Below are 144,179 nucleotides of genomic sequence, written 5' to 3' on the forward strand. Positions count from 1 at the left end.
CCTGGAGAGGAGTGGGTGTTGGCTGAGCTGATGAATGGCACTGAATTAGATCTGGTGGAATTGTGTCCAGTAAAGGTGCTTGTGTACAGACAGAGGCCTCTCATGGTTGGGCTGAAATAGGATGTGGGATCCAGGATGCTACAATGGGCATCATGCTCTAAATTGGGACTTTACCTGCCTCAAAATTCCACTCCCATTTGAGAGCAATTCCCAATGCAGGGTGACTCCGGCAATTCATGTCTGGACCTGTTCCTGCACAGTCTGATCCATAGTCCAAGCCCCCAGGCGATGCAAAAATAACCTGCTTTTAAATGGTTTAAGTGCATACACAAACAGAAGTTTGACCAATTTACTTTAACGACATATTTTAGTCAAAGTGTAGATGAAATGTGCCATTTCCTCCCCCCGTGGGATCAGGCTGTGGTAGGGGCCGCGGTGCTGGTCTCCAGTCCCACTTTTGTCCCTTTTCTGCTGCTCACCTCCTGCTGAAGCCACTGTGACCAGGTATCCTGGCTGGGTTTTGCTACATTTTCCCTGGCTATGACCCAGGGTAGCAGTTCTGCTGCCCTCCAATCTGCTGGCTACTGGGCAGGACCCAGCTTCCCTGGGCTTCCCTTCAAATACACCCTTGGTGACCCAGGGAATCTCACTGAGTGCCTGACAAGGGCTAATTGAATCCTTTTAATTAAGCGACCTGCAGCCCATGCCGTAGGGGCCGTGCTGCTCCAGAGCGCGTAGCTCTTCAAGCCCCAGACCTGGAGGGGATGGTTTGGTGGCTTCCTCTGCTTCCCCACCGACACGGTGGACACGGAGGGAGCTCCCCGGGCTGCGGGCAAGGGGGAACGTTCCAGGAAGAGCAGAGAAACCCCCCCCAGTGGGACCTTTCACTTGTTTAACACGGTAAATAGTCACTGATTTGGCTCAGTAAGTAAAGCCAGGCGCGGGCAGGCCGCCCGAGGCTGCGCCACGGATTCGCGAGGCGGGAGAGCCTCCTGCTGGAGAGACACGGCGCGGGCTGCGGGCAGCTGCCTCTGTCCCCACGGAGCGACAAACACCCTTTACCGCTGGTTTTTGGAACCGCTCTCTTCAGTCCTGGAGGCTGCGCCCCTGCCTGCCTTCCATCTGCTCCAGCAGTTATCCCTTTGCCTCCAGGAGCTGAGGCTTGGCACCCCCGGGCACCTCTGGAGGAGCCCCGGGCCGTCCAGGCGGGGGGCACTGCTCGTGCTCGGGGCTGGGGCATGCAAGAAACGCCCAAAACCCATGGGAGTGGGGAATGTTTTCTGGCGTGATGCTGGGCAGTACCTTGGCTGTGTTACAGCCACGGGGCTTGTCTCCATCCTCCTTTTCTCACATTATGCACTGCCTGGGACTCCATGCCATGCAGTTAAGGAAAGGGCAGTGAGGCCTGGAGAAAGGCAGCAAAGGACATAGAATCACAGGGCTATGGAATTGTTAAGGCTGGAAAAGGTCTCTAAGGTCATCACGTCTGACCATTAAGCAGTGCTGCCAAGCCCACTGCTAAACCGTGTTCCTGAGTGCCACATCTATGTCTTTTTGAACTCTTCCAGGGATGATAATTCCACCACATCCCTGGGCAGCCTATTCCAATGCCTGACCACCCCTTCAGCAAAGAAATTCCTCCTAACATCCAATCTAAATCCCTGCTGCAGCTCGAGGCAATTTCCTCTGTCCTGTCACTTGTTGCCTGGGAGAAAAAATCAAATCCTGCCCGAGGCTGCACTCTCCTTTCAGGGAGTTGCAGTGTGTGATAAGGTCCTCCCTGGGCCTCCTTTTAGCCAGGATAAAACCCCCTCAGCTCCCTCAGCTGCTCCTCATAGGATTTGTGTTCCAGACCCTTCCCCAGCTTTGTTACCATTCTCTGGCCACGCTCCAGCACCTCAGTGTCTTTCCTGTAGTGAGGAGCCCAAAACTGAATGCATGCTAAGGCATGGAACAGCGTCCCACAAAGTAAGACTGAGCTCAGCCCCTGCAGCCAGGCAGCACTTGCACCTGCTTTAGCAGGTGGACTTGTTGATCTTAGAGGTGGTTTTGAACTTCAAGAATTCTAGGATTCCATAATTTAGTAGACCTTTTTAAAACCAGGTGAGGAGTGAAGGGAGGTGACTTGGCCTCGCGTTACTCCTCTGTAGGTGTCTTCTCCCAGCCCTGGTTGAGTCAGACTAAGCAGGCTGCTGGTTGGAGCCAGCACAGCTGCCCCAAGCAGGGACAGAGGAAGAACTTTATCTGAGCTCTGGGCTTCAACAGATGAACGCTGGGGCTCTGCCAACACATCCAAGGTGTCAGCACTCCCAGATGGCTGCTCTGTCCCTCTGCCAGGAGGGACATCTGCCTGGGCTTCAGTCACCACGAGTTGCTGCTGGCCTCCCTGAGCAAGCTTGCCTGTGCTCTCAGGTGAGAGGATGGACTGTAAACCCAAGCTGCAGATGTCCAGGAGGATGTCCAGAGGAGCCATGCGGCAGCCTGCAGCAGGGAGTGGCCCAGGCACATCAGGGTGGCGACACTTTGCCCACTTCCACTGCTGCCAGGACTTGCCAGCAACTTGTTTGCACAGAAATCAAAGCTGAGGAATGAGAGTTTTGCCAAATTATAGCCTCACCTATTAAGCACTGATTTCCTACAGCTGAATTCTGATAAATACACCTGTTTATTAGATTTCTTCTGGGCCATGAAGTCCCATTCCCTCAGGGATGCCCTCAAACCTGATCTCCCTGCATTGGAGAACACAGGAAGAAAAAAACCTTTTCAGTGTTTTTTTTCCAGAGTGGCTTCCTGAGATCCAGCACAGGTGAAGACATCTCCCTTTTGGGCACCCTAAAAGTGCATTTTCTTTCTTAGCACGGTTTGGATATCCCAGGACCCTGCATTGTACGTACTGCTGCACAGTGCAAACCTGGATAAACTCCCTTTGAAATTTCTCACATGCTCTCCATTGAGTGTGATGCGTCTGAGTGTCACCTCTTTGAATCAGAGGAGCGAGTACAACTCGCCTTATTCCTTCTGGAAAAAACTACCCAAACCCTCAAAGCAACAGAGCAGAGAGCAGCACGGCTTCCTTTCCATATTTTGACCAGAAATTAATTCCATGCGGAGCAGAGCGGTGTAACACGAGCCCCAAGCAGGTGCTTATATCCTGGCACGAATTGCCTGGCGCCCTCCTGTCACTCCCAGCGCTGCTGGCGCTGCCGGCAGCTCCGCGTGGCGCTGCTGCCCCCGCCAGCTGTGCTGTGCGCGCAGCTCACACGGCAGCTGCCTGCCAAGGAAAGCCGGGCCCGCTCCCCCCCGAGCCAGCTAGGAAATGCAGACAGGGAACAAAGCAGCTGGCAGCCAGGGAGATGCGTGGGGAAGAGCGAGACCGGATTTCTTGGCAAGCAAGACATTTCTTGCTTTCTGCTTTCTTTGCAAAGGCAACCCAGGGCTTGTTTAGGTGTGTTGGGGTTCTGCCCTTGGAGCAGGGCTGGTGGGTTCGGGAGCTTCAGGCTGTGCTGCTGACGGGAGTTGAGAGGAGAAAAGTAATTCCCGGCGCTGCTGACAAAGCCACGTATAATCCCACGGGGTTTTCCTGCTCTGAGCCGGCTGCTGCCCCTCTGTCGTGGGCAGAGCAAAGGTGAACGAGGTGGGTGCACAGGAGCACGGAGGCAGCAGGGTCTGGGGAGCTGAGAGTGAACTGGCGCAGAGCTGCTGCCTTCCCGGCTCCTGGGTGGAATCCAATCCGGGGCTCCAGCCGATCTGGCATGTTGTCACCTCGAACGCGGCGCTGCGGCTGAAAAGAGAGGTGTGTGTGCTGGCGGCACCAGCCAAACAGCGGAAAAGGTGGGCCAGGACGGGGGCAGGCTCGACCCGCGGCAGGGCTGTAGCTTGAGGCAGGAGGTGGCTCCTTCAGGGATTTCTTTCTGCCTTCTCTTGCATCTACTGGAAAACTTCTCTAGATCTCTTAAGTTGCATTTAGGCAGGATTTTTTGCCGTGCCACAAACCTCTTGCAAGCAGCATACCAACAACCCCTGGGCTCTCCTCCTCCCCCTGCTCCCAGGGATGCACAGTGATGTCTGATAAGGCGAGGGAAGAGCAACTGGATGATCCCTCACATCAGTGGTGCAATTCCCACTGAGGCACGGCAGAGTAGTCATCTTTTAAAGGTGTTTTAACACATCGTGCCCAGTGTCTGGGCTGAGGCTGCAACTCACCCTTGAGGTAGAAGAAGCAGTTACCTCTCACACAGCTGCTGCTTTCTATTTAGAAGCAACAGAAGGGCAGAGGGGACCTGAGCAGTAAGGAGCTGGAGATGTGTCACAAAGACCAGGCTGGCACTTGGGTCCCTTCTCACTGTACCTTCTGTCTCCTATGAACGTCAAAGTTTGCAGCGGCTGAGTTCAGGAAGATACAACTCACAAGTTTCACACATCAGGAAATTCCAGGTTTACACAGGCTGTTAGAAAATGCATACAACACGATAATCAGATTTGTTTTATTAAAAAAACTTGCAATAAAATTCCTTGGAATTCACCATCTTAACTTTGAGAGTTGCAATATTTTACTAGTACGTAGTAACACAGTCTCACATATTTACATTATAATCCTCTATATAACAAAAATAGCCATGTTGGACTACTGAATAATGCTTCCAAGTATTAGCCACAACATTTCGGTATTTCCCCCAGCTGAGTCACTGTCTATGCTCTTTAGCATTTACAGTATCTAACAAAGCAAAAAGGACACAAAATAATAAAAAGTATGTGTCTCATGATTTCAGGCAAATCCCTTTAAGATGGTAGTTCTCCGACTCCCACGTTTTTCAAGAGAGATAAAGTGCATTGGAGAGGAAGATGTATACATTATAAAATGTCAGCAAAGAGTTAAAAGTTTATTTGCAAGACTGTAAAGAAGGGGAAAAAGGCAAAAAAAAAATCTTCACAAACTGCTACTGCACAGTTTTGGCAGCACGTCACAGGTAGCGGGGAGAGGGAGGGAATGAAAAAGACAACTACAAGAAAAAGGACGGCCCATGGCAATGCCACAGAGTGACTTTGCCATGGCATTTTGGTAGATGTTTCCCAAACCAAAGCTGCAGCATAGCCAGAGCCACAGTGCAGGAGTGTGACAACCCTGCATCCCCCCAGCTTGCTGAGGCTGCTGGCTCTGCCAGACAGGGACAGAGAGCTGAAGGCCCCCAGTAAATCTGCTCCTGCTGTCCAGAGCAGGACTGATTACTTTGGAGAATTTCACTGGCACAGACCATTGTCTCTGAACTTAACAAAGTTATTTTGTTAAGCTGTGCACTGCTCCATGTGGTATTTATTACATTTGGGATTTTTATTTCTGTTATAACACTGCCATTTGCTGGTATGGCTCTGCTGCATGTGAGAAGAGACACGGCTAGAAAAAGCTGTGTTGCCATCACGGAAAACCAGGATACTGCTGCTCTGTTCAGGAACTGCATACAAGTGGGATGCCACTTTTTTTTTGGTTTGCTTATAAACTACTCTAAATAGAAATAATTCTCTTCTGGAAATGGATGGAATGTATATTTTGACAAGTACAAAACTGTTTTAAATGTTCACTAAATACAAGGAACATCTTGGTATAAAAATAACAGACCCTCCCACCCACTTTCCCCTCTTACATATCTAATTATAAAATGGTACAGTCATTTCAGGTTCCTAACATGAAACAAGGATTGAGGATGGCATTACATACATATACAAAACATTTAGATATTTGACATCTGAAATAACTGTATACATTCAGAGCAAACAAGCATCTTGATCTGGCTCTTGTGTTTAATGCTACTCAGGACCGAAGAATCAAGAAATAAACAAGAAATGGAAAACACTATTACTCCTTTTTTTTCCTCTCATTTCTTTTTTCATTCACTACAGAAAGAAGTAACTTCTGCCAATTCACAATTAAAATACTCAAGAAAAATTAATTTCAGATGGAAAAATCACCCGTTGGCTTTTCATTCAAAATCCACATCTTCCATTTCTTTATTTCTCCCTTTGAAATACAGCTCCTGCTTAGAAGGGTGCTTCCTTGAAAACAAGTGGGCAGATAAAGGGGCCAAGTGGGTGTCCAGCCCGGTGGGATAAGGGGTGGGGCAGAGGGACAGTCCTCACCCTCACCCTCTGTCCCAACCCGCAGCTGCCACCTGCTTCACAAACAAACCCTCCCTGAACAGTCCAGCTAGCAGCCCTCGTTCTCTGAAACTACCAATTAGTTCAGGCAACAGCTTGGTAAAATGAAAGCAGTGCTTATTTTGGATCAATTTCCCCTATTTAAGGAGCCTGTGAAAGCAACACCTCCAGTCTCATTTTCCCTCAACCCTAAAATTCCCCACATTGTGTTTCCCCGCTCGCGCTAACCAAGCCGATTCACTGCTGTCACACTGCCTGCCCCAAATACACTCACACAGTTTTGCATATCCAAAACAAATGGGTCCACATGGGCTCAGGGTCCATCAACAAAGTTCCAGTCCCAGGGTCAGCACTAGCCATGACGAAGCTTGGCTGTCCTGAACCTGCTGAAAGCCCATGGCCTGCGTTTCACCAAGCCCTGGAGCTGAACTTGGGCCAGCTCCTTTCCCTTCTCCAATCTGCCCCAAGAGATACACTGGTGGCACAAAACACAGGAGAGGAAGCAGCCGTGTGCAAGTTTGATCCCATGATCTCCTTCCCCTGCAACAAAGGCTCACCGTTGGACAAGCACTTGTGAGATGGGCTGGGAAGGAGCAGGCTGGATTTCTCCGCCATTTTAGTCCTGCAAAATGGATGCACCCCAACATCAATGCCCTTCTTGCAACGACTTTCTTGGGATTTGATCCACAGGTCATTAGTGAGACCCAAGGGACCACTTATCATAAAGGATTTCAATAATCTATATTTCTAAATTGCCTTATATAGCCTTTTTCTTTAGTGCCACAATCTCCCTCAACCAAAAGGCCTAAAAATGACAACTCCTCCCGATTCCACAACAGAACAGTTTTCATACTCACATCAGTGCACTTTTATATGCATAGATGCCAATTTAATTCCATAGAGTGTTCAAAGAATAAACTGCAGTGCTGTGATAGTCCTGATCCTGGTTTAGAGGCTCTAAAGCAGTCAGAAAATAAAAAAGGCCAAACCCTCAGTAAGTGCCAGATCTGTATCCCCAGCAGAACAGGTGAGCTGTGTGGAGGGGATGTAGACCTGGTGCTTTGCACACATCAGGTCATTTGTGAGTGCCAAATTCTGCCTGTATAACTTTCTATGCCTCCTACCTATTGAACAGACCCTTGGGGAAGGCAGCTTGGCGAAACCCACGAAAATCCAAGTATACTCTGAGTGCAGTTCCTGTCTCACCAAGTTTTATCCTGCAACCCAGCCTGAGTAACGATGAGCCTCACTAAGGGAAACGCTTCTCCCACCTACCACTTGCTCATGGAAAGGAACAGAAAAGTGCTTCAGATGGCAAGATAGGAATTGCTGGGAGGAGCACAGGATCAACTTAATGACATGAGTGCCTTTTCCTGGGAGCCACACAATCCCCTGGCCACTGCCCTTGTGCAGGAGATGCCCCCGGGCCCAGCCATGGGGCCAGCCTGCAGAATTGTATCCGTGAACTCTTGCTTGTCAGAGGGCTCTAGAGGATTTTGTTCTTTCCTGGCTGCATGCTAAAGGCTGCTCTCCCTTCTGAACAGCCAGTGCTGTGTCCCTAGCAGCTGAACCTCACCTACTTAACGCCCAAGCTTGGCGGGCAGCAGAACCAAGGTGTGCATGGGCACACAGAGATACAGAATTAAGGCTTTCAAGCGTCTTACAAACACACATCAGGGGGTCTTAACGTTTATAAAGCACCTCAAATTCCCAAGGTAGTTCACAGGTTATATATGCAAAGATTATTGTCAGTCAGGTCGAGCTTTAGGAAAACATTTACTTTTGACACAGGGGCTTAATTATGCTCACAGAAGACCTGTTAAAAGTAATGCAATTTTGGTGCAAGTCCAAAATTAATCATAAGTGTTTTTTTGAAGAAGGACGGAATAAAACATTTACTTAAGTGCTTTCCTAAGTTCAGGCTTCAGTGATGTGTAACCTGGCTTTACCCTCATCATCACTTAACAGTGCTCAGAGCTGCAGAACACCTGAGGCCAGGGATGGAACAACATCTTCCCTGAGTGAACCTGCAGGTAGAACTGGGAAAACAAAAGCAGAAAGATTCCTGACCCAGATTTGCTAGGATGCCTCTTCCAAACGGCATAGCACTAATTGGTGATATGGGAAAACCACTCACCCAGCCTGGCACCCCGCCTCTGCCAGTGGCCACCTGTGGACCTCGAGGGACCAGATCTAATCTGGGATATTTAGGAAAAGTGTGTGCACAGCACGAGACCTCTACAAAATTCCTCATTAACTCTCAAAATATGTGCAGGGTCTGATTTAACAAATCTGTGATGCTTTTTTGAGCACAGCTCCCTTTATTGATTTTTCTGGGCAAAGGACCCAGCTCTGTATCAGCTGAGAGTTTCCCCTCCTGCCTCACTTTTACACAGACTGATCGTTCTGCTGTGCCATGGGTGGTTCTGCTACAGCAACAGCTAATTGGTCAACCTGTCCATTGAGATCAACTTAATTCAGTTCATGAAATAAAATGAAGACTTGGTGACAGCTCCTCTGAAACCCAAACAGTTTGGCCAGGAGTTCTCTGCCTGTGTGCTGAGCTACAGTGTGCATATGTGAAAGGATCACTGACAACTTGGACATCGTGTTTGTGATGTTCCTGTGACATGTAGCACCCAGTCTCCAGTGGTGGAGAAGAAATTGTACCAGTGTGGGGGCTTTCTATAAGGAGCCCTTACTGTATATAACCAGCCTCACTCCTTCCCCTGCACTCGTTTGAAATGAATTTCATTCCTGGGTCAAAATTCGATGTAAGCACCACTTAAATCCCATTTCAGCATTATTTACAGAGCTTAAGTGGAGCTGATGCAGTACCATCTGCAAACTCTTGTGTGTAGGGGTCAATTTCAACATTGATGTGTCAGGCCTTTCCCACAGCAGCAAGGAACGGAGAAGACATAAAAGAATACGGAAATCAAGATTACAGAACCACAAATATTGTCAAGACTGACATAGTGTACCCTCTGGAACAGTCTGTAACCTTCTTTTTTAAACAAGATTTCCAGCTGCCTCTATCTCTTTAATTGAAAAAAGATTTTCATTCCAATGGCTTCTGAAGAGGTAACAGCACATTTATAGGTCATTTTCATAGAATCACAGAATGGCTTGGGTTGGAAGGGATCTTAAAGATCATCTAGTTCCAAACCCTCTGCCATGGCAAGGGACATATTTCCCTATCCCAGGTTGCTCGAGTTCCATCCAACCTGGCCTTGAACACTTTCAGGGATGGGGTATCCACAACTTCTCTGGGCAACCTCTTCCAGTGCCTCACCACCCTCAGAGTAATAATTTATTTCTAATCTCTAATCTAAATCTGCTCTCTTTCAGTTTAAAACCTTTACCTCAAGATTACTCCTCAATTTGGGAACTAAGAACATAAAACAAAATTAAACTAAATGTTTAATTAGTTCTAAATGGACAAAAGAGCATGGAGATTTTTTTCTTCTTTCTATACTAAAGAAGCAAGTCAGCCAAAATTTTAGGGATAGCTCAAAACACATTTGTTCCTGACTAAAAACTGCCACACACAAATTTTGGCTGGAAGCTGGTTTTCACATTTAACAAGTAAATCCACAAGGGATTAAATGCACTGAGCCCCAGCAGTTGCATTTTCAGATGCTGCCATGACACAGCCAAGTCAAAATGTTTGACCTCTGCATGAAATTTCAATGTAAGATGAATTGTTGATTCTGTGAACTGACTCAGGAGGCAGTAATGTGATTCAAATCATCTGACTCCCAACAGAAACTATGTACTCTTGTGTAACAGTAAGCTTCTTCACAGTTGAGTATTTGGACTGAAAAGCCAAATCATACACTGAACAATTAATAGTGAGCTCTTACCTGGAAAGCAGAGCTCAGGATGAAATAAATTATTATGTCAGGCCATTATTATTTAGGTGCTTTGATTTATGTTAGTTCTTTTATTTTCAAATTCCCTCCCCACTATATTTTGGCATATATATCGGTATACAAATTGCAAATATTCTGTTATGCTTCTGACAACATTGACAGGGACTCTGGAGGGCAAGAAACCACTTGAACTCTTGTTCGATAACAAGCAGACAAAAACTGCTGTCAAAATGTAAGGAATCAAACACACTAAGGGAAAAGACCCAAAGGAAATCAAGAATTAAACATTTCAAACAGCTGCCTCTTGCTCCCTTAGCAATTTCTGACACTGATAGCAGCATCTCCAGACCCTTTGTAAGAATACTGTCACTCACTTAATGAAGAACTGTTACTAAGCAGCCTACTGAAACCTCTCAGATGCTCCTTTTGCCCACTGATCTGGTTTTGGTCTGTAAAATTAAGAAAAGAAATGATGTTATGCTAGACCTTTTCTTCCAGCTACTGAATCATCACTTGAAGGAGGGACATTAATGTACTGACACCTGTGAATAGCATAAAATACAGGACTGGACTACATGGACGGAGCGATGCTTTAAGCTTTTCTTTCTCTCCTTCACACTGTTCAATACTTGTCTAGAACAGAGCTCTAAGTAAAAGACAAACTAATGTCGTTTTAACCCAAACTTCTCCTAATTCAGAGCTCTCTTACAAATAAAAGCCTTCAGAAGATACCAGTTCCAAGCCTTCCACTTAATGAAAGCAGGTGTTGCATTAATGCAGGGTGCTGGTGCATCATCCTTCTGAAGCCAGCCACATGTAATTCATGCAGAAACAAGGCAATGATAAAGCCTGATCAGATCACGAAGTGACCAGTGAACAGGAATTCAAATTTCTGGACTGAACTCTTGAAAAAGCTGGGGTCAGTCAATAAAAATAGAGTGTCCATTCATAACAAACTACAAACAAACAAACAAACAAACAAAATAAACAAATGCCTTTTCAAAAAACCCAACAAAAATTTGATTGAACAAGTGTAGAAAACACTCAAGCTGTCATTTCAGTTGCATGTTTAGGAGCCCCTGGAGAGTTCCGTGATGGCTCCCAAGCACGTGGGTAAACTGGAAGCGTCCATCTCCCGTGTGTACCAAAGGAAGGTGTGCAGATGATGAGACCACGTCCAGGCAGACACACCAGTTGCTATTGCTTTTCATGACCGTCCCAGTATGGAGTGTGCAGGAGTGACAGTGCTCTGGAGGCATGTGCATGACTGGTCCAAATCCTAGAAAGCTGACTCGGTCCCTACCTGTGACCCTCCCCTGGAGTTTAGTGTTGGAGCTCTGTTTTTCAAGATTTCACCTCTTCGCAGTCTTGATCAGTGGAAAGCTCCACATCGGACAGTCCAACCTCCATTGCCATAATCAATGAAATATCTGAATCACTGCTGACTGCTGGCTCCTGTTCATCTGTCAGGGTAGAAAAGACAGGAAAAGGTCACGTCTTTCAGTTAATGTATTACTGATCTTTAGTTCTGTAGGTAGAACCCAGAGGTCTCTCCACCAGTGAGATTGTGATTAGATTACAAACTTTACTTTTATTCAATATCTGTCTAAAACACTTCAAAAATATCCCACAGTTCAAGCTATTCATAGTGAACAACATGATGAAAAGGAGCCTGGTAACATTTTCTTCTCTTAATCCTCCCAGGGCTTTTCATCCAGGTCCTTCATGAACTTCCTCCCACTACCTGAGAATTGCCCTCCCCGTCCCCTTTCACTCCCTTAACCTGGCATTATCCTACTCTCCCCACAAAGACAGCAAGTTAATGACAGAGCCACAGGCACCTGGTAGAGCAACTCAGTCATCAGGAAAACATCCCTAACAGGAAAAAAAAAATCTGCCCAAACCCTCATTAAGTGACAGAATCTCAGAGGACATTTTTAAGAGGGCATTGTCTAGTCTAATGGAGGAACATGGGCATTGGACTGGGACAAAACAAATCCAGGACTTTGGACCAGGCTACCTGCCTTCTCAAGCCGCTTCTCTCATCCTTTTTTTTTTAATCTTTCCTCTGATTTGAAGATACCTTGCAGGTTTTTAATCTAGGCCAAAGGGATCTACCTTAATGCACCCTGACTCCAAATACACTAAGAGTTGTATTGTCGATTTCTGCCAAACTGCAAATCACATCATAGAAAGAGCAACTTGTTTTCATTTTGATCGCACAGCACTTAACATGTGTATATTTAGCAGCAAACAAAGCCAACAGATTTTAAAGGACTAAAAGCTCATATTCTTTCAAGAACAATCAGGGCAGCAAGGCACACTAGGGAGATTCTCAAAGGCACAAAACCCTCATAGGTGTCCCTGAGAGAAAAATTTGATGGTTTATATTTTCAAGTGGTTTAATTACAAAGATGGTATTTATACTATAACAATACAATGCATTTAAATCTGTGCCAGTTTTTCCTTTACATATTTTGTTTTTTAGACAACAGAAGCAGAACTTGATTGATGCTAAAAAGTCTAGAAGTTGAATATCTAAGCATAAGTAAGAAACACGACGTAATAAGTAAGAGAAGCCAGGAAAATAATGACTCCTCACAGTTTAATTATTCACTTGAAGCTAAGTGAGCACAATTAGTCACCTCTCAAGAGCAGCATGATTTTTAAATCTTTCATAGGAAAAACCCCCACACGTGTTTACTTGTGCTGGGATTAGACCTCATGTTCTGCAGAGAAAGCTTGAATGGGGTCTGCATTATCCAACCTGAAAGAGTCAGTGTTTTCCTTCACAATGCTTCCCAGTTTTCACCATGGATTACTTTCATATTTTCTTGATTGCAAGATAAATAATTAACGCGCACAACATCTTTACATCTCTATCTTTTTTTTGCCCTTTCAATATGACATTAGTAAACATTTCAAGGCATTGTTTCTGACTATAAATGCTTCCACCAGAGGTGGAGGAAGTATTTACAAGCAGAATTCAGTGGTCTTCAATGACATTGAACCTTCTGGTGAGCTGCTAGATCCTAGAGTACATCAGAGCACCTCATACACCTCCAACACCTAAAGCACCATCTTCAGAGGTAACAGTTCCCTGAGTGAGAATAATGTGGTTTCAGACCACTGGATTATTTATCATTCCTCTATAATTAGTAGGATTCGTAAAAACAATGAAAATTATGCTTAAGGGCAAGTTTATATTTGCAAGACAGAGCTCCTGAGGCTTAGCCATGTTGAACAGCCACTTGGAGCACTCTTGAGAGCCAAGGTGTTCTCCATCTGAACTAGCTGTGCAGAACAAAAGGACTGGCTGAATAGTGACAGCCAGATGCATGCTGAAGAGGCAGGCAGAGCTGCCAACACCAAATGTCAGAGCATCCAACCAGCAGTGTTTAATAATGCTAAAATGTTACTTCAAGAATTGTTGTTTCTTCCAGGGTTGCACAACAGAAAAAAATCTCAACTAAGTTCAAGACAGGCAGATAGAACAAGACCAGATCAGGCAGTTCACCTACCTAATATCTGACAGAGGTACACAGCACACACTCTCCAAACCAGCAAACTCAAGTTTTACTTAAAAATTCTATACAGTTAATCAAATTCTTGGATCTTAGTCTTTGCAAAGTGTGGGCTTTGTAGTTTGTCTTCTTTGGAACTGAAGTGCAGGTCGGCAGGAACAAGGAACGATCCTAAAAACACCCAGGCCTATGCTCTGGCATTGCTTTTCCAGCACTGTGATAGTGCCTAGAAACAGAAGCACTCCACCTTCCTTGCTTGCTGGCAGTGCAGCAGGTCAAAGTCCTAAAGCTACAGCTTTGACAGAGTGAGGCGAACAACTTGGACATCACCCTTCTTATACCTTCCCTTTCAGGGAGGCACTGACATTTCTTTGGAAGCTGTAGGCAACATAAGGAAATTAATGCATCCCTTAGCATTACCTGCTGGCTCCCGTAAACAGGAATCCTGCTACTGACCCCAACATACACGGGTGAAACTGGGAGGCTGCAGGAGTTACATCAGACACGGATCTGTAGGTAACTCTGGCTGCAAGGTCTACAAACTGCCTCACCGTGGCCCCCCCACACATCACAGGCTTGCCAGACTGTGCTGGTTTGTTTTGTTGGGTTTTTTTTTTGGCTGACTGCTCAATAACACAAGCCAGCACAGTTACTGCTGTTTGTTAAAGGTAAGCAAACCTCAACTACATTGCAAGTGCCAGGAGCTTAGCCTGCATTTTGCATCCCTGCCTTTCAGATCCTATTTATAATGGCAAAGCTTATACAATCACACAGCTCCTACAGAAGATGCCTGACTCACTGTTAACAACCTTTATGACCCTTTTGCAAGTTTTTTGTAATTTGCTGTTTTTGTAAAGCCCTGAAGTCAGATGAGGATCTCAACTTTCAGTGAAGATCTCAGTTTTCACTTAAAAATGAATGAAGCTCAAGATGCAAAAAGAAAACAGAGTGTTTCAAAAATTAAATCTCTATTTTCTAGACAGATTTTATATATGAATATCTGATGTGTGATTTTAGATACTTGAAATTGGCAACCCTGTCTAACCACACACACTATCATACTTCCACTGTGTTTTACAGCACTTCTTGCCACGGGCAGAAAGCCTTTTGCTTAATGAAGCAAAAGGCACATCCCAAGCTGCTTTCCAGCCAGAGTGTTAGTGCCTACAGCAGGGAACTGTAGACCTCCCTGCCACATTCCTCTCATGTCAGTGAAACACAATACACCACAGCATGCTGCCTGTCCAGACAGACTTTTCCACTCACTTGTATTTCTTGACACACATTCTTTTGAGAGGTGCAATCAACCAAACTCCTTCTCTAGCCAATATTATTTTAAATCAATTACACTAGCATGGGAAGAATATCACCGCGAAGATTTGGAAGTGGCCTACACAAAGGTGGTACAGCCCTTACTTCTTGAAAAGTGCATCAAGTGATGCTTACATTTGAATATTACTGCGATCAAACAAGGACGAAAAATAGCTAATTACTCTGGTGCTCCAAACAACAGTAAGATTGCACACTAGTAATAGTTAACTACTGCTGCTGATACTCGTAACCATTGGTGCAAGTCTGTAGCTGTTGTACACTAATAAATATTCCAAAAGAAAGAGGTCAGACAATGGGTTTCTAAGAATTTGATACTGCTTGCAAGAGGCTTGGGAAGGAGCTAAGTATTGAACAGTGAGTGAAAAGTGCATTCACAAACACATTCCTCTGCCAAGCATACAGGCATGGGCACCAGCCGAGAGATATTTGCAATGACCCACCCAAGGGTGAGAAACAAGCTGATGAAACTCTGGTGGACTTTGCACTCATGGAGGCCTCATGCCTGCTCACCACTGTGCTCCTCCTGAGGAAGCCACATCCCATACTCTCCTTTGATGTCCCTAGGACACGGATGGTGCCATGGGGCTTTCCTGAAATTGCTCTGACTTGCCTCAGAGGCTGAGATTTCCCCCAAGTTCACCGAGCTGTAAAAGCCCGTAACTGGGCTCAAATGTCAATAAGCAATTTGCATCCAGGAAATCAGCAGAAAAATGAGACCACACTAAAATGTTAACAACAAAAGCTTCTCGGCATTAAATATATATCAGGTTTGTCTAAGATGGCACTTTTTCCCTTCTCCAGGCCTTTGGGTAGCTCTCTGCTTTACACCCATTTGAAAATAAGTAGAGAAATACTACTACTCCTTTCACATCCTCACTATGGTGAAATATACCTTATTTCAGAACTCTTCAGTTTGCAGAAGACAGATTGAAACAAAACCATGAAATCCCTGGTGTTAGTTATGCTCCCAGATCTAGACAAGTATCTCAAATGCATGCATTACCATGAACCTTACTCCAGTTTAGGGCTCACTTCTTCTAAGAAAACATTCAGATGTGTCCAGAAGGATTTTGCTTCAGAAGAAACCAGAAATGTCACCATCTCCTAGAGCTTTGAGGACCTGATCAGAAAATATATCCAGAGTCACTATAGGCATTGATATGGGATCTTTATCAAAACACATCCTTCTCAGCTTGAAGCCACAGAAGAATGCCAATGCTAGGAGTTCAGATTTTGTTTCCAGTGTAAGAACAATCAGGACACAATTCATCACATTTGATTTATGACAGGCATATCTAGAGTCTTCTATTTTTCTTTGTCTGCCTAAGAATGCACTTCACCATTGCAAGGTTTATTGTTACCTCCTACTATGGCCTCGCCATTGCATCACTTTGCTGTTCATAGTCTAAGAGGAAGTACATCTTATGAAATTACTACCTCAAATGGCAACTCCTTTCACAACAATACCAATTAAATTTATCACTAAGTCCCCTTCCTTTAAAAATATTACTGATTGTTAAAATTATTCTCAAGTTAATAATCTCATACTTCTCCTTGGATCATTTTACAAGTCTCAAATTCCTTCCACATAATCTTGAGATTTGTAACACTTTAGAACGGGCCATAACTGCACTAACATAACATAAAATAAAATACATGTAAAAAATGCCTATAAAATCTCTAATGCAAAAGAAACAGTGGGGATATGTTTGAGGAGAAAGGGTTATAAAACCCCTAGTTACTAATGCAGTCCTTCTGTACACAGAGGCTAATAAAACAGATGATGAAGTTTGGCTGGCTACGACTGAGAACAGAGCACTGGGGAAATATCTCATTGCTGTTCCCTAGAATCAGAGGGAGATTTATCTGAGCAGCAAGAGGAACAAGTACTTGAGCGTGGTAACTGCTTTTGGAAGGAAAGGTTAGAGTGTCTTCTGTAAATAACAAGCCAGAGCTCTCTGAATGTACTAATGGCAACAGAGCTTCTTCCAGGAGGTAAAGCAGATGATGTCTGAAACATTTCGCAAAGAACACCCAGACACCAGCACACAGGGAAAGAACCACATGCTATGACCTGGCAAGATTAACTCAAGAGGACCCCTAAGCGGTTGAGAGATGTGACAGATGGGTCTGGATATGACATAAAACTCTGGAGGCTCTCCCAAAGTAAACCTGTTTTTTTTTTTTCCCCTTACTACTGAATAAAAAGGAAACAAAATTTCTTCCCTTAATCTTTTTCTAGGATACGTGGTTTGGGAGAATATACAGCCTCTCTTAATGAAAAACAGCCAAACACATGGTTCCTTGTCTTTAAACATCCTGCAGTATGAAGGGCTAACATCATCATCATCATCATCATCATCTAGAAATCACACCCCACTATCTCAAGCCACCATTGGAGAAGTTGTTAGTAATGTAACTAATTTTCTGAAGCCTAAACTTGGAGTATGTTGTACTTAGGCAATGAACTTCGACAAAAGTTACCTGAGAAGACATTTTGTGCTTTGGCAAGACCAATAAACTCATTTTCAGAGAGAGTGCAGAAAGTATGAGGACCCAAATGCTTTCTCCAAAAGAAAGAAAGAAAAAATTCCATCCAAGTAAGGATATATAACACAGGGTGCAGAGAGCAAACACATTCACAAAAAGCTGAGCAAAAAAGGGCAGAACACATACCAGATGTTATTGTATGGAAGCAGTTGGGTCCAACTGGCTGGAAAAGTAAAACTTCCTGTTTCCCATTGTATATATATATGTATATCTATCTTCCATGAGCACATCCTAAATCCTTGGGATTTTACCCAGGAATCAGAACACTCAGCCTTTGAAATTCCCAGCACATATTAACATTATTTTAGTAGTCAACACTTTGGAGATCAGTCTCTGCTCTGTGAGAGACTGGTTGACATTTTGGGAACTTTTGATCAGCTGTCTTAGTGGGGAGCTGCCAACCTTCTCTGTGATACAGCAAACATGCCTCTGCCACTGATAGCACAAGAAAATCTAATAGTTTTGATTACAGTATAATTTCCTCTTTGTTCTTACTCTTATGGGTCACGGTCATCATGTTCCTGCCCTGGGACCAGCAGGGAAACTACTTCTCTGGCCTAGATACTGCAGTATCTTTTTCTTTTTACGTGACTAGTCTTTCCTCTTTCCCACCGGAAACTCAGTCAGAATTTGGTCACAAAGATTACCAGAACATTCAATGGAGTCGTCATACTCTCCCTTGTACTTTATGCTCTTGGATCAGCTCATCCCCCACACTGAAGGTCCTTCACAGTTTATCTGCACATCCGGTCTCCACAGAATCATAGGAAAGGCTTGGATGGGAAGGGACCTTGAAGATCATCTAGTTCCAAGCTCATGCCATAGGCAGGGATGCCACCTTTGGATTTTATTCACAACAAAGTGTTTTATTCCATCTTTGACCCCATACCTCAGTCCCACACTCTCGTCTTGGGTCACTGACAGACAAGAATCACTCTACTTCCTTCACAACAGGGCATCCAGCCTCTCAAACCTTTGCAAAGTTGCTTTTCCTTTCTCCCTCCAGGCCTTCCCACTGTCTAGAAGGAGAGAGGGACAGTGGGATGCTGCTGCACACCCTCTTTTACCATTCACCACTGGTCATCCTCAACGCCCAAATACTGCGCCAGGTGCACCTCTGGTCAGGACATCATGTTCTTCTGATCCCATGGGAAGTTTCATGAGTAAATGACATGCAAAATTATTCATGTCCTTGGTTGAAAATCGGAAAACAACATCTCCCGTAAGAAGGGAAAGATTAAAAAAAACCACTGAAGCACAGGGCTGCAAGTCCATGACAGTTTTGATTCTCAAGTACCTTAGCTGCCTTTGGTATTACGTTACTGCATTCAACACCTGCAAGCTGTCCCTGCAGCAACCACACTGTTATGCATCTAAAAGATCAGGTGCTTGTGGTATGGGGACTATTTACTTGATTTTCTTAGCAGCTGCTGAATGACCAGCACTCCTTGGTGTTACTGCAAAACAATGAGCATGAAGTGATACAGTTACAGAAAAAACAGGCTTTGTCATGTTAATGGTGTGTAAGGGATTATCCCAGTAGCCAAGGCGAGACACGTGGAGAGACAAACACCCTTTGAGCAGTGACCAAGCACCTTTACTCACATTGCCAGCCATTCAAAACTCTGAAGGGACAGCAGGTGTGAGACAAAAGCAGAGCTAAATGCTGTATGTACTGGTGCGTGTTGTACACCACGCCTATCGGCAGGCTGGCAGAATAAAGAGGCTTACACCCAAGCAGTATAATCCCATGATTTAACCCTGTGCATTTCAGTTTCCATGGGCTGTCCTGGGGACTGCCACTGTGACTGAACTACCTATATTTTAAAAACCTGTGTCAGCAGTGTGCACTGCTTCCAGCAAGCCGGAAAGAAGGAAATAACAGCCTCACTCAGATACTGGATTGAATGAGCAAGAGTGTTATGGTGAGAGAAATTTCAGTTCTTGTGTTCCTAAGGAACATCAGGAAGAACATTCTTTGAGGGGGTGATTTAGAGATGAACCTGCCAACACCACACAAATCCCTCTGAGCAATCATGCTGCAGCGGTATCCCCAGCTGGATACAATATTAAAACAGAAGACTCAAGGCAAGATAGTGGTTCCCAAACCCTTTTTCTCTGGTCTGATCATGCTGCAGAGCTGTGACCTCTCCTTGGGGAACCCCATGGCAGAAAGCAGCTGCACAAAGCCAGCTGAGGTTGTTCCTCCTCAGGACTGCAGGGAAATTCAAGAAAGCATTTGGCGCTTGGCAGAGCAACATACCACGCGCACAGAATAAGACTAGGACATGGAAGTGGACATGCAGCTCTTTATAGGATGTAAGAAACTTCTCACCCCTTCTTCAGGTCATGTGCAAGGCTATTAGACAGTGAAAATCCACACAGGAGAAATTAATGCTGAGAACTTGATGTATAACATAAGACTCTGTGACAAACAACCCCCACCCCCAAATTTCTGCCTAATACTATGAACTCCTTCCTCAATTACAAGTACACACACAGCTATAACAGAGAACAACAGCTTGCCTCAAAGACAACTCCTGTTTAGTTTTGAGTGAGGGGGTTGGAAAAGCTCACATAAGTCTGCCTGAGTTTGTTTGTCATGGCAGGATGTGCATGATTTTCCAATCTGTCTCTTTACATACCTTCTACTGCATAAGTTCTCAAAAACCCCGGGTCACCAGTAAAGCACAGTACTGAGAAATTAGATACTGAACTCTCAAGAGCAGCTACACCAAACACCCTTGAGCAAAGATGTCACAAAAATACCTGTGCATATATTAGAGGATTTAATGAGCAAATGCACAAGGAGTTGGCTGAAGAGCACAATACTGGTAGAATCACTTGAATGAAGTGTGTATCTTCTCTTCCCCTCTCACACACGACCATGCCTTCCTATCCAATGCTGCTGACAACACCGGGCTCCACCTGAGATGCCAAGACCATCCCCAGGATGAAGGGGCAAGTCCTCAGCCCAGAACTTCATGGGCTTTAATTTTATGCATGTTGGCAGGAACTCCCTCCTCCTCATGCATGTTGGGGACAGTGAACCATGGCTGAAATTCAATTCCGTTAGAAATGCCCATAATAAAAATTTCACCCAGGGATGTCTTTCTCATTAGATATTAAAAAAAAAAGACACACAGTCATGAAGTCAGAAGAGAAAAACCCCCCAGAGATGGTGGAGGAACCTGCATAACAGATAAGTAATTTTTACTGCTGTCACTAGCAAATACAACTTTTAACAGTTACCAGCTTTAAAGTTTAACTTTTACTTTAGGGGAAGAACTTCCTTTTTGTTCAGTATAAGAAAACAACATGCCTGAGAATGGGCTTGACTCTGTTGCAGCAGCAGCTCCAGTGCCTGAAGCAGGGCACAGCTGTAGGACCACTGTGTCTGACAAGTCACACCAGATTAGGAAATCATTCCATGGTCATCCATCCACACACCCTTCAGCATTCTCCATGCTACCCAAGGGCTGCCCACAAACAACAGACATGTGCAGACACCCTAACATTGCCTGTCACACCTTTTTCTTTTTACCCTCTGACACCTCACAGTGAAATCAGTGTCCCTCCCACCAGCTCACACATGTGGACTTGCGGAAATTGCCACATGCTCACAGGACTATCAGGTACATGTCCCCAAAAACCTGGGAGATGTTGGACCAAAGTACACTGCTTAGACTTAAGACTAATTCTTGCAAGTCCATAAAAACAGAGAATACTTGACAGAAACAGCACAGAACTGTTCAAGAAAATATGTTTTTGAAGTTTATAAGACTGTCTAACCTGATTTGATTTCAACAGCTTAGTTATATATTGTCACAGGTCACGGGCTTATCTATTTACTGTAGCTCAAGAGATAAAGATTGATTCAAGTGCAATTCAGCTGTAGACAAATTTGTAATGAGAGAAAGAAAACTCCAAAATCATGGAGCCCCACCAATTTCTCAATGACTCTGTAAAAAAATCCCAGTTTAAAAACAAAGAACATGCTCTTCAGCCTCCCAGACTCCATCAGGTTGTAGACAGTCTTTCTTGATGGTGTGTGGCACCAGCAATAATAAATATTCTGTGAAAGGGCTGATGCGTATATTGAAACAAAGTAAGAACCTGAACAGATCACTACAGATATATCCTACAGGTTTACTATTTCTTCTCTTCTGGGATGGGCATATAGGCAAACAGATTACAGAATGATCAAGTATGTAAGAACATCCTTTTTTTCATACAAAAGAAACAATTTCTGTTGTTTATATGTCTGTTAGCAATGAAGGAAAATAATGTGACAAGCTGAATTGGCACCCCTTAATTTTATGAGAATTGCAGTAGCTTTTAAAAATACATTGTAGGTGCTTTCAAAGCACTCTACCAATTTAAATCTCCTCCCTATGGGATTCTTACAGCATCCATACAACACTTCCTCTTTTGAAGCCCGTCATTAAAAATTCTGCAAGAAAGCTTTCTTTAACATCCAGTTTCACAGAATCCTTACAGAAGGAAGTTTTAATCCTAACTGAAAACAGTGTACACAATTTCTAGTGACCCCTACCCACTCTTGGTAGGTATTTGTATCTAATCCTTCTTCACACAGACACGGAAAGGACAGTTCTGACCTTTACCGACCACTGACAACACCTATGATGACGTATTACTGACTTTCAAAAATGTCTCATTTAAATTAATTAACCTCAAATACTTCACTACTCTCAGATTTTTCTTCTCTGGAGCCTTACATGATGATGTTTTAAAACAACAGCAGGAAAAAGGACAGACAAGTGTAGAAACCAAGCTTTGAAACAGCTTCAGTGTAACAGTACCTTTAACACAGGGAGTATTACTCTGTACTTACAGTGGAAGCCGTAAGAGACCTGCTCTGCAAGGGATGTCCTGGGTAGCTGAGTCTACTCTCCACAATTGTAATGGCTGCACGACACAGTCCCTTTCAGATTTGCTAGCAATTAGCATCATTCACTGCACCAGCTCCCCATCTACTTCATTCATCTCTGTGCCAGTGCAGAACTGCAGATGGGTGGCAGCTAAAAGCCGTAATACTTGGTTTTCAAAAGAGCCCTTCATGCAACACCAAACCACAGATTTTCTCTTTTTCCCAACATCCTACAGTGACGGATGAGTTCAGCTGCTAACTCCCTCTTAAACATCACAAGCCTATTAAACCTTGCAACAGCTATCTACAGCTGTGGCCAGTTCTCACTGAGAAGCAAATCTGATCAAGACCCCCAACAGAAAAATGTGAATGTTTACACCTAAAAGTTTGTATCTTCTCACTATTTGGATAATCTGTGCACTGGGAAGGTCTTTGTGTGCCACTAGGTCTGTGGGTCAGCCTTTTGCAGAGGGTGCAAATTACTCAGACTGCCGCTGGCATTTATGGATTGGCAGGTAGGAGATGACATTGTCAGCTGGTAGGACCTATAAATCTCATATAACTGGGAGAGAGTACTAGGAAGAAAAATAAAGCACATTACTGCAGTCTGAAACAGCCCATGGTTTCCATCAGGAACATCTCTACAAGGACTTCCTGAAAAATTAAGCAAAACCACCCTGGTTGAATTGGTCCATGTATAGTTGCTTTTATGAGAGACATGTCTCTTTCCATTAGTTTAGAAACAATAAAAACCCCTCAAACTCAGAGATTATAGCAAAACCTTTCCCTTTGGAAAAACAAACCTTTTTAATGCCCTTTGCATCTTCTTTAGGTTGCTTTCATGGTTTAGTTAGAAGGTTAGGCAATATTTTTTATCTAATCAAAAGCATTCCACAGGAAAGAAAAATGAGCCCATTTAAACCCCATCATTAGCACATGAAATGAGGATTAAAATATGACTAGGAGGTGCACTGTTCGTTTGGAACAGGGGTGTCCAAAATGTTACTTGTGTCTTGTGGTACAGCTAGAGCACCAGATTAAATTCTAACAAGCTTGTCTGAGTACATTAATGCACATTTAATGCACTCACAGAGAACACATGAGTACAGAACAACAATCAAGAAAAGCTCCCATAAAGGAAGAGGTCAGCTGTTTATCTTGTTCATTTTGGAAAATTTAAATCCGTTGATGCCAATCTCCTTTTAACTGGAACATTCCTTTGACAATCCTGCAATAGCTCAACGTTTTTTTCCCATTAAAAAAAAAAATCTGATGTGCCAGACTTGGGCTGCTACACTCAAATATTGTCTGAAAAAATTTATGCAAATAGCTTTATGGAAAGGAGAAGAAAAAGAAAATCAGCCGTTACAACAACTGAAACCAAATTGACCATTTCAATTTAAAGAGAGTTCAAATTAATTTAATGTGAGTCTCCTCCTGATGCTGTGTCTCCTTCCTTCCTGCCTGCCTGCCTTCCTTCCTGTCCAAAATGAGCCTGTATTAAAAAGAACATAGCAGAGCTTTTCTTGACCCGAGGTCTGAAACCAAGAGTTTTGTCTCTCCAGCCTAAAGCAAGCGTGCACACATGTTCCCTCCTCATCCACCTCCTTTTGCTTCCTTACTCACGGTTCACACAAGTAACATGACAAAAAAGTGAGTTCCTTTTAATGTATTGCAAAATGCTGCATGTAACAAAACCCAGAGAGGGGCAACCAGGACAGTAAGGCAAAACTAACACTGAAGAGGGAACTTGGTCTCACCTAGAGGCCACTAAAAGCTGGCTAAAGGGCATCTAAGGACAATTTCTCACTTGCAAAGTGCCTTTGGAGCTTTGGGTCTGGCTGGTAAGAAATCCTGCAGGGACATCAACAGAAACTGGTTTTAGACTACATAAATCTAGGGCCATTTAGCATTTCCTTTCAAATAAGCCTCCAGTCACAGTGTAGTTTCAACTGAACAACTTCTGGCATCAGCAAATCCCCTCCAAAGCCCAGCTTTTATCAGGGATGCTTGCTGAAATGCTCAAGGGAATAAGAGAAAAGGCCAAACCCAGGACATCCATTTTCCAAGTTTTTTCTTAGAGCAGTGGTTGGGAAAGGTCAATTTAGGTTTCAACAAATTGCAGCTGGAATTTTAATAGCAAATACGTTCATTAGGTCACTTGATCACCAGCACTAGCATCAAGACCTCCCTAACACTCTGTATGTGAAACTCAAATTGAAACAGAATAAGTTAAAATCACTGCTCGTCTGCATGAAAAAACCTTTGTCTCTGTTTCAATTTTTAAAGTTAATATATAGTCCTGTTCCTCCCTCTTTTGTGTTCTGAGCATTCACACTCCTCAGAGAGGCAGAAGAAAGAGTTTTTACCATATATAACAATACCTCTCTAGAAAAATAAAAGTAACAAAACCACTCTAACCACCTGGAAACCAACCATGTAACTTCAAAAAACATAAATGCCTTTGCACTGTTCATCATTATTTCCCTTGGGTATGACACTGTAAAATTAGAGTCAAAACTCTGTGGTATTAAGTTCGGTTTTAACCCCCTTCGCCATTTCTTTTTTTTCTTTTTTTTTAAACTCAAGTTTCGTCACTTTCCACTCCTCTCATTGAAAAGTGGTCATGTCCAGGAGGTTCCCAGGCAGTTCCAGAACAAGTTGGACCACAGGAGCCTTAGGAAAACAAAAGATTAAATTACTGGTGTATTTTATGTCTAGTCTGGGAAAGGGCTTTTAGAAGCTGAGTACCAGTTTATAGTAAATTTTAGACTTTTACGGGGGAAGGGGTCTTGCATCTTTCAGTCACAATCAAGCAAAAACTGAAGGATTTGTTTAGGAAAAATTAGAGACAGAAGGAATTAATTTCTGCAAACACACGGAATTCTTTCTGCCCTGTGGAATATGCAGTTATAGTAGTTTAACAACTCACTTTTGAGGGTGGAACAACTGAAAACACAACCTTTCTAGCAAAGCTTTCCTCCAAAACTGTTTCCTGGGAAGTGCACTCCTAGGCTGCAGGTTTCTTCACAGCTGGAAGCATGTTCCATCTCCCAGAGCAGGTTGGCAGGGGGTCGTTTTTCTGGAATTTTCTTCTTTAAGACTATTTTGGTCTTACAGAGTGACAGCTATTCATGCGCAGAAAGACAATTTGCTGGTGCCAATACCTTTTCAAAATGCAATTACAGGGAAGTAATGAAATTTAGCAACACCTCAGCTGAATTCGATATCCAGTGCACTCGGGGACAAAATCTGAAGTCAGGTTTCACATGCATACGTGACACACCATAATTGGTGGCCATCTCCCCAAGAAACCTTAGCAGCTGAAAGCACTGTGTTATTTAATTACCTGTGCAAGGAACTGGTAGATTTTAAATCCCCTTTTTGTGATTTTTTCCCCCCAATGAGATGGTACAATTTAATAAATTTAATAAAGCTATTTAAGCTAAGTGCCTTTCATACTCTGACTTTGCCAGTGGCACCCTTATTCTATACATTTTCTGCACATTTTTCCTGTAGGAGTATTTTTTTCATTATCTTATAGCACTATACTACCTAGAGAGAGGAAAAGAAAGCAATACTTCACAGAGATCTCCAGGTAAGCAGTTTTGCACATTGTGTATATTGATAAATACATGGCTTAATTACTGCCACCCAACAGAGCATATGTTCTTGCCTACTCCCTCAGATATGTCAACGTGAGTTACAATGAAAAGAACAGTCAAGTGTATCGGCACTTGCAAAAGACAGTCACAATAAAAGGCCAATTTGAGTGGATATTCATTAATGCAATTCTGATGCTAGTGGGCACTGTGCTGAGTGCAGCCTTGAGTATATTCCCCAGGAGACCAGCCTTGCCACTGGAGTGGCAAAGATGGCATCTAGCTGGGCAAGAATGTATTCACGTGCGTCCTATTTTCAGCATCCCTAAATGGGAGGGCTTATGCACCCTTCCCATTCCCAGGCTCTCAGGCAGGAGAAAATCCTCTAACCTGTTTGCCAAAAGTTGGATATTTCCTCTTGGATATTGGGCTTGACCTGTTACCTCCTTCTCTTCCAAACAGTTCCCATTTTCCATCAGCACTCATAAACCAGTTTCTCCATCTGGCCTATCAGACACAAAGCATCAGTTTCAGGCACTATCCTCACTTAAAATTGCCCACATCCAGAACAACAGAAGATCCAGGTACTAAGAAGTTAATAAGAACTCTCACTTCTAGGTGAAATGGCCAGGTTACTGTGGCAACCCTGGAGGAAACCCAAAGCACCCTAATTTCTGCAGGGGTTGGAGGCAAGTCATGAAAAAATGAGTAGGACTTCACTAGTATGTTATGAGCAAATATCATGGTGGGGTTTTTCTTTTTTCTTTTTTTTTTTTTTTTTTTGAGGCTGAAATCATAGTGCGTTAGAGACTGTGCAAGTTTGAGCTGTTGCCCCTACAGGAGCCTGGAGAAAATTTAGAGCAGAGCAGTTCTGGATGCTTTCTGCAGGCTAAACATCTCCTGCAAGACTGTTTTTCTACCATACAAAAAACCATCACATAGTTGCATGCACACGTCCCTCTCCCTTTCACTTGACCTCTTCTAAGTGCAACTCTCTTGTATTTTTTGAGAAATCAGAATTGCTGGTTACAACACAGGAACTATAGGTGTAAGCATGCGCATGGATCCTTTAAATTCTTGCGAGAAACCAGCCAGCTGCCTTGCGCAGATGATTCCCTTGCACATTTCCAGGCGCACAGGCCCGGTGAATAAGGAGAAAAACACTATGTACCAATGACTGGAAACATTTTATCAGCAGAGCTCTCGCCTGACTACTTTCATTAGAGTTACCTTCGCTGGGGAGCACTAAGGCCAATCCACACTCACAAAGCAATGCAGCCAGAACGAAATACATGCAAGCAGAATCTAGAGTGGCTGCTGCAGACAAGCCACTACTTTCTCAGTGCCTCCTGTAGCTCAGCCTCTTGTTTTTACTCCTCAAGAGGCACAGCTGCCTTTTCACCATCTTTCTTTTTGCACTAAATGTACGAGCCCTGTTTGCTTGCTGTGATCTGCTCCTACCTGTGAGGTTTCTGGAAGTGGGTCCATATCTGTGCATGTACTGACTGATTCAGCAGAGCCTGACCCTGGTGGAGGTCTCTGAGGTCTGCACAGTACAGGTGAGCACTACTTTTCACCTTGCCTATCTCAAATAACAGCAGCAACCAGGCACTGACTCTGCAGTCCTCCCCTTCCTCTGGCTGCCATACTTCTCATTTTCAGGTGCTGATCCAAGCTGGATCCTTGTGCCTCCCATTTGGTTTTGTTTCTGAATTGATAAGAAAAGGATTCAGAAGCAATGTAGCACATTGTCTCTTAAACAGCACTTCCTGATGATTTCAGTGGAGGCTTTTGTGTAAAAACTGATGAGAATAAAAACTCCACAGACAATACAAACGTGAACACGAGTCCTAAACAATCAAGTCAATTGTACACAAGATACTGAACATCTCTTGCAAGGCAACGCTTGTGTTGTCAAGTATAAATCAAAGAGATGAGCCAGTATGAAGTCATATTTTGTATTTGCTGTGCAGAAATACTTTGTATTTCACTTCTCAACATATGGAAAGGGGGAGCAGTTTTATAACAGAAAAACTTCTCTGTCCATTCAGAGTCTGGCAGGAGTCTCGTAGGTGCATGCAGTAATGCAGAGCACATTATTAGTGCCAGCTACGTTTCACTTGGTGACTCTTTCAAACCACCAGTGCTATGTTGGCATCAGTGTTAGTCCCAAAACAATCTAGGAACTCAGCTCATTGGAAGTTTCAGTCCATGACAATTATTTAGTGCAATATCCACGAAAGATTTTAGTGGAGCCACCAGGACTTACCTCACTCACTAGGCACGTGGGACCCAATCTGCTCAGTCTTTAACTAGGTCCCACCAGTATTCTCTCTCGGGGACAGTATTAGGGGTTGCTAATGCAAGTATTAAGAACTTGCTGTGTTAACTAATATCTAGGGAATTTTCCCACCTTTTCCTCCCCCTTTACATTCTGCCTATAAAACCCCACTATTAATAGCAAGGAGGAACAGTCAAGTGGTTACAAGACAACAGTGGATCAGATTCTTATCGTGCACTTTCAATCCACTTCCAAAAGCTGACTATTCTTCTCAAAGACATTTTAGACATACACAGATCAAAATAATTACCTGAAAAGTTATATTAATAGATTTAATGAAGAGCTATCAGGGAGATTTGAAAGGGTCCTAACAGTCACGATGTGCGATGAGCTGTACGTTGGCAGGGTTTCATGGAAAGAACAAAATGAGAGGCAGAAAAGGAACTGCTGATATTGCCTAGACTGCCCACACTGTTGTACAGCGTGCTGAACTCTGTGGACATTGCAGGTGATACGACACCTTGGGGGAAAGTTTGTGGCTTTTCACACTAAAAGTCCTGCTCATGTGTGCACTAGAATTATTTATGGATCTTCCTCCAACTACAGAGATAGTACTAGTGGGATTTCTGAGGCCCTATGCGGTGGGATGAGACATCCCACTGAATGGAACTTAAAAGCCTGTCTAAATTGAAAAACTGGAAGTATTTTTGAAAAGAGGGCAAAGACAGTGCACATTATTTACTGTAGAAATTAGTAAGTGCTTGAGGGAGACAAATGACCATGGATGCTATAAAAATTAAAACTACTTTCCACCTGCCAGTGTCACCGCACCTTTAGAATGCCTAGATGCTACTTTCCCAGAAAACTAGCTTTTTTAACCATATCATTCAATCCCAGCTGAGCCTGACCCAAAGAATATTGCAATGGCCTCCTCAAATCTTAAATCCACCCTCTGAAGCTGGTGTAGCTCAGAGCTCCTTCAAGTTCAGATCTTAGCCAGGTCTAGCTCACACTCATATCACATGTAGAGCAGAAAATTCCACCTGCACTGAGATTTCCAAAAATGTTAGCATTTTGCATAACTCACTACTAAAAATTAAGCACCACAGATTGCTACGATGCATTATTGTGGAAAAGAGATCTTTAGGTTGTCTTCTCTCATATGCTCTGAGAGCTGAAATAGTTTGAACAGTAAACTCAGCTGAGATGAACTCTTGTATATTTCACACTATTTTTCCTCATCCACTGGCCCCCCCCCCATTTTTTTCCAAAACTACGGTGTTTCACTTTTTCCATGAATATCTTTTCAGCAACCTGTTACAGAAATATATTACAACATGTTAACCCAGGATCCTCCACAATATCCCACCACAGAGAGCAAACAGTCACTAACACTAAATACTGAACAGACTTGGAGCTGTGGATATGCCCAGGCAACTTGATGAAGACTTGGATCTTGCTAAAAGGCAGCTGAGAGAAACTGATGGCCCATCTTTAAGTGCTCTAAAACTAGACAGAAGATTCTCGGTTTAGCAAGGAACCCTAGGGTTTAGTCCCATCCAGATGTTCATAGATTTCGGAGGGTCCCACAAATATCAGAAGCATGGGGAGCAAAAGGGAGGGAGAGAAGGCGAGATGTCTGCTGAGCATACACACAGAAATAAGAAGAAAAGCACTGGCTGAGTTCCAGAAATTGAGATCTGGCCCCACTGAAGTAGGGAGGAGCTTCGCCACCAGGGAGACAGAATTTTACCCAACGTGAACAGTATTCTGGGAATACCCTCCCTCCAGACACACTGTGGGAGGTCTTCTGGCTCTGAATAATCACTGGAAACACAGAAAGGGAAATTAAACCCAAACCAAGACAACAATACCGGAACGATTAATCAAGAGACAAAAAATAATGTAACAACAATGAAGTGAAAAGTGCTGCAGAAGTGGGTGGAAAAAAGGTGGCAAGTCCTTTACCTCCTGGACCACTGAACTTTGTGAGGAACGAGGGAGGATGCAAGGACTTGTGGTGCTGGGTGCAGGAGGCCACATCAAGGCTGCACTGGAGTCTTGGAGTCTGCACAGATTCAATAACAAGGGGGAAAAAAACCTGTAGTGCAGATTCAGCCTTGGAGTAGGCTCCCACTAGTAATGCTATATAAAGAGGCCAGAACTTAGCAACTTCAGCAATGATTCCTAGGAGCAATCAGCGTCATCACTTCCAAATTCCCAGGCAGGCTAGTTCACAGAAAGGGCACGCTCAGCAAGCTCTGCAGTTGTGTAACTGAGCATTCTGGATATGAGAAATACAATAAACAGACACAATGCCTATAAAGTTCCATCTCCTCTGACAGCTATGACCCAGTTATTTAGCCTACAGTTGCCCTCTGATTTAGTTAGCATTTGGATTCGTACCACAACTACATGTAAGGTCTTGGAGGTTTTCCTTTTCACTGCCTTAAGAGTTCAGGTTTCTACAATGCCAAGTTCTACCTTTTTAGACTGCCGAAACCCTCCAAATCTGTAAGAGGCAACTAGAGAGCCAAATTCCTATAACTGCTGGAACTCAGCCCCTAACTCCCAACGAAAGACTTCTTCTTTGCTGCAGCTCTGCTGCAAAAAGAGACCAAGTGGCTTTTCTGGGAACCACTGAAAAATGCAGCACGCTGGATGTGGGGATGACAGCAGGGAAACTTGCACATCCATCACTGACAAACATTCAAGTATTGCATTGCCCTTTAGATGAGAAATGCAGTTGAAGATTCATGTCTACACGTCAATGATGAATGAATGACAGCAGCTAACTAAGCATTAAACTAGATTTCCCTGAGTGACTGTGTGACAACCGCAGCACAGGCAGGCTTTTGGAAGGTCCCAAGGTGCTCTGAGCTTTTCTCAGGCCTTCCTTCCTCTCAAAACAACTGCAATTCCTGCTTCCCCACCCACAACTTGGACAGTGTGAGGTTCACAACCTTCACAGAGCTTGGGTTGTGTGCCAGTTCTCTCTCATATAACCAGGAAAACACCTTTTGCACAGTCCTTCCCTGGGCATGGCCAGTCTCCTCAGGTGATGAGGATCTCCTGATGCTCCGTAGTTTGCTGTCTGTGTGCCTGGTCTTGGTGCAAGTTTCTTGTCTGTGGGCTCTGCTGTCAGCCCTCAAGACTGTCCCATCTTCAGGTCCATTGCCCAATATTACCAAAGGTAAGGGGAAAAATGGAGGGTAGGGTGGAAAACAAAGGGCACTGAGGGAAAATCAAGCTTCTTTGTAGGCCTTGCAGTATTCTGCTGCCTCTGAGCAAGCTTTGCACCCAGTTGCTTAACTTAGATGGCGACTTGGAAAATGAATTAAAAATGTGTTTGTTCCTTCTGCCAACTCTTGAAACAAATCTGGAGGGAAGAGAGTGCCTGGAGAGTTACTGAGATCTTGTGCTCCCTGGCAGCCTTAACACCATTGTTACCCCTGGTGAGAAACCAGAAGAGCTGCTTCTCAGCCTGACAAGATCCTGGGATGAAAAGCACAGACTGCCCCTCGCGCTGGGCTTGGGAGCAGGCTGCTGGCTTTCCCCAGCATGTGTCATGGAGCTCTGTGTGTAAGGGGCACCTCACAGCCCTCCTTCCCAGCCTTAAGAGTGTGGATCTTGCAGGGAACTGCAGGGTAAAGACCATTATCCACGAGAGGACTTACTTGCTTCTGGAGTGCTAAAGGGCAGAGCAGAGAGCAGCACTTAGCCCAGTCTTTATTACACTGTGGTGCCATCTTTCCTTTGTTTTTTAAATCAGCCTTAAATGCATTTAAAAACAATTACTGGAAGGAACAAAATCCCTTCTTGTTCCGAACAGCTCTTGCCAGCACTCAAGGGGATTTGAGGAAACTGAATGCCCCCAGCTGGCAGGCTGGCCATGGAAGATGGCTGGGATTATAACCTTGCTTGCTCACCCCTTGCTGGATTCAGAGACCGTAAAAGAGCCAAACCTGAAATCCACAAAACAGAATGTAAAAATCTCTTTCTGGGTCACCTGTATCTGAGGTCACAAGTCCAGTGTTTCTAGAAGTTCTTTTTCCCTTCCATGACTGGCTACAATATTAGAGAAAATAGGATTATATCAAGATTCTCCATAGAGTAAGAGGAGTAATGCAAAATCATTTCAGCCTAGTGCCATCACGTCTCTCCTACCTTTTACACATAATATCATTACTTGTCCTCTTTTTCAAGCCCAGGCCCATAGCAGTACCTAGAAATCATTGAAAATGTACGGTTTTTTCCAAGAACCTACACAAACTCTATACACAAACCTGTATTTTATCACATTCTTCTCCCTCCCTTCAAGTATATCTGATGATTTTCTATAATAGTCTTGTCAATACACCAATCGGTATCAAACAGATAAGTATTTTCTACTGATCTGCTACTTTACCTAAAAATGAGAATTTTAGACTAGCACAGTCCTCACTCAAAACAGCTGACAACATCCCTTTTAAACTGTCAGAAGCACATTTTCAATAGAGAACATAATTTTTAGGAACAGAGAGACATGCAGACATTTTGAGAATCACTTGTTCAAATGGTACTGCTTACACACCTTACACAAGTGAAAACTAAAAGCACTGAAAGCACGTAAAATTCTCCTTTTGTTTTTGTACAAATCATCTGTGTTGTTTAACTGCACTCAGGCTTTCATGCACAGGAACTCTGACCATCAGTCCAGCACAGCAGAACACAGGATAATTTAATTTACTTACCCTGTAGGTTCCTGCTGGGTTTAAAATGAGGCCATTGCTCCAGCCAGTGAAAAGCACTCAAAGGCCGCTCATTAGAAATGGGTTTGTGGTTGAGGTTTCTAGACATTTATTTCAGTGCAAATCCTGCCAGAAATGGGAACTTACTGCTTGTTGTGAAGTTACCCTCGCCAGCCTGGGGAAAGGAGTCTACATCTTGGACGACTTGTAGCACTCCCACGGTCCGGGCTGGGGGATCCAGGGCCACCGAGCTCTCGTTCACGGTTATGTCACTGGCTCCCGTGATCTGGTTGGTCGGTGGTCCTCCTATGGATGCTTCCAAGTCTGGAGGTATATCATCCATGCAATCTGCATTGGGCTAATGGGAAGAAAAAGGAGAAAAATCAAGCTCCTACCTGATAAAAAGGTTCAATTTACTTCTTACCTCTTCTTCAGATTTTATTTCTTTATTTCAGTATTGAAAAAGATGACATATAATGAGTAAACAGATCGAGTTTGTCATTGTGCACTTAATACAATCTGTTGGAAGAGAGACCCAAAGTATGCCACAGAAATATTGAGTATTAAACTGCGTCACCTACATTCTTATTTATACTTTTAAAAGGGTTTGGGAATGTGCACATTAAAAAAGTAACTCACTTATTGGTATGATCTGCTCAACATAGGCAGAATGCTGAATCAGATCACAAATGTAAACTGAGACAGGAGCTGAAGGAGAATGATTATCTTTTCCTGAAATACACATTTTACAGAGCCAGTCTCTGAGTTTACAGGAATAAGAATTCAATAAGAACTGCCTGTGGGTGCATCTATGTGTGTGGTGCAAAACTAGAAGCTAAAGCTGTTTATAAGATAAGTTTCTAAACATCAAAAGATCATTTCCTTCTCTAATACTATATTTCCTACAAAATACAATTATGAGAAAAGAAACAAACAGACAATAATGGGAAACTGAAGAGCATTATTTGATTCACGGTCTTTCTTGCTATGTGAAGCAAGACCAGTGACAGAGAGACACATCGCAAGACTGGGCTGCAATATGCAGAGACCTGGTTAAGTCAGGAAACGTTAATTTGTTTCCATTTATCTTTATTCTCCAGGAGCCAGACAGCTAGTCTGGATCAGCCACTTGGGTTTTCTCTAACTTCAGGGCTTTGAGACATTTTTGCTGTGTGATTCATCCCCTAGCCCTAGGTATGAATTTCTCCCTCTGTCCAGCACTAAGCAGAGACAGGGCTTTAGCTGCCAGACTGGAAAACCGACATTCAGATGGCCAGTGTCAGGGAAGGTGTACTCTGTTTGGTGGATCTAATTTTTTTCCTATGCTTAGCTGTCTCACACGTCAAGGCACTTTGGAAAATCTCACTACCCGCCTATTTCCAACAGCAGGCACGAAGAAACTAAGCAAAATATGATACAGCAAAGGTTTAAAGAGAGATTTAACTTCAAGCACAAGAGAAATCCCCTTGATTCAAGCACAGAAGGTTACCATATGTTTACTTTTTTTTTTTCAGAATCAGAAACTTAGCATGTTTTCTCTTTTTCCACACATTCCCTGTCTGATTGTTGTCACCTCTTAAGTACTTTTTTCACAAGTGTTCCTAATGAAAAAGGCAATTTAAGCAGTCTTGTATCCACAAACTGAAGTTTTCAATGAAAACTAGAATAGTTGTTGTCTGTCTCCAGTCTAATCCACAAGAATGCCTCAGATTTGGGATAAAAAAGGCACATTCTATACCAGGTGTTAATGAAACTCATTCAGTCTGTACTTTTCCAAGTGAAGTACCAATCATTTATCTGTAGAACAGGGTTCCAAAATTATCCCTCAGATCTATCACTCTTTCCCTCTCTCTTAGCTATTATAAAACATTATTTTCAGAATCTCATTTTTAGTTAAATTTACCTTTGATGGCAGTGTATGTTAAAAAACAAAAGTCCTATTTTTCCTTTCTCCTATAAGAAAAATGATTTCAATTTTTCAGAAAATCAGTTGTCTGTCCTTTGCTCTGACTCTAGTTATTCCTAGAATGGGGTTTTATCACAAACTTTTAAATCTTGTAAGAGGGGGATTACAACCGAAAACATTAAAGATGCAAAAATAATATTGCTTGATATAATTAATCTCTTTACTCCCGAATCATTTTAATTGAAAAAAATGCCCAAAACTAAGCAGCATGCTATAAAACTAATTATATGAAATACTGATCAGAAAAAAACCCCTCAAACCATTATGGCTTTGGCTGCCAGAGTGACCCAGATACAGTTGCTAAGTTTAATTATATTGGTTTCACTTCTGCCCTGCATGCAAGTGCTTTGAGAGCATAATTCCACTAAAGTCAAGGGAAAGCCTCGTATTGGCTTCTGAGGTCTTGGCTAAGGCTCTTAGTGAATAGCTTCAAGTCATACAATCTGCTGGCAAAAATGACTGCATATCCAGCAGATGTTTGCAGAAAAGGGGGAGAAGCAGAGGGAAACTATTTTACGTTATATGATTGTCCCAATAGCAATGTGGCTCTTGGAAAGTGAAAGACACTTTCACTGGTAATCCATTTCAAATATTGCAGGTGTAAGTCTGAGCTGGTTTTGCCAGCAAAGAGTGGAAAAGGTCAGGCCAACCATTTGCAGGTAGAGAGTTAGTTAATAATCCTCCGGAGCTGCAGAGTGCCACGGAGAAAAGTGGAGGTGTTGGGGTGCTCAGTGACTGTGAAAATGAGCACAGGAGTTTTGGTGCCTCACGGCTGCCTGCGGAATCTGAGCTTAGGGTACGTAATATTTTAAGCCTCTATTACAAAGTAAATGCAGAGTCTAGTTGTGCATTGAATAGAAACATTTAGATATTTGGGGTTTAACTGATCCTTTCCGGGAAAATCCAAAGTTTTCCTGCTAAATGAAGCACTGCATCACCTCTCAATATACTAAAGGCAATATGCATGCTTAGCAGAAACAGTAGCCAAACTGTTTCAATGCATTACCCTAGCTACAATGCCCTGCTGCTTTTGCCCCTTTGCATGTTTTTAAGTTTTGTTTATATTAGGTATATTAACGTATCTACCTGCCTCCTAGTCTCCATGAAAAGGAGTTCACTGAGAATGGCTGTACCAGCTCCCCAGTATGTTTGCATGAGCTATTTTACTTCATGTAACTCTTTCAAATGTGAACTGGTGCATCACTGACTGAAACTCAGGGGGCTGTTTACAGCACCTGTTAATGCATCAACTGGAGGTATTTCAGTATTGAACTTCACAAGCCTTGCGCAGTGGGGGAGAGTGACTCACTCTTTCTTGGTGAAGCCTCTGAACTCTGTGATAGCTCCAGTTGGGAAACTATATGGCAGACAGGGCATACACTATCTGAATGCAAATATGCCACTTAGAAAGATCACTTTAGCAGTTTCTAACCACATTTGAATGTTCCAAATAACAAAGAGCTTAACAATTTCTTGTATATCATGTGTTCCATCACATGCTTAGTAACTGGGAGAAATGGCCCTTAACTGGAATTAGAAGTACAGATCTTGCTTCAGATAGACTTAAGAGAAATCTGACAGGAAAAGGACTTGCTTCCCCAGAATGAGTAATTAGCTGTCTTTGACCAGTATAGCAGAGAAAATTTTATTTGCAGACTTTCTGCTTTCAGATTTGAACTGAGGGCATGATTAAAAAAAATAAATTCAATCCTGAAAGCTATGTGAAAGATTCTATAAATCCACCAAAAGACGAGTGAACAATCTTCTGCTCTACCAAGCAGGCAGCCACAGACACAAATCCCAACCCCCAACCAACCCTCATAACACACTCTTCCTTGCTAATCCAAGTGGGGTGCAGGACAGAGGTAGAGTCACATATTTCCAATTGTACTTCCCTTAATAAATCAATTAATTATTCAACAATATGGCAAAAAGAGTAAGATGGGAACAGACAGGCAAAGGCTAGGGATATACTCATGTGGCTGGTGTTTCTCTTCTGCCCTGATGGGCTGCTCTGCAAAGTGCTTACCGGAATCCCTAGAGCTTTTAGAATATTCATTTTACACATCGGGCAGGTACGATGGTCTAGCAGCCAGGGGTCTACACAGGACTTGTGGAAAAGATGCCTGCAATGAAAACCAGGATATCTTAATTCAAATGCACCACAGCATAATTTGCCACTTAGTACCAGATGATTCTGAATTCCTTTAAGTGAGAGTATTTCAACTGGTGCAGTTTGTGACATCTGCAAGGGCTGCAGATCTAGGTCCTACTCACACAAGGCTAAAATGATTCCTGCAGCAACTCGAGCACATGTGCACATTTCAATGTCTTTGGAATAGAAGACATACATATTTAAAGACTTAGGGAAAATACACAAAATGCATTAGCAAACCCCATATTCTTTAAATGTTAAAGGATGTCAGTAAACAAAAATTGCTTGCTGGTAAAGGTAAAAATCATGTTAGTTTTTCTTCATAGTTCCACAGACAAACCTGATTACACATAATTTAAATGTGAAGCAATTGAGGGTCTAGTATTTTGCAGGATAGAGGCATAAAGAAATAAATTGAATTAGAATTTTTTTTTTTTTCATTTAAACAGAAAAACCAGTACAATGCTTTTAAAAACATTCTCTCTGACTTCCCTGGTCTTTAGAAGCTTCTCATCAGAGAGAGCTCCTACACAACTCCCTGAAGGAATTATTGCTAATTCTGTTCTGAGTCTGAAGCAATCACCAAGCAACTATGTGAGCCCTGTAGCTACTGGGCACTGCTCTTCCTAGACATTAATCAGGTGGAGAAACTGAAAGTTTCTTGTTTAGCTTGCCTTTAACACACTGATAATGCCTGAGGAGATCTTTAGCGCACGTACCTGACTGGCAGACTGTATTCTCCCTTGAGAACATATTCTGTTACTAGGAATACTGGGAAACACTTCTTAACCGAAAGGGTGGTCAGGCATTGGAACAGGCTGCCCAGGGAAGTGATATCTGGAGGTATTTAAGATGTGTGGATGTGGTACTTGGGGATATGCTTTAGTGGTGGGCTTGGTAGTACTGGGTCTGTTGTTAGACTAGGACACCTAAAGATCTGTATGATCCTAGGGGTCTGCATGGAGCACGGCATATGCCAGTGTCTACAAGGAAATGCAATCTCTGAGAAAGCCAGAGTCATCTAATGTACCAAAGGAACTCTAAATATTTAACTGCTACTCATTCAGATGAGTAGGTAAGCAGATGTATTGTATTACTACATGGCAAATTATTGCATTCCTGTGCTTTGTATCATTTCATACATCTATGGGAAAGGACAAACATATTCCTGGAAGTTCAATCTAGTCTAATTTTATCAGCTGGCTGGGGTATCAAACCTCATTTGATCCTGTATGTCAACATGATTAAACAAATGAAGCATTGTCATATTTGAAGTTTAAGCCACTGCTTTGCTAAGGCTACTAAAGTTCGCAGCTGTCCTTCCAAACAAGACCTGACCCAATGGATAACAACAAATGAATCAGATTTTGGTCTTTGTCCTGCTCAACATTTCCTTCCTTCTATCTTAGGAGGGGCATATTCAGCACATCATCAGACAAGCGTTGTGAATAGGTGAAAGCATAAAGATACAGTTCTTAGGCATGTGTAATTTTACATTTAGAAATCTAACCAACAGATTTTCTTGAGTTTGTTAATTAACGGAGGGTACTGAAAGTCTAAGTCTTGCCTTTCAACTACATGAAATAATGATGAAATTCTTGTTACTGATTGTTTTTCTTTAATTATACAATCAATTTCATAAATATACTTATTGGCAAACACCTGAAGCACGTTTGTGCCAAAATAATCAGTCTATTTACAAAACTTGAGATATTTATTAATCTATCAGAAAACAAAACAGATTTCCAAAATCTGTTTTGAATAACAAATACGTAGTATCCACCAAGACATTTTACCATAGGCCAGAAAAATCCCCTTTGGTTTTCAATGTCCAGCTTTGAAAGCCTCAGTCAAACTGGGGTTCATATTAGAGATTTTAATGATGTTTATTCATCATCAAAAGCTTGGAATGCTTTCATGCCTTAAAGACTTTAAAATCTGATGTTCAGTGCTCCTAAAGTTGGCTTCAAAAACAATATTCTAAAAAAAATCCTAACAATGCCAAGTAATTTAAATACATGACAGATCTTGTCACTTTGCACTTCTCAATACTAATTTAGCACAGTGTATTATAACTCAATTAATTTCAGATTTAATATGTACTGCAGAAGGAACTTGATTATTTGACAGAAATCCACAGATTAATGGAATGCTACTGAAAATCAGATAAAGATTTGCCTTTTAAAATTTTTGTACTGAATTATACAATTAGAGCTCTTACAATATCTGTTTTGAACATGTAAACATTTGTGCAGAAAAGCAAGGTGGCAGGCTTTGCAGATTTGGATTTGAAAGTTCATTAGGTATAGCACTACGTACATGCTTATGGCATTCAACAAATTGTCAATTGTTTTATGTTCCAAATTCAAGCAAAAGAAGGGTCAGCATAAAGTAAGATGAGAGCAACTGCGGTATTTCACTGTCACATGGTAAGACAAAGATGTAAAAAGATCATCTGCAACAAAAATCCTTCCCTTTGCAGTTCTGACTAATGCAAGTTTGAAATGGAAGGACAGGATAGAGCCATCATGGATGATTTCAGAAGTAATGACCCATACAGGGAGACAGTAAGAGACGTTTCAAGCTCAGGACATGGCTTTGACAGTAAAAGTCAAAGCTAGGAAAAAAACACAGGGTTTTTTCCCCCCGTTGTGTGCAACCACATTCGTTGCAAAACAATGTTGATTTGGATGGGTTGAAAAGTTTCTCAAAGGAACTGCAATTCATGAGTTGACAGAGAGGAAGGTGAGATGTTATCACAACCTCATACAAAAAGGTTTTCATAATGGAAAGGAAACAACCATTCTCCACCTCTCCCAGGGATAAGCAGCACAATGATGTTGTTTAAACTGCAGCAAGTGAGATCCAGGTTACACAATAAGAAAGGCTTTGCCACAGTCAAGGTAATGAAGCACTGCAATAAATTATCAGGGGAATTTGCAGTCTTCATCCTGGGAGACTGCAGAGTGTGTTGGAAAAGGCTGCCAAGAATGACATATGCGTGCCAGTGGCCCTGTGCTGTTCCAAAGGTGGTGGCCTCTTGAGATCCCTCCTGCACTCTCCCGTGGCTGCACATGGCTGTGCAAAGCTCACAGAGCACAAAGCAAAAGAACCTCCAAGTCCCAGAGCATTCCACTGACTATTAGCTACATAGCACTTCGCTTTTTTTTTAACTAGACATTGCTTTTGTTTGAAATGTATTTATGTTTTCTTTAAAGATGCAATTTTAATCATACAAGGAAAAAAAAAATCATGTCCGTTCAGCCCAAAATTATAATAACAATAATAGTGATGATGATTTTAGTACAACTATTGTAAAGCATTCAGCTCGTCAACAATTTTGAGATGCTTTGTTTTCCAGATTAAGGGAAGTCCTTCTCCTCTCACCTTCCACTCCTAGTCTCACCTATGCAGGAAGAGAGGAACATCCCTCATAATCCTAAGTAAGAGCATCAGTTGCCTGGTTTAGACACAGGGCTGAAGTAAAGGACTTAGAATTTTTGTGAGACTGAGTAGCACTGTACTATCCAACAAGAAGGTTTGAGATTTTGGGGGGTGCATGTACAGTATTATTTACTTCTGAGGACAGAAGATAGTAATGGTGAGGGTGAGAGGAAGGAATGAAAGGGAAGAATGTGTGTGACGAAGTAATTTTCACAGAAAGCTGATAAAAAGAGAAAGCAGGAGTGAAAATTCTCTGAAATCACAGTTCATGGAGTGAAGGTTCAGGGGAAAAGAATGAGCTGGAACGAGGTCAGAGAATGTGTTTATTGGTGAAAGAAATGAAACAGAAAAAAAACCAAAAAACAACCTATGAGGCACTCAGGAGAGATAAGGTTGAAAGAAATGTCTTGCCTCTCTACAGAAGTTTAGTAAGGTTGGTAAAAGTTCAGTAAAAGGCACACACTGGGAGCAGCAGGACCAGTACCTTCTCCAAAACTAGAGCAGAAAAGACAATGGTGTTTCGAAGCTGGAGATGGAAGACAAGCAGAATGAAGGAGGGCGGTGACAAGAGACGTCACTCTGGGAACAACGCACTTGGTCACGCTTGATCTTGTGTCAGTGCCCTTAAGGACAACTGCAGGGATGTTTGCTACCACTAAACATAAAATCAGCTGCAAGTCAATGCTTTTTACTTTGACCAACTATCATTCCTTATTTATGTAATACACTCTGTAAAGCGAAGCATAGTACTACAGTCAGTTGTGGGAACAGCCTGACAAAGAGAGGAGGAAGCACAAGTTCACTTGGAATTCTCCTCAAGCTTTCCAGAGTGGGGCACATAAAAACAGCTATCCCAGCACCAGCAGAAAAGAGAGGACGTTTGGGAAAACAGCCCAAGTCCTAGTAAACATGTATCTATCTGACTCCAGAGCTCATCCACTGCTATACTGGAGGTTTAATGAGGTTCTCATGTTAGAAACCGCACACGGCTTAACTGAGGATGCCGGAGCAGGAAAAATACAGAGTCCTAGGTCTTTATCAAGATATAACACACTCCTACTCACTTCACAGGAACAGAAATTAATCCACTTTCTTTTTTGCTCCGGATGAGAAGATGAGAGTGAAAACAGCAGAAAGTATCATGAGTACCATTTCATGTTTCAGAAGCTCAAACCCTTGCAAGTATGTAACACTGCCCTCCCAGTTTGTGCAGCAGGAAAGACAGGGTTGGTGAAACAGCTGCTTGAGAAAGATCTTTGAGTTTTTTATAATTCCAGACTGCTAAGGCTCAAACTATGGGTATTGTACAAGACAGTTCTGCTACTGCTACCCTTTTAGCATGAGTCATTTTCTGGGCGACCTTTTAAGTCAGCCAAGAACTAAGCACCACCTGTTAACTCTGTGTTTCCTATTCACTCTGCTTGACGCAATGCCGTGTATGACAAAGGCTCATTGAATTATGAGGTGGGACACAAGGGAAAGCTAAAGTTTAGACATATATTTAAGCTGTTGGTGATCTACCTCCAAACACTGCCTGTGTCTATCATGCAAAATCTCCAAGCTTTATTCTGCTTCTGTGCAAACAGGCTTGATGTCAAACCAAGCTCCACATTTTTGGCAGTTTCTCATTTTTCTGTATTTCTGCTCCATGAAGTGATGTGTTTGTGTCTGCTTGTAGAAAAAAAAAAAATCACATGCAGTTTGTCATTGTGGGGGATTTACAGTAGGTCAAATTTATGATTAATCTGTTGCTTTGTGTTAGCCATTTAGTGATGGCAGTAAACAGATTTAATGAATCACATGAACTAACACAAATGGACATCTTGTAACATTCCAATATCTACTAGGATACAACATAGCAGGAAAATAAAGGAGTATTTTGGTTTCTCAAGCCAGTGAATATGACTCAGGAGAAGAAAGACATTCTATTGTACCAAATAAAAAATCTCTGCTCTATATGTGCAGCACTTCAGATCTGTATTTCTAGGGAAATCAAACCCTTGCTGTTGCTCTCCTAGGGGCAACTGATCCTAGGAAATTTCCTAAGAAATTGATTTCCTTAGAGGAATCCTCCATTAGGTATCAGTCCACAAATGACAATACAGTAGCACCAAGATGAACACAGCTGATAGGGGTGGCAGGAGGCTGCACTCCTGTGTCACACCACTGTGGGTGGATGTGTTGCACAGGGCATCTTCACACAAGGCATGTTTTACTCAGTATGTCTCTTTCTATGGCTGGGGATTTTTTTTTTGACAAAAGTCATCCTTTTCTCAGGCCCAGGACAGCAAAAGAAGCAGCTCAACGGGGGGCAGGAGGCTGCTCTATCCCTGGCCGCTATGGCCAGGGCTCACCTTCAAGTCAGAGGCAAATTTTCCTAAGGCATTTACTCTAATTAAAAAACCCAGCGTGGAAATCACATGAATCAAAACTTTAGTTTAAAAATCCTACTGAAGACTTTGTTATAGGCCCACGTCAGACAAAATTTCTGACTACCATACTAGACCCTCAGGGTCCCATCACCATCAACACTAGTTTCACTTCATGTTGAATAAAGAGGCATTTCAGATATCTTTACCAACAGATTTTGAAGAGGCCAAAACAATAAATTCACCCTTCCCTCCCCAAGTTCTCAGGTAATCTCATCCACGTGAAACTGAGAGCAGGGACTGTCTGGAAGTCGAGATCATTAGAGCTAAAAGCACCTTCAATTTACCTGCAAGGCAATATCCTGACAACATCATTGGGCTTGTAGCCTTCGATACAAACAGCACAGTTATCAAAGTCTGGCTCAGTCTCCTACAGGAAAGAGAATATTAGTCATATTCATTTTTTATTTTGTTAGCTAATCTCTTCATTTAAGAGCCTATGTGATGAAGTAAAACAGTCACTGAGGCAGATTACAAATCCAGTAATGCATTTCAAAACCAGCAAGTGAGATTTTCTGACGTGTTTCCAGCTGGAAGCATGCAGATTTAGTTAGCATGTTTTACCTTCCAGAATTTTCTGCATCTTTAACCGAATCCCTCTCTCCCCACCCCATTCCATCCGTACCTCTCTTACAAGCACTCCTCCCCCACCTGAAGGACACAGTATTTAAATAAGCAATTGGCATTTCTGTTCTGCCCTATTGTCCCAGAGGACTGAGGGAATCCTCAGCAGAGAGTTTCATTTAGTAACAAGCATTTTGAAAAATTACCTTGTCACCTTTCCTGATCGTCCTGACTTGCAGCTTGCTGATTGCTTTCTTCGCAGCATCTCCAAGCCGGCGCTGCAATACAAAATTTGCTCTTCAGCAAAGAGCATCTCTTCATACAGAAATCAAAACTTTTTCTCCCTAGGCTTCTTAATAATTTAAAGTATGTGGAACAGGATAGTCCATAAATATAAACATAATAATTCATAATAATGGCACAGTAGGTGTGCTACACTGCAGAAATGCATACCAACGTAGGTATCAAGTCCATTATTTGGATATCCTACTTTTTACCCTCTTTTTTTTTTTTATGAACCTTGTTAAAAAAAAAAAAATACTGGGCAGTTAGCACAGTGAACACTGAACTTTACTCTTACACTGTTCCATAACTAGATTGTGATCTCCAGCGGGATACAACTCCTGAAAGCGAGCTGTTTACTTTTTGACCACAAAAATTCTGAATAATCCCTCCTGTCTTTTTTCCTGCAATACAGAGTTACCTGCTTTATAATTATGAGGTGAAAGCACCTGAAGTTTCTTACAGGTAAAGCACTATATTGTCCTGCAGTACCATCCTGTCCATACATAACCATTTGCTCATTCTTTGCCTTTCTATCATTCCCTCCAGTGGACCATAAAGTGATTGCCACGTGATGTTTCTGACTGTTCTCCCATATTTCCAAAACACTGTTACTGCGCTGGCAGGGTCACAGCCACCTGGATTAAAGTATGTAATAACAGCCTGACACAAAACACCCTGTCCTCAGACACTGAAGATGGACGTGTCTGCTCCTTGCAAGAGGCTGGGAACACTGCAGGGCAGTTCACACAATCACAGCCCAGAACCCTGTGCCGCAGAGCTTGCTCCTGTATCAGTGCTCCAAGGACTTGGCTGCTCACTTGTGCTAATCCAGCAACAAGGGAGTCTGGAGACAGACTTACAGGCTGGAAAAGTCTTCGGAAGGTCATGTACTCCCACCCCCGTTCAAGGCTGGGTCAACTTCAAAGTCAGAGCTGCGTTAGTCAAGTTTTGAATATCTCCAGGAAGGAGATTTCACAACCTCTCTGGATAATTTGTTCCAGTGCTTAACCAATCTCAGTCTTTTTTCTTCTCTAAACATACTAATGGAATTTCCCTTGCTGGTAATTTGTGACCATTACCCTGTGCACTTTCAGGAAGAGGCTGATTCTGACTCCTCTCTGACCACCCTTTTTACAGCTAGAAGCAGAGCCTTTCCTCTTCCTCCTCCACTCCCCACCCAGCTCAGTGTGCTCCCTTCACCTCTCCTCAGATGCCATGTGCTTCCATGTGCTTCTGCCCCCAGACCATTCTGGTGACCCTCCTTTGGGCACTCCCCATTTTTTCTATGCCTCTCTCAACACGGTTTCAAGCAGCAATGCCCACTCCAATGCTCCAATTTGCCACCAATAAACAACTTGAACTTCTCTCTTCACCTCCTCTACCCAACCACGTTTCCAGCCATGTGTTGTAGAGAGGAGAGAGACTTTAGGGCCTTTGGTGACTCAGAAGACATTCAACTTTCAGAGCTGGGAAACTCCTGTGCCAGAGTTCAGAGGAGCCTGTCAGCAGGAAGGGTTTCCTGCTGGAGGGGGTGAGAGCATGAGGCCAAAAATGGAAGGAAGCTCGAGGTAGTTTGTAAGTAGAGGCCTAATCACCACACAGATACGACCACTAAATTACCACTTAGGTCTTCAGATTCAATTAAAATCCCTGGATTAAATTTAGAGAGTAAGCTTATTGGATTGGAAGGCCTGACAAAATACATGTAATATTGAAAGCAGAGTGCAATTTCAGGTCTGGCTAAAGAGGTGAAAACAATCTTGGCTATCAGGAGATTTACATATGAGCTTTCCAGCATCTTAATTATTGCATGTGAAGGAGTATCTTGTAGTTATTCAACATCTCTTCCTGTAGTCCATTTTTCTCACAGTCTCTCTTAAATAAAAGAATCAAATGAGAGTTGGAAACATTTCTTGTCAGCTGTTTGGTTCTTCAATGTAAATCAAAGACAGACTGATAACACACAGCAAGACAAGAGCCATTATGTCATGCTTCAGAAAGAGCTTGTGGTTCCTTTTCATCATTATTAATACTTCAATGAATGAAATGTCTCAGTTCTTTCTTGCACGTTCTTGAAGGGGAAAAGGACAAGATTAAAAACTCATGCACATCTTTGATCTGCTTGCTTTCATGTTTGCTTTCTCTTATCTATCATAAACAGATAAGTTCATAACTCACATGTAAATGAGAGTAATTTAGTTTTTAAAAGAACAGGAATTTCTTGGATTAAAGTCATACTTTCAAAGGATTCTCCCATTTGAATGCAAGGCATGCTGTCAATAACCAATGATTTTTCCTAAAAGATAAGAGGCATTACAGCAGTTTAAGGGTTTAAAGTGAAGCTTAAAGATTTACAGTCACAAATCTCATAATCTCATTAACAAGGCTGCAACATTCAGTACTGGACTGGAAGGAGTTAAGCATATCAGAGGCAGTGGTTTTGAGGAGATGGCAATGCTCATTGAAAAGGAAGGACAGTCGCATGGCAAGCACCACTTCTGTGTTCCTGAGAAAGTGAATCACCGTAAATGCTGTGGAAGAGAAGTTACAGTAAGTGCTTCTCCCTTAATGGCCTTCCTGAACTACCACCTTTGCAGGGAGGTTACCTTGTGCAGAATGAGATGCATGAGGTATCGGGCACATCTATCCACAGAGTTTGCAGGCTCCATCACGGGAAGCATCTTCCCAAATTGCTTCAAAGATTGACATCCCTATTCAGTGGCCCAAAACTCTCATTCCAAGCCACAGCCACCAGTCTTCCTTCTCAGATAAATGCTCCACATGCTGACAGTCACATACTAAAGATTAACCCAGGACACGCAAGATCCTCCTCAACTGCCGTGCAATCACTACCTGCTCTGGCTTCCGCTATCCTGCCAAACTTAAGGAGCCCAACCAGTTTCAAAATGACTTTGTAGAAAACTTCCTCTGAACAAGAAGTGAATGGAAAGAAGGGACATGGAAGAGATGTGGAAAACAAGTCTGGCACCGAAACATTTTCATTTTCCTCTTCATTTTCCCATCTCACAAACAATGTTTCTGGTGAAACGTGAAATCTGACACATTGACAGGGTTGGGTTGTTGTTTTGTTTTTAAGTCTGTGCCCTGGCTGTCACAGGGCTGTAACACCAGGTCATATTTTGCTGAATTATCTCTGGAACTTAACTTGTCATGTAATTCAAAACTGCTTCTAATTAGCTCTGCCATGTGATTTAAACAATTTCCACAGCTCTATGAACTCTCTCATCTTCAGGCGCCCTCCAGGAACAAGCTGTTGAGGAAACAGGTTTTCTTACACAAATTTATCCTCTTCATGTCAAAATGATTCATCATCAGGGGCAACGACCTACTTCCTGGACATCTTGTTAGGCGGGAAAGAAAAAGGTTCAACCACGTGAATACTACTACCTATCTTCTACTTCCATATGTAATGTACAGTTGTCTGTGCTAGAGGTACTCCTAAAAATTAAAGGTATTAAAATGAAAATTGATACCTCACCATGTTTGTAGCTGACACCCTGGCTGTAGGTGCACAAGCCCATAGTGAAGGCAATTTGTGCTCTACTGCATTAATTCCCAAGTTGGGATAAATAGGCTTTGGAATTCAGCAACAATCTTTGAAATCCTGATTCTCCCCCCAGGAAAATCAGGCACCTAATTGGAGTAAGCTGCATCTTCCTTCTGGCACGTAAACTTTGACTTCGCACACTTGATGAGGAAGAGTGGTGGCTAAAGATGTAGATGGACTATGTGTCCAGGTTTCATCCCACTGTGGAGTCCCAGGAAATGATTCCAGGAGATTTTTTCAGTCTTTCTAGCTGCCTCTCTCAATAACCGGACTCACTGCTTTCTTGATGGATAACCAAATCAGTTCATTTTGGATTTTCTGCTTGCTCAGAAGGTTATACCCAATGAAAGAAGGGAAGCAGGCCTGGAAAGGAGAGTCACCAGATAGAGAAGGACTAGACAAAAGGACACTACGATTTTAATCAAAAAATTGTGATTCCACCCTTGAGCTACAAGAAAACACGTCAAAGAAAAAGAAACTCGGAACTTGATGGAAAACAGAGAGGAACACTCATGGGAAGGGCAAGAGCAAGCTGAGCCCTTCTGAACTACCTACATCGTTGTATTCCGTAGCCAGGACTAAAAGACATAAAACTAAAAAGCCACAGGAACCCATTAACACAAATCCTGGTGTTTGGTTTGTATATCGCTACCATTTTTCATATGAAAAGAGGTGATCTAGAGATTAGATGTCAGACAAAACTGTATGAAGAAAAGTGCATGAAGACTTTCTAGGTTGCCCCTTATTATGGCCCAGTTTTTCCCCCCAAAATTAATAATACACAATTATTTAGGAAGCATGTTAATTTTTCTGAAGAACAGAACTAGTATAATAAGCAAGTTAGTAAAACTCCTCCATAGGACAGCTGCTTGTGTACATGTTGGTCTCGTTCAAATTTTGGAAAGAAAATACTGAAAAGGAAATATGTTTGAACATATAAACACGTCAGTTTCAAACTATAACATATCACCTGAATGAGCTGCTTATTTTGCTGAGTTTCATGTTTATGTACATCTATTTACACTGCCAAGCTGCAGTATAATTACTTGATTGAAAGCACACTTACTCACACACACAAATTAGGCACGCATGTGCTTTTGCAGACAAAGCGTCTAAAAATTATCACAGCCATTGCAGTCACAGCGAATCTGCTGCCAATGATGTTCAAATTCCAGCTGGGATAGTCTCATTCTTGCTATCCAAAATTTCAGACTGTATATTTAAAAGGAAAATATATTCTTTCTGTCTGTAAATACAGAGCAGCTGCTCTCTATCTCAGAGGATGCCTGAATTTCAATGGGGGAAGGCGAGGGATTCCTACATGTCAAGTATTTGTTACAGAGTCTGTAGCAATGCTTTTCTCTACAGGATGATTATTCATACTCCGAGTTTTACCTTTTCTGCGGAATAAGCAAGGCAACCCTCCTGGCCTGACAGTAATTTATTGAGGGTCCAGAAACCTCTCTGAATTACAGTGCCTTTTTTTTTTTTTTTTCCTGCAGTAAAATGGTTCTCTCTTCAGACTTCATACATTGATAACATTTTGTACTGTACCATTAGAATGAAATGTAGAAGCCTCAGCTTCCCAGTTCTGCTGAGACAGTTGTATCTGGACAAGAAAACATTAAATTTATTATTATTGTTGCTATTATTATTCACTGCTGAAATATCATAAGGATGGACAGTGCTTTGTAAAACCACTGCTGCTGACTTCTCTTCAGCTCTATAGGCTTTTCATCTCTTTCAAGGGGTTTGGACAAGATGCCAAAACCCATAGCAATGGTTTAATAACATTGGTGGCTACCACTACAGTCCTGTTCAGTGGTCATGGTCAAATGAAGAGGGATATGTTTGTCTTTCTAGCCCAAGACCCTTCTAAGGAAGCATTAAAGTGCGAATACTTTTTTTTCCTTTCTTTACTTATCATGAGCCATTGCTTCACACACACACACACACACACACGTACCTCATGGTGTTTTAGTCAGCATTTTGATCTCAAGGGTCCTTAGTTATATACGTTGTTATGGTACATATAGCCAAATGTCATAGCAATCTTTTCACAAATAAACATCACCTTTCTGTCTGTTTTTTTGTGTTTTGCATGAAGAAAAAAACCCCATAATACACTTATGCTATTAATATCTTTTTTTTCTTCCTTGAATCCCATCTAAAGTGATAGAAGTCTTGGCTTTCCCCAGCCACAGTCATTTTTATATACCTATTCTTTTCAATTCCTTGGGTTTTCTTTCAGTTTTCTGTTACTACTACACATGGACAATTTCTTTAACTGTTACTTCCACACCAAATCCCGTGGTGATTTTTTTGGAAACATAAACAGTTACTCCAGCCCTCCTCACCTGATTTCTATCTCTGGCGTTTGCGTAGCGGAATCTCTGGATGTAGTAGAAGACCAGCCATGCCAAGGAGATGATCATCAGCACAATGAAGGAGATGGAGACGAACACCACTGAGGTCCGGCTGACGTACTTCTGCAGGTTCCGTGTCCCAATGGTTATGTACATCATCACAGTTATGTTCCTCTCCAGCAGGCTCACTATCTCTTTTCCTTTGGGTTCAGGAATCATTATTGCTACAACATCTTCTAAGCCTATCAGACAGAGAGAGAAAAGGAACCGTAGGTAAAACAAGCAGTCACCAAAACGCAACCGTAGAATCACAGAGTATCCTGAGTTGGAAGTGACTCACAAAGATCACTGAAGTCCAACTCCTGGCCCTGCACAGGACATCGCAAGAATTCCATCATGTGCCTGAGAACTTTGTCCAAATGCTTCTTGAACTCTGTCAGGCTTGGGGCTGTGACCACTTCCCTGGGGAGCCTATTCCAGTACCCAACCATCCTGTGGGTGAAAAACCTTTTCTAATATCCAACCTAAATCTCCCCTGACACGACTTCAGGGTGTTTCCTCGAGTCCTGTCACTGCTCAGGAGAGTGAAGAGATCAGTGTCTGCCCCTCTGCTTCCCCTCATGGGGATGTGGAATACCACACTGAGGTCTCTCCTCAGTCTCCTCCAGGCTGAGCAGACCAAGTGCCCTCAGCCACTCCTGGTATGGCTTCCCCTCCAGGCCCTTCACCACCCTCGTGGCCCTCCTTTGGACCCTCTCTAATGGTTCCGTGTCTTTTTTACACTGTGGCACCCAAACCTGCCCCAGCCCTGGAGGTGAGGCCGCCCCAGAGCAGAGCAGAGCAGAGGGGACAATCCCCTCCCCTGCCCGGCTGGCCATGCTGGGCCTGATGCCCCCAGGACAGGGCTGGCCCTCCTGGCTGCCAGGGCACTGCTGGCTCACATTCAGCTTTCCATGGACCAGGAGCCCCAGGGCCCTTTGCACAGCGCTGCTCTCCAGCCTCTCATTCCCCAGTCTGTCCGTACAGCCAGGGCTGCCCCATCCCAGGTGCAGAATCCGGCTCTTGCCCTTGCTGAACTTCCTGCAGTTGACGAATGCCCAGCTCTCTGGTTTGTCCAGCTTTGGCAAAACAGTAACAAGAAAGCTGTGCTTTCTTCTGCTCTTCCTTCCTGTTTACCAAGAGGGAAGTCAGATGGATCTGGTGAAGGTTTCAGCTGAAACCAGCTACACAGTGTGTTTCTACATACTAATCTTGGTGAGATACGTAAAATGTGTTCCATGGGTTGACATAAACACAGATTTCTAGCACCACTGAGGCTTAGCTGGATGATATTGCTGTAAACACTGCAGAAAGGGAAGCACACTGCATCCAAAACTCCGTATACATTTATCACAGTCTGTTTTGCAGGGTCATGAGTCTGTCAGAGAAGCCCCTCCAAACGCTGCATTCAGATCAGAAACACTTTCAATCACAGATTCCCACATGGTTTCACAACCAGAATGTGCCAAAGCATCACTGCTCTTGCACCAGGCTAGCAACCAAAGAGCAGCTCAACATGATCCCAGTGGCTCCCCAGAGGCCAAAACCCATACAGTCCCATTGGGACTCTTTGCTGGGACCTTGACTCTCCAACTGATAGAAGTTAAAAGTCAAGAGCACTGTTTAATTCCACAAAAAACCTTGCCTCTGCAGCCTAGTTCAGCCCCTGACACGGTGTGCAGCGTGGCCATGCAAGTCAGCAAGGCTGAGGCAGCAAAATCCCACTAATGGGATGAAGCAGGGACTTCCTACAGTCCTGCCAAGCCTTCTCTCATGACCCTGTGACCTGGGCCCTCGACTGATCTAACTATCCTTGCCTCCACACCAGTTTTCCTTTCTGTACAGCACTGTTTGATGTCACTTGTATCACACATTGCTGAAACGATTTCCTTTCGAATTTTATGTCCCTTGCGCACATGAAATATATGGTCTGAAATGATCTGGGATTTGCCAGGTTGTTAAATGCCTTTAATGGCCTCACAAATAAACTATCACTCCTTTACAGTTTAAGATTAGGGATATTCTGTTCTTTCACTTCATGAAACAAGCACATAGACTATTTCTACACCTAAACTATATTTTGCAACAGCAAATTGTTCTAAGGAGCTGAGGACAGACAGGGTGTATTGTAATGTAAAAATGTGCTAGGAACAACAGCTAATGAAATGATCGCAAACCGACATTAGGAAAGGTACAAACTGGAGGTGTCTGAACTCAAAGAGCTATGCTGGGGTGAGGCCTCAGAATTTCAGATGAAATCCCAGGCAATTGGCTGACATGCTGTTAATGCCGCGGCTATCTGCATTTCGACTGTGGCAGGAGGAGAAAGCGCTGACATTCACGGAGATGGGAAGGGATCACTCGGCCACAAATGGAGGTGTGGGAGGGTGACTTGCATTTTTAACAGCATCCCTCTTCCTCCAAGCTGATATCCAGTGCGAGCTTCAGCAGTGCAGCACAGTATCCTGGTCTTCAAAGTCCAGCTCACACATTTCTTCACTAAAAACCCCTGGGAGGTGTAAACCAGGTTTTCAAATGGATTTGGATGCTGAAGGCCATGAGCTGTTTGGCAGGACTTTGGATATACACAGGGGAGTGGTGTTCAGCAGAAAACACTAATTGTGGTGGAAAGTTTATAAAATCCTGGATCAACTGGAGGCACTGAAACAGCTGTGGCAGACTGCTGCTACTCACAGAAAACTGCTATGAAGCTGGGAACTGAACTCTGCTCTCTCAAGCCTCAGAGCAGGAGTGCAAACACCACCCCTCTTCCCCTCGTGAGGCTTTCCACCCTAACGCTTCCCTGATGATGAACAGGTCAATCAGTGAATAGAGGGGATCAACAGTTTGGCCAAGTCAGGAGTTCTAGATACCCATTATTGGAAACTTCACCTTCCTGCTGATACTCTTCTATAAAGCATTATTGCTTTTCAGCTATTTCCCTTAATTTTTTTTTTCTACCAAGAGTCCACCGTTAGCAGTCAAGATAAATCTAGCCTTGCAACACTTCTGATACCTATTTATTACAAAAGGCTAATGCAAACATTACCCTAATGGCCTAGGGAGAATTTGCCAAGTCTCAAAGTGGCTGAGAAGGGCACTGGTGCCATGCCAGTAATTTTCCTGCAGTCAAAAAGAAAGATTGTCTGGAGCAGGGCTAAGCTGTCCACATGGCTTCCTTTGTTCTTTTCCCTGTCTTTAAAAAAATAGAAACATTTAAAATTAATTCTATGGGAAAACCAAAGCACCAATCTCATGCATAGTCTAAAAGAATCCACAGTGAAAAATTCCACGGCCAAAAACACTGAATTTAATCAACTGCCCTCAAAAGCCACCACTCTGTCCAACTGACTTATCCAGTATTGAGCTTTAACATCATCATCAGTACAGCCTAGGACACTACATGGATTTCACCTGAAAGCCTATAAAAATGGAGACAGAAACAAAACCATTTCCAGCAGAAAATAAAACTAGTGTCTTAACTATACAATTATCTTGAATCTTGCATGTCTTTAAAATTTTTAACCATGTGTTCAATTATGCTTAATTCAATTATAGCTTATTATGTTTAATATAGCTTTAATTATTTCTGGACAGAGGACACTAAGCTAATTGCCATGGATATATAGCAAATAAAGTTGTTTTGTGATTGAAAGTATAAGACACTGTTATTCCAAGAAGAAAACAGCTGCTTTTCTTCATTCAAACCCTTAATATATTAAAATTTCAGGATACCTGGTTATTTTCTCAGAAAATATTACCACTTGTAATGAAGCACTGTTGGAAAAAATAACCAAAACAGTGACAAATAATAATCAGATTTTTAAAATGTTTTACTGGGTTTGTGATAATTTCTCCAAGACATTATAGAGAATGCTATTTATCCATCACGTTATTAAGCCTTGTTTTTAAACACAAATATGTTCATATTAGAAAGAAAAGAAAAAGAAAGTAATTTATTTATCTCTTCTCCCTTTTTAAACAAAATATTTGTATTATCTCAGTTTCACATAACTCCAACATATATAAAAAGTATGCAAATTAAAGAAGGCAAATAACATAATGAGACATCAGAGTTAGAGGTGCATTTCTATGCCCAAGTACACAATTTTTTTTAACAGATCTAAAAAAGAGAAAGGCTCTAGTAACATGTACTGATGCTTCCCCGGCAAGTGAAATGCTACCACTGCCTTTCACTAAACACACCCACAGTGGGAACTGCATTTTGTGACACTCTTGTTCCCTAACACATTTCTTTTCTTTTTCTGGCCAACATTAATGCAGAGTTGGACATGAATTTTTAAGGAGCTATCAGAATGAATCAGAGACTCATAAACCAAGGGTATTCAGGCTCCAGTGAATGGATTTTCTTTTTCTTTTTTGCTAAGGAAACATTCGGCATTTCAGCGTTCTCTCCTAATAAGCCTCTAACCAAACAAACGAGGTAGAAGTTACAGGCATTTGGGATGATTTAAGTAATTTTAACTTGCTGAAATGTATCTGCATTATCAAATATTTCTGGACGGAGAAAATGCATGCTTTGGAAAAAGATCCAGAAGACCCTCTCCAAACGCACCCTCTCCGCGCAGTACTTGCCTATAGAAATACATTTCAGCAGGTATGCTCTAGCAGAAAACCTGCAAACTTCAAGGGTAACCATCTATTCGCTAGTGACAGAGGAAATGAAACACTTCAGTGCAGGAACAGTGGCTTCTGTAGAAGAAATGAACAGATTTTACATGCAGAAGATGCACATAAATGCTACGCCTTGGCAGCAGGCTGTGCTTTGCAAACCTGTGATATCCCTTGGTTTTACGCTGGGAGCTTCAGAGGTGACACTGAACACAGTCCTCTCGTCCTCATTAGCAGTCAGGCCCAGCAGTGGCAGGGCTGCTCCTCTAATGCTTTGTCAGTTTTTGATCAAGGCTCTAAAACGTGGTCTTTCTGACATGCTTTAGAATAGGCAGTTTAATTCATCATGCTTGGCAACGGCTAGAAGTCAGTCAGAGAAGTTAATTGAACTATTTGAGTAGAATTTCAGTTTGGGAGGCATATATAGCATTCTCTCCAAGATACTCTAATAAGATATAAATGAAGATTTGTCTTATATTGTAGATCAAAATCAAGTAGTAAAGTGCTTGCTTTTACAGATTTTGCAAGTGAAAATCCAAACACTATTTTGAGTTCAGAAATTGCCCTGACAGTATTCAATCCGGTTCAGAGGCCAAAATAAGAAACCTTACAGGAAGGTGCAAGAGCCTAAGCTCCTCTTCCTTAGTTCTTGAAGAAATGATTTCCTTTTTGGGAATCCATTTCAGTAACCAGCAACTACTGTAAGGAAGCAAAACAGACACAAACCTAACTGATTCCACATCCCACCCAGGCTCAGCTCAGTCTGTGCCAGCCCCAGGCAGTGTCAGGGAATTCAGTGCTGGTGCTTCCTGGGAGCTCAGCAGTGCTCCCTCTGCATAAGGACTCCCTGTGCTGCCAAGCATAGAGTTCTCCTGCCACAGCTTGTGCTTCTGCCTACAGCCCTGTGAACGGATTTTATACTATGGCCGGGATGATGAGTAACATTTTAAAGCGACTTCCAAGCAAAGAATAGACATTTGTTTAAAAAAACCCATTTTTTTTTTCTCTCCAGAACAGCAACTCAGCTGAAGAGTTGTTGCTGAAGAGAATGAAGAGACTCCATGGTGATGGTGCTGTGGTGATTGTCTAAGCTATAGCCAAGAGTGGTGCGTTTGGCCATCAGAAGATACGACCTTCTGTTGCAGATCTTGCTCTCTTTAAAGAGTAATGCTTTAGATTTGTGTTTGGTTTCTTACCAATATAGTTACATGAGGAACAGTATATACGTTAATGAAAATGCTACGTAAATTGCCCTAATCTTACAGAATCATAGAAAAGTTCGGGTTGGAAGGGATCTTAAAGATCACCTAGTTCCAACCTCCCCTCCAGGGTAGGGATGCCATTCATCAGATCAGGTTGCTCAGGGCCCCATCCAAGCTGGTCCTGAACTACTATCTCAGCTGCAAAATGTGCCCTTGAACTGTGATCTTCCTAATTGCAATGAGGGTTCCAAGTCTCTAAGACCATCCACTGAAAGCTCAATCTCAGTTCTATTCTGTAGGGTGCAATTATAAATTGATCAGAATAACAGATGCTACCTGTTTTTCTCCTTAGAAAAAACCAACAACTTAGCCTTACATTACATTTTTGTAAACTCAGAAAGTACATTTGAAAATCAAAGCAATATTTTCAAAAACCTCATTTCTGAGCTTCACCCAACTTGGGGAAACAATTGTTTAAACAATATCCTAGATATTTACACAGGCAAACAGGGAAACGTTGCATTACTGGTAAGAAATCAAATGGGTAAAAGGACTGTTCCCTGCAGGAACCTTTACCTACTGGGCATTCAAGCCATTGGCCTCAAATTGACGTGTTAATAAATGATAATATGGGAAAAAAATTGGCAGGAGAAGAGCAATACACAGTAAGTGGCAGTAATACAGAGTCAACACATCATGTGTCACAGGTGAATGACTGCAGACCATCATCTCTAATCTCTTCTATAAACTGTCTTAATGCCAGAGGACTAGAAAGGACACCAATTTCAAAGGAGGTTTCATAGCAGATATGGGCAGCTACAGATCAGCTTGTTCAAAGCGATTGACTGAGATTCTTCACCTAAGACTCTTAAGCCAAAAAGGTGGTTCTGAATAAAACAGGAAGAGCCTCACAGAAGAACATAAGGGGTTAAACCACAGGATTTAGGTGTTCAAAACATCCAAGAGCAACTAGGAACAAAAAAACCCCCACAAACTGCTGAAGGCCGAGAGGGCCATTCTGGAGAGGCAGGATTCAATGTTTGCACCCCACGCTTATTCTCTCCCCCAAGCAGCTCCTGTTCACCACTGTGAGAGACACCAACTGAGACAGATGGACCTTAGGCCTCAAACCATAGCTTTGTTTACGCACCAACTGGGAACTGAATGTTTAAACTCCTGTGGAGGGACCCTGAGCTTGGCTTTTCAAAGACCCAGCGAGGGTCTCACCCAAGGCACAAGGGAGCGTTTCTGATGTGCAGGCAGGAAGGTGGGCTGGGGGCTCTGAGCACCACATGTGAACACGCACGAGGGGGAAAACGGGTGTGAGTGTGCAAACGGGTGAGTGTGCAGACGGGTGAGTGTGCAAGGACGCGGATGAGTGTGCAAGGACGCGGGTGAGTGTGCAAACGGGTGAGTGTGCAAGGACGCGGGTGAGTGTGCAAGGACGCGGGTGAGTGTGCAAACGGATGAGTGTGCAAGGACGCTGGTGAGTGTGCAAGGATGCGGGTGAGTGTGCAAACGGGAGAGTGTGCAAGGACGCGGGTGAGTGTGCAAACGGATGAGTGTGCAAGGACGTGGGTGAGTGTGCAAGGACGTGGGTGAGTGTGCAAGGACGCGGGTGAGTGTGCAAACGGATGAGTGTGCAAAGACGCGGGTGAGTGTGCAAGCGGGTGAGTGTGCAAGCGGATGAGTGTGCAAGGACGCGGGTGAGTGTGCAAGCGGATGAGTGTGCAAGGACGCGGGTGAGTGTGCAAACGGGTGAGTGTGCAAGGACGTGGGTGAGTGTGCAAGGACGCGGGTGAGTGTGCAAACGGATGAGTGTGCAAGGACGCGGGTGAGTGTGCAAGCGGATGAGTGTGCAAGGACGCGGGTGAGTGTGCAAGGACGTGGGTGAGTGTGCAAACAGATGAGTGTGCAAGGACACGGGTGAGTGTGCAAGCGGATGAGTGTGCAAGGACACGGGTGAGTGTGCAAGGACGCGGGTGAGTGTGCAAGGACGCGGGTGAGTGTGCAAACGGGTGAGTGTGCAAGGACGCAAGTGAGTGTGCAAGGATGCAGGTGAGTGTGCAAGCGGATGAGTGTGCAAGGACGCGGGTGAGTGTGCAAACGGGTGAGTGTGCAAGGACGCAAGTGAGTGTGCAAGGATGCAGGTGAGTGTGCAAGCGGATGAGTGTGCAAGGACGCGGGTGAGTGTGCAAGGACGCGGGTGAGTGTGCAAGCGGATGAGTGTGCAAGGACGCGGGTGAGTGTGCAAGGACGCGGGTGAGTGTGCAAACGGATGAGTGTGCAAGGACGCGGGTGAGTGTGCAAGGACGCAGGTGAGTGTGCAAGGACGCGGGTGAGTGTGCAAGGACGCAGGTGAGTGTGCAAACGGATGAGTGTGCAAGGACGCAGGTGAGTGTGCAAGGACGCGGGTGAGTGTGCAAACGGATGAGTGTGCAAGGACGCGGGTGAGTGTGCAAGGACGCGGGTGAGTGTGCAAGGACGCGGGTGAGTGTGCAAGGACGCGGGTGAGTGTGCAAGGACGCAGGTGAGTGTGCAAACGGATGAGTGTGCAAGGACGCAGGTGAGTGTGCAAGGACGCGGGTGAGTGTGCAAGGACGCGGGTGAGTGTGCAAGGACGCGGGTGAGTGTGCAAACGGATGAGTGTGCAAGGACGCGGGTGAGTGTGCAAGGACGCGGGCGAGTGTGCAAGGATGCGGGTGAGTGTGCAAGCGGATGAGTGTGCAAGGACGCGGGTGAGTGTGCAAACGGGTGAGTGTGCAAGGACGCAAGTGAGTGTGCAAGGATGCAGGTGAGTGTGCAAGCGGATGAGTGTGCAAGGACGCGGGTGAGTGTGCAAGGACGCGGGTGAGTGTGCAAGCGGGTGAGTGTGCAAGGACGCGGGTGAGTGTGCAAACGGATGAGTGTGCAAGGACGCGGGTGAGTGTGCAAGGACGCGGGTGAGTGTGCAAGCGGATGAGTGTGCAAGGACGCGGGTGAGTGTGCAAACGGGTGAGTGTGCAAGGACGCGGGTGAGTGTGCAAACGGGTGAGTGTGCAAGGACGCATGTGAGTGTGCAAACGGATGAGTGTGCAAGGACGCGGGTGAGTGTGCAAGGACGCGGGTGAGTGTGCAAGCGGGTGAGTGTGCAAGCGGGTGAGTGTGCAAAGACGCGGGTGAGTGTGCAAGCGGGTGAGTGTGCAAGGACGCGGGTGAGTGTGCAAAGACGCGGGTGAGTGTGCAAAGACGCGGGTGAGTGTGCAAAGACGCGGGTGAGTGTGCAAAGACGCGGGTGAGTGTTGGCTAGAGGAGCAGAGATGGCAGCAGAAGAGCAAGGCCGGAATGCTGCTGTTCTCTGCTCCCACTGCTCACACTGAGACTCACCAGGCAGGCAGAGCGAAGGCCCATCCAGGGTGTCCAGCCCGAGAAGAAAATACGCAGCGGAGGGCCCGAAGCAAAGACAGCGTAGCAGCACACAGCCCTGCTTTTGCTGATATCAAGCTACTGAACCTATCAGAACACAAGATTTCACCATATAATTTTTTTTCATTTTTTTACTTTAGAGACCTTGCTTTGTGACAATCCAGGTGCTTTCATGTCCTCCCACCCACATTTCCGATTTGTTTTCCTTGTCTGTTATAGAACAGAGAGATTTCCTTCAACTTACCCTCTCACTAATTTCCCACTTCTCCTTGGCACTGCTGGCGCTCACCTTGGTCCTTCACCCATCTTGCAAAACACTTAACTACAAATCAGGTTTCCTTTAAAAGGCAAATGCAGCAACCATGAAGAGAGCAGTGACACCTTTTCCCTACAGCACTTTTCCCATTTACAAAAGAAGGAAATTAGGAAATTCTTTTACGCAAACGGTTTTTTTTTTTCCCTTAGACAATCTTATTGCTATGAAACACTTGTCATTGCAGAAGCACAAGTACCTACTACAATATTTAAGTAACACATAGAGAAAAAAAGATGTAGTGATGTAAATGACTGACTACAGTATTTAAGTAAGGGATAGAAAAGTTTGCTATTCTGTCCTGAATTGGACAACAACGACCTCCAGCCGAGCTATTCTTGGTTCATTTCTTTAGATGCTAAATCCAGGAGAGGCAAGATGCTTCTGACTGTGATCTTTCCTGTGAAAAGCAGCTACAGACACTTTATTGCTGTTTAGGGACAAAGAAATTTCTGCTCATGCTTTTGTAATCAATGCTGATCTTGCCAAGGCTGTAAGAGCTCAGAATATATTGACTTTCTCTAAATTTTATGCAGCAACTGCAGTAAAGGAAAAAAGAAGTAAACAGCCACAAAGCTCACAGAATCAAATTCAGCACGATAGCTGCATTTTTCCCGGGTTTTTCCTACAATGTCAGCTCATCAGTCTGCTGAACTGACCAATGCTAATGAACCAATGCAGTGATACTTATTCCTACTTCATTACAGAAAACAGACTGTTCTTCAAGAGGTTTTCTTAGATCCCCACCCAACCTAAGGCACAAATTACAGAGACACCGTTATCTTAACCAGGATGCTACCTCATTATAATTGCTAAGCCTTTTTACGGAAGACCTCCCTAGGGTTTTCCCTCAGTTTCTAAGCCATGTATATACTGCTAATGGCGTATGCCTCTTGTTTTCTGTATTGGAATTTGCACTGGGATGCTTATGGGGTTTTTTATGTACCAGGGGGCCAGACAGACCCCATCATGCAGGCTTTACAGCTCAGCTATGCTCCAAACTCAGACCAAAATATGCTCCAGGGATAATTTATTAGTAAAATACAACCTTTTCAGAGTTCTGGCAAAACACACCCACTGTCTAAAGCAGAAGCTGCTTTGCTATTTTCAGTGGAATTGTGCCAAAAGAAAACACGCCTTAAATAGCAACTTATGTAGTCAGGGTAGAGTACAATGCAAACACGAACCAGTTAACGTGCCTGGTGCTCTTAGAAGGGTGTAAATATATACCCTCTACACAGAAAAAAATGCCATTTTAATGGAGATTAACCATCATTACTACACGCATTATTGCAAAGCTTTTAATCTAAACTTAAGACACAGAATTGGTGGGGTTGTTTTGTGTACTGACCAGTCCTGCCCACTTATTCATCAATGAGAGAAGTGTGAAAAAAATATTAGAGACATATGCTAAATAAACAACATTTGCCCCTGGGGAGTAGAGAATCATTAAATAGTTTCCAAGCCATTAAAACAGGAAAAAAGAAGGCACATATGCAAAAATATAACTTCAACAAAAAATCCAGAGAAGCTGAATGAGAATCCCCCGACCAAGAGATTCAGACAACTGCGGCTGAAGCCACACACAGCTCTGACGGCTCTGAGTGGGCTGGAGTGGCTTGTGGTTCAAAAAGCACAGACTGAAAGAGTAAAGAGCTGGAAAAGTGCATGGCACATCTGCTGTTGCTTTAGGCAACATTGCCGGGCATACCCCAGTTCAAGTGACCCTGAAATAGCTGGACAAGAAACAGACTCAGAACAACAATCCAGAAATTTCATAAAATTACTTCAGGGAATTTCCTCTTTCCTCACTCAGGGAAAACTTCCCCACAAGTGCAAAAACTGCTTTTATCAGTCTGTGATAAGAACATGTCTTGGTTTGGGAAGACAGGTATCTGCCAGGTAAAATTACAATCAGAGGCTCTTTGGCAAAGATTTGGGAAATAGGAATAGCAGTTCTTTACTAGTATGTAATACAAAGAAAACAAACACAAACCCCCCCCGCCCCCCCCCAACAACTACAGCATTAATGACAAAGGAAAACAGTACCAAGAACCTTGAGGGCTTTGTTTCACAAAACCCAGGGCAGTTTGGTTTCGGTGTCCCTGCAGGATCCTCAGAGCACCAAGCTGAAACAGTGGAAAAGTCCCGGGCTGGTAGCTGGGATGGCAGGGTGTCCCGGCAGGCAGGGGGTGCAGGGGCACGCTGTAGCAAGAGGAGCAGCGCCGAAGAAGCTGAAGGAGAGGCAGAGCCTGGACCAGCTCCCGCAGGTGGCAGGGAAAACTCAGGATTCAGGCCGACCCGGTGATAGTAGATTTCCCAGGACTGGATCCCTTTGGCCACAGTGAAACTCCTCCAGCCAGCAACAGCCGTTCTCCGCTCCGCGTGCTTTTCGGCAGCTGAGCGGCAGACACGCGTCTCCCCGAACGCCGGAAAAAGAAAAGCCCGCAGCTGCCTCAAGCTCTGTCTTTTACCTGCGTTATCTCCCCCTTCCACCTTTGTCCACCTCTTTGTTTCGGTTAAGTACTCTCAAGTATCCAACACTTGGTCTCCTTGGTAACTTGTGGGGAAAAAATTCTTTAGAGAAAGAAGGAACAAACCTAACCCCCAACAGAACAATAAACTAAAATGTAGCAAAAAGAGAGAAAAGAGGGAAAATAAATGGTCAAAAAGTAAAACAAAAGGATAAATAAGTCACATCTCATGTAGAAGGTGAGGAACACATCAGCAGAGTAAAATAAGACAAAGCTGAGGCAGTGCATCACTTCCAAACCCTCCAACATCGCTGAACACCCCTCAGTGCCATTAGATTTGTATGAGAGTTTCCTAGACCTCCACAATATGTGCCATTAGCTCTCTCTTTTCCAAGTTGAGTGATCCTTGCCTTACTCAGCCATTCCACACACTCCTGCAGCTCCAGCAACAGGGACTCTATCTTTTTACTAGTATTTATTTATGGCATTTTACCTCGGATATAAACACGAATAACAAAGTCTCTCTTGAGTTTTGTTGGAGAAACCTTGTTTGTTCAAGAACCTTGTTAGGGAAACCTTCCATTTTGAGGATGGGGCAGGGCTGCCCAAACTTTGGACTTCATTTCCAGGCATTAGGGTTAAAAGCTGATTAAAACTGGGGACCCGTTCCATATACTGAAATAAAAAAGTAAAATCAGCGTAAATCAGACAAGGACCAGGGCAAAAGTACACTGTGCAGGTAGTAAAATTCAGCTCCTTTGTCAAGAAATCAAGTTTCATTTAATTAGTCTCTCACACTGTCAGTTTCCAGCGGTCCCTACAATCCCTTAGAGTAAGCAATACTTCAAATGTCTAATAAAAAAAGAAAGAAAATCAGGCAGAAGACAATATATTAGGTCTTTCCTACATGATGAACACCTGACATAGTTAATTACCTACATCAATGCCAACAAATTAGAATAATTCTTAAGAACTATGAGAGTTTTTAGAGTAAAATACAACTCCCAGTACATTACAGGCCTCTCTGTACATCATGGGAAAAGGTCTGGGGAGCAATAAACTCCTTTTGAACTACACTGTCAGGGTTATCTACACACAAAATTTAGCAACTGCCTGGTTTATGTGATAAAAACAACAGAATAACACCAATAGAGACAAAAATAAGAACGACTGGGACAAAGTTGAGAACCAGCCACCTAAAAACATTGGTTTGTGGTGGTGAAGGGTTTTCTTCATTAGATTGTTGGTTTGGGGTTTCTTTTACCCAAATGAACTATTGTGGTTTTAGAGAATATTCCTCTGACTACTAATTCAACCATCAGCCCCGTAGTAAGTGTAATTAGATTTAACTTTGTCTGCTGCCCTTCAGTCTAGCTAAATAACCAGGCTGAGCCCTGACTCCCTTAGAAAAAGCATGGTGGAAAGCAGCTACAATTCTCTCTTCACCATCACAGCCCCTGAGCTCTCTCGGCCAGTCTTTAGCAGCACCAGCAAGCAGAACTAACCTGGCTGGAACCATGGATTGTGCTGAGGCAGCACAGGCTGCCCAGGAAAGCTGTGGATGACTCATCCCTGGGAGTTTTCACAGCCAATCCCACCAAAAGGCTGGATGCTATTCTCTGCTGCTGCACCACCATCATCATCTATGGACTTGTTGGGGGTTAGGTTTGTTCCTTCTTTCTCTAAAGAATTTTTTCCCCACAAGTTACCAAGGAGACCAGGTGTTGGATACTTGAGAGTACTTAACCGAAACAAAGAGGTGGACAAAGGTGGAAGGGGGAGATAACGCAGGTAAAAGACAGAGCTTGAGGCAGCTGCGTGATTTCTTTTTCCGGCGTTCGGGGAGGGAGAGAACGGCTGTTCCTGGCTGGAAGAGTTTCACTGTGGCCAAAGGGATCCAGTCCTGGGCAGCCTGAATCCTGAGTTTTCCCTGCCACCCGCGGGGAGCTGGTCCAGGCCCTGCCTCGCCTTCGGCTTCTTCGGCGCGGCTCCTCTTGCTGCAGCGTGACCCTGCACCCCCTGCCTGCCGGGACACCCTGCCATCCCAGCTACCAGCCCGGGACTTTTGCACTGTTCCAGCTTGGTGCTCTGAGCATCCTGCAGGGACACCGAAACCAAACTGCCCTGGGTTTTGTGAAACAAAGCCCTCAAGGTTCTTGGTACTGCTGTCGTTTGTCATTAATGCTGTGGTTGTTTGGTGGGGGGGGAGTTTTTTTGTGTTTGTTTGCTTTGTATTACATACTAGTAGAGAACTGCTATTCCTATTTCCCAAATCTTTGCCTAAGAGCCTCTGATTGTAATTTTACCTGGCAGATACCTGTCTTCCCAAACCAAGACAGGAGCGGATGTCATGGTGGGTAAATATTATCAGCTGAGAGTCAGACAAAGCGTCCAAGTCACAGAGAAAAAGCCAGGAGAACACAACTCTGGTTTTCCCAACTCATCCATGTCTACAAGTCCTACTATCTGCCTCCACTAAAGCGCAGGAGAGAACAATCCAGCTCTCTGAGGACTCAACAGAGTTGAGGAATATAAGGAATATTTTCTGATACTTTAGTTCTTACATTTGCTTTCTGTAACTCCAACACATACCTATCAATGTTCCTGAGGAAAACCCAGCCCAGCCGTTTCCCGCAACAGATTCTATTTCTTACAGAAAGAGCTCAATAAAGCAGAATGAGCGGCAGAGGAGGGATGCCAGGGATCATCTGTGGCCCTGCACATTTCTTAATGCGCTCCTACAAGCAAGGTGGTATTTCTAGGAAATAGGAAGTCAAAATGGGCAAACAAATCAGGATATAAAAAGAAGAGACCAAAAACCCCCAAACCAAACAACAACAACAACAACAAAAAACCCAAACCAAAACAAAACCAAACCAAAACAAAAACAACAAAAAAACCTCCAACAAAATAATAACAGAGACTGAAAACCGAAAAGTCTAGCAGAATAGCCAACCAAAATAATATCTTCCATATCAGGGTAGAGTTCAGAGGTAACCTAGTGGCAAAGAAAAGTATAATCCTGGGATTTATAAACAGGAAACAACGAGCAGAAGCAAAGAAGAACTGAGAGAAACAGAATAATGGAAATGTTCGTGGCTGTGGAGGTGGTCTTTTGGAGAGACCTGAAGGATTTGGGGAGCTTTACTGAAAACAGAACCAGGAGATGACTTGATTATATGTATACACATATAATGTGTATATAGATATATATCTATATCTACATATATGTATATGCACATTTGATTTGAATAAGAGGGTCTTTGTCTACATTGGAAAGTGCAGAGCTAAAGTATTACAAGAGTCTTTTCAAATCAGAACTAAATCACAAATAAATTGTGGAGTTTAACTGTGAGAGTGATCAGACAGGGAAAGATTATTTTTTTGGGAGGAGCATGCTGACTGAAACTTGGATTATCCTTAGTAAACACATCAGATTAGAAAAATGCAAAAATCCCTCTGATTTTTCAGATGTGCACCCCAGCTCCTCAGAAGCTTTGAAACAGAGATGGTAAACTTCCCTGGTCTTATGTCAAGCACATACAGCTGAGAAGAAAATTTTACAAAATACTAACTTTCCTGTGTTTCTTTCCACAGGGACTGAAGTCCAAACAAGGGTTCAGCAAGGATGCATACGTGCATGAGAGTGTGTGTATGTTTGCGTGTGTGTTTATTTAAGTCTTGGCAACTGTAACTCCCACTTGCATTTTGGGCTTAAAGAAACAAGAGTGATGAAATGAGACTATTTAAAGGGAAGTTCAAGATCACCAGAGGCTGCTGTTCACACACAACTCTCACTAATGATGAACTCCCTAATGTTTATTATTGAGCTGGTCATCCTTGGCTCCAGCAGAGGCTCCACAAGTTGCACATTACCAAACACACATGATCTTTCATAAGGTGATGTTCCCACTTGAGCTCAAGAGCAGAAAGCTTAATTCAAAACAAGAAACAGAACAAACAAAAACATACTGGGGAAAAAAAGAAAAGAAAAACTCCGCAAATGAAACACAGGAGAAGTGTTTTTTTTCAGACTTCAACGAGACGACTGAACCATGTGAACCCAGGAATAGCTGGCAGTGCTCACCAAACCTCAAGCTCTGCAAGATACACCCACTCTAAGTTAAAACTACACATCGAGCCTGAAAATGTTTAGAATATGCAGGCCTTCTTAGAGATGAAAAAAAAAGAAAAGAAAAACAATCTTCAACACCATGTGAAAGTCTAAATGTCTTGGAGAAAAAAATATTTATATTTCTATAGAGCCACACTGTTTATCTTTCCTGATTTCACAAGGAGAAAGTCACTGAAATGCTTTCTAATGTAATACAGAGGAACAACTGCTCTGGAACCTTACAGTTATGCAATCCAAGAGGAGCTTGGATATACAGCTTCTCTTAAAAATCTTAAAATCTTTTTAATGCACACCTTGCTATGACAGTAATATAAACACCTCAAAAGTGCATTTATATTATATGAAAGGCAAGTGCCATATAAAGCTTATTTTCCCACCTTAATCAGGAAGGAAAAGTCTGTGCTTCCAGCCAGAAGTCACACACCTTTTCCCCTCAAAGCTGGTTTTCCCCACAATGAAATGGAAGTGAAATCCCCTCGCTGGCTAAAACAATGCAGAACTGGACATTTTGGATGCAAAGTCAGCTGTGGAAGGGTTACTGAAGGGAAGGGAAAACATCTACCACTACTGAAAAAGCTGTCTGTTTTTATTCATATGCTGCTCTTTTGACAATGGGTTTTAATAGACTGGCTCACAGGCCTTATTTTCCCAGCATAGGATATGAGCAATTCTTACTGATTATGTATGGAAGTTACAGACATCCTAGAAAAAGGAAACAGGGCCCCAAATATCCTGGCAGGTATAAGGGCTAAATGTTTTCTTAAAATCCTGCGGTACATTCCAGCATTGTACAGGTTGTTATTTTCAGCAAAATAGAAGTGCAGACTTCGTGAAACACCACTTTACACAGCATCTGAATGAATCACTGCCAGATATATGCTTCAGCTAAAACAATTCCACAATTTCATTTCAGAGATGCTGTTTCCAAATAATTCATTAAAACCAGTTATAATTATTGAAGAACATTCCTCTGCAAATCAAAAAATCCCTCTTCATCTGCTCAGCAAACCCTTTTCCCACCGTCAAAAGCACCCGGGCATGATGAGAAGAAAAGGGTTGTAGCTCTGATGCGCCTTTCAGACGTAAGGTCTGCACTTCTTTAAAGATGCCATTATTTTTACATCACTATTATCAAATTCCATAGAGCTGTATGGTTCATACTTGAGTGATACAGGGAAATAAATCTTCTTTATTCTTCCATTTACCACCTCTTAGCCTTTCAAGTATTTGCATGGGAAATGACTTAAGAAAAGACACAATTCAAATCAAGTTGAGATATCTCTGACCACATTAGGAAATTCAGGATATCCACAATACTCCGTATTTCTGTTGATACACACTACATTGACCAAGAAAATCTTGTGTTTCTTAAAAAGCACTCTTTGGAACAACAGGGCAGGTAAGACTGATCTCCTTCAGTGAAAATATCAGCTAAAAATTTTATTTCAGGCATTTTTCTTTGCAAATACTTCCAGTCCATTTCTCCTGGAATCACCTTTATTCCCAGGCTCTCAAGACATTAACTAAGCAAAGGCTGGAAATGAAATCAAGAACCAAGACAGTGTTACCTGCCCCGTGGGAGGTTCTCTGCTCAAATGAGCAATTACTGCATCACTCCTATCTATTACCCAGGGATTGGCCTGGTTTCCTGGGAGCAGCCACGACCACAGAGTCCTCCTGCACAACTTGAAGAGGTACCAGATCCTCCAAGACCACAGCTGTTTCGCCTATACTTCAGCTGGAAATCTAAAGCAAAATTTGCAATAGTGTGCTGCAAAAAAACCTGACATTATCCCGAGAGTTAATGCAAAAGGCTCAAAAATACGGTTTTGTGGCTTTTTTGGCATCATTCTGCACCTGCAGAAGGCATGGAAGCTCAGTTCTGCCAAGAAGCTGGACTCAGCAGGTACAGTGGCTCAAGGCAAGGGCAGCAGCACCCCTGGAGTGTGTGGTCACTTTCCATCAAAGCTGTGCCTGTGTCAAGAGGCAAAGTGCATGGATTTCCCAAGAGCATACATTCCCAAAAGATGACAAATCTGAGAACATAAGGATTATTGGAGGTGAGGATTTTTCCTTTCTCTCAGGGAGCTTTCTTCCATTTGTTGCCTAAGAGATGGTAATGAGAATGCTTAAGAGCCTTTGCTCCTAAGAACAGCTATTGAACAGAGATGTTTCCAACACCCAGCTTCACTGGGAAGGTGACTCTGACCCCCGTCCCCCTCCTTGGAAGGAGCATCTCCTGACTGCTTGTGCAAACTGCCTGCAGTAGTCTCCCTGCTGCTGCCCAGCCCTGCTCTTTTCCGTCCCTGCTTTGGGGGACACTATTGCTGCGCTTTATCCTGACATCCCGGGTCCGCTCCACCCCTGCGGCTCCTGGCACAGCTTTGGAGTTTTCTCTACACTTTGTTCGCCACCCTGAGTGTGCCCACATCTGCTGTTCCCGCCTGCTGCTCCGAGGTTCCTGCTGGAGTCCATGACGTGACCCAGAGGGGCCCTGGGACCGGCTCCTTCCCGTGGGTTTCCAAAGGAAAGCCCCTTCTCCCCTCTCCAATCCCGCGGCTGAGCCGCCATGACCGTGCGGAGAGGCGGCCGAGCCCGGCCACAGCGCCCCCTGCAGGCGCGGGGGAACCATCGCACCCACCCTGCCCGGCCAGGAGCCAACAGCGCCCCTGCCGGCCGTGCCCGGAACTGCACCCGCGGGGAAGGGCCCGGCAGCGAGAGAAGGTGGCAGCGGGGTTCTGCTGCTGCTCCCTTGGCTCTGCTGCTGCTGGTTGTCTGTCTTGTTATACATGTATATATTCTAGTAAAGAACTGCTATTCCTTCTCCCATATCTTTGCCTGAAAGCCCTGTAATTTCCAAGTTATAATAGTTTGGAGGGAAGGGGGTCATATTTTCCATTGCAAGGAAGGTTCCCGCCTTCCTTGGCAGGCACCTGTCTTTCAAACCATGACAAGGATATGGATTTTGTTTTTAATGCAAAGTTACTGCATTATGTACACATAATGATAGTGCTGCTGTCTGTGTGCTTGGGTGTTTAAATCTCTTGTGTCATGACCTCTGGTCTTCCACACTAATTTTTCTGATTCTGGCTTTAAAGCAGTTAAACATCGGCTTCCTGATTCTTGTAAATGTTTTGGGGTTCTTATTATTAAGGGCAAAGCCTCTAAATGCCACTTGCATGCGTGAATGTCAAGTCTGAATAAATCTCTCACTTCCCTTTGTGTTTGTGGTCACCCAGTCCCAAAGCAATTCAGAAGCAAGAGTTCAGCAAGGACAGTGTTATTTATGACATGAAATGAAGGAACTTCAGAAATAAAAGAGGGAAATACCAAAGACTTTAAAGGAATTCAGTCAAAAAGCAACACACTTTATGTGACACTTCAATTATGCAACATTTCCCCGGAAGGTGAGCCTGGCAGTCCCAAAGATTAGCATATTAAAAGTCAACACGGGGGACTTCTATGCCAAAAATATTCTTTTTGGCACTTAAACCCGGATGGTCACTTCCAGAAGGCAAATGAGAAAGAACAAAAGAAAGGACCCAAAACTGAATGAAAATTTTCTCTTACCCACGAGTTTGGTGGTGATTTTTAAAATGCTCTTTCTACAAGGATGCACACAAAGTATACATCAAGAAAGAGCTCAGGTTTGTTAGTGCATTCCTTTAGATATTTTTTCCCTCCTGCAGAGAACAAGCCCTTTGGTCCACAAAGCACTGTCTGGTTACTAACAATGCAAGATTCAGTACCATGCATATGGCACAGCCATTTCAGACAGTATTTATCCCATCTACAAACAGAATGCACCAAGCTTATTTAAAAGGTGGGCCTTTTAAAGAATCCTGGAGCATCGTGGAAAACATTTAATTTGGTACACAAAGAGCAGAGTGAGTAAGAGCACTCAGGTTAACAAAAAGGAAACCCAAAACTTTGTGCCCCAGCAACAGTTGATTTTACTTTGAAGAATCGAGTGCCAGCCTAAATGACTTTTTAAGGTCCCTTCTATTTTGACACAATTCTCTCAGTTACTAGTTTGTAGCACTTACATGCTACATCATGGTGGTTCCTAAAAACGTTTAGTAGAAATCTACATGGAAAAAAAAAAGGCAGAAAAAGGAAGTTAAGAAAAGCCCCATTGAAACAATGCTTGAGACATTGCTGTGGATTAATTGTTTGTGAGCTTCACCTCAAAATACGGCAATCTAAATGTTATAAGAAAGAAGAAAAAAAACCACAGAAAAATTAAAACTATCACTTTGAACATGGGATGCCTAAGGCTCTTTCTACAGTCAAAAAAGATGAGATACTCATCCTCTGCAGATGCACTGCTCTTTACAACAATAAATTGACCTTACCTGTCTCATTCAGGCTAGCGCTCTCACTTTAGGATAACTTTGGTTTAAAAAAGCCGGGATGAATGCCTCCCAAAGCAATCCACCCACTGCCATTGGACAGAATCTGTAGGAGACCAAAGAACTCTGTTCCACACTCTGAAGGCTGCCCCAAACCACAAAGCTGTTCATCTCAGTTTAATCTCAGTTGAAAAGTGGTTGGAGAAAGCCACTTTAGGGAATAATGGCCACACAAACCAATACCTATTTGTTTACAAGAAGTGAGATAAAAATCAAGGAATACTTTTTTTTTAAAATATCCATAATCAGAGGTCATAGCAGAAGCACATATTGCTAAAAAGACAGGCTTTGCCAAGGATCCAAAAGGGAGGTCACTAGGCAATTAGTGCAGCAGGCTGCACTGACCGAGAGGTTTGAAATCTGTCACTCCATGACATTCTTATTCCCCATGTGTGTGGGACGAGCCATCCAGAAACACACACAAAAAAATAACATGCACAAATCAAAGGTTCTCTTCAGTCTGATTTCTTCAGACTTCATTTTAGTAGGAAATACTGTTTGCATCTTTCAAATCAGTTCTCCCATGTCAGCCAGATTAGACAGTACAAAACTGAGCACGCGAAGACAACCAAAGCTGACTTCCATCTAGCCTCAGAGAAACTGCAGTCATTCCAAGAAAGGGAGTCCTGCTGCTGCCTGGAACATGCAGCCTATGCAAGCTGGTGCTAGTCTGACCAAGAGTGCTACCCAAAATGCTAAAGGGCTGTAGGACCCTTCAAGGAAAGAGAGCAGTTCAGCTATCCCATTGAAGATAGATAGCAGTGGCTTTTGCTGGGATGGCAATTGCCATTTCAGATTTAGCTGTGAAAAAACAAAAGTAGCATCCAGGCTAAATGATGCAAAGTGACTTTCATGGATCAATGGCCACGTTCTTTTCAACTCTGAGAAAAAGATTTGTTCACCGAAGCTTTCATTACAATGTCAAGATTTTAGAAATCACCGTAGTGTCAAGTACTCATGAAAAGGGTTACCAGAGAAGGAACTGAAGCTCTCATATCACTGAGTTATCCACAACGCTAGTTGAAAATGAGGCAAATGCTGCCAGGTTGTATATTGGTAATGGCTTCAGTAGTTACCAACCCATAATACTGCTAGAGTGTAGCAAGCACAGATGTCCAGTTTCGAAATTCCCATATCATCACCCTGACTGGAAAAGTGAATCCCCAAAAGTTTCAAAGGTTTGATAAAATTTTCTTCCATTTTAAGAGAAGAAGCCAGCTATATTTTGCTAATCTGCTTAACCACAGTGGAATTATCAATTCCTCTCACTAAGAAACACTTCAGCGTTAAAACCCATGTTTTTTACTTGGTTGCAAATACCTGCATGCATTAAATAGACGTCTGGATTGCAGCAAATGCTACCCTTTTTGGCTTCCTTGTTTATTAAACCACTCAGCAGTTCACATACATTATGTGAACTCTTCCTGGGGGACTTAGATTTGAATTATACATGACACTTCACATTTCTAGTCAATAATACAATGTTCTTTGTCTTTCAGTAGTTGCTTCATTCATTAACTCGCTACAACCAAGTAGTTTACATTAAAAAGTATAATTTCTGCTCTTGCTATCCTATATTTCCACAAAATCCATTTTTACTCTTGCTATTCTATATTTTCATAGAAGCAGAGAATTATTAAGGTTGGAAAAAACCCTCCAAGATCAAATAGAATTGTTTCCTCATTTTTAGAAAGGAAGAGTCAGTAAAATTAAACTGTAGCTGTCAAAAGTCACCACATAAACAAACCAGTTACATAAGCAAATAGTACATACTTATGACAGGCACACAGTTAATCTTCAAAATGTTTTTGTTTGTCATACAATATTAATCAAATGCTCTGATGGCAAAACCTTGCTGGTTTTATTGGAGCTTTACAAGTCTACTTAGAAGGTACTGGAGAAACTGACCCAAAAGAGGCAGAAACCTGGAACTGTAAAGAAAGATTTTGTATCATGTCTTGGGCCAAGGCAGATTGACCCTGGGCTACAAAACTAAATTAAATTGGTGCCCGAACTACAAGGGGCCAAAGGGGTGCTTTGTTTTGGTGGCTTTTCAGAGCTCCTTGCTGAATAGGAGGGTTGGGACTGAACACCCTTTGGCACTGGACAAGGTGTCTCTTCACATCAAATCCCCAAGAATGGGATGTGGGCTCAGAAACAGACTAATGATAATCAAAGAAGAGTGAAAAGGTTACACTTACAGGACTAAGAAGTTTAGAGCCGTACATGGGGCAGACCCAAAAAATAACATGGGAAAAGAGCAAACAGACAAACACATGATTCGTGAACCTGGGCTACCCCAGACATGGTTGCTTGCCAACCTTTGGAAATGGAATGGAGAGGACCACCACCTACGATGACACTCTTGAGGTTTATCCACAACCCTTCTAGCTATTTGCCCAGAAGCCAAAAATCCACTTGTATTGATCCAGTAATCTTCCAGATTACACACAGCCCTGCCATGCCATTTATCCACTCTCTACGGACAGAAATATCCAGGTAGCAATAACATGGGTATATAATGAGACAGGACACTTCCCTGCAGTTGATAGTTCAAGTTTAGCAAGTCCAGCTAACCAAACACAACATTTCTGAAAGATAAACACAGACAATGACCCTGTGACTCCACGCTGAGGTTTCCTGTGACCATAAAATTATTTAGGTTGGAAAAGGCTTTTGAGTCCAACCACTTAACCAGCACTGCCAAGTCCAAGACTGAAACATGGTTGTAAGTGCCACATCTGCACATCTTCTAAATACCTCCAGGGAAAACACAGACTTTTAAAATCTCTTATTCCTACCCTCATTGCATGACAGCTAGGTGCACACCAGAGATACACACATCTGAGCTTACAGAAAAAGGTAAAAAATGCTTACAGAAAAATGTGTTTTCACATTAAGACAGAATTCAAAAATGAGTTTCCCTACATCGTTCAACCTGTTTGGAAGCAAGCTGTGGAGGGGGAGGCTTTGAACTGACGGCACAGCCTTGTCTCATTCTTTTCTTGTCCCCTATGGTATTATTAGTTCAGCCCTGTCTGTACTGGTTGAAATCTCATCTCTGTGATGTCAAAATATGTTCTCACATCATTTTCAGAGGGAAAAGCAAAATGCAGTCCTGAAAAGGCAACATTATCTGTAGGTTTAGTGCCTATTACCAGGCTTTCACTGTTTTTCAGCATCCCCATTGCACTCACCGCAACCTGTGAGAACTGCAAATTTTCTTGATGTCATTAAGCTTTCACCTCCTAGCAAATACTGTGTGCTAGCCAGCATAATTTGTTCTCCCCCGTGAAGAGGCTTTGTGAAGGCTGGAGTGGCAGAGTCTGGATCCACCCTACATGAGCACACTGCAGTAATCCATACAGATAAAGCACTCACTCGGGGTCTGCACCAGGGTGCCCTTGGGGTGCACTCTTTGGCTGCGGCACTAAAGTGGATAAGAGACAGCAAAGCCTCTGAGCAGCACGTACAAGACACAGATTCGTTCACTCTAATTAGCCTTATGTCCTCCCTGCCCTCCTGTATGGCAGGAAAAGTGAGGGAGAGAACACAACAGGCTTCACCACTCAGATCTGCAAACTACCAAGCACTATATAAACTGGAACTCAGCAGCCATAGCAAGATCTACTGGACTTAATCAAAACAAGAAAAAGACAGTGCAATAAACATATCCCAATCGCCATCTGTCCTTTAGGTGAAAAGGAAATAGTATTGCTACATCTGGATAGTTACCAGACATGTGCTGAGAAATAATATTTGTCTATAAAGGAAGAAGACTAACAGTAGCATAGCTCGATTTCAGCTCATTTCAGGACTATTCTGTGTGTGCTGAAAAGATGATGGAACTGTGAATTTAATCACGCAGGGTCTGGTCAGTATTAAAAAGTGATGAAAAATGCAATCACAGCCTTAGGAGCTGGTCAAGGGAGACTGATGTTGAAACTATGGCTCTATTTTGTTTCCATGAGGGAAGTTGAAGAGAAAAGCCAATGTGATGAATGTGTTGGCTGTTAATGCCAGGTTCCATAGGCAACAGCCTGAAATTTAATCCTATGAATCACTAAAAGGAAAATGTTTGGTTGAAACAGCTTGCTCTCGGAAGAGCTCCCCCCTCCCACCCCGAGTCTGTTCCTGAATGAGCTGCTGCCGTTCAGCACATCAACAAAACAGATTAACTGTTAGATAATCGGATTTCAGGGGGGAAGTTCCCCACTAGCCATGCCACACTCTGCTAAAAGCACAGGGCATAAAGAGTCACAAATATTAAGCAGCACAGTCTGGTCTTTCTCTTGTCTTTGCCTAGAGTTTGGAAGCATTTCTTTTCCAGTCAAAAAAGACAAAAGGATTTCATGTGGCAACAGCCTACTCTTGGCCTAAAATGCCCACATAGAACATGGAAGCTGCTCTCTGAGTTAAGGTATTATTCTAGAACTATAAGCAATGCATATTATGAAAACCTGCCTTTAAAATGATAAATAAACCTCATCTACAACACTTTACTTCTAAATGCATAAAATTGCATGTATGTTTCTTATGTTCCTAAGCAGAGAGTTAAACCCCAGTAGTATGTCTTCTTTTTCTTTTGCTTCCAGCAGCTTTCTATTAGTCAGGCCTATTCTCCTCTATCCTTGCAGTGATCCTTTTCAAATGGTTTTATTTCTTGCTGTCAAGTCAGTGTAAACGGCTGTTGCTGAATTAGAGAGATCTGCTTTTTTCCCTTCAAAGAAGTGATTTAAATCATAAAGCACCTACCAGGAAAGCAGCAGGCAGCAAGGCACAGCAGCTGCTGCTTTTTTGAGCAGCTGGACAGCAACAAGCTGACAACATCCCAGCAATATTGGGGATTTTTCAAAATTAGGACCTGTGTATCCTCTGCATAATTTTTTTTCACATTTACCCAGGTTCTAAAAATGTATTTTGTCCAGGCTCCAAAATCAAACCATTATTCTGTGCGACTCCAAGTATTGTGCAAGTATTATACACTACAGTAAGATAAGTAAAGTTCATTGCCCACTGCAAAGAGGAAAGGAGATGTGCACATAAGTACTATGAAGTACCTGGTTCTGGAAGTCACAGCCCAGTGTTAATACTTGCTGGAATTTTCCCAAACATCCAGGACAGCCTTGGACTAACCTGGTCCTGAGGGACTGTGCAGACAAGGGATTTTCACTCTGTAAGCCTGTTTAGTACCTGGAGGGCAAAGGCATGGCTTAGCACAGGTACCTCAGAAATCATTGCACCATGGCAGATTAGAGGAGCAAGATCTGCAATGGCTGGGCTGGGAAGGGGTATCTGAGGCCCATCTTCTGCAAATTTCTTTGCCAGACACAGACTGATTTGTAGAGCACCTCCTCCTTGAGCTCACTTCCCTGCAGAGGCATTAAATCCATCCAAAGTTAAAAAAGTAGCAATCCAGACACTACATTGCCAGTGCAAACTGCCAGCCTTTGTTTAGGCTGCAGTGTTACGTGCTGGAGGGCATGGAAGGCATCTCGGAAATTCTGAAATTCTGAAGAACTGACAAATCCCGACAAAAGAATTGACTGTGTTGCTTAACCAGAGCAATAAGTACAAGAATTTTTAAGTGCAGCCTAAGAGACCGATTCAGTGCATACGTGTAGGGCCACTGGATCACAGCTGGATAACAGCACTGGCATCCTGTTGTGCGCATGATGTGCCCAGATGTGTGAAATAAAACGGAGCTGCAGGAAGAGTGATCTTCAAGTTACAGGACAAACAAGCAGCCATCATGTCGGCCACGCAACACGTTTGTGGAGAGGGGAGAACAGGTGCACATTTGGCACTCATTAAGAGATACTGCCTGCAATGAGAATCCTTGAAATTTCCCAGAAATTTCCATTTTCAAAAGACGTTCAGTCATTTGGCCAGATGTTTCTTACAAGCCTTTCAAAGAAACTGCCCTATGTCTGTATCATAAATATTTGACTGTCTTAGCCACTTAACAATGGAAATTTATTTAGCCAACAGCTTATTAATAAAAAAGACAAACAAACATACAGCTTCCTCGGGGTGTTTTGGTTCTTTGCCACACACAAACCACAGGCAAAATACAATGAAACAGTACAGTTTCAGATTTTTTTTTTTAGTAGGAAATTCACAAAGTTTATATTGTCACGAAACCAACTCTGAAATCACAAAAATATTCTCGTGTTCTAGCTTAAGTTGGGTAAGTAATTTTCTGTGCAATGCCTTTAGTGATACAGTACCCTTGCCATGTCAGGGTACTAAATAACTCTTAAAAAATTAACCACCACCTTGCTCAGAGCAGCACGCATTTTTTCTAACAATGCCAATAACAATTTTGGCCAACTAAAAAAAAAGATTCAGGAAGTGGAAGCAGCTATTAAATGGAAAAAAATCTCTAAGAATGCTTCTCAGAATTCAAAAATCTGAGAGACTCACTTCCAGTGTCGAAAGAAAAACAAACCAGATCCTATTCTTCTTGGAATAAAAATGCCTTGATTTCAATGGAAACAGTCAAGTTCCACGTGTGAACTTTTCTTCCACTGCTGTTTAACTAGTGAAAGGCTGGCTGAGTTCTTCATAGGCTTATGGTTTAGTTCACGGCTTCAAAGAACCTGCATAGTTCCCGCACTTTTGCAGGACCTCCAACATGGGTTCTGAGCCAAATCCTTGAGTCTGAACATAATCAGCCTCTGAGGATTATTATGTCTTTATCTAAGCAGAAAGGGGAGATAATTACAAGAACAAATTTCCAGAGGTTCCCTTAAACTGATTTTAAAAGCTTGTCCAAAAGAGTCATTCTTATGATTAACTGTCTCCTGTGGTCAAGATGTTGTCACATAGTTTTAGACACATCTGTAGACCTCCAAAGTTTTAGCTGGGGCTGTAGTTCAGCCTCTTCTCACTCAAGAAGCATTTTTTATGCTAATTTCAGTCTAAGCTGGGAGAAATCCTGGGTGAACTGGTGCTATGGCACATATCACACCTCAGGCACAAGCCCTCAGACATTCTGCATTTGAGGATCCATTGCCATTGCCAAAAAGCTCAAGGTGCCAACGTGTGTGTGTGTGTATCACATTGTAGAACAGTTTTTCTTCAAAACATTAGCACACACCTTCTCAGATACCTCAAATCTGGTTAAACTACATATAAACTATCTCTAAAGTGATTAACCAGCCAAAGCGCACACACTGAAATCAAGACCACCATAGGTACAAAACCTGCCATCCTTCTCTCTTCTAAGCCAAAGAGATCTATGAGGGTGGCGAGGCACTGGAAGAGGTTGCCCAGAGCAGCTGTGGATGCCCCATCCCTGGAAGTGTTCAAGGCCAGGTTTGGTGGAGCTTTGAGCAACCTGGGATGGGGAAGGTGTCCTTTTGGAACACTGGCCACGGAGAATTTTAGACTTTCTGTGCTGACAGGCACTGACCCCCAAAGAAACACTGCATTTGACCCGAGACCATGGAATAGGCTTCCAAAACTGAGTGATAGCACTGGGAATATGAATAGAATAGTAGTTTGAATAGAAGTGTGCAATATCACATGGTGGAAAACTTAGAATTTAAGGGTTTAGTATACAGTAATCTATATAAAGCAACATGGAGAATTTATGGCACAGGCTAAGTCTTTCTTTTTCACCTTCTTCTTCCTGGGTTTGGGTGGTTTCTTGTAATTGGGTAGAAAAGTCCACATTGCGGACCATGAGTGGTTGGTTATTGGGTTAAAAGTAAAAACAATTTAGGTGTCCTTTCATAATTGGACACTTCGTGCTTAAAAGGCCTCGGAAGGAGATAGAGATGGAGCCATTTTTCACTTTGTTAGCTAGAACTCACAACTTGTGAGACTGTACTATAGATAAGAATTAATAAACATCCGAGTCTGAACACAAAAATCCATCTCCCGAGCATTTAATCCCAGCTCTAAAAGAAGAAGATAAAAAACCTCAGCGTGCCTTGCCCATGGCAGGGGAGTTGGAACTCAATGATCTTTGAAGGTCCCTTCCAAGCCAAACTAAACCATTCTATAGGTCTATGATTCTATATAAAAGGTAAAGTTTCCTAAAGGAGCATTGAGACTCCTTATACATGGTAACAGAAAAAGGGAGACTTAAAACCCAGTATCAAAGAAGCATGTCGCAATTAATGTGTATTCAGTGAAAGTGTTAAAGTTCTTCACTCTCAGGGCCTTGGTTTTACAGAACTGAAGATTGGTGGCCACCTATTCAGCTTCTCAACTTAATCCTTCAGTTTGCTTCTCCTGCCTGAACACTCTAGTAGGACAAATGAGGTAATTAGACTGCAAGCAGCTGGACTGACAAAGGATTGGGACCACACCTTGTACAAAAATGCTTTAGGTTTTTTTGTCTTTTGTGGATCCCCTTTGTAATGCACTTCAAGAAAGAAAATTCATGAAGCAGGACAAAGAAACCCCACAGGTTGTTGCTTCTGTGCCCACTACTGCCACACAGAAGTCTGACATCAATAAAGGAAGTTATGTTAAAGTCAGGAAATGCAAGGCTGCCAGTAGACCTGTTTCCCATAACTACATCAGTATTTGGTGATTTTTAAAAATTGAATATCCTGTACTAAACTAGACAGTCTAATTATTCTTTCTCATAACAAACAGCTTTCAAGAGCTTCCGATGTAGGATGAAAATACCAGATGGATCATCCATTTAAACCATAATGTTGCAGCTAAAGAAAGCATAAGGGTGTCATTCAGATTTTGTGCCTAATCTGACCCCTATTCTATGCTCCAGGAGGAACCCAACTAAATGAATAACTACTGAGCATGAGGCAGTAAAATATGATATTTTTTCCATGACTAACAAGAATGAATTTATCCTACCTTTGTGTTTCTCTGCTATGCTATGACCGAGTAATGGAAGATAGTTCAGTACGCATTCATTATCCTAGATTCACTAAACAACAGAAATCAGGTTTCCAATGTCCAGTTAAAAAGGAACAAAGAAAACTTTTAATTCTCATTTCTCTGCCCACTATTATTAGTAAGATGGACTTAAAAAGCCAGTTTTCCCTCTTGGGACAAAGCACAAACCAAACATTTCTGCACCATCTAGGATTTTTTTTTTCCTGTAGTCCATTTATAAACCAAGGCTTACTGCATCCATAAAGGAGTATGCAAGAAAGAAAAGCATCATTTTGTGGACACTATTACAGCAACAAAATGACAAGAAGCAACCTCTAATCTACCTACTGGTAGACATGTAACAAATTACCTTAGATCAGCTGAAATTATATTAGAATCACATTCTATAGTAATGTAAAATATAGGTGTATTTTAGAAAAACCAACATTTTTTTTTCTCCTAAGCAGGTTTCAAGTATTAGTATATTTACTTCTCTTTGATGTCTATTCTCATTCTGCATTTAGATATAGGTAATTCTGTTACAGCTCATCGCATAAAATTGTTTAGAAATTTTATCATCATCATTGTACTGTTTTGGCTTAGAACAGTATTCTTTCTTCTCTAACTAAAAAGTAGCTAAAATATAGGAGCAGAAACAACTACTGTGAGGATTCATGGACCTGATGACAGATCAGACAACTAAAAAATTACTCCCTGTAGGATGAGTCATCCATGTGAGTACAGAATGAAAAAAAAAAATCAACATTTCATTTCTATTAAAAATATTAATGAAACATTGGTGGAGGGTGTAAAACTAAACTTTCTGCAAAAATTTTCATTAAATGTTTTGCCATTTCTATACATCTTCCTATCAAAATTCAATGTATACAGCTTTTTCTTAATGTAAAAAAAGCCAGAATCAAAATTTTTTCTGTGTTCTAGATTAAAAGAACGTTTACCTCTTCTAAATCGTTCAGCCTTCAATATAAGATGCAGCAGAACACAGCCTTTTAACACCCAGTTAGATGGGGCTTTTCAGAGCGCAGGATACACAAACAAGGAATGGATCCAAAGAAAACCATTATGGGAACTGTACTATGATTCTAATGACCAAGATCACTGGTCACAATGGACACAGATTACGAACACTATTAAACATACAAAGTAATATTCTAATACTTCATCACATTACGCTGTGACAGAAGATCTCTCCTGAACCTTGAGTGAACTAATTGAAATACTCAGAAAAGATAGAGCCAGCAGAACTCATGAGATGAGAAAGAGAAGGCTTTTATTGAAAAGTTACACGGTGAAAGAATAACTTTCTGCACTGTCTAGAACCAATTCCTGTACCAATAATTTTACACCTACTGCAGTGCACTTTCTCACCAGGGAAAAAGAAAGCAGCCAGACATGGTCATTTACAGTGGAATTCAAAAGCAACAGGACTCCCTCTCAGATACTAGAAATTTTCTCCATGATCACCTTGAATAATAAATAGTTAAGGGCCATAAAATTGAGGAAGCCAAATGTATCATTTATGAGCTGAGAGTATTTCACACTTTTTGTGTACTAGAAATAAAATTCTCCATGCCTTTATTTAAATTTCTGAAGCACATTAAAGAAAAAAAAAAATAAGAAAGCAGGGTAGTTCAAGTGCTGACAACTGCCTAAACATCACATTTGAATCCTGCATCAAGACAAAAACTTTATGATTTCTTTTATTTTTATTTAGGACTTTTCTACCACAATAGCTCTATAGACTTGGAGAAGTCATGCTACTATCAGACATATTTTAAAACATAGAGGAGAAAAATCTTTAAATTACTTTAATTTTTTTTCTCCAGATTTCCTAATTCCCCTGTTTTAACAAGGTCTTAGAACCATTAGTATAATATGTGACGCAACCAAGCATGAAGTCTGTAAAAGACTTCCCTATCATCAAGCAAGGTCTTCTGAAATTGATGCTGTATGAGAAATGTTGGTATCAACAGGACCATAGAGACTTTAGGTATGCAGAGTTGTTGTCTTTCTCTCGGCTACTCCCTATCCATTACATCATTACCATTAGAGGTTTCTACAAGCAAGCACCACAAAGCAAGGAACAATGAGGGGGGGGGGGGGGGAAAGAAAAAGGAGAGAAGAGAATAAATGGAGGGGAAAGAAAACTTTAAGTCGGCAAAGGTGAAGAACCCAGCTTCTTCTCACAGAATTGCCTCTTTTGCATTCAAAACATGAGGCTTCAGCCAGAATGCTTGTTATGAGTAGCTGTGTTTTTGAAGTCAGAGGCTCCTGCACTTAAACACATCTGGCTCTTCCCAGGATCACATATTATATATTCCACAGTGCCTTTCACAAACTCAGATGTAGGTATCACTTCAGCACTTTTTACCTGAAAAGCACCACACTATGAAAAATCTCAGGGAATTCAGGTACTCTACTTTTTCGTGCTTTGTCTGCTGAGACCTTTGTGTGAATAATTCATTAATGGGCAAGTGAAAAAAAAAAAAAGGAAAAAGGTATAAGAGCTTTCTCCTATCATGTACAAAGTGTAAAAGAGTGAGTTTTCAGAACTAAACCAGCTCCTATTTCTAAGTGCATGCATATTCATAACAGCACAGAGGGAAAAGACAAGGAACAGTACAGTTGGTATCTTACATTTCTGTGGGGATTCTGTAACAAGCACAGTTCATCTTAAAACCGGAAATCATATTGTGGAAATGTAATGAAAAACTTAAATGTACTCAGAAATTAATGTGTTGAGCTCGATTAACATCTCATAAACATAACTGGAAAACTTGACTATGATTGGGGCTCTGATTTGGGCTGGAAAATTCATGGAAGCACTTAAAAAGGCGGTGGCTGTGCTTACACCCTAGTGACTTTGCTATGTGCCTGTCCCTCCCATCTGCAAATGTCACTACAAAGCAGACTGGAGAACACACAGCTCTCCAAGTCTTTCCTGAAATAAAACCCCACCTGTTTAGGATCCTGCTGCAGAAGCTGCACATCCTCACACCTTGCTGAAGCTGTGTGTAGCCACAAAGCACTCAACAACTATGGGATGTTCCCAGTGCAGGATGCTCCAGTAACCTCTTAAAAGAGTGCTGGGCTTGTCTAAAGACACTGATGAGACTGAGGGGAAACTATCACTCTTTTCTCCAGAAACAAGTCCTCAGATAAAAACGACCTGAATGTCAAGCAGAAGTACTAAGGAAATGTGAGGAGGAAGGAAAAAATATATAGTTCTGCATGAACCTCACCTTTTCTTGTTTCTGGACCTCATAGCTTTTTTGGGGAACAAAAAGGAAAAAAAGCCTTAACAAAAACAAAAAAAGTGGAAACTTCCAATGACTACACTTTCAAGTCTCACACAGGAAAGTGACAAAGAAGAAACCTACAGCACTTCATGGTCTCATTTTGAAAAACTGACAGGTTGGAGAAAACAGGTTAGGAAGAGGAACTTAACTGATGGAAATTTGAACAATAAGGGTTGGAGGCCTGCAATGAAATATGTGACAATGAACTACATCAGTGTAGGTTAAAAGAGTACTTTGAAATACAGTAAAACTCATAGCAGGAGACTGCAATATTCATGGTGGGTAAGGAAGGGAGAGGAACATTAAAAATACGGTTTTCAACTTTACTCCTTTTACTTTCTGATACACTGGCTGTCATTCTCCAGGCATAAGCAATGCTACATAAAAAGAGTCATTAAGAAAAACAATCCTACTCATACTTAATTAATATTGTATCTCTTATATTCTTTCTTTATTTAAAGAAATTTTAAATTCCTGCACAGGAATCAGAGCTCTTAATATATTAAGATACACGTATATATCTTAATATATATAAGAAGGATTAATTAGCATCACTACTTCTTCCATTTTGGGAGATTATTCAACATTCAAAAATTCAGAGGACAATTATAAGCTTTGGTCTCTGTAACACTGATAGTAGTGTTAGACTTGTCTGAAAAAGTGCCCTTATAGTAGCTTCCCTTAGCAGTGCTGACAGCGAAAAAAGGTTTCTGTAAAGTACTGAAATGGAAAGCTCAAAACAATAAGAAAATAGCATGTTTTAGAAAACCGAACAAAAACTCTAACACATTAACTAGGGAAAAAAAAATATAACCAAAACCAAAATGTATGCCACTGCCAGTGGAAATGGAGAGCTCAGCATTGAATTACCCACTCTCATACCTGCCTACCATTTGTCTTCATTGTTTGGTTTGGGTTTCTTTCTTTCCTACATTTAATTACAACGTGAACCAGGCATGTCTTTTTCCTGACAGGTAGAGCTCTTCCTCTCTGCTCAGAACAATGTTGGTAAAGATTAATGCGAAAAAACTTTTAGTACATAGGATGCGTCGATAAATTAAAGAACAACATGATAAAAAATTTGAGGAAATAGTTTCCTTTTTCAAAAGTTATTACTTGAAGCAAATCTAGCTTTTATATCACATATGCCACCTACTGCAGCAGCCCTCTTGTTAGAGGGTAGAAATGAGCCAAGACACAGACTTGTTCTTTATCACAGCATGAAAAGGGTCCTGGTACATTCCTCTTTACAGCTCAGCCATCCTGACTCCAACCATTCACTGACTCTGGCTGCAGCAAACTCCTGCTATAGATTTCCCTTGCAGCCTCTGACTGCAGGCTTTTCCCTAGCCAGACTATGACCGCAGGTTCCAACTGCAGACCCAGACTGACCTCACAGCAGTGATTCTCTCTCCTCAGGATCCTTCTTCTTCGTGGCCCCCTCATTCCCGCTTCCTCGAGGTTCCTCCTCCTTCATGATTCCCCCTCAGCAGCTAACCCACTCTCTTTTATCACACTTCTCTTTATTGGATACAGCTGTGACTCATCAGGGGCAAGGCTGTATTGATAATTAACACAGCTGTTACTTAGCAGGGACGAGGTCATCTGTATTCCCTTCTACAGGTACCGACACACAAATATTAGACACCATCTAATACACCTTTTTGTCAAGAAATAACAGCAGTCAACAATACCAAAGCTATCCTTGAAACCAAGATATAAAAGATAAAAAACTCAGTCATAGTACCTTTATATTCCCAGGCAGTATTCCCAATATTCTTTTTTTCCTGTGATCTCAGTAATTTTTGTGATATAGCTATTTATGAACCATGACTGGATGCATATTTAATGTGTTTAGCAATCCATTTTATTAATTGCAGCAGTCTTAATCCACTTTTCTTACAGCAAAATCTTGATTATCCTTCAGCCATGGTACTTTGCTAATACCAGCCTTTGTCACACCTGTTCCAAGTATGTAATTGTGTCCCATCTACTTTGCCATTGAGAGTTAGGAAAAGAAAGAAAACTACTCCAGGACCTTGTTCAAACATATACTGCACTGTCAGCTAAAATGTCTGATATTTTTGACTTGAAGACATTATTTTGTAGTTGATACTGCAACTAAAAACTATGAAAGAGGCAAAGGAGACGCTAAGGGATACGGCAGTGCTAAAAAGGAAATTCCTGTTTAGAAGAAACACAGCTTAAACAATATAATCAACTGTTTTCTTTCTTTACTAAGTTAAAAATAACAATTCAAATGTACTGACCACATGTTGCTGGCTAAGATCTGAGCTCTTGATATTCATTAAGAATAATAATGAGTACTTCACCGGGTAACTTGGAGCCAGCTCCAGGCTTAGACAGATCAGGCAGATGCCCGAGACAGCTTTAGGTCAGGGCAGGACAGAGCCCAGCCAGCTGCCGGTGCCGTGCCAGGACTCGGAGCACGTGGCTCCGCAGCCACTGTAGAGGCACAGTCCTGCAAACCATTCTCTCCAGGCTCCCCAGCTCTTGGTGTTCCCCTGCTCCCTCCTCGCCTCTTCCTTTGGAGGACCCGTGCCCGGACTGGGCTGCCACAGAGAGCAGGTTTGCCCAGCAGTGGTGGCTTGGCTCAGCTCCACCCTGGGCAACACTCCCAGCCAGCTCCTGGCCACCAGGCTGACTCACTCCCAAGTCAGTCTGTCTACAGCCAGATTTTTAAATGCATGAACTTTTTGTTTGAATTCATAAAACTTGCACTCCTCTGTGGCTTATTCAGATACTGCTTCCCGCTGCAGCACACATAATCCACATTTCTTCCCATTTGGATTTTAAGTCTGGCCTAGTTAGCAATATCATTGCTAATGACTCCCCAGTCATGGTTCTGCTGCATATATTCTCTTTACCCCTAGTTTTGGGCTTCCTACTTCCTTGAAAATATCTCCTTGTTCCAAGACCAATCTACTTCAAAACAACTGTGGACCATCAATTTGGTTCGTATTAGTCATCTACAGTGTTGACAAATAAGTGAATTTGCAGACTGTGAACCATTTGGAGAGGAATTTTGTCAAGTCAAACCTACAGCATATTGACATATTTTATACATTAAAAGATCTAAGCAAAGACAAATCCAGCCTGAACTACTTTTCTGCTACAGCAGGAGGAAGTCACTAATGTGATTTTCTGTCAAGAAGCACATGCCAGTGTATAAAAACCAGGCTCCTATATTTTAAGTTTCTTTAATTATCTGCCTGTCACAAAGAACCTACACTCCTTATATTCACATCTCCCTCACCATGTGCTCTGGCTGTTCTTCCCCTGCTGTCCAATGCTCCTGGCATTTTTTCCAGTAGTCCCCCCAGACACTTCATCCTGCCACCAAAATCAATGGCCTTAAGAGAGGTGTGCTGTGCCACTATCTGCTCCTTAGGGTATGTGAGGAAGCTGCCCGGGCCTGGCAGTTACAATGCAGGACCTCTGGAAGCCCAGGGCATGCTATAATGCCTACAAGGGTACTGGAAATCTCTGTTTAAGTGACTCAATCCCACTCCCAAAGCCAGGGTTGTTTTGCTCTGGACAGCAGACACACATGACACCCTGGTGGCATGCTTCCCATTTGAGGCTGTGTACATAAATCCCATGTTTTCTGGCAATATGTTGTCCTTTAAATGGTTTGTCATCTATTTTTTCAAGATCTGTGCCTTTTCAAAGCTGAGGAATTATACCTCCAGTAAAGGTTTAAATGCCAACTTTGATGCATAAAGAGCAAAGCCAAGCTGGGCAGAGCAGAAGAGCAGGTGCTTTTGGATCAGTGAACAGATGCTGCCCCATCTCATTGGGATCTCTTCTCTGGGTACATACTGCACAGTCATGTGTGACTCTGGGATACACATCTGGAACTTCTGGCCCATATCTTTAGTCTCCTTCATGCTTTTATCTAGATCATACCAATTGCAAAACACTTTCAATTATTCCAAACTTACCTATTAAAATGCAGTGTTTCCAGACTTGAAGCCTGCTCATTTTCACTCGAGAACATATTACCACACAAATATACAGGGACTGAAGAGGCAGAATGCTAGGAAACAGCATGTTGGAGTCTTGCTATTAATTACTACGTTTTTAAGGAGTACAGAAAAAACCTCATTAAAACGTGCCCATCTGCATTAAGCCCTGGGATTGTGGTGGAGACACACGGAATAGGGGTCAGAGACAGTCACTCATCAGCAGGCTCCTGCAGCACCAATGACTTCAGCAAAAGTGGCAACTCCAAGAAAAAACATACTGGTCTGTGGGATTCTTTTTAGGGGACAAGAAATGGAAAGATGGAAATAGAGGCAAAGGAGGAGACAGAAAGCCTGAGGATCTCTCATCTTTATGCCCCTCTGAAAGAAAACCACGGAGCTCTGAAACTTATTTCTCAACATGTGTGTGCTCGCATGAGGAGGGAGCAAAGTTACAAGGACAGCTCAAAGAAATGAGAATTCAGACAGAAATCTGAAATAAAGCAAGGGGAAAAAAAGGTCTGATAATATTCAGATTAAATATAAATAAATAAATAAAAATTTTCACCCAGAATCATCTCCTTGGTCCCAGATAATGCAATATTCAGCTTAGACTCAGTTATTTTTTGAAACACCAGCACTTTGGTATGAAACAACAGCAAGACAACCTGATTCTTCCAGTCACACACCCATCAGCCGCATCCCTTTTTCCTGACCTTCACAGAACTCATAAGCACATCAATCTGCCCACCAGATCAGTTTCTGCTTAAGTACAAGAATATGATTAATTAGCCAAGGAAGGGTAAAGGAGAACTCGGTCACAAAAACAATCAGGAAAATACATCTAAATAAACGTGACTGCTGTGGGAAAGGAGAGGTGAGTTGCTGTGTGCACTACATGATTCTAATTTTCTGTTTGTACCAACTCCTACCACTATCTTCCCCTAGATGGGAAGTAGCAAAAAGTGTGACCCAGAAACCAGTCAGACACAATGAATGTCAGCTAGAAGGGCTACGTTTCATTTCTTAAAGGCTGCAGGCACTTTCCTCACAGAGCTGTATATGTGAAGATTATTACACAAGGAACAGAGACCAAATTTTGGGACTGAGACCCACCTCATTAGTGGAGCTATATATCAAAGCACAGAAAAAGCAGTTTCATAGACGAGCACATCAATTATATAATTATCCTGCTGGCAGCAGTTCAGCCTCTTCTGCTTCCACTGCATTTATATTCAGTTTATGTAAAAACTTTCTGTACACATATGCATATTTCCCCATGCATTTCTTATTCATAATTGCTGTTTATTTTATGTTGTTAGCTTCTGCACTCACTTGTCTGTGACCTTTTTTTATTAAAAAAAAAAAGCAACAAGCAACAAATCCCACAAAAAGAAACACTTGCAGAGTGTTAAAAGGAGAAATATCTATTCAAGGAAGGGAGAACACTACCACATATGCAAAGCAGTGTCGTGACAAACTCATGAAATGATTAGGTATTCATATTTTGTCCTATAACTAACTCCCTTCGCATTTAGCTTTTGAAGAAGGGAAGCAAAGTAGAAAGGTGATCATTCTAAAGATCAATCCCAACATGGAATAAAAATGAAACAAACCCAGCCTTTGCAGCCAGATTTTTCTCATCAAATCCTTTTCTTCCACTAGCTTTCACACATCACTCCCAAACGCACGCATCTCAAAGACTCCAGGCAGAGGACACGAAGCCTCTCCCTGGTGCTCAGGTTTGGGGAACCAGTGAAGAATCGGCAGCTCTCTTCTCTGCCCCTTCATTCCTATGACACTGCATCTGAGAAGATCATTCTTTCAGCGGCTGTTTTCCAGGCAGTCTTTCCCCACAAGACTGTTTCCTGGCAGAGGCAGCAGTCGGTTCATCCAAGCGCCAGGAAAACCAACCAGCAGTTCAGCAAAAACGTGAGCACAGCTGGCAGGAAAACCAGGCTCATGGCATGCTGTTTGGAAGACAGTCCTCACAGTTATGCTACTGTCATATTTAGATTAATGATGCATTTTATTTTCTAAACAAGCTAAAATCCCTCCTTCTTCCCCTCTTGCTCATACACATTCAGATGCTGCCATCACAGAGATCTCTCTCATTGTGTACAATGCAGCTACAGGTTGCTACAAGCTGATCAAGTTATCTTTGACACTGAGGTAGGAATTGAATCTGAAACAGGCTCTCAGAGAAAGGAAGAGTATTGTTATACCTGACCAATCAATCTTTGCTTGTTCAGCAGGATCAGATAATCGCTCTTTAATTCCATCAGCTCAGATTAAACCCTCACCCAACGCAAATGCCTTTCCAAGGAATATGTAACATCTTTTTTGACCAAAATCATCTTCACGAGAATTTAGAATTTAGACTTGGTTAGAAATACTTTTTCTACTTTCAGAACAGAAGACCAAAAAAAAAAAAAAAAAAAAAAAAAAAAAAAGTTGTCAAAGGATGCCTAATGAAACATTCCAGCAACCCTACTTTTGAATTGCTGAATAGACAGTGAAATTCAAACATTTCCCAACAGCACAAACACAGAGACAAACCACAGCTGGTATCTATCGTCACAGTTGTGCATCACAATCTGCCTGAATGCATCAGGACCTCTGTGGAAGTCTGTGTGCCGTGACATGAAAACTGAGCTCCAGGGTGAGTGACATCACTTTACCAACATCATCTAAATTGGATTTTTGGACTGAAAATCTATGTAGTCACCAGAACTACAGCCTGAAATGTCTTGTTCTCTGTGCATCCTACTGAAGTACTTAGTTCCCATGAGCTACGCAGCACTCAGGACTTCACACTGATCCATATGCAGGACATTTCCCCATAAGAGAGATGATAACAGAGAGAGTTGGTTTTTTCTTACTTGAGTGTTAATAACTGAAAGTATATATCTGATTTTCCACCCAGCCATCACCACTGGCAACTGCACACTCCCCACTGGCGACTGGGGAGTGTGTGGACTACAACCCCAAGTGGGCAACACTGGCTATTCTGAGAGCACATCTTGATATTTGTTGCTCTGTGACCTTCCTGTTACAGGTTGCTGCTACACTGCCCAAAGTCCTCAGAGAAATTATCGAAATGCAAAATTAACCTGTTGAGCATCTTGAGGATCCAACACTACCATCAGACAAATTACCCAGCAGTTAAAACCTGCCAGCATGTCTTCCATGTTTACAGAGGAGCAGGCTAGATCATTTACTTTTATGCATCCAGTTTAATAATTTTTAAAGGGTGTTTAATGCCAAAAACTATTCCTGACCATCAATATATTGTACAACTCTTCTCCAAGTTCTTATCTTACGTCCTGTCCTGTTGATAATCTTTTCCATATTCATCCTAAATATATCTCACAAGGAAGCTTAGTCCTAATTTTATCCCTCTGGGGGCTTGCAATCACTCAGGCACGTTACATGGTACTCAAATCCTCAGTAAGCAACAGAAAGTACTCTGAAAATGGAACGAAGTTATTCCACTGGAAACTCTCCAAAAAGAGATCAGTAAGTATTGGGAAGCTCTTGGTATTCACTCCAGTGGGAAGGGAATGCAGGTCAATTCATTATGACTGCTATGATCTGACAAGTGTTCTTGGTACACAGGCCTCCATAAAAACCAGCCTTGCTGCATCTTAAGTAACAGCTCTCGCAGACAGAATAGGCACTGCACATTCCATGGACCTGCTGAAGCATATTTGGTCAATATTAAAGAGAAAGGGACAACCCAAGGACTCCAAGAATCCATGACTTGGTGATTATATTTCCAATAATGATATGCACCTAGTCAAGCTCATTTTCCAGCTTTTTATCCCGAGTCTGGTCTACTGTTAACTGCATTTACCTTTTTTTTTTTTTTTTTTAAATTTAAGTAAACATAACCATCTTTTATCTGCTATCATCAACTCCTGTTGGTATTTTTTTTAGACACTTCTGCAACAAGAGAGGAAGAAAGTGAGTTTTGCTCATCTATAGGTATCTACATTCACCTCTGAGTAGGTGTTGGAGGTTAGGATTTGTTTCTTTTTTTATTTTCTCTCTTTTAGGGAATTTTGCTCCCATTTATTGCCTAAGAGACTGGAACAAAGGATGCTTAAGAGAGACAAAGGATGTGGCCAAGATGGGGGGAAGTGGTGCGGTTGGCTGCAGTTCCTTAGCTGGGGGGCTTTCTCTTGGGAAGTGCAGAGACACCTCGGGATTTTGGCTGGGGGGTCAGGGGCTGGGCTCGGCCCTGTTCTCGGATCGGAGGGGAGAAGTCGTGGTTTTGGTGCCAGGCTGCTGCCGTTGCTGCTGCCGCAGGGGGAATTCGCTGCCACTGCCGAGTTCTGTCCTTCACCGTTCCTCGTTACCGTGGGTTGGCCCTTTGCTCCTCAGAGCGGCCACGGAACATTTCCAGCGCCGCTCTCACTGGGAAAGGCCCTCACCATCTGCCTGGGTGCCTCAGGAGAAACCTGGGACCCCAACCCCTGACCCCCTCTGGGGAGAGCAGCTCCTGGCTGCCTGTGGAAGCCTGGCAGCCGCTGCCCAGCCCTGCTCTTTTCCGTCCCTGCTTTGGAGGACACTATTGCTGCACTTTATCCTGACATCCCGGGTCCGCTCCACCCCTGCGGCTCCTGGCACAGCTTTGGAGTTTTCTCTACACTTTGTTCGCCACCCTGAGTGTGCCCACATCTGCTGTTCCCGCCTGCTGCTCCGAGGTTCCTGCTGGAGTCCCTGACATGACCCAGAGGGGCCCTGGGACCGGCTCCTTCCCGTGGGTTTCCAAAGGAAAGCCCCTTCTCCCCTCTCCAATCCTGCGGCTGAGCCGCCATGACCGTGCGGAGAGGCGGCCGAGCCCGGCCACAGCGCCCCCTGCAGGCGCGGGGGAACCATCGCACCCGCCCTGCCCGGCCGGGAGCCAACAGCGCCCCTGCCGGCCGTGCCCGGAACTGCACCCGCGGGGAAAGGGCCCGGCAGCGAGAGAAGGCGGCAGCGGGGTTCTGCTGCTGCTCCCTTTGCTCTGCTGCTGCTGGTTGTTTGCCATGCTATAGCATATTTCAGGGTCAAAAATAATTATGGCTGTTGGAACACTCAAAACTATGCCCTTAATTATACACTTATTTTGCCCAGAGATAAACACTTTTATTAAGAGTTTTGAATCTACAAGAAATGGACTTCTGAGAATCAGGACCATTCTCAAATGGATTTGTGATGTGCCTTTCAAAGGTCCTGAGTAGTCACTGTTTCTGCTAATAGAAGAGTTGCAGGTGCTTAGCATCCCTCAAAAAAGACTGAAGTTACATCCCTGAAGGCCATAGCCATTAACTATTTGCAACTTTTCATATTGAATTAGAGTTTGCAAAATAAAGTAAATCTCGCTAAAAGGAACATAACCTGGAGCAGTGATAAGCAACAAAACAACATGTTTAACCTAAACAAATGAAGATTTCCCCCTATACAAAAGGACGTGTGCCTAAAAGTTTGTTGCATTTATGTTTTTCTTTTAAACCAGCATTGAACAAATAGAGGAAACTACCAAACTTTTAGCTGACCTTGGCCACAGCAAAACCAAATTAATTCAGACACCTCATTACTTGATTCCAGTTCCACAGGACAGAGCAGTTCAGCAAGAGTGTTCTTGATGATTCAGTTTAGCACTGACCAAAAAGAACATTTATTATTAGCATAAGCAGGTCCCCAAAATGTGCCATTTCATCACTTGTAGTGATAATATGTGCTGCATGCATCTTACTTCCCCTTCTAAGGGATCACCAAAGAGCTGCAGCGTCCATAGGGAACAGTATGCCCTGTCCAACTATGCCCAATCCTACTAGGAGATTCAAGAATAAATTCTTGCTTCCATGGGTTTTGGTGAGGAACAGCATGTACAAGAACCTACGATGTAACTAGGAAACACACATTTATGTCATGAAGTATATGATACAGGTTTGGGAGGTTTTTTTTTCCTCTTGAAGCTGTGCTAACATAACTCAGTTATTTTAGCTGTTCCTAAAAGACATCATCAGTAATTTTCTGTGACACATTCTGCATTTGACTGGCTTTTTCTTTATTATTTTTTGTTCAAATTCTTAAAATATATTATTTCTTGAGTGCTCCAGTTGGGGGTGGGAGAAGATGGTAAATCTGAAGCAAGTTCTGCCCTCAACTTCACTTGTATTTTTCCCAGTAATTTTAGACTGGGTGCCAGTGACACAACACAGTCAAGCAAGGCACTGATTACATGGGACATGTCAAACACTCATTTTGTGAAAAACATATCCTGCTCTCAATTTGATTTCTCTATCAATAAAATACTATTTGTCATTAAGTAAACAAAATGAAAAAACAGCTTCTCTGCCCCAAGTCCTGTTTTAAATGCCTGAAAGGACCATTTCTCAGACACAGAAGTCAACATGCACTCCAAATTCTGACCGTACTAATCTGAAGCACTTAATTTTGTACCTCACTCCATCAGTGAGCATTTTCTCTACATTCTAGCAATCAACTAAAGTGAAGAGATAGACAGGATCTTTTTATGGCAAGGGAGTGAGTGCACTGGCATTCAGACAGTGAAGCTTAATCTGGAATTAAACTCAGTGAGCATGCCTTAAATGCCAGTTCCACTGCTCATTCACATTATTTTCTCTAAAGCTTTTTCCTCTGAAGCAAATATAATATGATTTTGAATCATCCACCAGCATGTCAGAGCTAGAGTTAAGTGTACTTGTTTTGCGTCAGTTTTTTTTTGCTGCTGTTAAGATGTGTTCTGATCATTCCAGAGCTAACTAGTGAAACCGTCCCAAAATAGCACTGTCAAGAGCTTACAAGGGCAGACGGTCATCTTGGCAATAAAAAGGACCTGTTGAAGAGCATTTTGTGTTCAAACAGAATTCTCAATTTGTGCTACACAAAGCACTTAGTTTGGTTTGGAGCCACAGGTGCTCAGCACCTGAAAAAAATTGTTCCTGTTAAACATATGGGGGAGGGAGATAGCGCGTCTTTCATTACCAGATTAAATGGCACACAGGAAAAGATCAACAGCGCTGTGAGACAGCTGAATTTCCTTTTAGTTCATGATCAAAATATATCCGACTGTTATTTTTATCACAGAGCCCAGATATGGATTATTTTTTCAGGTCTGGATTTGACAAAATGTCTGATAAATAATACTCTTACATACTTTAATCTATTAGAGCTATGTATTATTTTGTAGCTATTACATCTCATGTATTTTTCAAAAATATATTAGATCAAAAGATGGAGATCCATGGAATGAACTGTGTTGATTTAATCTATACATATTTTATTTTTTTTTTAATAGAAAATGCTCAGCAAACCATATACTTGCATGAACACAACAAAGCTGCAAGGGTATAGAAATGCATATGCCATAGTCGGCAGATGAGATTTCAAAACAAATTGCTTCTTTTGGCTATTGCAATAGAAATATATCCTAATGCTAATACTAAAATTTCCAGCTGCAGTGACAGCCTTTTTTTGTTTTACAGACAGCTTTAGTCTGCAAGGAATTTCAGAGAAGAGAGACAGATGAAGCTTTAACTAGTTCTTTTCAATAACTTGCACACCAAATTTTCTCAATCTGCAAGCAAAATTCAGTGATATCACATTTGGCAAACAAGCAAACAAATGAGGCGAGCTCTGTTCTAGCTGTTAAGTCTGGGTGCACCTTCAGTGTTCTCTCATCTTCACACAAGGCTGCAAAGGACAACTGTTCACTGCCACAATAATAGACACGGGCTCAAGCACACAGGCAGCCACAAGTGAACTTACTACTGAGAGACAATTAATATCTCTGTGTCAGCTTTTCAGATCCATGCAGAAAACCACGGCAGGCATGACTTAATTTGACTGTATACAGGGAAGATGTAATCAGTAGAAGATAATGCAGCATAGCAACTTCACACAATAGATATTTCCTCTGAAAAGCAAATGAAATACTTCCTCTGCCTACCTCTGACAGCAAACCGTGCACTTCAGGCACTGGTGTGTCTCTGGGACTGAGCCACAGTTTGTAAAACTCAGGACTATGATTAAACGGAGACAGAAACTTAGTATATTTAAATGCACAGCTTTCAAAATAAGAACTTTGTACCTTAAAATTGCATAGATTTGAGTGCAACAAATTAGCCCATCTGGCTAAAAAAGCAAAGTTTTTGCACAAGTAATACAGGAAGTTGCATGAGGTCATAAATATAAAAATATAAAGGAACTCAATTGTGATTCCAAACTATTACAACAGGGAATTATAATGGAAACACTTTCCTTTTAGAAACTATATTGTTTAAAATATTTTAGCTGTGTTTTTATCTCAATACTAAAACAGATACGTAAGACCTGGCAGCATTTTCTTTAACTCCAATACATGAACATTCTCTTGTGAGGACCTACTTGGAAAAAAAGGTTTTTTCAGGGTCGTATATACCACAGAAAAGTTTACTGACTTTGCCACCAGTTACACGATTTCTTACAGCAAAGTAATTGCCTTCAGAAATATAAGAAAAATGCCAACTGAAATTTTATTCCTACAATTAGGGCTACCTTTCACAATACTCAGTACTCTGATCTCCTCTATTTCAGAAATGTTAATACATAAAACAAGACTATTTTTCTTCAGCTAATCATAAACTATCATTTCTAAACAACCATAGAGCTCCCAATTAGCCATGTGGGACTTTCACCTATGATCAAGAGAGATGAAGTCCTTGACTGACAGTAAGAGTGACAACTTGAAGCTTAAAAGACACATTAAAAAAGTTACAAAAACCAAATACAGGGGGATTAAGGGAAGTTCCTTGTCACCCTATTGTACAGACAGCACAGTGTTGCAACTAGCATTGTAGTTCCAGGCAACGTGCAAAGGACTTTTGTGCCACAGGCTGAATTGATGTCAAACACATTCACCCAGAGTACAGTAATTGGAATTCTAAGAGGTTATAATTGGAGCTCTTGTTCATCGAAAATGAAAACCTATTTCACCCTATTGAATTCTGACAGTATGACATCTGCACATACAGGGAGGCTGACAGCTGTAATGTCAGAACACATCTCAGAGCCCTCCACCTCTGCACTATTGTGTCATTGTCATCTTTTTATATTTCACAGGGAAATTCAATCTCATTTTCCTCTTATTAACAAGTGTGTGATGTTATATTTACAAGCACTGCAGAAAATTAGGCGTTTGAGATTGCCCTACTCTGGTATTTTACACAGAGGAGCTGCTATTTAGGATTCTGCTTTCACTTCATAGAAATGCAACTTGCAGCATTTTCTCCCTTGCCTGCCTTCCAAAGGTTTCTTTGTGAGGACCTGACTGCATCATAGTCAGTGAAGACTTCAGTGGGAGCTAGACAAGATTCTCCTGAGGCATGAGTTGTATTACTGGTGCGACACCTCTGTTTTCTAGGTGAGAACTCCTTAAGCTGGCTTGCGGGAGGAAGCCCGGCCCTGATTTGTCACCGTGTATTGATCATGCCAAAGTTAACACCTGCACACACAGAGCAGAACTTCATTCCACAGGTCTAGGGAATGAATAGGTACTTCTTTTCAAAATATTGATTAAAAAAATACTCGTAGCAAATACTTAGCACAAATTATATTTCAGCTACTCTAGACCATCAGATTTCCTTTTCTACAGAGCATTATCAAACATTACAATGTGATAGTCCTATATGAGGCCATAAAGCTATGATATTTTTGCTAGATCACAAGCATTCAGCTGGGAAAATGGGAATGAACAGAAGTAAAATCACCCTTACAAATAAAATCTACTCATCAAACTGCAGTGAAACAGAAAAGACCTTAGGAAATACCATAATCTGCTCATGGTCTGGTGATGATTCTTGTCTTGAGAAACACTTCAAGTTTTTCCCTTCATAAGGTTTTCTACCACATCTCACATTCCCGCATTTCTCATTCACTTCTTTTTCCTGTTATGTGTTCTTTCTTTGGCAGCTCCTGCACTAGTCTTCTGGCTCTCCAAACATCTGTAGGTTTTTGTCATTTCTATTTCTATTTCCTCTCTTGCAGCACTCATCCTGTTTGGAGCTCTGAATAGCTCCAGAACATGCACGCCTGCCTTTCCCCGAGATTGTTCTCCTGGCACTAACAGATGAAGCACAATGTTGGCAACCAGCCTCTGATGAGTCAATGAAACTGTGTGAAACGATGGCACAGCACATAGAATTCTGAGACAATGTGCTATACAATGAGGAAACCTGGAAACTTGTGCTTAGCCTCCCTCAGAAGGCTTCCTGTCAAAGGCCCTCATACAGCAGTGCACTTGCAGCAGTGACCAGTTGGACTCGTCTTATGCCCAGCCTTAAAAACAAGTTGTCTTCGACTTGAGGCGGGACCACTTCAATCCTGTGCCAGAGAAAGACATCCCGAGCCAAGGTATGTGTACTGGACAGTGAACTGCACTCCTCACTAAGTTTAAACAAACTAAATAAACAACTGCCTTGAGCCATAAACAGTTCTCTAACAAGTAGATAGCAGAGCTGTAAATGATGCCTTTGACACATATGGCACTCAGAAAACTAATGCTGAAAGCAGAATAAGATCACGGAAAAGCTGTTTAATTATGCTTGTCTCTGCTATTAATGTGGTAACTAATTGTTTTTCTTCTAGAGACACAAATTATGCATTTTTCTTGCATTAAGATAAAATAATTGCAGACTGACTTCAGAGCAGACTAACAGCATAGCGGGTCATCAAGGATACGATAGCCATTCTACAGGAAGAGATGACCCTGGGGGAACAGGGAATATCATCGAGGCAGCCAACCAAGCCCTGGAGAGTGGGAAGCTGCAGCTGATATGACAGAAATGCTGTCAAAAACAGTATGAACAGCCTAAGGATGTGTGGCAGGGAAGGACCATGTCAAGAGTCTGAGGCTGGAAAGCTGGGGCACATTACAACATTACACTGACATACACACATCACACTTGTTCCAGGCCCAGGTCCTCTAACAAAGATATCAGATGGTTTTCCGTAGCTCAAACCATTTCAAACAACATTTCAGTGCACAAAAGATTTAGGTACAGGGCCTTCCTTTAAACTGGAAGTTGAATCCAGGACTGGGAATCCTTTCTCAACTGACCTCAGACTAGGAAGCCGCTAAGGGGCTTTGGAGCTTTGCCTGCACACTACTTGCTGTTTTGCAGATAGTGTCATAAAAACAGCTGCACTTGATGCTCAACATAAGATTTAATCCATATGCAGTTCCACCCTCCACTTTTTTTTGGGAACAAGGCCATTTTACAGAGTTATGGTCTTCCTCACCACGGGCTGCCATTCCTGCCACAGCACTGCCACTCACCAAGCCTTCAGCAAGGCCAGCATGGAACCAAGGGACTGCAGGGCGAATCAGGTCTGACAGGGTCCAGAAAAAAACCCAATAGTTTCTTTTTTAATTTTAACAAAGTCTTTTTGAAGCCCAACTCTTTTGGAAGAGCTAAAAGGCAAGCAAACAGCAGTATGGGAGTGGGAAACAAGTGGCTTGAAGAAAGACGAGGAAGGAAGAGAACAAGAGAGGATGGAGCACTATTCCCATCTTCACTGCTTTTCTGTAGAGCCTCCAAAGTTAGAACCATTAACTTAAAATTGACAATCAGCACCTCACAGCACCTGGCTCCTCACAGAGGGAAGTTTTATGGAGTGCACACGCAGGCTGTTTTAGAACCTGACGTGGTTTCATTCTTGTTACAGAAATATATTAACCTCTCCTCCTTAAACTCGATGTGCTGAGTAGTTCTGATCAGGAGGCAGATTTGTAATGCTAATAATCCTGCAGGTCCTTTGATGTGACTCCAATCTAGTAACTGAGCCTGTTAAAAGTCACAGAAAATACTTGGCAATCATTGAGCTCAATTAAATCATTGCATTTGTATTTTCAAATGCTTTTAAAGTAGCAAACTGAAGAAGGGAAGCCAGCTTCCTGACACATGCTACGGAGGAAAACAAAACAAAACGAAAAACCTCCCGTGCTTTTAACCTGGACTCATTGAGCTCTCGTTTATGACTCTCCCAAAGAGAGCCGCAGGCATCCTCACACCCAGCCATGATGTCTGTCCCAGCAAGCCTTAAAATTGGCCATCCTGGGTGAGTTCATGTGTACCAGATACATTGCACAAGTATCAGGGTATCAGCAGATGAAACACCATTCAGTGACTGGGGACGTGGAAAAGGAAAAAAAAAAAAAAAGGTTTATATTCAAATATTGTATTTAACATGAAATCTATTATTTCAGTAAAAGTGGAGGAGCCTGGGGAAAGACATTTGGTCCAATTATAGTTTGATGTAAGCATGTTTAATATAATTCCCTGGATTATTTTCCTCCTTTACAGGCATGTTTTTCTTGTTTGTTTTTTGAATTTACAAAACTTCAAATTGGTAGATTAAAGCAGAAATTTGGAATGTATATGAAAACGATAACATTTTTAAAATTAAATTACAAGAATAGCTTATGAAAGAAGTGAATACAAAAAGACTTCAGTTGAAAATGGAGGAAAATTTCTGTCTTGCTAGAAAAGAAAAGCAAACCAGTCTTGATGGGTGCTCAAGCATATAAATGAGTAAACATATGGAACCAAAACCAGCAGTTAGGAAGCTTAGTGGAGCAAGGTGCTGTAGGGATGGGAACGATCTATTACTAGAGTGAAGAAGATGCTGGAAGGTTCAAATCCACTCCTGGCACACTGTAAGGTTTGGCTACTCCACCCTTTTTGCATGTTTCTCCATTCTCATCATTGAATGTTACTTATTTATCCTTGTGAAGAAAATTATCCAAATCAAAAACAAAATAGTAATTGCTAGCAATTTTGAAAGTTACAAATCCCTCTTGCAGAGAGATACCATATAAAGGTTATAAGTATTGTATTAATTAATTGTGAATGCCTACTTAATTAAGCGTATTTGTTTGCTACCTGGACTCCTGTTCTGCACTGTGATCTTTAGTGTGAACTGCTGCTCATAAACACAGTCCAGTGAAATTTAAGGAGCACCATCTGGGTAAAAACATACACTGAGTAAGGCTGTAAATAGATCAAGCAAGTTCATTACATCCATGCTACGTGCCCACATGAGTATTTTCAGCATGAGGGCCTACACTGTAAAACTAATCTCTCACTTGCCTACAAGGAACCTTGTTGTTTTAGCTAAGGGTTTTACCTACAGATCTAAACACTTCTAACCGGACTTTTAAATTTCATGTCTGAGCTTACCAGGGAGTACACGTGTCCAGACGGAGAAGAACACAGAGATCAAAATCTGACTCATTTCTAATCAAGCAGTTGGAACAATATGGGGACAACATTTATTTCATTTTTGTTCTCAGAAACTTAGAAACTCTTCTCCAGATGGTATCTCTTGCTTTTAGTGTTCTGAAAAGCTGACAAATAGAAGGCAAATACCTATCCCCACTCTGTTACACCTGTGCATATACAAGCTGCAGGATTGCATTATGAGTTGTCTGTATCAAACATTTTATTTACATTGCAAGACAACACATTTTATTTGCATTATAATACCAGAAAGGTTAAGGACTCAAGTTTGCTCAGATTTTTTCTTTCCTCCCTCTCTCCTGGATCCTCCCAAATCAGAGAAGCAGACAGAAGAGGGGTTTCTTAGAACTATCTAAACAATTTTAAAAGCCCTATTTTTTCTTTTTTTTCCCATGTCCTGCAGAACTGCAATTGAAATGAACCCTAAAGCAAACCAGCAAAAGTACCACCACCATGCCACATGTGCTCAAAAATAGGGCTGTTTCTGTCTACATAGATCATTTATTGGCCAAATAATGATATGGGGTCTCTACATCCTAGGCTCTTCTGTGAATTCAGTATCTGGTGCGGGTTACCTGCTGGAGCTGATCTCCATGGAGAAAGTTACTATTTCTTTAGACACATGCATGTGAATAAGGACACACGGACATACACACATCTGTACCCCCAGGCTAAGGATTCATGCTATCTACCCCTAAACAGAAGTATTTAGATGCCTACATGGGAGTGATACACATAAATGGGTCCAAATCTGCTTTAAACAGGCGGAGTCCTTCCTCTGAACTTTTACAAGAATGTGGCAATGCAGCAATAAATTCAGAACTAAAATCCCCCTCAGTCAGAAATACATTCCTCTTAGCACATGCTTCTCAGGCAAATTCATGATGCTCTGGTGATGCTCAGTGTGTGCTGCACGTGCTCACATTTCTACAACAAAGCTTTTGTCAGAGTTATCTGTCAATATTTTCAGGCTTCACCAAAGAGTACATTTTTGTCCGCACTACAATTTGTACAGCTGTGGCTGATTTTGTATGGCTGTTTATATGGTTTTCCTCATTTCTCTCTCAGATTTAGGCATGCTCTGAGGATGATGAAAACAAAAGCACTTAACGTAATGCTGATACCACTGTGCATTGCTAATTAGATTCTTGCTTTTTAACGCTCAAATAAATATCCATGCAGATCTTTTTACAGTATCTGCTGATTATAGGAGTTTTCCATGCTGGATGTATCTGCAATAGATAAGGCAAAGGCTATATTTCCCCACTGAAATCTCATTATCCGAACATGTACTGCAGCCAGGAGGTTCAGAGTTTGAATGTGAATTCCACAACTCTCTAAATTACTTGAAACAAAAACTTTATATGACATGTTTGAGATTTAAGATGTTCAGAAACTAAATCATGCCTCAGATTCAGCAAGTTTTAGTACACAAGAAAGAGCTGAAGATGACAAGGGATGAACTTAAGTTGCACAGTTGATTCCAAAGCAAGGTTTGTTTTAAGCCAATCTTCAATAGTAGCTTCTAGTTATTCCCTGAATAGGCAGCTCAGATCTTGTATCATGCAGTTTCAGATACTTACATGCTATTTCACATGCCTGTTTCCTCTCCCTTAAAAAAACAACCCAAACCAACCAAAAAACCAGAAACAACAAACTAAACCAGACCAAACAAACAAACAAACAAAAAAAAACCAAACCCAAAACCCCAAAGCAAAACTAACAAAACCCAACAACAAACAAAACACACACTGCCTCCGAGGGAGGAATAGCAGGCGTAACTATTGAAAATTTTCCTCTGCTGGTAATATTAGTGCTTCTCATGTATTTCTGCGTTCGGATTGCATCAGAGACTAATTCAGCCCATAGAGAGAGAACATGAAATGCAGGTAATTCTATTCACCTTGGTTCTTGTATGAAGCTTATGTTCTCTCGCCTCATGTACTTTTCTGCCTTGGATGACTCAGTGTCTATATATGAGCAGATCAGAACTACAAGCTGAGATAATGAACTTCAGCTACCCTGTTATTTCCACACGCAATCACCTATCTGAATCCTTCCTTTGATTTCTCATGCTTTTATGTAATTGCAACATTTCGGTTAAGCATTTCTGTGCATTTGGTATTTCTGTCTGAATTTAGCCTCCTACAATTAATCTGGATCAAGGAGAAGGGCAAGACGTCTTTAGGATACAGCAGTGCCTATACTGAGTGAGAGACAGAGATTCTCTCATTAGCAACCACCTTGATTAGCAGAGAATTTCACTGCTGAAGACTCACAGAGAGGTTAAACAGTTACAGATATCCAAAATGAAGGTGCAGTGAAAACTGAAAACAGCCCATTTGCAGTACAAAACGTCATTCAGAATCTTGTAATCAGACTCTGAAAAAGAGAGAGTGATCTGAAGAATGTTAGAGAACCCAAATGAGATTAACGTAGCAGTGGTTTTGAAAATCCCACAAGCTCTCAAAACAGACCAGCATCACTCAAAACACAATATGCATGTCAGGAGGAAGGCAGTGAAATCACCATGTGGTGTTGCCTACACTGTGGTCTCTTCAGCTGAATGGTATTTCTAGAAAACTTATGGGAAAAAAAAGAAAAAAATCACCAAGCAGCCATGTATTTTAAGATCTAATAACTAACCCTCTGTCTGGAACAGATTCAGCCCATATTAAATGCCATCTTAACTTGGTCAGACAGGAAGTAGTTTAGAAATTACCTCTGCTAGGCTTAATGTGGATGGACCTCGTCTCTGTCACTATTTCTATGACAACTGTCCACATTTATTCGGTATATAGATGGATAGCACAAAACACAGATTCCACTCCTTCACTGGAGACTGTGAATGCTAATTTTGAGCACTTTGAGCATTCTCTTAACAACCATCACGGAAGCACTTCCCTCGTGATGAAGCTGTCATCATTGCCATTCCTTCTAAGTACACCAGTTAGTGAAGAAAGGTGTGAAAACCATATTGCTCTTGCTCTCCAAATTTAGAGCAGGTATTTTTGCAGTGCATCCAGCCAGTACCTGCTTGAGATGCCAGAGATTTTATCTCTACTATGACTTTTGCCAGGCAGCACCCTCTCTCCCTGCCCTTGGAGACAAGCTAGCAGGGATGTGCATCTTGCACATCAAGCTTCTCAGCCCCTTCCTAACACAGCTCAAACTGTACCACAGCACCCAACTCCTTTCACTTCACACAAAAGCCACGAGCCTTGCAGGAACCAAATTTTAGCCGTCAGGAAATTTCAGAAAAAAAAAGTTTTGAAGCCCACGGTCAGAAATATACATAAGACATGACCCACTGTTCTCAAGCTTTTCAAAAGGTAAGAAAATCAACTTCTACTTATATCATAAATATAACAATGACTACATATTTTATCCATTCACTTGAGGCCAGGTGGACCCTTTGTTAAATGTGCTGGAGAACTCACGTCAGTTAATAGTTACAGGTTCAAGGCACTCACAGGCTGACCCATCATTTTAGGCAATCATAGAATTATCTTAATGAAGCTGTGGTGTTGTCTGATGTCTTGCTTGAATCCAACAGATGTGCACATTTCATATGAAATGCTGACTGTTGATACTTCATTGGCAATGCTGGTGAAAGCCTGGTATTAAGTCTCTTGGTGGCTCTTCTGTACTTGACAAAGTGTTAAAAATTGCGATGGCAGCAGAAGACATAATGAGTTCAGGTATTTATTTTCCTGATTTTACTATTTGGCAATGAAATCCTTAGGAAGGTTTGCCATTGACTTCAGTATGGTTAGGATTTCAGAAGTGAGGTTACAAATTAGTGGCATAGGTAAGTGCATTTCTGGACATCAGCAATCTCAGAATGCTTTTTCTAAAGGAAAGATTAAGGAGTTCTCAAAAAAAGAGTAGTCTCTTCACTGCTAAAGCCTGGAGGTGCTTCCATGCTGTGAATATTATCCATTTCAGTGATAGGGACATTGCCATTATTAAAGATGGAAACCAAAATGAAATTGTAATTACTTTTTCTTAAGTTGACTTAATATCGTGCACTTTATGAATAAAGACTTAATGCATTCTCAGATCCTGAAACTCCTGCCAACAAGCGAAGACAACTGTGGGATAACAGCATGAACATCAGGTTTATTTATAAATTAATCAAACCTGCAGTAATTCACTGATGGATGGATTCCAACTCTGTTTTATTAAACAAGGAGGTACAGGAGAAGGCAAAGTAGGGCCCAGGCCTGTGAAGAGCACAGCACTCAAAGATACTCATCACCTCCACTCACACAGGCCGTTCACATTGCAGATCACAGAACATCTTTGAGGCTTGTAGTGATAAATACAGATTTGCAAAGCACTGAAGACACTGCAGAGTCACCTCAGGTATTCATTAGTACTTGTGTGTCCTGCATCGATATTTGCCTGGTCTAGCAAGAGTTTCTGTGAAGTTAACACAGTTGTTGTGGGGTTCCCATATGTACTCAAAGGCTATTAGAAGTAATAATTGCATTATTTCCAGGCAGAGACCTTTAACTATATATGGCAGTTAGCATTTTAGGAATGTCTAAAAGAGGAACATCTGTTAATTTTACACTTCCCTCCTCCTTGGTTACAGTTTCCCATCATCTCAACATAACCCAAACAACTCTCTAAATGGCTAAAAGTTCTATCCAAAACTGATATGTACCACTGGGAACATTAAGGAAACTTGTCCTGAATTTCTCAAAGCAAAATGAAGCTGACAGACTGATAAGGCCACAAGGGAGGATGCAAAAATTTATCTACTGGAACCAAAACTGCATAACATTACAATCCTTGTTCCCAAACTGGAATGGCTGTAAGGTAAGGAGCTGCTGTGTATCAGATTGGCCTTAGATATAAATGTATTTCCAAATTAGCCGACTCCCTGATTAACAAAGAAATGCTATGTGGCTATTCTAAATTACATGAACTCCTCTAGCTCACCTAGCAAGTACAAATCACTGGCTGATACACATCTTTAAGCCATCTGCAAATAACCAAACAGCTGTCCACGCTTCCCACAGCTGTGATTGTTCCTCTGCATGCAATGGTGACAAACATCAACTAAAACAGTGGAGAACAGACAGCAGCTGGGTTTGAAAGGGTTTGGGTGGGCAGCTTTTCCACAGATGCAAGGGGCACAGTGTTCACTAGAAGTTGAGAGGCACCTTTTGCTTCTTAGTGTGATGCACATATGGCTGAGAACCCAGAAAGCAGGAGCCAAATTATGTGGAGAACGGAGAAATAATTAAATCATCTCTTTTAATCGATATTTATTAAGCACTTCTTTAGTGACATATAACGTATATGTATCTTATTTTTGCAATTTCAAATAGAAGTGCTTATTGTAAGGATCTGGAGCATCCACAGTCCTGTAGGAGGGCATAAGCTTCACCTGAGACGACCACACTAACATTCTTAGTAATAAGCCTCTGGGCCATGTCAGACACTTCTACATCTTTCATAGATGACATTTCCTCACAGAACCACTTGCAGTGACATTTAGTCAGGGTGCTCAACTTCCAGTCCATTCTCACCAAGAACCACATGTGAGCTTAACTATAACCATTTGTGCAAACATTTTCCTCAACTGGGCCACGAAGCGTTCCCCAAGTTAATTTAATGTAATGTAGACATTAGAAATAATTTTAAAATACCTGCTACTGAGTTTTATGATAGCCAAATCACTAGCTTAGTAAAGTGAGAAGTGGTTTTCAAGTGTTGGTCTCGTTTGCGAGGAGGAGATTTTGGGAGCTGCTGTATTAGATGAAGTGAGACCCCATTAAAATTGCCTCCCTGCTATCATTACTACCAAGGAGACTACTGCTTTACATATGCGCAGTAGCTCCTGTTTTGTGGCCTAATCCACAACACGTTTGGCTAGTGAGAGCCAAAGATAACAGCTCTGATAGAATTCGCTGAGTCGCCTTTGCATTGGCAAAAAATATTCCTGGTTAGTGGCCAGAAAATGAAAAGACAACAGCTAATTCAACACAGCATTGGTTAAGAACTAAGAACAGATTCTACACTTCAAATGTACATGGTACTCAACAGGAGATATTTTCCACTAAAATTCAATGCCTGCTTTGTTATTTTCTGTAAGTCTAATAGCAGAAAGATGGTTACACAAATTAGTTAATGGGAATGGAGCTCTTCATTATTGCAGAAAGAAGTGATGTCATGCATATTTAGAAACCAGATAACAGCAATTCTCTGGTACCAAAAATTTCTTTGCACTAACAACCATTAGAAGCCATAATTTTGGAAATAAGTAGCTACGCAGTCATATTTTTGTTTTAAAAATTGTCTGCGGATTCTCATAACTTGCATCTCAATAAATTCTGGTTATTAGACTAGGATAGAAAAAAAAGGGAGAAAAGAAGGCTGTCTGGGTATTCAATAAAGAAATGAGAATGTTTCTAGACGGAAAAAAAAAAAAAAAAAACAAACAAACAAAAAAAAAACAACCAAAAAAACCCCCACCAAACCCTCACTGACACTGAAAAAAGGATTTTTCCTGTGCATCTTCTTAAGCAGGGGTCAGTAGGTCAGGGGAGTGCAGATGACAGATGAGCTCCCTGAAGAATCAATGTGCCCTAGAGGATCCCAACTGCCTGAGACAGCTCATGGCTTTCACAGGCAGTCAAGCTGTTTGGTGGCTTTCCCTATCTCATTTACCCACGGATCCAGCAGGGCAGCATTCTGGGAGCAATGCAACCTGCCATTCCCAAACATGCAGAACTGCTAAATGCAACAAGAGAAAAACATACAAGCTCAAACTGGAGCTGACCAAGAACCTCATCATCTCAAGGAATGATCCCCCCACCTGCAAAGGCAGCAAGGAAGGGCTGGGACAAACAGTGTCATCCCCCAGGACAAGCAGTGAGGCAGCAAAAAAGGAAATGCCAAAGATCATGACAGTGGGTGCCAGTGAGAAATGGGAGTCAGTGCGGAACTGAAATGAGGTTTAAGATATATGGATTGGTCAAAGACATTTCACAGTCTCTGAGAGGAAGACTTCCCACATGATGGGGAGACCACCACCTATTTGATGGCTTTTATTTTCTCATCAGCATGAATTCACCTCTCCAGGATTCAGGTTCATCCATGTGACTTTCATCTAATGGCTATTTCATCTGTTTCTCTGGCAAAGTGAATTATGGTACCATCAAGTTTTGAACTGTGTCATCCTCACCTGTGATAGCTTTGCTGCTCTAGGTTGTGTTCCATCACAGCATTCCCTTGAGCTGGGTTTCAACAGTTAAATAAAAGTTTTAGAAGAAAAAGGCTTTTACATCTCTCACGCTGCAAGACAAGCTTCAGCAAATGGTTGGTTGGTGGAGGCTTATAGACACGTCTCTGCATTTGCTAACTATCTTCAGACAGAAAAAATAGAAGTAGCTCAGACTGTTTTTATTGCAAGTGCCTTATCTTGCAGTTTCCTTCCTATGAGCAACAGTCACAAAGAAATACCAAGCTGACATTGGCTCATCCCTGTCACACAGCTAAGGGCTTTGCAGAGATCCTGTTGTGAAAAGCTGGTGCTTCACTCCATAGGGTTTATCTCTGCCCATTGTGCAGAGCTTCTGCCAGAGCAGTTTTGAGTCTTCAAGTGTGGAAAAGAGCTGGGTGGTAGATCCAGGGAAGTACCCGAAAATCACAAGAACTACTATGAACACCTTCTCCAACCTTCCTTGCACAAACACCACCACAATTTCCCCAGAGAATGGGGTATTTTTACCAGGATTTGACATTTAGAGAACTATCCAGTCCCATGCAAATAACATTAAGGTATGGGCAACCATTTAGGAAATTGTACCATACTACAAGCCTGAATTTATTTCACTTGCATTGACAGCTACTGATCCCCGTTATGCTTTTGTGAGAGCAATCTTTACCTCACACTGAGTATCCTTCCTGTATGTATCTAGACACAGTGCTGAAATCTGTGAGTAAAGACATGCAGCAAGAGCTAAAGACCCTGCACAGCTTAAGGACTGCACCGCGGGAACTCAGAAAGCTGCTGTCACACAGTCACAGGGAAAAGAAATTCAGCATTGCAAACCTGAGGACAGTATCTTTAAATAATACTGATGATGATCAGGTGCATGCATTGATTCCCAGAGAAAAGTGAGCTGGGAAGAAGTCGGGTCTGTGCCCTGGAAGGGAGCTAGTATCTAAAGCTGGTAGCAGCTGATTAAAATGTAATATATCATCAAAAAAACTGAAAAGGGAAACCAAACTGCTTCTGAAACTGAAATTCAGAAACACAAAATATTTACTAAAATAAAATTTTATTCAAAACAGACCTGTAAGATCTGTTTCCAGAGAGCAAAAATTTTCCAAAACAGTTTTCTGTTGAAAATCCATTTCACTACCTAAGAAAAACAGTTCTGCTAGAAAAATTTGCCATCAGTTTTTTCTAGCATCCAGTGTGGGGGGAAACTTAATCTTCTTCCATAAGAGCACGGAAGAGAGGAGACCATAATTTAGTCTTAAGAATTCACAAAAAAAGCTTGATGGCGTTCAGCACAAACCCCTTCTATGCACAGCAAATGTGCTGTGCCTGTCACTCTTCTGATGACTTCCCAATTGTGGGTGCCCTACTCCTCAGAGCTCACCCGGAGTAGCAGACAGCAGATGCTCTTTAAACCCAGAGTCAGCTGCAAGGGAAAAGCCACCAAAAGAGCATAATCCTGCCCTGCTTCCTCTTACAGTCAATGCTTATGCAAAGCAAATAGCCTTTGGCTCCTTTTGTCAACCTGGTAAGGAGTGGGCAGAAAGGAAAAAAAAAACCAAATGAAAATAGTACAGATGAAAAACAGGTGCAGAACACATAAAAGGAAAGGGAAGAAGGCAAGAAAAAAAAAAGGGTGAGAAATTGAAGGAAAAGATTTATTGGAAGCAGGGATAATAAAGAAAAAACCCCAATGAACCAAAGAGAAAAAAAATTAGGTAGAAAATAAACAGGGTATAGGATTGAAGGAAAGATAAGGCAAGGCAAATACATCAAAGACAGCATTATAAAAAGACATAATGTATTTTACTCAGCTCCTGATTTTCCAGCATGAGAAATTTTGATAAAGTGTTTAGTAAAGGTACGGGTTTGATGGACAACCAGATGGCACTTCAAACACATGGCCACATAAAGAGCAGTAAGAGACCAGGCACAGAGATTACACAATCTTGCAAAAGCTGCCTCTGTCAAGGAACATGATAGTGGCAGGTAAAACTAGGAGACAATAAGCATATAATAAAAGCTTAAAAAGGCACAAGAGGGGAAAGCATACTCTGGGCAAGTATAAGAAGCAATCACGAATGTGACTGCAGCATCAGACTGTCCTGTTTTAAAGACTGATTTATTTTTGAGTACAAACACAGACATGTACTAGAAATATAGCCGAAGATTTAAGATTCTCTAACACAGAGATTTTTGAAAGGGCAAAGGAAAAGCAGAAATAATTTCTGTCCTCTAACAGAAGCTAGTGAAATAGAAAAGGAAGAATAGGAGCGTTTTAGCTAGCATCACAGGATGTAAAACCAGAGAGATCTTTATCAGATACTGATAGAGAATCTTTGCATAATTGGAAAACGCAAGAAATCTTTTATAGTGAAACTTGTCAGACACACAGAGCTTTGATCCTGAGGATCTGGAAATGCTCTGCTACTATGCGAATAACAATTAGGTGCAAAAGCTTCTCAAGTGCTCCACAAATCAATTTAACCAAAACAATAAAACCGTAGAGCGTATTGTGCTGGGTCTGAACCCAGGCAACCCACAACACATACTCAACTAAAGCTGACACATTTTACAGCAAACTCAACATTAGGCATAAATGTTAACTAAAGATAAAACTACCCACTAGGCTCTGGAGCCCATTCTGAACATGGCCGGGTAATGTCAGCGACATTCAATGTAACATAACAGTGACCATGCTAAAAAAACAAAAGAACTTTTTGACAAGGACTGCAAAATGAAATGACAAATAGAGGAGCACAGTTTAATGATGTGTGATTTATAGGGCTGGAAGCCAGAGATTAATGTGATGTATAATTCCCTTAATAATATGATACATACATTATCTGGTGAGATGTTCTTACAATGACTTGCAAAAAAGGGATGGCTTGTGAGGAAAGACTTGAACAGTAAGAAGCAAACCAAAGAAGGGAGGAAGGCCAGGATATGGAACAAATTACAAGGAAGAATAAAATCCTATGTCATTAAGCCCATTTCAGTGACAAATGATGATGGTTCATAGACAAATATGTCAGTAGTAAGGGGCTTGAAAGTAGTAAGCGTTTTCTTGGCAGAAAACCATACAGAAATAACTGCTTTGTTATGGAGCACCCCACTGCTGAGGTCCTCTTTCATGATAAAGGCTCACAACACTGTGGAATAGAAATTCATTTTTAAAAGCTATGTCTCATTAAGAATGTAGCACAAGGGAGCACGTGCCAACCCACCCTCTTCCATGTATCCCTGGAGGAACCGCATTCCTGGGCAGGTGTAACGTTTCCAGCTATGTTTAAGAAGTACATAAGACATACTCAAGCCAGGACTCTATGGAGTTACATGGTTGCAATTTTTGTTACCGGGGTTTGGGAACTAAAAAGATACACTGTTTCTTTTCCTTCTAATTTTGTCTCAAACTGAAAATACTTTTCCAATTTACAGGAGGACTATCCTGTACATAAACACAGTTAAACACAGCAAATTCGAGACCAAAACTCTGACAGACCTTTAGGTCTAGCAACATAATTGAATATCAGCACGATTATACTGTCAGAGGCAAATGAACAGGCACTTCACTTTATTGACATTATTTATTGGCCACTCTTGAGAGGAAAAAGAAATTAACAATTATTTTAAAAAGCTATTATCTTTTAGTAGCACAGAATGAAGTATGCTAGCTTTTCATATTTCAGTGTGGAATAGCAATAAAATAAACAGTTTATTTTTTTCATTGTCTCCTTCCTTTCTCCTCAGTTTAGTCTTCTAAGGTTTATTTCAAATAATTTATTGAAGGGGAGACAGAAGGTAGAGGATGTCCTTGTTAGGCCTCTTCTGTAAAACACAGCTGCATAGTATTGATGTTTCATGAGCAAACAATACTTACAACCTATCTACTAGAACTGGTGAAAGGAGAGGTGTTTCCCACCATCTGTTTCTGAACTAAAAAACATTGTTTCCAGGAGTCGGTAAGAACCCAACTCAGTAATTTTCAGCTGGCTGAAGAGCTACTTCTATTTATACTGATGTGGCCAGTGCATCAGATAGTAGATATACAGCTGGTGGGTTTAATATGGTGAATCTTTAAAGTTAAGGTTTCTTCTAAGAGGTTTGGGGTTTCTTTTCCCGGTAACAGAAATTGTAGTTCTCAAGAGAATTACATTCTGAGATACTACATCCAAATGCACTCATGAAAAGCAGGATACCCCGAGGGGTATCCCTGACCCCTGCTCATCCCCATTCAGGATCTGGTCAAACTGCAGTGCCTGGCCTGAGGCTGAACCATCCAGACTTCTTTTCCAGAGAAACCAAAACATTAAGGAGTGAAATGAGGAGAGCACTGGTCATTAACAAAGTCTGGGATCCCATCTCACTACAGAATAAAGACCCAGCACAGTAAAGCCTGTTAGCACACAACCAGTTGCAAGATATTTTGCCACTTCCTTCTTCTCCCAATTATCATGTAGCTCCCCTAGCCTGTGACATCCAATGGATACAGTTGGCTTTTAACCTTATCCTTCAGCTGATGTGCTTTTGAGGAAGGTATGTGAATTTAATATTACTGCAAGATAGAGTATTACTAATTAACATCTTCCTACATTTTGCATCCCTTGCCTCAGGACCATTCTCATACAGACTGCATTTGTTTCTGAAGCACCCCGAAATTCTTCCCTTTGCAAGATGCTAAGCAAAAAGCACAGTGATGGTAGTGGATGGTAACACTGTAGGAAGCAGCCCTGCATTAGTGAGGTGGCAGATTACATGGACTACTCAATCTTTTCCATATCTGATTTCTATGAGTCAATGATTGTATTGTTCACCCCCTTCTGCACCGAAGGAGTCATCAAGTGACTGTTACTCAAATGTAGCTGAAAGGGCAGAAGTGGGGCTTGTCTTGAAATGAATGCTGTTTCTGTGCAGGTTAGCTCTGCAGAAATTATTGGGAAGTGGAGAAGTGGTTGGGTTATCCCTTCATAAAGACCTAACTCTTCATCAGCCTGGCTCGTGGTGTACAGAGGCAGACGTCACTTGAAACTCAGTCGTCTCACATGACAAAGTACCATGAGCTCCACCAAACAAGTGCTGCACAATAATGGGTTCTTTTAGGCCTCTGCTTACATAAGAAAAGTAGAAAGTGTCCTCTTCTCTCACCAGGGAAAGATTCAAAAGAGTGTCAACACTGAACTAGTTAGTTTTCTCTCCCTTTTTGCTGAAAATGTTCCTGACCTCTGTGATGTGAAAGGAAGTAGCACAGAAATGTGCCTGCACCAATTAGTGAGCTACACTAAGCCACAGACTGTCACAATATTCTAATAACCCAAGCTAAGATATACCATTTTAAAGACAAAGTATCAATGGGACCAGGACAAACCACTGCTTTCTCAAAAGCAAGCCATTCTCCTAAGCACTACATACCAAAAAGAGGCACTACACATCACCAGACAGTAGCTAGTGTGGATGTGGATACAGTTTTGCTCCTGAGGAAGATTTTCTTCTTGCTGTGTCACTTCCTGCTGCAGAGATCTGAAGACAGCACTTGTACGAATGTCACTGTTGCAGTGAATGTTGCAAATGTTGCAGATAACCAAAGCAGAAATCTAACTGCTTTTGCGATCAATAAACTCGGAGGATCAATGAAATCTTCAATGAATCAATACTTCACCGCTTTGTAGGGAAAGCTGTAGCTTATTGATCCAAAGCTCAATGGACTCAGTGTCCTTCCACTGTCTTTCTTCCCACTGTCTGCAGTGGGCTCTGAAGGACACACATGACCCAGCGGTGAGGATGAGAGATGCAAGACTCAACAAGGTAAAAATGTCTCATCTAATGACAAAAGTCAGTGCCCCAGCTGAAGTGGCCGCTCCAAGCTGTGCCAGGGACTAGCATTGTTCTGTTTTCTAGCCCTTCAAGGTCATATTAATTCCTTTCAATTCAGTTTGACCTGAACTAGTTACCTAGAAGCACCAAGTGCCCTCTCCACCTGGCACAGCTGAACACACGGGCAGTAAAGCCGTCAAGAACCTCTTCAGAGCAGAACTAGCAGCAGAAGAGTGGCTCACCAGGGAATGAATGCAGTGGGACAGCCTGTCAGCTAGAAACCCTGACTTTTGGTAAACAGAGAACTAGATTTTCAAACACTGCAGAAAGCCAGGCCTACATGAGCCCTTCTGAGTTCTTAAGGATGGCAGGATATCCCAGCAAAGCCTCAATGGACAGGGCTCAGAGATGCACTAATCTCCATCTCCCTCCCCCACTGAGTGAGTTTCTATTAGGAATCAATCTTGGGTGACTGGAAAAGAAAAAAATTATGGCAGACTCTGGAAGGCTGGTATCTTCAGCCCTCCACTAATTCACACTTATCCATATGTAAATTCAGTGTGAATGCTCTCAGCATATTTTCCTCATTAGAATTCCACCAAAGTTTAGGGAAACGATTGTTTTAATAAGGAAACAAATGTAGCTACAGTACTGAATTAAGTCTGTAAAGAGAAAAATCTTCAACTTCGGTGTTTAATTTGCACATCAGTACAAATCTAGAGGGTGGCCCAAAGCCCAAACTATTACCAACACATCTTAAAATATGTAAAAGGCAAGACTAGTCATTGATCAAGGAACAGAAATCTGAGTACAAAGTAGGAGACTGTTACTGAGCTGAATGCTCCCAGGTTGAGTCAGGCTCCTTTCACAGCACGTGCATAGGGACACTTCAGAATTTTCAATGGGATGGCCATGCCCTCCTCATGCAGTCTGGCACAAACACCCTCTGCACTTGAGGGCCAGAGAGGGAGGGGAGAAGTCAGAATCATCTTGGACCACTTACGAGATTCATGTCTCAGAGATACAGCTGCTATTTGCTGCTGTGTGTATGAGCCACCGCAAAAAAACCCAAGGCATCTGCCCTTTATTGCAAAGGGGTTGTCAGAGGTGAGGCATGTGACTTAAAAGTTTGTGATGGGATGCACTGGAAAAGCAGAATATGGAGAATGCAAAACTGCCTGACTAACATATGTTCCTGGTGCAAAATACGTAGGATGCAATTTACTTCACATATTAACAATATCCACTCTGTGAGATAATCTGATGCATCCTAGAATTCCAACTGAATCTTAGAAACTATGTAGACTATTACAGATTTGGTTTTTACCCACACAGGAATCGTGTATAGTCACACTTAACAATCCTCCCTTGCCCCAAGCACCTGAGAGGTTCCCAAGTTAGAAATGGTCCAGGTAGGTTCCTTCAAATATGAACTGTAGAGAAGGAAGTTCTCACCTTCTGGAAGGCTCTCTTACTATCTCTACTCAGAGTCAGAGAATATGTTAGGATATGTGCTACAACAGGTAGTAAGACTACTGCAAATTAATACTAAGTTATTAAATGTAGACACAGTGGCTGGGGCCTTTTCAAACCTAGATAATAGCTAATTTGGTCTGAGGAAGAAAAAACTTCAATGAGAAACCCCAGCCAACCCCATGGATTATTCTTCTGGAGAAAAAAAGAACATCCTCTATATTATTAAAGTACTTTTCTGCTAGGAGAGCTGATCTAGGAGAAATGCAAAGCACCTGAAATAAAAATTCTAGATGCTTTTTTTTCTTCTCTGGTTGGAGCCTACTTAGTCAAAAAGCAAACCAAGTCATACTCACAGCTCCTATGCCATCCTTCAAGCCAATAAAAACAAAGATGCCAGTTTGCACAGGCTGTAGCAGATGATCTACAAGCTAAGGACATCCTAGCAGGAGAATCCCAGAGCTCCACATTTCCTGTGAATGCAGATGTCATAACTCCACCTCATCCTTCTGGGTGTGCAAGCAGTGACCTCAGTACAAGCTCCCTGAAAGCCAAGGTTTTCCATGGGGTGACGGAACTGGTTCAAACTGCACACTTTGTGCTGTGTGGTCTATAAACAAATCCTGGGGACTCACATTTTAAGATTTCCACAACAAGCTTGGATATAATGCTACCCTGGTTTTGATTTGGGGGTGGTGGGAGGGAGGTCTGTGAACACTCCTTCAACTCCACACACAGTATCTTGCTACAGTTGCCTATAGATTTCAAAATCAGGAGGCACCACATGAGCAAAGGGTCATTGGCATGCACTGTAGCAGAAAACAGGAAATATAATTAAACATAGAGCCATGAGGTAAGATCTTTGGCAAGAGAAAGACTGCCTTGGGAAGAAAGTGGCAAGGGCAAAGCACTATGAAATGGCAAAGTAATGTGGTTAAGGCAGGGAATGAAGCACAGGGACAGAGGAAGAAACAAGGGTGAGAGGAGCAGAAAAGGCAGCACAAAGAGGTAAAGTGACAGAGAAAGAAGGCAAAGCATACAGAAGAAAAGAATGTATGTGAGGGAAAAAACCCCTTAGGAGTAGTGTTACTCTTAGGAGTAAAAGTCATTTAGTAAGGGCAGAAGCCACACTGTTATGCAACAGGATACACTTTCCTGTATAGGAAGAGTTTGTTTAAGCTTCTATGAAACCTCAAAAAAAAAAAAAAAAAATCTGTGGGAGGAAAATAGAAAATAAAAAGGGAGTAACATTGTATTTCTTTTGACTTTTAAATTGCTTTTTAGGTCATATTTCACCCTCCCCTCTCAACCTCCAAGTATTTTCCAGGATGGAATTTTCTTCTTCCCACTCCAGGATTTCGCGTGGGCAGAACACTGCAGATGCTGCCGAACTCAGAAACCAAGAAACTGATTCATTTTTCCCTTGAATCTTGCGCTATCATTTAGACTGGGAACAAGCAAATGTCAAAAGCTGCAAGTCAGAAACTTGCAGCCACAATTTTACACAGCCTGACCATTTCGCTTTGTCCCAGAGTAACAGTGGTACCAGAGGGAGAGTAAAGTTCTGAATCCCTGCTAGATTGCTAAATATCTAAGAATAATTATTTTTTCTTCTGTTCCATCAGACTTGTGCTCTAAAACTCCTCTCAGTTTTGACCATGCACAGAGGATAGGTTTTCTCTAAGGTAAGCCCAACAACCGTCATTGAACTTTGGTGAACAAAAATCCTTAGAATGAAGACAACCTCGTCAAATCAATGAGCAAAGTCCTTCAGTCTCACTGACCATGTTCACATGTCCAGATTAATTTCTGAAAGTTTCCTTTCATTTCAGCCTCTGATGCTGTAACAAACTCACTGCTAGGTATCAATTCAGTACTCAGGATTGACAGAACAAATCCTGTGGAATCACACGACATAAAAGAAGCTCCTCCTAGGATAATTGATACTATGTTCATATTTTTAAAATCTGAGGTCACTTTCAGTAAGAAAGTTTCCTTCCCTACTTCATCTTAGACTTTAAAACAAACCGAAGCTCTAGCATTTTAAAAGGTTAGACACATTTTTTACTCCCACCGTTTCTTAATAAAACACCATTTGTGTGGGAAAACAGCTTAGTGCATACTTTAAAAACAGGCAAACCATTAATTAATCCAACATGCTGGCACTTTTAGAGAGGCTTACTAGAGAAGGACAAACTATGTTGCATCTTAAGTTTTAAAACAGCCTGAGCATTACTTTGAGGGTGCCTAAGTATGCCAAGCTCCTACTGCTTTATACTTCTTAGTATATAATCTGTGATACTTAAAGTAGCAAGAAGTATAATCTGAACAGCTGCTAAACCATGGGCAGGTTACAAAACATAGTTTTAGGAAGCTCAAGAGGTTGTGAGTTGCTTGTCTCACAAAACCAAAGGAAAACACTAAAAAAAGCCCCATCTTCCATCAACCCTACCAAAGAAACACTAATTTGCCCAACACAAATGGTTAATCTCTGAAACAGGCTGGACACAAGAGGTTCCAATATCGCCGCTTTTGCATCAGCAGTATTTTAGCACTATGGTTAGGCAACAAATTGCTTCTCAGCACATCCAAGCTAGCTAGTTTACTGTGGAAATTTAACATGTCATTAGAATAACATCCTGTTTTGCAGCATTTCTGTGTTTCTATTTACCCCAACTCCACTAAGATTCATCTGGCATGAAACAGCTGGGCATGATTAGTTACTGGATGGAAACCAAACTGAGATTTCACAATAGGTGGCATTTTATCTCCATGGCATAGGCAGCTGGTATAAAAGACAAGTGACCCCGGCAGAAAACATTGCCGCTAAATATAAATCTAGTGAACTGTTTTTAAGACATTATTTCAGATCAAGCACTGGTACAGAAACAGTGGGGGATTTTGTTGTAGGCATAAGCCAGGGTTTAGGTTATTTTGAATCACTGGATTTTGACTGGGTTCTAATTGACGAGCACATGTTGGGACCCGACCACCCATGTGCTGACACTGCAAGCACAAACTCCACCAGAACAGACACCTGGGAGAGTGAAACACTCCCCCCACCCCAGTCCTGGACAACACGTCTCATGTTCTCACCAAATCAGACACTCGACATTCCAACTCGATCTCACAGCTTTTACACTATCGCAGCCAGAACTGTGGACACCGTGTTCTCTACTTTATTGCACCTCCTGATAAGCCTGCACCACAACACTACAACTTCTCCTCTTCCAAAGCTCTCAATCACACTCCACCCCACCTGCCAAAAGACCCTCAGGACACAAGGAAACACCGGTGCCCCACAGTGGGATCCGCGTCCCATTCCTCGGACTAGACCCAAACTTCGCATGTCCCAAACTTTTCACCCCCGGACACCGGCGAGCATTGCTACGGATTCGCTAGCAGCACATCCATCCTTTGCCATGGCAGCATGGAGAGGAGCTCCATGGCCCCCACGATGGGCACCCACCACCCAGCGACGCCCACAGCCCATCGTGCTCCCCATCAGGAGGTGCGAGGATACCTTCCCGCAGTAGCTCCCACCCCAGGCATGCGGGACGGCAGAGCGGGCTGGAGAAAGAGGTCCATCCGTCTGGCCCCTCAGCACAGCCCTGGGGGTGGCGCGGCTCACCTGCGTGGGGCATGGTGATGGTCTCGTTGGCGTTGCTGGAGCCCATGTTATAGATGACGACGGCGGAGGCGTTCTGGGCGGCGGCGTGGCGGATTTTGTCCTTGTAGGTGCAGTTTCCCCGCGGGATCAGGGCCACCCAGCTCTTGCCCGGCGCCGGGGCGTTGAAGCGGGTGCCGGGGTCGCAGGCGAAGACGTCGGCGGGCGAGGCGGAGACGGCCACCTGCCCGCGGGCGTCCTGTTTGGGCGACTGCTCGCCGTAGCGCCCGCACTCGCTCTTCTCGCTGCGGAGCTCGGCGCTGCCGGCCGCCGGGTCGGCGTAGGTGATGTTGACGAAGGCCGTGTACCACTCCTCCTTCTCGGCCACGGTGAAGTCCAGGCACAGCAGATGCACGAAACAAAAGGACAGCAGCCATGTTGAGAGCGCCAGGCTGCGGCACGCTTGGATCACAGACATTGCCATCTTCATCTGCCGGCCCCCCCGCCCTCCCGCCCGGCCGCCGCCGGTCCGTGTGTGCGTGCGCGCCCCGAGCCGCCGCTCCGAGCGGGGCGGCGCTGCTCCCGCCGGCGCCGTGCGGGACCTGCGAGCGAGCGAGCGTGCGAGCGGGGGAGGGGGCCCTCCCCTCCACAGCCGCTGCCTAATTCATGTCGGGGCCGTTTGATTTCCTCGGGCTGGCCCCGTCTCCGCCTTCCCCTCTCCCTCCTCCCTCCTGCCCCTTCCTCCCCTCCCTCGCCCTGCCCGCACAGCTGCCTCCCCCGCTGCTGGCAGCGCGGCCGGGAAAGAAGAGCGCGGAGGGGGCGGCGCGGCGCGGGGGGAGTTCCAGACGCGCACACGGCGGCGCAGTTCCCGCTGCGGGCTCGGGCTCGGGCTCGGGCTCGGCCCCGACCCCGGCCCGGCCCCACGGACGCGCTGCCGGCCGAGCGGGGTCCTGGTGGAGGGGCTGCCGGAGGAGGGGGCTACTGGCAGAGGGGCTGCGCTGCTCTGCCCCGCGGAGGGGCTCCCGCCGGAGGAGCTCCTGACAGAATGGACTCCTGGCAGAGGGGGCTCCCGGCCGAGGGGTTCCTGGCGAGTTGGGCTCCTAGCAGAAGGGCTGCGCTGCCCGGCCCCGCGGAGCGGTTCCTGGCGGCGGAGGGGCTCCCGGAGGACGGGGAAGCGCCGGCGGCGGGAGCGGCGCGGCGGCGCCACCTGGCGGCAGCGCGGGCCGGTGGCAGGGCCGCCCGTGGCGGGATCCGGGCATCCCCCGGGGTCCGGCACCTCCGAGCGCCGCTCCAACTTCAGTTCTGCCCTGGTTTTCCCACTTCGCCTGACTGCTGCAGGAGACGATAAGAAAATTGTAAATGTCGGTGTTACAGTGTAACGATGGCGCGCAGCTCAGAGGGGTGGTCGCTTGTACACAGGTTTTTAAATACACACCAAATACGTTTTCCGGCTCTACTTTCCAGAATGGGAGGGGCAGGCGCGTTTACTAAAATCAGGTGTGTATGACAGGAGCATAGAAAGCCTCAAAGAATGATGCAGCTGCTCTCTAGAGGCAGTTAAACGATGTGTATAATTTTGGTTCGGTGAAAGCCCAGACTTGGAGATTCTTAGTGTATCAAACACCCCAAAAGAATTTTGACCATGACTGACACCTTTCAAAAGGATCAAAACACAGCTGAACTCTCTATCTGTCTATACTAGTGGAAATAATGGCCAAAATTCCACTTTCCTATCGCTATGTTCAGTAACAAAAAAATGTGTTACAAGATTTATCAGTAGTGCCTATTGCAGTCCCGTTAGCAAAATCTGCTGCTGAAACCATTTACTTTCGTTCAATGAGTGCCTGAGTATCTCACTCGTGTCAGTATTTGCCTCTTTCCAAATTACGTTCATAGCTGCCCATGATCCAAGCAAACAAGCCTTAACCATGTTTTACACACACACACGCTGCTTCGATAAAGTCAATTCCCTAAAGCTGAAAAAAAGTGCATTTGGGAGAAAAATATGAATGTGGGAATAAAATAGAGAAGTTTACAGGGAAATATGGTGATTTACCAAGAAGCCTACCATTAAGCCAGAGGAAAACTTTCCTTGAAAAAGCAAAGTCAGCAAATGAGAAGAAAAAATTACCAGGTAGAACTAATGTTGAAATGCAAAAGTAGATGGCATCAACATTAAATAGAAAGTGTTGAGATTTCATCAGGGAAACAAAAGCCCTAAGGGGAAAATCCATGTCTGGAAGGGCTATGGGCAATAAATCATTTGTATGTTTATAAGTGTAAGGAAGAGAAGGCTAAAAAATATATCTATTATTAATAAATACTTCAGGATTGTACCTGGAAAGAAAGGGAGGACATGTTTGCTAGACTAAAAAGAGGAGAAGCATCCCCTAAGAACATATGAAAAACAGCAGACCCAGAAAAATGGCACACATGTACCAATGAAATACCAAAAGAATGGACAGGAGGACTGAGAGGGTGACTTTCTGACACTACTTCAAGTCTTGTCATAACAGGAAAATCTTGAAAGATTTAGTGTTCAGTTTCCTGATAGAGTGCAGAAAAACTAATTATGGTGACCAGTTAATTTCAGGCTGATTAGGCTGACATCAACCAACTTGAAGAAAAACAAGAGAGAAAAAATCCAGTGTAAGGACAAAGTGTTTTTATGGGAAGTGGCCTGCCAAGCAAATATGATTCATGTTCTTGTGAGGAAGTTATCAGTGTGGTTAGTGAAGTTACACAGCCACATCCATAACAGGTTTTTGACAAGTGTGCTATTCAATGATTCATGACATTCTCATTACACTGTATCCTATTAGAGACCAGATAAGATGAACTTAGTTGAAACAGAATGTGCTTTAATAGAGCTTAATGTAAAAACACATCTCCAGGTGACAAAGTGCCAGCCACTCTGGTGCAGTGTGTGGTTTACTCTGCACACAGGGAAGGGTGTGGGGGTCAGACTGGGAAAGAATCGTCCTACATTCCTAGGGAAAGGGGGCCTAAAGAGGATACAGCTATCCCTGGATGTTTCAGAGGAGCAACAAGTAGGAAATAGTCGATTTTTGCTCTGCTTGAAACAGTAGTAAGACAAATGTTTAAAGCTATGTATCCGCATTAAAAAAAAAAAAAAAAAAAAAAAAAAAAAAAAAAAAAAAAAAAAGGATATTGAGAACCTTGAGAAGGTTAAGAAAGAAACCCCCAAAATAATTTGAAGTAGTTCTTCTCCAGGAAGAGACTTCAGATGCCCAATCTATTCAGTTTTTCAAGAAAAGAGGTGAAGTGATTACATTGTGTAAGTACCACCACAGGGCTGTAATAGCAGGTACTAATAGCCTTTTCAAGCTAGAGGATAAAACGTAACAGGAACCAAAGTTTAAACTAGACAGTGTAGCTCAGAGCAAAAGTAGCTGATTAAACAGTACCTGTGTACTGGAGAAAATTCAGAAGTGAGTCGGTCCTGGGGAGTGAAAGATAATCTCCTCTTATATTCAAATTAAACAAACAAACACTGATTCAAAGCATGCTTCAAGAGCAAGATGTGAAATTCTTCACAATTAATTTATGATATAGTGGTCACTTCTCACCTTGAAAATACTCCTGAATACTTGATTACTTTTGTTGCTGAAAGCTGAACTACAATTAACTAGGTCAATGCTCTGACTTAAACTCACCCAGTGTGGTGTCACAGCTGATGGTGGCTCTTCCCACATTGTTTCTGCTCACAGAAATATCTTCCCCAGAGCTCTGTTCTGGTCCTGGCACAAGAACACCATGCTTTCAAGAACAGCTGTAAATGTTTCTTCTCAGGCCAGCAAGACATTTGTCACCACCCTAGCCTACCCTATGTTCTCTCCTTCAAAAGACCCCAAAACCCATAGAAGCATACAAGGCATTGTCAGAAAACTCATTGCCCGAATTGAAGTCAAAAGCACAGTCTCTACTACATGCCACTGAAAATAATTTTACAGTGTCAGTAGCATTGGGATGAGGGGTGTACCTCTAGATTTTGAACGCTATGTATGACTTTAACAACATATTACAAATTCTCCTCCTCATTCTCCATGTTTCTGAAGTGACAGTAATTCCATCTGAACTAAACCTTGCAGAAAGCTACAAAAACATCATATTCACACTTCAGTGTGTGAAATAGGGTTAGAAAGCAGAAGAGAAGTGGCATGTGGGGAACTCCAGCTCCAGATTCTTGATATATAGAAACACAGAAGCTGGATTTAGGCAACAGCTGATAATGAGCAAAGGACCCATTGAAATGCACCTCATGACTGCCTCTGGCACATGCCACAACTCTTTGCCCTTTCGAGGTAAAATTTGTTAGTTTGTACTCTTTTTTGTTTAAAAGGTAACTGCTAAGCTTACATTGTGCTGGATTGTGTGTCTGTACCAAAACCCAAAAGATCTCAAAGAAAATAGCGGAAGTTTCTTCAGCAAAAGGTGAGGAATCTCCACCAGGTTGCTGAAGACTTCTGTTGCAGAATCCCATAGTGTTTTGTGGACTTCTAGCTGAACTTCTTGGCACACTCATTGCCAAGAAGTAAAATGGCAAAAGGTTTAAAAATCAGACTTTAAAATACTAGGCTGCCTAAATTCTGCTGAAGTGGGGATTTACCTGGAATTTAGGAACCTTTATCCAGAAGAATACTGAAGGTGGCATTGCAGGATATTGAAAAAGCCTATATTAGGTGCGCTGGCTCCCTTTATCACTAGAGGGAAGATCTTTCAGGAAGCAATACAGAGTGTGCAAACTTGATGTCTTATTATATATTGGACCTAGATAGTCCCAAAGGTCAGTCACTCTGTGTTGAACAGGGCACAGGCAAAGCAAACTTAGGGAAAATGCACACCACAGGCTAGGCGAGAAGTCCCTCCTCTCCCTCCTCTCAGGAGGTTCTGGTCAGTTCCCTCTGCCTTGGGTGTGGCTGTCCCTAAGGGGTTTGGGGACAGTCACGTGGGACTGGGAGACACTTGGCGTTAGTGCTAACTTCAGTGCAGCTTGAAGGTTTCTTGATGCTGATGGACAGCAGGAAAGCTGACTGAAATATGATCGCTCTGCAGGTGCTCAGGAAAATAAGTTTTTGCCTTCCCTGGCTATGAGACTGAAATTGATCATTTTCTACAGCTGGAGAAGAGCAGGAGAGATGTTAACACTGAGAGACCATGCAAAGGATAAAGCAATACCACCCCCTCACCCATTTGCTGCCAATACTGTGCTTTGCCTTACAAACCCCAGGGTGTCAGTTCATTTAGAGAGTTAATTGAGCAATACGTCTCTTCTTGTCCTAACTGACATTGATAATACTCCATCCATCTTCCCATTCATATGCTAATAGCTATATTACCTGTCACTTTATTCCAGAATCCTGCCTTAGACTGCGATACGGCTTCACTCTACTGTAACATATTCTGAATCACTACAGTTGCCACTGTAGTTCTGATTTCATTTACTGAGGTAAATTTGAAACGTTCTTGAGAATACTTTGACACTCAGAAGAAAGTTTCTAAGTCCCAGACAAAAAAGGATCTGTGTTACAGCCAAAATAAACTGCTCACTGGAGCTATAGGAAAAGTTCAATAGAATTTATAAGGAAAGTGGTATTTTCATTTAAAAACTATGGAAATAGTTCAAAGGAGCCTTACCTCCTTTGATCTCTATTAAGTTTTCATAGTGAGATAGTGCTCCCTGTGTTCCAAAGGCAAAACCTGCCGTGTTTCATCATATTTGTTTAGTGTCTGCTTTCATTAGAGATTTTTTTTTTGTAAGGTACATCACCCCAGGAGATGGCTACTGATGAATCCCTTTCTGCCTGTTCCTTATACTATTATAGCTTCCTAAAAATATGTTGAAAGACACAGTCACCTTTCTGCAATTTCTTTCTCTTCCTAATATCTCATTCAGCTCACTTAAACTTTCTGCATTTTCCACATTTCTCATTAATCTCATCTAGAGGCTTACTCAGCCCTTAGTCAAAATATTGGCTTTTCCTTTGCAATGTAAAAATATCAAAACCTTAGTTTTCTCCTGTTATTAGGTTATTTCCCTTGCTCTCCTATAAAGGGAGGTATTTAAATGTCTCACAGAAAAAGTGAACAGGCAAAACCCAGTCCCAAGCCTGCTGGGCAGCCAAGCTGGCACTTGCTGCCATCCCAGCCAGGTGGTTTCTCCTACAGGACACCAGGAACCTGATTATAAGTTCTCACCTTATGTACGTCTCCTTTCCTACTTGTCTTCCTCTAAGGCAGAGCATGTGCAATTAAAAATATCATAGTTTGACCAGGAGCCCCTAAGCTTCTGTTATTAAGCTTAACATCTTCCACAGTCCACAGCATGAGGGAAAAAGAGGGAACTAGTGTGATGAGCATCTCCACCCTAAACAAGTGAGGACAGCACTTAGCTTTACTGTGGAATGATGCTCAAGTTTATATTTCTGCATCTGTGCTTGCTGCTCTGGTGCTGACAGACACACAGAGAATGAAGTACAGCCCTGCTGAGGCAGAATATCTCAACACACAGCTCCAAAATGGCATGAGTTTTTAGTGTTTTAATCATCTTCCAGGGGAAATGTTGTGAAGAACCTAAACCAAACTAACCAATAAAAGAGATTTTTTCTTAAAAAACCAGCCAAATTGGAAATGAATTAATCAAGACTGCATAATGAGTAGAACCTGCGGCAGAAGCTGCAGAGAAATGTGTGATTAGAAATTATCATGCTGGAAGTTCATGTGATCTGGAGCAAAGAGAGTCATGCTAAGTGTTTGTTAGGTGGCTCCTAACTTCTGCGGTATATCTTAGAAACAGAGGTTACCAGCTTCATGCCATTCTCTAATGCCTAAAAGAAACACAGAGTTGAGTGTGCAGAAAAAAACCCCTGTATATTGTGGACAATATGTCATAAACCTTACTGCAGTTTTCAAATTAGTGGCAGAATCCTGCCGTGCATGGTTTTAGTAGAAGCATATCAGTGAATATGCTGTAGAACAGACAGTAGTCACAAAAAGTTACTTGCTCAACAGACATCCTGCATCTCGCTCCTTAAGCAGTCACCAACAAGTCTCTGAATGCACTAATGAAAAATAGATGTATCCAGGATAACAGTGGGAAGGTTTTTTGGGGCAGTTCAAACATATGCAGAGATTCCTAGTCTTGCTTGAGAGACAGGAAGCATATACCTGAATTAACTGGGCATTCTGTACTAGGGCACCTTGCTGATGACCTTAAACAGAGGATTCAAACAGGGTCACAGATGCCTGGCCAAATGGAAGACAATAATATGTTCTCCTAAAAACAGATGGGTGAGGTTACTAAAAGAGATTTCCCAAGAGAGATTTGTGGGATTGATCACCATTAAGAGGATCATAAATGACCACTCTGCATACAAACAAAATGAGAAATTAATTGACAACATAAAATAAGGTGCCATTGGCAATAGAGAGAAAGGCATGTATGGAATACGGGAAAACACTATTGATCCAACCAAAAGAGATGTGACGAAATTCAATAGTGCACAATGCCAGGTCATGAATTTACAGACTGAAAACACATATTTCTGCTCTTAACTAGAAGCTTCTTAGTTGGGATACTGGTTCATGAAGGCTGCAGTGTCACAAAGCTCCCATTAACACCTCCTCCCCCTTCAAATACAGCCTTAAAATGCATTAGCAGACAGGACCAGCAGTAATGGGGGGGCACACAAACCTTTTCATGTGAAGCCTCAAGAAAACCCACCTGGAGCTGCCCTTGTAGAATGCAGAAAAGGGCATCTAGGAGACTGAGAAAGTAAAGAATTATTTATGAGAAAGTTAAAAGCTTGGCAGCAAGGGGAAAACTCAACAGGATTTGATGGTCTCTGTCAGTATATCAGGAAAGCTAAATGCAGTGGAAGGAAAACAGCAATTTAGGATTCGTCTCTCAAGAAAAAAGACTGCAGGTTGATCATATATGAACGAATACAAAAGAAAATAAAAAGAGGAAAGCTTTTAATTTAAAGAACTGTGAATTTTTCTCATTACTTAACTGGAATGAAAGAAGACATGATAAACTGATGTGAAGGAATTATTAAATGATGTCATGCAATAGCAAGGTTTGGCGTAGATGATCCAAGAAATCAATCCCCTTTGTCTATACCTAAATTTAGCTTTAAAGGTTGTCAAGATATTTCTTTCCTTTCCTTCCCTTTCCCTAAAAATAGCATAAATAGCATTATCGGAAGGCACCAGACGGTGCTGTCCCTGGGAGTTTTACAAGCTCTGTACTTCCAGACTTTCCTATCTGTAGGTTACAGCCAAAATGCTGTGGCACATTAAGCACAGTTTATGGTGTTCCCACATCTGCTACTAAGATTGTTTGCTGCTCAAAGCTGTGACTGAACAGGTTCTTAGAAGCAGTGCTACTGCTCAAGGGAAGCACTTTCATATGTAGATATTAAAATTCCTCTTCAAATGGTATTTTTACCACCAGTTTGAATGAAAATTGCACTGAGTCCTAGGGATGCCAAGCCCATGAAAAAAAATAAGGCTAGGATTTTGTTGTCTCATTTTCTTATTTACTTCCTTGGATCTTTCTTAAATTAAGTTGTTACCTGGACTGCGGCTCAAACGACAGCCTATAGAGACATTGAGCTGAGTTAAAGGAAAAAGTATGCAGAGTGATAACTTAAAAAAATTGATAGAGCTCAGATTTTTAATTTTGGGCTATTACCACTCATCCTCTTAGTACTTTAGATTTCTGTCCTCCTGTAAGGCTAGTTTTCAAAAGTAAGTGCTCTGAACTCATCACTCAAATACTTCAGACATTGCATTTAGGGTTTAGATAATAGCCCTATCCTTTGTATTGTGTCCTCTTACCTCATACGTTTATAAACTGTTTATCACTACAATTACAGTGACAGAGAAATGGCCCATGCAGGGGAAGAACTGATGAATGATTGATAAGAACGCTTTCAGCAAAAAAGTCATTTGACGAAGTTTGTTCATCAAGTTCTACTTCTAATCTCAGATGCGGACCTTTGGTTTTGAAATAAAGGATCAAGCACAGCAGTTTACAATAACACTGTTTGTCTGACAGAGTTAATTGCTGAAATCCCTTTATTACATTACACCTTTATTTGGAATACGCCTCAGTCAACATCTTGTCTAAAAGCTGCTTTTTGTGAAGAGACTAAAAGTTCTGTTGTCATAAGAGTCAATGTAATGGTTCATTATACAGTCGTCTTGGGAGAGGAAAAGGCTTTTCTGGAGTCAGTAAGGGTTTGTTTGTTTTTGCTACAGATAGCAAAGACTAATTAGGGTTCCCGTAAGAGAGTCCATTATGATCACCTGCTCTGATTTCCTACAACGCTAATTATGTTATTAACATTTAAATTGTAAACATTGTTTTTAATGTCAGGTGTCATTCCCAGCTCCATGTTTTATGAGACCTTAGGAAAAAAAAAAAAGCCAAATTTTCAACTTGTTTGCATTTCAAGAATGTAAATAGAGGTTTATATTTCATTTGGCTTCTCAAACCTTGCAAACTAATTTTTGATCTTCAAAGTAAGTTTGCAGAAATTCATTAGTTGACTTCAAAGCTACCCGTGGACATAGAAAAACTTACTTCCACTGTAAATCACTTGCTTCCTGCTATCCACACCACCAATAAAAACCAGCAAAATATTTCAGTAGGTAGCAAAGCTGCCCTGCCTGTACTGTGATGACAAGAAGTACACATGCATGCAAAACATGCATTTAATAAAAAAAAAATAAAAATGCTCTTTTCTCTTGGCACAGCATCGCTTTGTTCTGGTTTCTTTACCTTGAATACTTCAATTCTAAACAGAGTGCTTGGTTTAGTACTAGTGGCAGCTACCTGTCCTGCTACATTTCAGCCAACAAGAGGTTTTCTCCCCAAATGCCTTCTTGGTTCCAAATAATCCAGAGAGGCCTAAGAGAAATATTTTGTCATATTTATCAAATGTCCAGCCTGTGGTACTTTCCTGTATACCAGCACAGTGCCACAACTTCTAGGTTGTACCCATTTAGGCTGATAGGAGCATTTACCGGGAAGGCTTTAATTACACAAAGTTTATTTGCTTTTTTTTTGTTTCACTTTTATGGATTATTAAAAAAAAAAAAAAGAAAACCCATTTCAGCTTGGAATGTTAACCTCAACATAAGTGAAATTCCAGCAAAGAGGCAAAATCACCCTCTCTGACAGTATGTTCACACTCCCCACAAATAAAGGATTGCTATAGGAATAATACAAATAAAGGATTGCTATAGGAATAGTTAGTGTATGTTGTGACTCTCCCTCAATTAATAAATATCCAAACTCTTTTAAATATGGGTCAAGCCTCAATTTCTACCAGAGAAAAAACCACAAGAGGTCCCCCTTGCTCCACGAGAATGCTTTCTCTGCAGTCTAGGAGGAAAACCGTCCTCACAAGTGTACTGGATTTACCCAGTACTTTCAGGAGTTACAGCACTGAACATAAAACTGACACAAATGAGATTGTTTGGCTTTCTTCATTAAAAAGTTTCTGCAGTAAATTCAAAGCTATTTTTAAAAAAATATGTACCTTTAATACATCTTTTCTCACTTTCCTTAAATTGTTTTTTTGAACCTTTCCACATGCTCACAGTTCAAGTTCAACACAAGTATCAAGGAAGGGGATGTTATTTGGGACATTTTTCTTACTAGGAGAAACAGCTACTTAGCAGTCCAAAAGAAGACATAGTAAAAATCACAGCTCACATCCTTCCTTAAGAGATCTTTTGACCCTCAACAATCAATCTTGCCCCTTGTCCTGTTCTCAACATTTAAAAAAAAAAATAAACATCAACAAAAAAAACCCAACCAAACAAAAAACCCCACCAGTTGAAATATTACAAAAGTGCTTCTTTTCTATTGTTATCTGATCCAAGACTGTCTCACTGGAATAAGAAGGTAGAAAAGTTTGGAAACTGTTTTATACTCCAAAGATTCTCTTACCCTGATTACTTCTAAAACTTGCTATTTCTTTGCACATAATCTCTCGAAAATGATAGACTTTCCTAACCACACTTGCACATTAGAAGTCATATCTAGGAACCCATCTCATGCTGTAACAGGAACTTCACCCATCTCATCAGCTTCCTTTTATCTTGTCCTGGCACTTGCCATTTTTAGGGCAATTCAGAGGACTGTTAAAATGAGATCATCCTCTTATCTTGACCTTTTATCTCCCTTTTTTAAAAATATTCATCCCCTAGCTCTTCCTTACTGTTCATGCCATACTTTTGCCTCCAACTTTCACTTAAAACGGGCACTGCAATCCCTCTCAAGTTTGCCATTGCTGCATCCTCGCCCATGGTGCCACCCTCTGCCCACTCGATTCCCAAAAAGCGCTGCCACACTTTCTTCCACCTGCTTCACAGAGAAGAGCAAATCCTTTTGTCTTCCTTCAAAAGCCTCCTTAAAGCCAGTGTCAATTATTCAGCTGGCAACATATCAATCTCAATGTAGCCAGGCGACTGATTTGCTTTTGATCACTGCCAATCCTCCTTTCCTTCCTCCTTCCCAGTCTTTCTCAGAAGCCCATCCATATCCAAGCTCTTTGAAAGAGAACCATCTTCTGTACTTTCATCACCTCTTATGCCACATCATCCTGCTCCATTCTAAGGGCTTCCATGCAGTGGAATCAAACTATCCCAGAGGGTTTAATTTTCGAGGGAAATGGCTTGCATCACTTATTTGATGTGGAGGCATGGTCAGTCTGGGGGTGGGTTTGAATGCCAGCAAATTCCACTTGGTTTCAAAGCAACGCAGTGAACAGTTTAAACCAGAAGTATTATTGTGACTACAGACTGCCTTCACTTGGGACCTATATGACTCCAGAGCAGTTCCCAGACCCAGTCACAACAGAGACGACACCAAATCCACTGAAGTCAACAGCAAACTCCTACTGATTTTGAGCAGAGCTGGGATTTCACCCTCAGCTATACAGGCACTTGACAGTCACATCCGCACAAAGAAATTGTTGTAGTGACCAGAGTATTATCTGTGGATATCACCATGGAAACCTCATCACCCATCAAACCTAACAATCCAGGAACATTCAATTAGCACCAGGGGCAGGCTATCCTCATAAGGAGCTACAATTTATTGAAATACTAAAAGCTTCCAGGACAAATACTGCAAAAGGAAAGAAACCCAATTCAGTGATTTCATGGATATATTACATGCCAATTTTCTAGCTATAGAGTACACTTGTCACTGTACTAGAGATTAATTTTTAAATAAAGTATCACACAATTAATATTTACTTCACATTTTATCCATGACTGTCCTCTTCTCCCTTTTTCTTACCAGCATTGCTGTTAATTAACATAGGAGGAACAAACAGTAAAACTGAAAAAATAATTATGTTTGGGGAATAAAGACAAAATACATTAAATATTCTTAATAATTGCACACACATACTGTAAAAGGAAATCACTGTATTGTGACTTACACTTGGATACTGCAATATATTGAGTAGTTCTACCAAACAGATGACTTTCTGCTCATGTAGAAATTTATTTTTTTATACTACATGAATCATAGTCCAATGTTCAAGTACTCTGAATATTCGAACTATATTACTAGGCCTGACAAAATCCATTTTTATGTTGCATCTAAAGTGATAAAAATATACCATCTAAAATTTTTTTGACTTATTACAGCTACTTTCTGTAGAGTAAAAACACCAACTCTGATTGTTTTACATCTCTATTGCATTTCCCACGAAAACTGAACATGTCTTCTATCACAGGATGAAAGTGCAAATTCTCTGTCAGCGAAATTCCCTAAAGGAAAGGCAATAAGATCTGTGTAGCAACCCATTTCCAAGCTGGATAATTGTATTTCATGTTTGCCTGCATTTATCTCTGCATCCTTCTTTCCCAAGGATTTCTGCAGTGCTCCCACTCCCTATTTATGAGCTGCAACTGCTCCACAAGAGATGTAGCTGCACAACAGAGATAGGGAAACAAACTCTCTGAGGATAATATTTGACTAGCTTTCAATAACTGCTTTTATTTTAGCACCTCGGTTCCAGCTCTCTTCTTAGATGGGCTCTGTCACATTGCATTTGTTGTGTTCCTCTGGTGGGCATTGCTACATAGCAAGAATAAAATATCAGCAATTAAAAAATCACTCCCAACTTTACATGCACTTCACCTCAGATCCAAACCATGCTATTTGCTAGACACCCATCCATTTGGATGAGACCAGCACCAGGCTGAAGAGCAACTGTAGAAGCTGAATCCAAGGAAGTCTGATGTAATGGCAGATTGGGTTAATCAGAGGGAAGAATGTGCAATTTCACTAGCTTGCTTTCAGAACACTTTCCAGTGCTTCCACTACTCTCTAAGAGATGCAGGACATAGATATTCCCTGAGACTCATGCTTGTGACTGTCCAACTGTGAAATGAAGAAATTGCACCACTCCCTACCGAGGATCATTGCCCCATTCTCTTCAGAACCTACTCGAGGTCAAATTCAGACTCACTCATCGACTTTGTGGTGAAAGAAACCAGCCCTTTAGAAAAGCTCTGCTAACTCCATAGCATTCCTGGAATGTCTTTATATTCATCCGCAGAGCTGCCCACTCACCTCATTTGCTTTCTCTGGTGGTGGGGGCATGGAGGCATCTGAGAGCTTGAGATGAAAGGACAGACCTGCAAGTGCGGGAGGCTGTGGCACAAATGTTCCCTTGGGTGCCAGCACGGGGCACAGGTAGGGTGAGGCCAAGGTGACACTGGGGGCAGTGGGACACAGAGGCAGCCCAGCTGAGGGTCGTGCTCAAAGTGCCAGACTCAGTGAGTCCATGCATAAACATGTCACTTTACCTTATGCTCAGTTAGGGAGCTCTGAAATTCTCTCCCTTGCCTTCTCCCAGCACCATCAGCAAGTATTTCCAGGCTGTCTTTCCCATTTCACACGCTCTCTCCTCATTGCCAAGTACCTTCAATCCCCAACTCACCCATGGATGGATGCTGCAGTCAGCACCCGACGCTGTGCAAAACTCGACAGATGCCCCAGTGGCTGCAGAGGCCCTTGTTGAGCTATCATTTCCACCTTCCACACAAGTGATCCCATTTGGGCTTCACATTTTCAAAGATCTTAATGAGAGGTCCTCCTTCAATCTTTCTGGGAACTTTAAATGACCCAGGAGAATCCGCTGGGATGCTGAATGTACTTTAGTCCCTGAAACCTCGTGAATAAATACAGCAAGGAATGGGGTTTTTTTGGCAATCCAGTTATTTGATAGCCTTGATTAAACCTTTTTAGAATGACTGGAGGCTCTGAATGCTATTTATTCATATTTGAGCAGAGAAACAGTCACTCACTCACAGAAATCCTCAGTGGCTCATGGAATGACGTGCTTCCTTCTGCACAGCAACCCTCAGTCAGCCACACAGTAACACACTCCTGCCCAGATACACTTGGCAACATGCACAGTGACAGCCTGGCCCAGAGCACTGATTTTAGAAATCCTTGCAGGCTCCCACAAGGGTCTCCTCTCCCTTGAAGCTGAAAACAAACTCCCCAGTGACTCCAGCCCATGGTGCCAAAAGAGGCTCATCCACCTTCTCCTCAGAGCTGAGCCTTTTCTCACCACTGGGGCATTTCCCTGGTGAGGGTCCCCCTAAGGTCACTAATGCACTTATGAAAGGAAATCTCATTTTCACCACCTTCACATTTTAATATCTGAACGGCGAAGAGCTGCTGTTCTGCATTTTGGGTTTTATTTTGTTTGGCTTTATAAGGAAGTTTTACATTAAACAAACATTACATGACAGTAAAGGGGATGAGATGGCTCAGGGGATCAGTAATGGGCTGTGAAGCCTTTCCTTTCTAGGCCAGTGCTCCAGTTCATTCTAGGCTGTTTTAGCTGGATTTAACATAAGAAAATAGTAAGCTCATTTCAAAGGTCTGAGCTCTCTGAAACGAATTAGAATTAAAATTAACTGACCAGTGACAAAAATACCACTATGCAGATAAACTCCACCAAGCAGCCACTTGCAAAAAACAAAATGCAAGCAACATCTCACTTCAGCTGGGTAATGATACAAATGAAAATGCTCTGGAAACATACTGGCTGCCAGGGGCATCCCATCCGTCTTCCAGCCCAAATCTGTTACACAACTAGCTTTTGTAGGATGCCTGGAAGGTCTTCAAGCTCAGAGTGGGTCAGACCAAGAGAAGCAGGCAGTGACCAAAAGTTATTCCTTTCTAACTTCACTCATCATCATGCAGATTGCAAATTCATAGCCTCAAGGCCCTTGCAGACAAATATTTAACTTCATGTAAAATACACAGCCACTTCCTAGCTGCAGATGGCAACAGCCTGCCCAGAGACATGACACCAACAAGAAACACAGTAAAACAAACAAACAAAAACACCTCAAACACCTTGAGACATCCAGTGACCCGTCAGACTCACACTCAGCAGAGACTGCAGAACTCTGTCTTGTCAAAAAGAGATATAACCTAGTAAAAGTGAACAAAGAAACCAGCTCACAGCCCACAATGCTGTTTTCAGAAACTGCTTGCTTTTGTCTTGTCTTTAGGTACAATAGTGTTGCAGTTTTCACTGGTGTTTTAAATAATATGTAAATACAATTAAATAATTGGAGCAAACTCCTCAATCCCCCTCATACTCCATCAAAAAGGCTTTTGTGCAGCTTTTTAACAGCGCTATGCTTCAAACACCTAGGATAAAAATGGAAATGTATCTCACAATACATCACCAGCAGATAAGCTCTAGCTCAGAGTAGGAGTACAGATTCATTACTCCACTATAAATATAAATAAGGAGTTTAGTGAATATGGTGAGCACATGACTATTTATAGTGACATTTCAATAAGTCTAAATGTACAGGTACTTGAGAAGCAATAGAATTGTTATTACAACTTTGCACTATAAATGAAATCTAATAAAACACAAACGAGAATGAATAGAAACTATTTTCAGAATATCAACTAACAGCAGTGCAACATAAACAAATGGGTTTTCTAAATCAATCAGAATACTGAGGACTGATATCCATGCCTAGAAATGGTTCCAAGTGTCATTTTTCATAGTGCCATAAGCATCTGATTTGACACTCGATTACCTGCACTCAAACATCTTATTTATAATACAGGTATTACATCACCTCCACCGTGAAATTCAAGAGATGATGAATTGCTGTACAGCGCTATGCTACACTGGGTGCAATCCTGTTCTTTATCCACAGTGCTTTTCAAAAACACAGTGAGGGCAAGTAAGATGGGAGCTTGTTCATCTTGTGAAAGAGATGAGAAGAGAGAGCTCCTTACAATGTCAGGGAAGTGAACACTTGGTGCAAAAATTCTCTTTCAGTCCTCTGAATCAACAGCTAAGGCACCCACGTTGTATGCCCTAAAACAAATGATCTGTCCTTCAGCTTTCATTAGCTGAATAAATTCAGTATTTAATTCAGCCAGTGCTCAGTGCCACTGATATTAACGTCATCTAACTCGGGCTGTAATTAGACAGGAAAACCATTCGGTTCATATTTGCATAAGGTTTCTACAAACGAATTCTACTGAACCAGGAAAAAACATAATCAAAGGAGAAAAATTGCTCTCTAGATAAGAAGTGACACCAAAGAGGAACATGTCACACAGCTCGATAACAGAAGAAAAAACAGGGAACAGCTGAAATGTTGAATTTGTTAGAACAGATATTTCAGAAAAATATGGCAAACAAATACTCTGGCCTCATCTAGGACACAGTCTAACTGCCCTTGAAATCAGTAGGAGCCTCCTATTCAGGATCTTCGCAGACAAGGTTGTTAATCCTGGGAAAAGGGTGTCCAGAGCAATTGTGCAAACCCCACCCACGGCAACATTTAAGATTCAGCTTAAGTTAAGTTAGTTAAGGCCTTGACCAGCCTTATTTAATCTAGAAACTTTCATCAGGAGACTTGGATAGGTGACCTCTAGTGGTCTCCTCCTACCTAATTCATTGTGTTATCTTAATAACATCTATTCTAAATACTAGAGAGTTTCTTGACCTCAGTGCTTGAGGCTCTAGCACAGATTTTCCATTGCTTAACCACTCTCACTTCATAGAATTTTTTTCTCTGTATATCAGTTTTAATTCCTCTTGCTGCAGCTTGTGACTGTTGCCTGTCATGTTGTCACTGGGTGCCCTTGAGAAGAGGCTGGCTCTGTCTCCTCTATAAATTTCCTTTAGGTCCTCAAAGACAGCAATTAGATCTTCTCAGCCTTCCCTTCACCAGATTAAACTGTGTCAGCTCTCTCCATATATCACAAAACTACGTTCCCTGAACCTTGACACTCTCCCACTGTTGTTCCCTCTCTCTCCTCTTGTGGCCCCAGGCTGTAAAGTTTCATACCCATTTGCTTTTGTGCTAGAACAGGCATTTTGCTCACCCCTCTAACTCAGCACCCAGATAGAAACGCCATTCGAACCTTTCATTTTGCCAGGCACAGCACATCCTTTTGGCCTCCTCCTATGGGAGTGGCTTCTCAGTTTCCTGATCACCTTGGCAGCCTCCTGATCACCTGTGAGAATTACTCTCATATCCTGTGACCAATTAAAACATTCACATTTTTCATTCTCCTCTGCCACATCCACCTGACAAGCCTCCAGCACTGAGAGAGAAATTCTTGTCATCAGTCATCCTCGGTCTGACCTTGATTTTTTTTTTCTTTTTACCTTTTTCATTTCTGTCACACGGGTGCTGCCATTTATCAGGCATCTCCCTCCTCTTCTTCACAAACAAAAGACTCCCAGTGTCACCTATGCAGCAAATATATCACTACGTGCCAGCCTTTTGATGGGATCAGAGAGAAGAGAAACAAGGTGATTCATGATATTGCAATCTCATCATGGAAAAATAATACTAATAACTTGCCACCAGACAAGTTCTTTCTCCATAACAAAAATTTATAGCTTCCCCCTTACGTTACAAAATGAGTAACTGATTAGTCTTGCACTATCCCCTCACCTCAACACTCTTAATTAACGTATGGTAATTAACATATGATGGCACATTAATTGTGCACATAAATCCCAGTATTAGCTTTACTGCGTATCTTTCATCCCAAAAAACAAAATAAAAAAGGCCCAGTAAGATACCATGATAAAAAATGCTGTTCAGGATTTTGTTGAAGTCATGGAAGAAATGTGAAAAAATGCAACTTAAATATCATAGGAAAGATTAATAGATTTTAATAAAGAAGTTGACAACTGAGTGAGCTCCCTGAATCAAAACTCTAATCACTTAACAGCAAAATTTCTCTTTTTGTTTTAGCTCTTATCTTTCTTCTTTTCCCCCTTGATACATTCCACAAACATTGACCAGACAAAATAACCATCTAGAAATTTCTTGGGGAATGACTTTCCAGGGCTAAGATTAATGACTGTAAGCATGAGGTAAAATAGCAGGGGGGGGGAAAAATCACACTCAAATCTTTACAACATCTCATTCTAGGATGCCTATTTTAAAATATTATATTTGAACATGCCAATTCAGTAGACGTCAGTAAAGATTTTCGCCTCAAGTTATTTTCTTTGTTTCCCATTTCTTTATGTAGTTAAATCAGCAAGTATAAATGTCTTCAGACAAAATTATCTCACATCAAACAAATATTGACATGACTTTTAAGGTCAGTTGCTGCAAGGCCAGGATTTAAAACAAATTAAATTTGATGTATGCCATTTCAAAGGTCATTTAGAAAGGTATATGCTGCACCTATTTTACAATGCAATCCCCAGGGAGGCAAACATATTGAATGCTGCAAGGAGACATTGCAATAATGAAGATAATTATGGTAATAGGCAGGTAGGTAATAGAGGCTTAATTAGATCAGAACAAGCATATTATTTAGAGAAAAAGAAAATTCAGTCCATTCAATTAAAAGTAAATGCCACCAACTCAGGTCAGTATTTATTTCAAGTTGAGAGATACTATGCTTTCTTGTAGCTTTAAAGGGACTGAGACATCACAGCAAAAGGCAGTAAAAATACTTCACTGTCCTCCAGCACAGTCCAGTGTCACTGCATATGAAGGTCTCATCTGCCCCAGAATAGTGCCATTCTGATGGAGGATGTGCACACCTCTAATTTCCTGATTTTCCTTTCTGATCTCCATGATTTTCAGTAGTAGAAGTGAGAAGGCATGAATCCTTTATTATCACATAAGTAACTCAAGGAATAAATAAACGTCCATTCATGAAACGTGCTCTCACAGCAAAGGAAGAATTTTGATGAGATGAGCAGAGGAAGAAGTGAGCAGAGCAACTCTGGAGATGGTCAGTGCCCAAGTGAGCTCTACGTGGTGCTGCAATGGCAGCACACAGCTCTGCCACTGGACAAAGCAAGCCCACCTTTCCTCAGACAGCTCTTCACAACACTCTTTTGCTGAATTATTCCCATCTGAAATGTGAATTTACTGCCTTAAAAATATGCATCAGTATGTAATCCAGAGTGCCATAGCCCTGCCTTGCCACGTGGCTCTGAAAGGTGAATGAAAAAGAGAGCGAAGGTGGAAAGATATTGTTCAAAATGTCATTGTTCTATATCCTGGACAGCCATTTATTTTTGAGACATTCTGATTTATTAACATCCTCTGGCCCTTTGTATGGGTAAAACTAACTTTATGAGATGCATGATGACACAGCAGAGTGGAACAGAAGAGAAAACCAGTGCATGCTGCTGCAGGGTTATGCCTTTAGGGTGGGAAGATGAACGGCTCTGCTGTCACTGCATCATTTAGCTTACAGAAGTGACTTTCACTTCCCTAGTGTCCTCTACAAGTAGCTGAGCTTAGGGTTAAGACTGTCACCAAAATATGTGCTGTCTTGAAAGCTCTTGACTAGACAAATACCATTTCCAGGCAGTGTAGGGTGGCCCTCACCCGTTATCTTGGCCAGCCAGCCAGCAGGCATTAAGCAAAGACATGACAGTTCTGATCCTCTGTAAGGTAATATGGCATGATCACCGTTCAGGGACACACTCACTGTCCTTCCACAGCTTTCTGCACAAAGGGAACTGAAAACACCTCTAAAAATGAGCCTGGCTCTCATCACTTTCTGCATTTTCTTTGAAACAAGTCTGCAATAACTCCCCAGAGACTAGTCCAGGACTCCGAATGGAAGTTCTGTAAGCTCTAAATTGGCTATTCTCATCTAGTTTGGTTGGGTTTTTTTGTTTTTGTTTTTTTTTTTTTTTTTTTTTTTTTTTTTTTTTGTGGGTTTTTTTTTTTTTTTTTTTTTTTTTTTTTTTAATTTCACTTGTATTACAGCCCTAGGCCACTCCATTGGTTCTGAAAATAAGATGGTTTACTGTTTCACTGCTCACGAGTGAAGTGACAAACTCCTGCCATCTAGAGGGTGGTTTCTGAAACATATTTGAGGCAGATACTGTTTCACAGGGTGAAAATAAAACTGAGAAAAAAATCTTAGCATCTACATATCTCCTTGGGATTTTTCGAGATTTCTCCTTCTTTTTCATTCATGAGTTTATGTAAAAACGCCCAGTCACATCTGTGCATGTATAATAATCCTTTCTGCAACAGCTCCATACATTTGTGACAGCAGATTAGCAGACTAGGACAACGATTATAAAATAGATTAAAACTTTTTGTTTGTATTTTTTTCCAACGTCATAACATTACAACGTTGTTTATAACGTTGTAACGTTGTAACGCCTACAACGCTCATCCTGCTCTTGCATTCATGGCTGCCTAAAACAGACTACAATGGCCACAAGCAGAATACAAGGATATTGGTGATTAATGACATTCATTGAGAAAAGTGAGACACGCACAAGAATGCCTCTAACATCTCAGAAAAGATGGCATTTTCTACTTAGGTTTTTAGTTAAACAGCACGTGGCCAGGGCTACTGACAATAATTAAAAATTACTTCTCTACACACTGTCTCACGAAGAAGCAGCATCCAGTTTAGTGACCACCACGATTTTTTTTGTTGCTAAACAACAATGCTATTTTCTGTGCATCCCACTAACCTGCTGTGAAGATCACGTCTCGAAGGAAAAGCGTGACAAGCGACCAAATTGTTGTGGGAGAATCATCAGTGGCCTCACAAAAGTTAGGAGTGTCTTCCTGGAAAGGCAATGATGGCCCATGAAAACCTGTGTCTCTCATTAGGTGAAAGTCCCATTCCATAACCAGCAGCCATCTTTCAGGGAGAATTATGGCCAAGTTGTTCTGGATGGCTGGGGGGGTGATTGGCTCTCGCAAAAGAGGAACGGTGATCATGCGCGTTAAACGTTTTGTCAAGGTCTAAAGTTCTTTTTGGCACGAGGCTGTGTCGTCGTGGTTTGGTTTTGGACCCCTTTTGGTTCTCCCTTTAATCCTCTCTTCCCCCACCTGTATGGTTTCCAGCAGACAGCTCTGGTGCCAAGGGCCGTCAGAGGTGCGGGGAAGGCGCGTTCGCGTGCCCCTGGCCCCAACAGCCGGGAATGGGGAAAGCTTGCCGCTGGGGGCCTCGGCCCGACAGCCCCACCTCGAGGGGTAAGAAGACCTCCGCTCATGGAGGATGAAGGAGGGTGAACTGGCAGACTTTGGGAGGAGCCGGGGACATGTAGGGAAAATGTTGAAATATGTATGGCGGGTCATAAATATGTAGGTGGCTGATGCAACACCAGGGGTTACAAAAGGTCTTGTGGCCGAGCCCCTGGCGACCAGCCTTGCTCCCAGCACTGCCCTCTTCTGCTACGTGGGATGTTGATTAATTCTCCGTCAGACTTTTATAACTCGTTCCCACTTGAGGTCTGAGTCGTTTATACCAATGTGAAGCAACACAACCACCTCACTCGAGTGAATCGATGATGGAGGCACACAAAGCAATGCCCGGGATCTTACTTAGATGCAACATGTATCAAACCCTTTCTAGGTGAAAGACCACTGGAATGTCATCCATGCACTCATGGGCCATTAAATATCTGTACACTGCATCTTCTAATGATTGTCACAAAGGGTTTTCTAGGCAAAATCCACCCGTGACAGTGACTTGCATAACCTCAGATGAGACGGACCTGTGTGCAGGGGTTTTTTATAGCACGGGTATAATTTCCCTTTTTAAGCTACATTGTATTCCTACCATTTAGATTAATCAACACTTCCCCTTAAAAACAGTTCAAGCCAAAGAGGAAAGATTTCCGAGAAAACTTTTCAGGTGCCCATTACAACCACAACTGACAATTGCAGCGACTATGGCCACAGTTCGGTCTCTTGACAAGTGAGAGCTGAGGTGCAATTGCCCCGAAAGCGCACGAGATCCGAGGCTGGATCAGCAGCAGCTCCCGCGCAAACCGGCGGGAAATCCCTTCGCGGGACCCGCGCAGCGCCCCGCGAGGGGAAAGGGCCGCAGCCGGGCCCGGAACGTTCCCGCCGGGCGGCGCGGGCCGGGCGGGCAGCGCACCGCGCCGCACCGTCGCTTCCGGCTTCCGCGCGGCCGCCCGAGCCAGGTGGGAGCGGGATGGGAATGGGGGCGCGGGCCAGGGGCGCTGAAGGGGCGGCGGGGCCTCAGAGGGGCCGGGCTAGAGGCCTCAGGGTCTCCCTTCCGGGCCCTTGCGGCTTAGGTGCCCGAGCAAGGGAAGCGGTGTCCGGCTCCGCCGTAGCCCAGTGCCGGGAGAGGCGGAGCGCGGGGATCCCGGTTGGCAGCGGGACGCGGCGCGGTCTGGGGGCCGAACGCTGAGGATGAGGGAAGGCGCGGAAAGCTGAACGCGGCGGCGTGTGCGGGCACACGCGAACAGCAGCCCTGCTGCCGGCGCTTCGCCACACGGGCTCGGAGCGGGTCTCGTCCGGCTCCCCGCGGGACGGGGTGCCGGGCAGGGAATGGGGCAGGGAATGGGGCAGGGGGCGCCTGAGGAAAGCCCCGCACACCTGGGCGCTCACAGCACAGCAGCCCCCAGATGCTGCGGGCCCTCGGTGCGGTTCCTAGCCACCTTGCTTCCAAAAGATGGAGTAAGTCATGGGTATCACCGTGCCTGGAAAATGATTTTTGCATTATTCGGACGTTCAGTTCACGGTCCTTTCAAGTATGAACTACTGTTGGTGTAGTTTGTTTTTACTTTTAGTTGTAATTTTGTGCGAGTGGTGAAACAGATTTTGAACCCGCACAGAGCAGAAGGTGTTTGAGCACAAGAATCCTTGAGATACAGAAAGCCTCCTGTGGGCGTTGGTACCTGTGGCCTGACGAGGGCCCCGCAGCTCCCTCCCCCCCGTGAACAGCTCCTTCCCCATGTCTGTGACAGCAGGGTGGGCAGTGCTCCACCAGGTGATGAGGCACTGCCCTGCTCAGCACAGGAGATCCAGGAACCTGCTGGTGCAGTCAGGGGTGTCTTTGGGACCTCACCAAGAAGCCGTGACTTCAGCAGGACTTAGATGCCGGGCATTGTTAATTGTTAACGCACCTCACGTAGCATGACCACCAGTTACAATCCACCAGCAGTCTCTGGTGCTGTGCTGGGAAATCTGTGGTCTTTGCCCGTGGTCGCCTTAGCAAATAATGCAGCAGGAGAGCAGCAGAAGGTGAAAATCTACAGAGTGGAAGCTGGGGACCCAGTACTCACATTACACGTTTTAGGGGCTTTCCTTTGAACTGTTCACCTCATTCCTACACAGGCTCCCGCTATCTGAGCTCTGCTTCCTTGTGCCACAGCATCAGCCCTGAAGCTGCAGAGCCACACTCACACCCACAGCTGCTGCTGTGACCCAGGCACAGCATTTCACTCCTGAGCAGGAAACTTAAGGTGGAGAAACCACCCTCGTGCAAAATGCTCCCCCATGCAGGAGCTCCAGTGCTCTGCAGGGCAGCACATTATAACCTCTGGGGCTGAGGGGGGAACCAGGCATGGACCTACAATCTCTTATTTTAAGTCCTCCAGATGCACTTTTCTCTCCCACACACCCCTCAGGGGTGTGGGCTAGAGACAGAATCCACTGGAGCTCTCCTGCCTGAGCATTTGGTAACAGTGGGCCAAAAGTGGAGGTAGAGCACTGCAGAGGCATTTGAATACTAATTAGTGGGTTCAAAAGAGGTGATATTCTGATTTGAAAGGAGCTCAAGGTAGACAGGGTTTATGCTGTCATAATTTCTCCAATCATAACGTTGTTAAGCTCTAGTCCAAAAATTATAAAGACAGTAAATTTCTTTAAAAATTTGAGCCCAGCATGAAGACAACAAACAACTTAAATGAAAGCTCAGAGGGAAAGAGTGATGAGAATATTGATCTATAGGTTGTTATTATTGGATGGTGTTTGAAAGCATGGATTCACTCCACAGCTTTCCTAAAGGGACCTGACATTGCAGTTCTGTGGTTACATAGTTCAGTGCAACTTTCTGAAAACTGCCATCTAAAATTTCTCATAATCTGCGTCCTCATGAGGCGCTGGGGCAGTGCTTGTCATGAAAACAGTTTGTCATTTTGCTGCTTTCCATTATGAGGGAATGCGAAGAAGTCAAGGTATAAATACTAACCATTAGATTCTGTTGTTAAATCTGCATTTGAGTGGTTTGAAAATTAGTGTGGAGCCTGATATTGGACTCCCAGTGTCAGAAATGGCACACTATAGAGTAATGACAGTTGCCAACAGGCAGCACAGCAATATAATTTTGACTACAAAATATGACACTAATAGAATTTAAACACAGTGCAAAATGCTACAGGGTAAGAAAACTGATTTATGTGTGCTATCAAAAGCAAATTTTAGTATCTGGTGAGGACAATATATTTCTGTGTTCAGGAAAGTTAGGAGTCTTTGGTTATAAGACCTTTTGAATGACGATACTAATTTTTCTTCCAAGTTGAAGCTGCTAGAATTTACTGCCTGTTGGTGCTGCAACTGTCCTTACAGATGCTTATTAAACAGGCAAGGCAAACCGAAACCAGAGGTCCATCACAAAGAAACCTACACATAGTGATGGTTTAATTTTTTTTTTTTTAAGGCAAAACACTCCAAAGATAGTTAAACACAAAGTTCAGGACAGCAAAGTTTTCAAGATCACAAGACTCTTTATGGTTCATCACATGGCTCTTCCTTGTGGATTGTCCCCTTATTCCACATTTCAAAAGAAACTTTCAGACAAGGAAATGAATGAAGTTAAAGCAGGAAATGTAAGAACTAGGTTTAGTGCTGGCTGTGTCATGTGTATCCATGTACTTATATCCATAGTTTTGTGTCCATTCATTCCAGTCCTGTTTTTCCCCCCACAGATAGTGAAACATGCCTAAAAAAAAGACCGGTGCTCGTAAGAAAGCGGAGAACCGTCGGGAACGTGAGAAGCAGATAAGGGCTTCACGAGCCAACATAGACTTGGCCAAACATCCTTGTAATGCTTCAATGGTAAATTAACCTCGAGTATTCTGTGCTAAAATACCTGATTTTCAATTATGTAAACCCAGTGATAATACCTTGACTGCCTTAATGCCACTAGAATGCCATTCTTCCTACTGTCCCTCCTTGATGTTTAAGGTTACGTTTGCACCAGACAGAATACTGATTAAAAGGTTTGGATCCTTAATTGTAACTCCCTGTGGAGGTCTGTAATTTTTATATATTTTACCTAGAATGAAAGTAATTACCAGTGTTTTATTTCTTCTCTTTAGGAATGTGATAAGTGCCAGAGGTAAGATTTTTTTATCCTTCTAAAACCAGTAGTTTAATATTTGTTTCAGACATTTTACAGGTATTTTTTAATGCTTTCTTTTAAAGCTTAACACTTTCTTTCTGATTTTTCCCCTCCATGTGCCTAGACGACAGAAGAACAGAGCTTTTTGCTACTTCTGTAACTCTGTTCAGAAATTGCCCATTTGTGCACAATGTGGTGAGTAGAAATAATGAAAGAAAACAAGCTATCCTCATCCTGTTCCTGGTGTTAAACTCTCAGTACCTCTGTTACAGTAGCTTTATCTTAAAGTACCTGTGTGATGTGGAGCAGATTCTTTTGAATCTGCTGTGAATATCCTCCTTGAGAAGTGATCAGGATGTGTGCCTCTAACCCCCAAAGGTTTGCAAGCCTGGATTGTGGCTTGTTTTCTTTGGAAGAATTTGTCTTGCTTTCTTTTAGGTTTGAGAATTCTGACTGTTTCCACAGACTGACCATGTGGAGCATTGTTTCATAACAGCAGCAAAACTAAAAATACTCTGACTGCAAGCAAGGCACCAATAAATACTGCTTTTGTAGGGATTATATAATTTCTGATCAATTCAATATCAATTAAAGC

The 144,179-nt window shown here is 42.4% G+C and overlaps 2 protein-coding genes across 4 annotated transcripts in view; one reads left to right on the plus strand and one right to left on the minus strand.

The window, feature by feature from the left end:
• Positions 1–4,225: 4,225 nt before the first annotated feature.
• RNF150 (ring finger protein 150) lies at positions 4,226–118,402 on the minus strand. Of its 3 annotated transcripts, XM_066186433.1 has the most exons (8): positions 117,937–118,402; positions 49,704–49,954; positions 43,700–43,771; positions 43,217–43,299; positions 36,931–37,027; positions 33,083–33,293; positions 11,329–11,488; positions 4,226–4,445 (listed from the first exon to the last, which is right to left on the minus strand). In XM_066186433.1, exons 1-7 carry the CDS (start codon positions 118,400–118,402, stop codon positions 11,370–11,372), a joined length of 1,299 nt encoding a protein of 432 aa, XP_066042530.1. In that variant the 3' UTR covers positions 4,226–4,445; positions 11,329–11,369. The 3 variants fall into 3 exon arrangements, with proteins under 3 accessions (XP_066042530.1, XP_066042528.1, XP_066042531.1); XM_066186431.1 differs by lacking the exon at positions 4,226–4,445 and having other exon boundaries at positions 4,471–11,488; XM_066186434.1 differs by lacking the exons at positions 4,226–4,445; positions 11,329–11,488 and adding an exon at positions 32,107–32,170 and having other exon boundaries at positions 117,937–118,397.
• Positions 118,403–140,327: 21,925 nt separating this feature from the next.
• ZNF330 (zinc finger protein 330) overlaps positions 140,328–144,179 on the plus strand; it is an 11,450-nt gene continuing 7,598 nt past the window's right edge. Inside the window, exons 1-4 of the mRNA XM_066186435.1 lie at positions 140,328–140,417; positions 143,169–143,298; positions 143,562–143,581; positions 143,709–143,779. Of these exons, the coding sequence (XP_066042532.1) occupies positions 143,179–143,298; positions 143,562–143,581; positions 143,709–143,779 (211 nt within the window). The 5' untranslated portion in view covers positions 140,328–140,417; positions 143,169–143,178. The remainder of the gene's footprint in view (positions 140,418–143,168; positions 143,299–143,561; positions 143,582–143,708; positions 143,780–144,179) is intronic.

Source organism: Chamaea fasciata, unplaced genomic scaffold (genome assembly GCF_029207755.1).
Source record: "Chamaea fasciata isolate MVZ Bird 193981 ecotype frontalis unplaced genomic scaffold, bChaFas1.0.hap1 SCAF_6, whole genome shotgun sequence".
NCBI lineage: Eukaryota > Metazoa > Chordata > Aves > Passeriformes > Sylviidae > Chamaea > Chamaea fasciata.

What these genes read in the sequence shown, in the direction of transcription:
- RNF150 (XM_066186433.1), bottom strand. Translation starts at nt 118,402, where the DNA reads ATGAAGATGGCAATGTCTGTGATCCAAGCGTGCCGCAGCCTGGCGCTC. An exon ending in TAAAAGCTCTAGGGATTCCG is followed by an intron (nt 33,294 to 36,930) that starts GTAAGCACTTTG and finishes TCTTCCCATTAG; the next exon opens with CCCAATGCAGATTGCATGGA. An exon ending in GGGTAACTTCACAACAAGCA is followed by an intron (nt 11,489 to 33,082) that starts GTAAGTTCCCAT and finishes CTACCCTGACAG; the next exon opens with ATGAACAGGAGCCAGCAGTC.